Genomic DNA, 144,179 nt, shown 5'->3' on the forward strand with positions numbered 1-144,179 from the left:
TTTTTTTTTCAAGGGAAATGTAAACCCTCAAAACAATTTAATGTAAAATACTCAGTGTTCTATTCTTACAACTTACATGAATTCAACTCAGTTCTGCCAGCTGAAAATTTTGCTCATGTTAGAAACATCCAATGATTCTAAACGTCCAGTTGCCTTTGACTTAATTCTACTAGATTACTGTATATCATGACCTGGATAAATTAGAATCTTCATAGACATCCAATGATTCTTCCATGCTCTTTTCTGAGCAGAGCAAGATCAGAAGTCTTTCCTCTTCTTCTGAAACGTCTTCTCATCTGTCAGGCTCATCAGCAGAATTGTATTCAAATTGAAAATTATGATTTTTTTTAACAAAAAAACCCCAATCTAATTTTCCTGCCACAGCTTGTCAAGATTCATCAAATCAAATGCCACCTCAAACCTGCTGAGATGCCAGAGAAGTCAATAGGATGTCATAAGCAAGTCCCCCCCATAGTGACAAATCTGATTAACGATTAACCAAATTTAGATTTTTTTTTCCTAGACCACATAATGATACATGTGTGAAGCTATGTAACACTCAGACATTTAGGAAGTTAAATCCAGAAGGCTTCTAATGCTCCCTAATGTTGTGCGTGACTGTAAAAGTCATATCACTTGGGTGAAGCTCTGTCTGCAGGAAAGAAAAAAAATCCCAGTTACTAATTCTGGCTGAAATGAAGAGGAGGTGTGAAACAGAAGTCTGGTGGAAGGACACAGATTTCCAAATGATTGAGACACACAGGGGGGTGATATTTAATGCAGAAGGAAAATAAACGGATTCTAGTCTGAATTTCTATATATATAACAGGATTCATCCTGGAAGGGTGATCTGACAGTGCCAGGCCATATGTATACAGACTGTCTAATCCCTTTAAAAAAAGGGGAGAAAAATTATATTTACTGTGCAAGCAAGGATGGATGGAATGATCCTTATAAGCAATATTGTGACTGGGGGTATTAATCTGGAAACCAGCCTTATTGATTGTCATTTTTTTATTTCATGGTTGACATTTTTAATTGATATCAGTATTTTTTTCCCTTTATTAATGAAGGAATTGTATTAAATGGATACCAAAGTGAAGACTATATTTGATTGGAAAGTTTGAAAGGAAGATTTCCATATTTTTATCTTCAGCTCAGTTTCTGTTGGTGCAATATGAATTCAAAGGTCCTTTATTTGCTAGTGACTGACGGTGCTCTGTTAAACATGCAAATGGGTTAAGCCAATCACAAACCATCATCCAACCTGTTCTGCTGGTAGCTGTCAGCAATATATATATATATATATATATATATATATATATATATATATATATATATATATATATATATATATATATTAGTACTATTTATCCTGCACATTGCACTGATGTTAGTAAAGGAAAGAGGATGCAAAAAATAAGCAAACATAAAAGTGAAGCTGAATATGTATGCCTGTATGCCTCTTTAAATACTAAATTCCATTATGGCAAGACAATCTCCCTTAGAGACCATTTTAAGCAAATAAATAAGGATGTACCGAATCAAGGATTCGGTTCAGGATTCATCCTTTGTCAGCAGGATTCGGATTCGGCCGAATCCTTCTGCCAGACCGAACCGAATCTGAAAACTAATTTTCATATGCAAATTAGGGGTGGAGAGGGAAATTGCGTGACTTTTTGTCACAAAACAAGAAATTAAAAAATGTTTTCCCCTTCCCACCCCTAATTTACATATGCAAATTAGGATTCCGATTCGCTTCGGGATTCAGACGAAGGATTCGGCGGTTTGGCCGAATCCAAAATAGTGGATTCGGTTGCATCCCTACAAATAATTTTTGTAATTTTTTCTAGTTATAAAACATAGTTTTGTCATATTGATGACTATTGGGTTTATTTAATGTTTAAATGATATTTAAGCAGAGAGATCCAAATTACAGAAAGATCCCTTCTTCAGAAAACCCCAGGTCCTGAGCATTCTGGATAATAGATCCTATATCTGTAATAGCCATCTAAATGAGAACTGCCTCTTCCAATAGGATACTGCAGCAAGAAAAACACATAGCAGTTCTCTTAATCCACAAGAGATCAGCTGGCTGAAGCAGAAACCTGACTCCCGTGGTATCAGTGGATGGCTCTGCTCTTCAGTGATATTTAAGAGCACGAAATGTGTTAGCATAACAAATATTTAGCACATTTGCCAGTACAGATAGTATCTGTGTAACATTTTATTGGCTCTTAAAAATCTTAATTTAACACAACGGTGCTGGCAAAATAGTATTTAATATTGGGGGCACAAGGCAAATAAGATTGGATTGAGTTTAGCCCTCTTAGGTCCCTAAAAAAAAGCTTTATTTCTGGATAGGACCCACTAAAAGTGGCAGTTTTCTGGATGGCAAATAGTCGAAGTTGAATTTTTAAAAATTTAGAAATTCTTTTTTTCAAATTCGAAATTAAATTTGGACTACTCCCTAGTCTACACAAAAATTAGCTTGAAATTCGAATTTTTTAAATTTGAATTTTCACTTCGACCTTTGATAAATCTGCCCCTTAGTATGATGTAGAGAGTGATATTCTGAGACCATTTGCAATTGGGTTTCATTTATTATTATTATTTGTGGTTTTTGAGTTATTTAGCTTTTCATTCAGCAACTTTCCAGTTTGCAATTTTAGCAATGTGGTTGCTAGAACCCAAATTACCCTAGTAACCATGCATTGATTGTAATAAAAGACTGGAATATGAATAGGAGAGGTCTGAATAGAAAGATGAGCAATAAAAAGTAGCAGTAATACATTGGTAGCCTTACAGAGCAATTGTTTTTTTGATGGGGTCAGTGACCCCCATTTGAAAGCTGGGTTCAATGTAATAGAACAATGGATATGTTATTCCAGGCGAATATCCCCTCTACCACCAAAAGATAGAAATTGCTTGCAAATGCTATGCAAATTGGTGGGTATTTTATGATTTTACACATAAGATCTGATCTTACAAATAAGAAAAATATCCTCAATTCAGTGTATCTCACCCACAGAAAAGTGTTCCAGTCTGAAATGCAAGACATCAACCATAGAGTGGAATGCGCTTCCTTGTCAATCAATACATCCAATACATATCCTGGGTTTCCATTTTTTTCCCAATACAACAGCAAATCAATAAGAGCAAAGTAATACAGTGTTTACTGTCTCACCGTACCACGTGAAGGGAAGCTCAAGTAACTGTAAGATTGGAAGCCATTTGTTAAATTGCATTTTATTGACTTTGACCACCATCTAGCCATTTGACCACTATCAATGGCTAGTACAGGTAACAGGATCTTAATTCAGAATGCTTGGGACTCGGGGTTTTCCCCTAATAGGGGAGATTTCCGTAATTTGGATCTCCATCCATTAAGTCCGTTAAAAAATTATTTAAACGCCATACAGGTATGGGATCCGTTATCCGGAAACCTATCCAGAAAATTCTGAATTACAGAAAGGCCATTTCCCCATTTTATCCAAATAATCTAAATTTTACAAAATGATTTCCTTTTTCTCTGTAATAATAAAAGAGTAGCTTGTACTTGATCCCAACTAAGATATAATTAATCCTTCTTGGAAGCAAAACCAGCCGGTTGGGTTTATTTTATTCTTAATGATTTTCTAGTAGCCTTAGGGTCGAATGTTTTTGAAACTCCCATCAACTCGAAATTGGAATAAAAAAAGACCAACCAAAATTTATTTAAAAAATCAAATTTTTTTAACTTCGAGTGAACAGGCTGTATTCGATCGTTCAAATCGAATTCGGATTGTATTCTATCGAATTTGATTTCGAAGTATTTTTAAAAAAACAAACACCAAATGACTCCAAATGGGTTCTAGGAGGTCCCCCATAGGCAGCAATTCGGCAGGTTTTAGGGCTCTTACAGATGAGCGTTTTTACCTGCACTCCCCTGCGTTCCGTTTTTCTGCGTTCAGCCGCAGGGGAGCGCAGGAATAGACGCATTACATTTTTTCCAATGGGGCTGTACTCACACAGGCGCGTGTAGGCGCCAAACGCAGGTTGAGACGCAACATGCTGCATTTTTCCTGTGTTCGGCACCTACATGCGCCTGTGTGAGTACAGCCCCATTGGAAAAAATGTAATGCGTCTATTCCTGCGCTCCCCTGCGGCTGAACGCAGAAAAATGGAACTCAGGGGAGCGCAGGTAAAACGCTAGTCTGTAAGAGCCCTTAGATGGTGAATAGTCAACGTCGAATTTTTAAAGAGACAGTATATGATAAATTTCGATATTCGGAAAAAAAAATTCAAATTTTAATCGAATTTGGACTATTCCCTAGTCAAAGTACACTAAAATTAGCTCGAAATTCAAATTTAAAAAATAGATTTTTCAATTCGACCCTTGATAAATCTGCCCCTTAAGGTATGGAGATCCAAATTACAGAAAGATCCATTATCTGGAAAACCACAGGGCCCGAGCATTCTGGATAACAGGTCCCATACCTGTACCACCAATACGGATTAATGCAGTTTAACTCCCATTGAATATCAGTTATTGTTTTATTATTACAGAATAATTATTAAAGATTAAGCAAAATTAGAATTATTTGCTTAAAATGGACGTAATGGGAGACGGCCTTTCCGTGATTTGGAGATTTCTGGTTAACAGGTTCTCATATAAGGAATCACATGTCTGTAATACTGTATATGTATCAATGACTCATTTCCTTGTGCCAAGTGTAAATTGTTCATCCTCTGAACTGAGATTTTGCCAGTTATATTTTGGTTACATAATTTCATAGCACTATACTTTGAAGGCAATCCGAAATGAGAAAAAAGTCATAAATGTCATTGAAAATGATTACAAATAGGTTTATTTTTCGTGATATTTTTAAATGCTGGTGATTTTTCCATATTGAAGTGCTATAAAGCATAATATACTAATATTTAAATATTAAATATAAGCCCCTATCCCCCATATGTAATAAAAGGCACTGAGTTTGCCCAGGAGCAGTAACCCATAGCAATACGATGTTTGCTTCTAACAAGGTGACCAGAAAAGCTACAAGCTGATTGGTTGCTATGGGGTACTGTTCCTGAGCAAACTTAGTGCTTTTGATTTCATAACCCCCTAAATCTTTAATTTAAAGGGAAAGTAAAGTCTAAAATAGAATAAGGCTAGAAATGCTGTATTTTGTATACTAAACATAAACATGAAGTTACTGCACCACAAGCCTAATCAAACAAATGATTTATGCTTTCAAAGTTGGCCACAGGGGGTCACCATCTTGTAAATTTGATCAAAATGATCAAAACAGGGAAACAAACAAAGCTGCTTGAGTTCTGCATGGCTGGGAAGTGAGACAGGGCTCCCCCTGCTGTTCACAGGTATGATTGTTTCCCTGCAGAGCAGTTAGGGACTGTCTGACAATTCTTATCCACAGCAGTAAATGAAGGAAGAATTTCACTGCATACAGTCAGGTTTTTTTTATAAAAATGGTGCACATTTTTTAATTAAAGTATATTGGAGATAGGTTTCTTTTTCATTAAAGAAAGTAAAAATGGGATTTTATTTTTTTGCCTTTACATGCCCTTTAATACACATCCACCAAGGTAAAAAAAGAAAAACGAAAAAAAATAAACAATTGCTTCAGATTTATGCTGTTTGGTTCAACCACATCCAATCCATAGATCTATAATTCAGAATATCATCTATCCATAAGTAGTGACGGGCGAATTTCTCCCGTTTCGCTTCGTCTGAAAATTTCCCATTAAATTAGCAAAATGGCGAAAAATTTGCAAAAAAATAGGGAAAAAATTTACGAAAATTTTTTACGCCGGCATTAAAGTCAATGGGTATCCAAATAGTGTTGACGTGTGACAATTTTAACTCAAATGACTTTTCAGATGCATGTCCAAAGTTTTTTGACTTAGGCGGCGAGTTTCGAAATTTTATTCGCCCGTTACTATCCATAAGTTAAAGCTATGAGCGCAAGAATGTGCTTTAATCTATGTCCAAATACTTCTGCGGCTTTTAAACTGAAATATGAATCAGATGACACTCTTCCAAAAATCTCTGCATAATTGGATAATATTTTCCTAGCACATAGATTCAGTTTTCAGGAATTTTCCGAGATGCATAAAAAAAAAAAGGGCTCATGAAATTGTATCCGACAGAAGCAAAGTCACAGACCAAATCGAATTGTATAGCAAGGCTTATAAAAACGAATAACGCCAGTATTCCCCAAATGTTTTTATTGAATTCTTTTAAATAAGAATTGACATTCTCAGTGCAGCAGTTAATATGATTTATTTATATTATCAAATTATTGTAACTGAGGGAGTCAGTGGCAGATCCGAGTTATAGACATGTGCAGAGCATATGCTTCAAATCAACTTGAAAACGTGATAATCCAAGGTTTTTTTTTTACTGATTTCACACAAAGGGTTAGACGTGTTCAAACAATTTTTCCCTTTGGCTGAGCTCTGTATTTCTTCCTTTTCTGCTGTTAGCACATTCATTCAGATATTCAGATATTCATCGGATAACAGAGTTATTTAGTCCAGTGGAATTCAAATACTTAATTGGTCACAATGAATTTTACTATTTATAAATTACTATTACATGGGACAATTATTTATTTGCACTGCACTTTAATAATTTGGAATCTATCTAAGTTATTAACTGATTTATTGGTATTTAATGAATTTATTCAACTAAAAGCACTGCACTTTATAAATTACTAATTGTCTGAATTTACTAATTATCTGGTTATAATCAATTATACCCAGCACTCCTGATACATTGTTTTTTAAGGTACAGGTATGGGATCTGTTATCTAGAATACTCGGGACCTGGGGTATTCCGGATAATGGATCTTTCCATAATTTGGGTCTTCATGCCTTAAGTCTACTAGAAATTAATTTAAACATTAAATAAGTCCAATAGGCTGGTTTTGCTTCCAATAAGGATTAATTATATCTTAGTTGGGATCAAGTACAAGCTACTGTTTTATTATTACAGAGAAAAAGGAAATCAGTTTTAAAAATTTGGATTATTTGGATAAAATGGAGTCTATGGGAGCTTTCTGGATATCAGGTTTCCGGATAAGGGATCCTATACCTGTACTATCAAATACGCTTCACTTAGTTTTCTAGATATTTATTAATATATACGCACTAGCACTTTAATACAAAATGGGCTAATTGCAATATTAAGATCAAGTGGGAGCAGTAATTATTCTAATTAAGAGTGGTACCTTATAGTCATTTTTTAGATATCATTGTGTAATCTCAGCACTCTTTTAGAGTTATTTACATTATCTAACAATAAACAGTATCTGGGGACTCCTCTATGTAAAATACAGAAGCTTATTTATCAAACTTCACATCTGTGAGTTTTAGAATTTCTTTTTCAATTTTAATAAACACGAATATTTATAAAAAATTTAATTTGTATTCTACACATCGTTTTCTATGGGTCAACAAACTCAATAGAAATCCAAAAAATTCAGAACACTTGAATTAAATAATTGGTCAGATTTAACCTAGGAACTCCTATTGACTTCTACATGAACTCGGAAGCTTTTGGATGCTAAATCTTTTTAAACGTGTTTTTTTTGTGCTTAATAATTGTTCACCTTTGAGTTAACTTTTAGTATGATGTAGAGAGTGATATTCTGAGACAATTTGTAATTGGTTTTAATTCTTTGAGTCATTTAGCTTTTATTCAGCAGCTCTCCAGTTTCCCCTAAAAGTTAACTTAAAGGACCAGTAACATCAAGTTTTTAAAAAAAAAAAAAAAAAAACATGTTTATTTGTGGTCCCTTCTGTATATTACGCATAATACGTGTACCTGATTTTACATTTTCCTGGATTTTACAACAATTTGTTCTGGTCCCCTGAAAAACGTAAAATGGGGGTTGTACTGTATTTACTTACCTGAAACGCCGGGCCGGTGCTCCTATCAGCAGAAAACTGCACTGGCCCTGAGTTCTTCCAGCGAGAACCACCGAGCGATCCTCTTCCGGTTTCTTCTTTATTCAAATTTCCCGGGGCAGACGCATACACAGTTGAATGAAATTGGCAACTTTCTAGTTAAAGCTCTGCTTTTCGTTCTACTGCGCATTCGCAGCTGCGAAAAGAAAGCAGAAGACGGAAGAGGATCACTCCGTGGTGCTCGTTGGAATAACCCTGGGCCGGTGCTCCTATCAGCAGAAAACTGCCCTGGGGTTTCAGGTAAGTAAATACATTCACTTGGGGTGCCTAACATTTGGCAACCCCAAGTGTGAATGACTTTCCTTCTCCTTTAATTAGTTATTGAAATACTTTTGTGCAACTGATCAGTTTTAAAAACTAGGGACCTTTCAGAAAATGAAGGACCCACATTATTGCCTTGTTTTCAATGAACTATGCACTCTGATCTAAATCTGAGAGATCACCAGAATAAAAGATGGCACTGCATGTAAAGCTGGCTCCAATACAACTAACCGTGTGCCCACTACTAGCGATGAGCAAACGCCAGATATGGATTTGTGATTAAATTCTGCACTTCGCCATCAACAAATATTTTCACAAAAACAACTCAGAGAGATTCCAATGTATTTCGCACAAAAAGAATGTTTCTAAAAAAAATTTGCATTGGTAAAAAAGCCTGCAAAAAAAAGCCATTGACTTTAAAAAATGTATCAATTTTTCACTAATTTCCCTGTTGTTTCACAAATTTTTCATTGACAGATTAGCTCATCGCTACCCACCACCATCCTGAGGCCAACTGAGCACCACCAAATGGAAATCCTAAACATTCTTCAAACTCCATAGATGCTTAATTTCCTAATCCTCCAGAACTCCACTTGCCCCAAGAAACTGACATTTCAGAATATCCAAATCAATATAAATATGACCATATCATCTTGGAATATTGGGAGCCTAAGGTCTTCCATAAAATGGAGTTTCCTGAAGTTGGTCAATAAGGTCCTTTTTCCTTCTCTACATGACAAAATGGCTACAAAACACAGTGGAAGTCTTCAATTCCAAACAAACCCACACCCCCCCAAAAAAAACAGAAGGGCGGCCAAATTACTAATTTAATTCTTGTAATATACACTTAACCCTGTAGAGCTAATGGATACCAGTAAAACACATTTTTTATGTTTTGTCTTTAATTCTTTACAACATCTGCAAACGTTAGTAATAACCCAGTTGTGCTTCAGTGAAGAACAAAATGTTTTAAAAGCTTTTGCTGTGTATATATGGAAAATATTTACCCACATGACCTTTAAAACCTATGTACTGTAATGAAGCACACTGCGGAAAGTTCTTTGATAGAAATACAGGTTTTTGCCAACACATGCCGGCAGCAGATGTGGAACCACTAGCAAATGTATCAAGTGAAGATGTATAGGAGCCAAATCTGAATGAAGACTGCTCAAAAATACTGCGTAAAGGTAATGATTTAATACATTGGTAGCATGTTGAAAAAGAAATATACTCTAATAACAACTTGGGCTCAGGTCATTAAAGTTGAGTGTTTATTGAGGATCACGTACTACAGGTAACTACAGATTTTGGTGGGTTTAGCTACAAACTTTATTTAGGCTTAAAGAAGCATCAATTAACAACACAACAAGACCTGAGGAAGGAAGGTGTTACCCCCAGAAAATCTTGAGGTCTCCATAAACGCTAAGACTTTTCTTTGATGAACGACGATTTTAGTGCAATCCAACCAGTCCGTCAAATTATCGTAAGGTTAGTGGGAATCAAACGATCATGCAACGATTTTTGTCCAGCATCGGTCAGAAAATTGATCGGCCAGGTTAGAAAATTTTCGTCGGTCACAGTGAAATCTATATATGTTTGCTATTTATTTATAGCATGATCAGTCTCAAGTGGGAAATAATTGCCTTTATACTTTTTGATAGCTTTAAAGGACCTTAACAAGACTCAAAACCAAAAACTGAATGAAGTACAATACTTTAGTGGACTAGATAATGAACTGTAGACTGTAGACTGCAATAGCATTGTCTGGAATAAGCCCCAACAGCTGATTCTATATTTCAAACCTACTGAAAATGTGGTCAGAATAGAGCAAAATAGTGGCATATAAACTGCACATTATATCAACTTTGTTTGACATATTTTCAAGACAGAACATGTTCATACGAATATAGTGTGTGTAGTCCTTAGTTGAATCCAAAAAAGAGAAAAACATTATTGTGAACTTGGTCAATAGAAATATCATGGGTTCTCTTATGGGCTGTCAATATGACAGCCAAGGTAAGTAAGGGCCCTACTAGAATGGGTGGCACTTGTCTAATTCTTCTTAAAAAGAGGTCATAAAGGAGGTCTGAAGGGAAGAGGAGTAAGAAAATCTGATACATAAAAAGTTACTATCTAGGACCTCTGCCATGGATTGATACAACTGAATTGAATATCTCAACCTCTAAAGAAGTGGTTTTCAAACTGTTAGGCCTTACCCCTTTGGGAAACTAAAGCTGTGCATGGAAGGGACCAGTGTGAAAGCTAGTTAGGGTGAGATTTGGGGAGAATACATAGTTGCTCTGCTATACTTTATATTTCTGGAAGCCCACCTTAGAGTGAAATGTGGAGTAAACATTGATTTGCTGTTGTAGATATTCTTGGAACTATGGCTGAATGGCTGATACAACAACTTTATCAGCTAAGTGGTGTCCTTACAGAATTGTACTTCTTAACGTGGACTTGGAGGGAAAAACTGCTGCACCAACTTAATGTGGGTAAGAGACCACTTTCTAGTTGGGTTGTAGTAGTTTGATACTATTACAAGTTGGCCGCCCGGGATGAAACTTCGCATGCTCGTGAATTAGCGTATTTGTAGCGTGTTTGCGCCTGGCGAAGTGTTGCGATGGATGCGAAGCTGACGCTGGTGAAAATTTGCCCATTAGTGAATCTGCTCCATGGAAGGATACAGAAAAAATACATTCTGTCACTGGGAAATAGTTATATTGCGTCAGTTAATGGATCAGCCAAATTTAGATCAATCAAACACCTAGGTGTCTGTAACGGGCAAAGAGGTGCTCAATCGGTGATCTTAACAAATGAGTAGATCTTCAAGGTTTTGGCTTAAGGATATGAAGTTAAAGATACTTTCTTCCCATACATTAAGTGTACATTATTACAATTAAAAAAGAGGCAACTACAGTAGGGGGCACATTTACTTAGGGTCGAATATCGAGGGTTAATTAACCCTCGATATTCAACTGTCGGAAATAAATCCTTCGACTTCGAATATCGAAGTCGAAGGATTTAGCAATATTCGTTCGCCAATGTTAGCCTATCGGGAAGGTCCCCATAGGCTTTCTAGCCAATATCTGATCGAAGGAATAATCGTTCGATCGATTGATTAAATCCTTCGAATCGTACGATTTGAAGGATTTTAATCCATCGATCGAACGATTTTCCTTCGATCAGATATTGGCTAGAAAGCCTATGGGGACCTTCCTGATAGGCTAACATTGATGTTCGGTAGGTTTTAGGTGGCGAAGTAGGGGGTCAAAGTTTTTTTTAAAGAGACAGTACTTCGACTATCGAATGGTCGAATAGTCAAACGATTTTTATTTCTAATCGTTTGATTCAAAGTCGTAGTCGAAGGTCGAAGTAGCCAATTTGATGGTCGAAGTAGCCAAAAAAATACTTCGAAATTCGAAGTATTTTTTATTCTATTCCTTCACTCGAGCTAAGTAAATGTGCCCCTAGGTGTATTGTCAAGAAAACAGACAGTTGGAGACCACTTTGTTAATACAGAGAGGTAAACAATGTGGGTAATTTATTAAGACTTTAGCAATAAATATTACAGTACCTGATCTGATCTCCACAACATACAGTACTCAGTTTTAATTAAATGCAAATGCTATGGGATCTGAAAAACTTTGGAAAAACCTAGACAATAAGATAATGAAATAACGAATACTAAAATAATTAAAAGCACATAGCCCTCGGAGTGCATAGAAAAAGTGCGGGCATCTCTAAATAAGAGACAGCTCTAAAGTAATTATCTTCTTAGAAGTGATATTATACATTAATAACTCATTTTCTTCTAAAATCTATGAGGTCTTGATAAACACTGGAATATCCAGTAGGCTGCAAAAATAGTGTTTTAATACAGTTCCTCCATCGAAGACTTGGAAAGTCTTGGCATCCATCCACTTGTAGTCATTTCCGGGAAGGAAGATATCTCGATGGACTTGCCCCTGTTCCACGATGGGTGCTATCAGAATCTAAGAAGGAGGAACATATTTAATTTTATTTCAAGTTAGCAAATAAAAAAAATCCCATATAATCAGTATATTTGCCAACAGCAACATGCAATATGTCTAAGGTTGCACCTGGCTGATAAAATACCGGCAAAGGCCAAGGCTTGTATAACAAATTTACCAACAATGTTCTTGCTGGTAAAATTGTCAATCCAACCCCCGCTCACCTCCAATCATTCCCATCCTGCCTCCGATCCACCTGGTTATCCTATTTCTTGCCAGAGACTTAAATCTCTTCTTGATTCAATGCATAATACTCTTTGCCCCCCCCCGTGTTTCCGCTGGACCACGGGGGATTATTTCTAAATTTCACTGTTTACACTACAAACAATTCACTCTACAATATAAAATTTAATTCCTGAACCAGCAAGTATATTTTTTATTTGTAATATTGGTGTGTAGGTGCCATCTCAGGTCATTTTGCCTGGTCATGTGCTTTCAGAAAGAGCCTGCACTTTAGGATGGAACTGCTTTCTGGCAGGCTGTTGTTTCTCCTACTCAATGTAACTGAATCTGTCTCAGTGGGACCTGGATTTTACTATTGAGTGCTGTTCTTAGATCTACCAGGCAGCTGTTATCTTGTGTTAGGGAGCTGTTATCTGGTTACCTTCGTATTGTTCTTTTGTTTGGCTGCTGAGGGGGTTGATTACTCCAACTTGCAGTACAGCAGTAAAGAAGGACTGAAGTTTATCAAAGCACAAGCCACATGACTGGGGGCAGCTGGGAAATTGACAATATTTATAGCCCCATGTCAGATATCAAAGTTAAATATAAAAAAATGTGTTTGGATTTCAGTGCAGAAGTCTGCTGGAGCAGCACTATTAACTGATGCATTTTGAAAAAACATTTTCACATGAAAGTATCCTTTTAAAGAGCTGTCAAATCTACTGTCCCCAGTGCGTCTGAAAAATTAGAATGCAGTTGGGCAGCATGCCATCCCTAAAACCTTGCTGCCGTATGTCCTGGCCTTTGTGGCCTTAGCACAAATCGAGGCCTGGTTATCCTTGGACCTAAAGAATATAACGTTGCAGCTATATGGCATTTTATCCATAGGAAGCAAGGGAAAGGAGGTGGTTGGATACCCATTGTCACATAAGTTTAGTAAATTTTAATCAAACCATATTAGCTTTATTCTACATGGTTAGCCTTCTGTATTTGGACAGAACTGGATGGACTGCAGTAAGTGTAACTATACTGAAGTGCAAGGAACATCTTTGGACACGGGTACATTTGATTGCACAACATTCATGGTTGTAAATGAGATCTCATTACCAGGAACATAATGATTGTTATTATTGTATGTATTCATATGAATATGGTTTCTAATTGCATAGAACTGTAAAAAGTGCTACAGTCTCGAAACCATTTTTTCTTTGTTTGCCATAATAAAGCTGTTTCTTTCTGAAAGCCTGAATAAATGTCATTTCTTGGGATTCCAGCCCATTCTGCAAAAATAGACACCGCAAGATGTCACAGTTTATCTTACAGGAAAAATGGTTGCCTAAATGTATTTCAGTTCAGTGCTTCAAAAACACATTCTGTCGCCTGCTGCTTTCATTTCCTTATCGGCTGGGTTTTATTTTAGAAATGGAAATCTCTGCGGAGATCTGGACTTACTTAGAAATGTACATCAAAGCGGAGAGTACTAATATAACCCAAGAGCACTGGCATTTAGATGTAATGGCCGGGAAACATAACTAATATATAGGCTGAAGCATCAGCACATGAAAGCTGAGAACGTAGGCACTGGAGAATGTGGTATCCAAAAAACATAGTTATCATGAGTATAGTGCCAAAAACACACTTGCATGTGATTCAGAGGAGGAAGGAGGAGGAATTGAGGGATGCACTGCTGCTGAAAACAACTGTAGGGAAGTGCAAGGAGCATCTTTGGATGCAAGTACCTTTAAATTGGTTGTTCACCTTTAAGTTTTAGTATGATGTAGAGAGTGATATTCTGAGACAATTTGCAATTGGATTTCATGTTTTATTATTTGTGGTTTTTGAGTTATTTAGCTTTTTATTCAGCAGCTCTCCGGTTTGCAGTTTCAACAAATTCAGTCCAAATTCCCCTAGCAACCATGCATTGAATTAAATAAAAGGCTGGAATATGAATCGGAGAGGACCTGAATATAAAGTTGAGTAATACAAAAGTAGCAATAACAATTAGGGGGTTATTTACTAAAATATGAATTTATCTCATTATTTGAATTAAAAAAACCACAACCAAACTCCCATACCCGATTTTACCTTATTTATTATTAAAAAAAAGCTTAGTTTGATTGGTTTTGGTAAAAACACAATAAATTGAGCAAAAACCCAAATCGTATGATTTTTTCTGGGTTTTTTCCCCGAATCTCTCAATTTTTTCTGTCTTTTTCCAGAAAAGCCCACATTTTTCTGATTTTTGCCCGAAAAGCCCAAAATAGTTGGATTTTCAGGCTAATGCCAGCACAGACTACAGAAACTTCAAAATAGAATAGGGACCTCTTCCACTGATCCATACACAACCTCTGCAGGTCTGAGACGGTGGATTTTCAGATTCGGGCTTTTTGCAGCATCAGGCTTTAATAAATTTCAAAAAATTAGAGTTTAAAAAAAACAAAAAGAGTTTTTCCCTAAAAACCCCGACCAGATAAATTCGGCGTATTATAAATAGCCCCCTAAATGTGTAGCTTTACAAAGCATTTGTTTTTTGTTTTAACTTGCAAAACTGCGGAGACAATTCGTCAGCAAAAAACCTGCTGCGTAAAAAAAAAAAAAGATTATTCAGACGCCCATTTACCTTAATGCATTTGGACCAAATAGTTGCGCATATAAAAATTGCCGCTCGCATCAAGAATAATTTGAAGCCCATTGGTAAATTTGCACATTTTTAGGTGAAGTGAAACTGCACAGATTCGTCCATCACTAATCTCAACATATTATTGGCTCATATTTTCTTTAATACATATAGAAGTGGAGACTTTCAGTGATATATTAAGGCAGTGACAAATCGCCTCTTCTTCTGGCGACTAATCTCCCCGAACTGCCTCCCCGCCGGCTAGAATCTAAATCACCGGTGGGATGGCACTCGGAGCGCTTCTTTTTCCTCACGAGGAAACTTCAGGCAACTTCGGAAAACGAAGGGCTCCGAGTGCCACCCCATCGGTGATTTAGATTCTAGCCGGGAGGCAGTTCGGGGAGATTAGTTGCCCGAAAAAGAGACGATTTGTCGCCAAACGACCAATCTCCCCGAATCTTCTCGTCTGTCTCTGCCCTTATACTGTTTTAATTGATTGTCATTCTTCTCACCTCATCTCCTATTAGAAATTCATTGTCTATTGTGAATGCCACCGGATCATTTTGGCTGATCCACCAGACTGGTCTGTAGATGGGGTTCCCAGAGCTTATCCACTCTTCAGCATATTTAGTCACCAGCGGAGCAACAAAGTTGTGATGTTTGTCGATGTACTGTCGTGTGAGGTTCAGAACCTGTCAAACGAAAATGCAAAGGAAACACAACGAAGAGCAGAGACAAAGCAAGTTGTTCAGTAGTAAGTTCAGTTCAGACACCATTCATGCATTCTTCTTGTTGTTCATTTATATTGTTATAACAAATGCTAAATGTCACCAGGCTGCCCACATTCAAAAGGTTAAACTAGACACTTTTCTACCTTTTTTTTTTACATATACAGAGAATGTGGTATTTACCCAATCATCACAGCAAACCCACGGAGGAGTGTTGAAGGACATCACTGGAAGAAAGGTCACGATTTGCAGCCAACGGATAAATAGTTCTTCGTTTGTTAGAAACTCATCTGCCAGTGTCCCACCTTAATAAAATACAGGCAGAATAACTTATATATATACATAATATACATATATATACATAATCTATATATATTACACAAAGGCCATGAATATCTTGTGAATTATATCCTTATAAACAGTGAGTTCTGATGTCATCAGTTATAAACGGTGAGTTCTGATGTCATTTCTGTCACATGACTCACTGAAATTTGTGTATTATAATAAATAAAGTATTAGAAGTTACCTTGGAGTCCCATGACCTGTATAAAAACACTCGACCTTCGGCCTTGTGTTTTTATTTGGTCATGAAACTCCTCGGTAACTTATAATATCCTTATAATTTACAAGAGGGCTGTACTTTATTCACTATATAATACACAAAAGCCATGAATATCCTGTAAATTATATCCTTATAAACGGTGAGTTCTGATGTCATCAGTTATAAACGGTGAGTTCTGATGTCATTTCTGTCACATGACTCATTGAAATTTGTGTATTATAATAAATAAAGTACCCCCAGTTGTAAAATATGAGGATATTAGAAGTTACCTCGGAGTTCCATGACCTGTATAAAATGGTCATGAAACTCCTCGGTAACTTATAATATCCCTATATTTTACAAGAGGGGGTACTTTATTCACTATATATATATCCTAATTAAGGATATTATATATAACAGTGCTTAGTGATGTCATTTTTTATAATCAGAGCTTAGTGATGTCATTTCTGTCACATGATTCACTGAAACTTGTAGGGATGCGCCAAATCCACTATTTTGGATTCAGTCGAACCCCCGAATCCTTCGCGAAAGAATATGCAAATTAGTGGTGGGAAGGGGAAAACATTTTTTACTTCCTTGTTTTGCGACAAAACGTTACGCAATTTCACTCCCCATCCCTAATTTGTACATGAAAATTAGGATTTGGATTCAGTTCGGCCGAGCAGAAGGATTCGGCCAAATCCTTCTGAAAAAGGCCGAATCCTGGATTCGGTGCATCCCTAGAAACTAGAAACTTGTGTATTATGCAAAATATGAGGATATTAGAGGTCACCTCTAAATTCCATGACCATGTTTTTATATGGTCATGGAACTCCTTGATAACTTATAAAATCCTTACATATTACAAGAGGGGATACTTTATTCGCTATATATATTCCTTTTGTATTAGAGATGTGCGGACGGGCCCAATACCTTGCACCCCCATTGGTGGATGGCGCACCTGCTGGCCCCGCCCCTTTTGTGACATCATCGGTGGGGCGGCGCGGGTTTATAATAGGAACCTGGAAGTCAGGCTCGGGCAGCGCAGGTGGAGGGAGGGCAAATATCGGGCTGGTGCTGGTTGGGAAAACCCGACCCACACATAACTATTTTGTATATTTAGATGCAATAGATAAAGTAGGACAGATTGTATCAAATGTATTTGCTTTCATGATGCAATAAGTAGGGAAATGAACAATGAGTAGAATTGATCTACTTGAATTTTGAAAATGCTTTTTGATACTGTGCCGATTCTAAGGTCTGTTGGTCTTAGAAATGCTCTTTGTACATGTATAGACAACTTAGGGGCCTATTTACTAACAGTCAGATTTCCTTTTTTCACAAATTGTAGTTTTTTTTCTCTAAAAATGCTTTTTAAAATTTCTCTAAAACTCGAAATATTCGAGATGTATTAAATGTAAAAACAACAAAATACTCTAATACAAAACATCTACATAGAGTAGAAGCAGCCAAGGTCCAATAGTAGTCAATGGAAGCTGGACTGATCCTATCTTTTTAGAGGGTTTTTTTTGTTTGTAATTGTTTGAAAAACTTTAAAAAACTATATCTTTTCCAATTTTTGTAATTGGATCTTTTAATAACTTTCATGGCATTCATGGTTTTGGAGAAAATTAGATTAATCGTGGCTTCGAAAAGCTCTAATACCGCTAACATTTGGGGGCCAATTCATTCATTTCGAAGTGTTTTTTGGACTACTTCGACCATCGAATGGGCTACTTCGACCTTCGAACTAAAAATCGTTCGACTATTCGACCATTCGATAGTCGAAGTACTGTCTCTTTAAGAAAAAACTTCAACCCCCTAGTTCGCCACCTAAAAGCTACCGAACCCAATGTTAGCCTATGGGGAAGGTCCCCATAGGCTTGGCTAAGTTTTTTTGGTCGAAGGATAATCCTTCGATCGTTGGATTAAAATCCTTCGAATCGTTCGATTCGAAGGATTTAACCGTTAGATCGAACGATTATTCCTTGGAGCAGTATTTGCGCAAAATCCTTTGACTTTGATTTTCGAAGGCGAAGGATTTTCATTTCCAGTCGAATATCGAGGGTTAATTAACCCTCGATATTCAACCCTTAATGAATTTGCCCCTTGATCTTTAATAAATGGGCCTCCCAAGTATTGTGTACAGAGGGTAGATTTCAATGTTACATGGGGGTAGTTGTGTTTTATTAACTTAGATGTAGCAAGCAATGCCATTAGGTTTGTGGAAGCAGAAGGTAATTCTTCAAAATTCTTCAAAACACCAGTAATGTTAAATCTAGAATATACAGGTTTTTATTTCCAGTGCTCAATAGGTAGATCACTGAAATAGTCCAAAATAAAAGTCCAAATAAGAACGACTGAGCTGGTAAACGGTATGAAAAGTCTCAGACTGACCAAGTTGGGGTTGTTCATGCTGGAGGAGGGGATTGAGGGGAGATATGATCACTATGGATAAATATATATAAAATAATATACACTCTGATGCTGAATTCACCAGGAGCCCTTCCAGCAGACACAAGGGAATCCACTAAGATTTAAAGAATTTATGAAGACAATACAAAAATGCCTTAACCAATCAAGTATATCCTGTTTTTTTTGTAACAAAAGCTGATTAATAAATTAAATAGATTTTATGAACCCCCAAAAGTAATAAGTGACCCATCTGCCAGTGGAAAAACGTTGCAGATCTGAAATATTTATCTAATAAAGAATATTACACTGTGAATATATACACCGTGTACAACTTTTCCATCCCCCCTGTAAGTAGAAGCATCCGAAATATGAATTGAATTATCAATAAACGAGAAACCTATTGCCGAAATGCAAAGTTATTTCAGAGCTCTGCAGTATACCCCTGCATTTAGGAAATGAATATCTTGCAGAAAAAAGTTAAAACATTGCTTTGGAATTTACTTCCACTTTGCACTTCGTGATATTAACTTAATAAACCTAAAAGCTCCAGCTTGGAATGAAATGCAACACCGCCCCAGTAGAAAAGCTTTTACTACACTTTGAGCCAGAATAATGTCACAAATTATTCCCTCCTCAATAATTTCTACAGCCCGTCAGTTTCTCAAACAACTGCCATGAGGTTATGAAACATAACTTTATAGTGATGCACAGTGCCAGGTTGCTTGCAGTTCTAGCGCAGGAATAGACTAAGCACTTTTTGGATAAAAGTTTAAAGCAGTTGGTTGCCAAACAGCATCATTTTTATATTACATTGAAAAAAGTAATATTTTTAACACATTTTTAAAGTACTGGATTTCTATTGATCTTCTTAAAACTGCCCTTCCTCATGCTCTTATTTAATTAGCTTCTTATTTCTGTTAAATTATATTCACGGTCGACTGGGCCAGCAGGACACTTTTTCATTATTTCTAATATCCAACTCCGAATTCCGAAATGGACCTTATTTATGAAGAAAAAAGCCTGAAAAAATAGGATCCGGCAAAACTCAGAAAACTTCGGAGCTTTCTCCGAAAACAGCGATTTGTTCAGAGATTTCCGAAGAGTTTTTTGTTCCGAATCCCCAAAATCATCAGATATCGATAAGGACATCAGCGCAGACACTGGGACCTTCCCCATTGACTTATACAGGACCTCTAGAGCTTTTAGATGCCGGGGTTTCGGATTCTGAGTTTTTAGCCCATTGGACTGTAATAAATCTTGAATAATTTTAAAATTTTGAATTTAAACTTTTAAATTCACTTTAATGAATTTCATGAATTTTTGCTTTTACACAAATTTTCTTGTGGTTTAGTGAATTTTTTGGCAAAGCAAAACTAGGCTTCAACTTCAGTGTCCATGCCACTAAAACACGGTTTTCATTGGTTATTGATGCTCAGGGGCGGAATACTTACATTGCCTATGCCACAGAGTGCCAAGAATTTGCTTAGTAGAAACATTTTTATTAAAAGAGAAGTAAAACTTCAAAAAATATAATGTAAATTTGCTCAGGGAGCTTTTGTAATTTACATGACTTCACATTATGGGCCTTATTTATCAAAGACTGAATTTATCTGATTATTTTAATCAAAAAAGTCTGACCAAACTAGAATCCATGATTGGACCTTATTTATTATTTAATTGGATCGGGGACAAACATGAAAAAAAGCTGCGAAAATCCGAATCGTATGATTTTTTATTTATTTTTTCAGGCTTTTTCGAATTTTTGAACAAAAAAATCAGAAATAGTTGGATTTTTGGGCTAATTCCAGCACAGACCACAGAAACTTCTGAATAGGATAGGGACCTCTCCCTATAATTTATATACATACAACCTTGGTAGATCTGAGATGCCAGATTTTTAGATTCTGACTTTTTCCATTCTCAGGGTTTAATAAATCTCTAAGAATTTGAGTTTTTTCCAGTAAAAATTCAGATTTATAGGAAAAAAAACTAGATGTTTTACAATTTAGAATGACCTTTTCAGTTTCAGAGCTATTTAAGTTTTCATTAACTGCCAATATAATGACAGTCAGTGATATTCAGAAGGAAAACAGAGAAGTGTTCTGATGTTGCTCTGATCAGGAAAGACATCAAAAGCTTCTTGAGCAGAGGAACATCAAAACATTTCTCTGTTTACTTTCTGAAGGAATATCACTTTGACTGTACAATTAGAGGAACTGACTAGTGATTTGGCAGGCGTGAATTTGCGGCGAATCTCCGGTGAATACATTTGCGAAACTGCGGCAAATATTTACTGGCGAAAAATCCGCTGCGTGAAAACAATTTTGGCAATAATAGCATGCATAAATTTTTTTACAGCAAAGCAAAACGGGACAAATTTGCCAATCACTACAACTGACACACAGGTTGTGCTGTTGTTACAAAAAAAATTTATATTGGCAGTTAATAAAACCCTGAAACTGAAAATGAATAATTATGTAAATTACAAAAGTGCTTATAGAAGCACCCTGAGTATAATACATAATATTTTTAAGGTTTACTTATCTTTTAAGTCCCAGTAGCTTTTCCTGCTAGAGTTTTTTAAATATTTAAAAATGATTCCAATGATTGGTGAGTTTGCCATTTCCTGTAGAGCACTCTAAGTAGATCCCTACTCCAACTGTAATACTTCCTGCAGATCTAGTTGTATCATTACACAATAACAGCAATCCACTTGTACAAATATGCATGTATTGTGCACTGCTCATATTAGCCAATACCTATTGCGTCTGGAATGAAAAAGTTATATCCTAGTAAACTGTAGTGAAGAACTGACGGGATAATTCCTTTGAGTCCACTGTAACTCCAATCTGAATGAAGAGGGATCATTTGCACGAATACTGGCAAATGGCTAGATCTGTTGATGAAGAATAAAAATTTTAGTGATTTTTTTCTTGTTAAACTTCTGATCTCCTATTTAAATACAACGGTTTTGCCTCAGACCCAGCAGCCAAAAGCAGAATTGGGACAGAGGCCGAATTATCGGCATTTGAATTTAAGTTCTTACTGTGATTCAAGCAGAATCCCACAAATGTGGCGTTTTAGAGCATTTTTGCACTCTAATTAACTCACCTACCAAGGCATTCAATAGAAGCTCACCTTGTAGTTGCTGTAACTATTGTTGAATTTCCAAGCTTTGCTGCCATCTCTGCTAGAAATCCTGTATATCTGTCCCCTTCTTGGCCCATGGGAGGCTGGATAGATTGTTCCAGAAAAGTATTTCCTTCCACACCTTCAAATGTGACGTATTCCGCACCTAACTTGTGTTTCAGAGCTCTCACAGTATTTAAATACCAGTTAACAGCGTTTTCACTTGTGATATTTAATCTTACTGAGAACTGGCTCTTCCATTTTGTCAAAACAGGTGTCTACAAAATGCAAAAATGAAATTATTTTTGGGAAATCCTTACTTTAACAAAAATATATCTTAAGCATAAATCTTAAGCATTCATTTTTGGCAAATATATTTTGGGGCAGATTTATCAAGGGTTGAAATGAAAATTTGAATTTTTAAGTTCTAATTTTGAGTTTATTTTAGTGTAATTCAACTAGGGAATACTCCAAATTCAATTCGATTTTAAAAAGAATTAGAAATTCAAATTTTGAAATTCATCGTGTAGGGGCAGCTTTATCAAGGGTCGAATTTTGAGTTTATGGGAGTTTCTAATTTCGCCATTGACTATTTACCATCTAAATCCTGCCAAATTGGTATTTTATCCTATGAGGGACCTCCTACAATCAATTTGGAGTCATTTGGTGGACTTTTGAAAAAACAAATTTTTTCTTTGGTGAAAAACGATTGGAATTGGATCATATTCTATTCGAATTCGATTCAGATTTTCAGCTCGATCCTATTCAGCCATTTTTAAAAAATTTTAATAAAGTTCGAGTGGTCATTTTTTTTTTTTGAATTTCGAGTTTATGGGAGTTGATGGGAGTTTTTCGAAACGCCCATAAACTCAAAATTCGACCCTTGATAAATCTGCCCCTTTATGTCAGTAAACCATTGACATAATTATTAACATTTTGCCAGTTTTTTCCCTTCTAACTTCTTTCCCTTCTATCATCAAAGCTTATGTTAACTAGCCTGTACGATGCATATGCTCTACAGCAGTGATCCCCAACCAGTAGCTTGTGAGTAACATGTTGCTCCCCAACCCCTTGGATGTTGCTCTCAGTGGCCTCAAAGCAGGTGCTTAATTTTCAATTCCTGGCTTGGAGGCAAGTTTTAGTTGCAGAAAAAGCAGATGTACAGTCAAACAGAACCTCCTCTAGGCTGTCAGTCCTCAAAGGGCTACCAATAGCCAATCACAGCACTTATTTTGCACCCACAAATTTTTTTATGCTTGTGTTGCTCCCCAACTCTTTTTACATCTAAAAGTTGCTCACGGATGAAAAAGGGTTGGAGATCACTGCTCTACAGTTTAGTAGGAACACGATAATCCAACTGTAGTGTATGCAGAGGTATTCTAAAACAATGGGGAGCTATGGTAGGAGAAAATGATATAGCCAGGCTGCCAATAAACAACTGAGAATTATGCAAGAACAATGCTGAAAGCAGACTCAGTAACTTCTTCATAGATGCAATGTAAGATTTAAAATAAAAATAAGGACCAAAAATGTGTTTTTTAGAGAAGGTCACATTGATCGCCTTGATAGCACAAAAATGTTCTCCTGAAGATGGAAATTGTAGCTGTGCTTAAATGATGCTAACCTAATTTTTCCATGGCTTGATTTGCATACCCTGGGGAAGAAACATTTATTCTACTATTTCTTTACTGTTTTCCATATTGCTATTTATGTCAAAATTCTCTGTTTACACAATATAGAGGATAACAGACACATAGCAGCAATATTGTTAATTTAAAAGGAGTAGACATACCAGCGAAGCGTCAACCTTTGAATAAAGACTCAGCCAATAATTATCTTTTCCTTCCTTCAGATAATTCTGGAACGGTTCAGAGTTGATACTTGCATATGGGGATGTAGTAATTAATAGATTTAAATGCCTAACTTGATGGGGACCCCTTCTTTGTCTGTGAGAGTGCACTCCATGGGGATCAATAGGCGTGTGGTCCTATAGGAAAATATAATAGTGTAAATGCACCATGAAAAGAAGAATTACCTCTCCCACCAAGTATATTCTATTATGGCTCCAGTCATGCAATTTTATCTCAGTATAAGGTCAAAGACAAATTGGAGATGTACATGTGATGCTTTGGAGCCACTTTAAATATCTCCAGAAGGCCAGTTTAGTCTTCCACCATAGAAACAGCTTTGTTGTAGCCAGTCACTAGTGGATAATTGTTTTTGTAATTTCCCATGCTGGCTTATAATTATATAGTTATATGCCAAACAGATGATCAGATGACTGTATTCTGTCTATTTTTACTATATGTAATGTGATATTGGCTTTAGTGAACCATGGTGATCACAAAAACACAAAGAACGTGTGCTTTAAACAAGGTAGAGAGGAAAGTCGCAACCCACACTAGAAATGACAGCAATGAGTTCTGCGCAGAAGCCTTGAACGTAATAGTAGGGCTGTAGTTTCATAGGAAGGTAGGGTTAGACTCAATTAGTTGTATGCATCAATATATGAATAAATATTTACTAGAGATAGAAGACAGAGGTAGAAAGAAAGAAGCATCTCAGGACAAAAACGAATAATATTTTAATATACTGATAAATGCTCAACGTGGCCTAAAATATCCAAAAGGATAATAATAGTTTTGCATTTAGTGACCTTTAAAATGCTTCTTTTCATTACTAGAGTCCCGGCTTACCTTTCTAGAAAGCAGCATTGTGGAATGTTCATTGAGTCCAATAAGGCATTCTCCCAGACCATGCCTTATAAGCTTATTGTGGAACGATCTCAATTCTCTTTCAAGTTTTGCGGCAGAATCTGAGATTCCGTAATGCTTCCAAAGCGGCATCCTTTACAAAAAACACAAAAACCACTAAGTTCTGAATTTTCAAATGTAAAGGTGTTATGGATGTTCTTATGAATTTAAAACAAGATCAACATGGCAGCAGATTTAGAAGAAAGCCGGTTGACTCGAGCGTAAAATGATCTTAGTTTCAAAGTTTGTTAGAAGAACTAGGTACCAATATCATATTCATTCTTTTTTTTTTTTTTAAGGTTTTTATTGTGTTTTACATAAAAAAGCAAGATTTTAATAGAAGTCCACTGCTGGACTATGAAATAAGACTAATAGTACAGAAAGACAACAAATTACAAATAATTGTTGGTTTTGTCATCTAGACTGTTATTAGATCTGAAATAAGTAAATCATAAGAAACCAAACCTAACAATGCTCAGTAAATATTAAACACTAAACAAGTAGAATAATGTCTTTCAATATGATATAGAAGTACTTATATTGTTTTAAACAGGAAACATTCGGAATTAGCCATTACAGAGAGAGTTTTAACATATTCATTCTTCATCCTCGGAAGCTTCAATGGCCTCTATAAAGAATCGTTTTGATAGGACCAACAATTTAAATACAGATCACTGATAATGGTCCTTAAACCAATTGGAAATATGTCTACATATAAGTCCACATTCTGAATCTGGAAATTAAAGGGCATGTAAAGGCAAAAAAATAAAATCCAATTTTTACGTTCTTTAATGAAAAAGAAACCTATCTCCAATATACTTTGATTAAAAAATATGTACCATTTTTATAAGAAACCTGACTGTATGTAGTAAAAATTCTCCCTTCATTTACTGCTGCAGATAGGAATTGTCAGAATCCTCTGATTTTTCCCCGCAAAGCAAATTTTCGGGAAAATTTATTAATAAATAAGCGTAAATAGCAGTTTATAGCAGAAAATATTGAGATAAATTCGGATTTTGATAAATAACCCCCTAAGTATGATGTAGAAAGTGATATTCTGAGACAGTTTGCAATTGGTTTTTATATTTTATTATTTAAGTTATTTCGCTTATTATTCAGCGGCTCTTCAATTTGCATTTTAAGTAATCTGATAGCTAGGGGCACAATATCGAGGGTTAATTAACCCTCAATATTCGACCCTCAAAGTTAAATCCTTCGGCTTGAATATTGAAGTCGAAGGATTTAGCACAATTCGTTCGATCGAATAATCAAAGGAATAATCGTTCGAATCGAACAATTTGAAGGATTTTAATCCATCGATCGAACTATTTTCCTTCAATCCCAAATTGGCTAGAAAGCCTATGGAGACCTTCCCCATAGGCTAACATTAATGCCCGGTAGGTTTTAGGTGGCGAAGTAGGTGGTCGAAGTCTTTTTTAAAGAGACAGTACTTCAACTATCGAATGGTCAAATAGTCGAACGATTTTCAGTTCGAATCGCTCGATTCGAAGTCAAAGTCGTAGTTGAAGGTTGATGTAGCCAATTGGATGGTCGAAGTAGCCAAAAAAATACTTCGAAATTCGAAGTATTTTTACTTCTAATCCTTCACTCGAGCTTAGTAAATGTGCCCCTTAAAGTTACCTTAATAGTAAACCACCCCTTTAATAGCCTTCCATCAAATTTGATTAGAGTTTTTGGGTCGATAATAGTCGTTCAATTTTCGAGTTTATCTTTAAATAAGATACTATTTGAGTTTCGAGGCTATTTGAGTTCATTTGAGGTAAAAAAAAAAAACTCTCTAATTTGACCTTTGATAAATCTGCCCATTAGTCTTGTTTCACTCTCTTACAGATTAGCGGTTCTTTTATGGTTAATGCCTAAAATTAAGATAGAAGAGTACAGCAATGCTTTCTTGGTGTGGCTTTTTATGTATTATGGTGAAAACTGGAGAAGCTTTTGCATTATAGCATTATCCAGCATATTCTTCCTCCCTACTACCTGCATCTATAGATTGTCCAAATTTAATATCCTGCATAATTCAGTTTATTGCTCACTAACCTATTATTACATTGGATAACATCTGTTTTTAATTGGTCATTGGCATATGTGAAGTTATTTATGAACTACATGTAAAAATACAGTGTGGATACAGTAGGATTATATATATATATATATATATAAATATATATATATATATATATATATATATATATATATATATATATATATATATATATATATATATATATAAATATATAAATATATAAATATATGTATACTAGGGATGCACCGAATCCAGGATTCAGTTCGGGGTTCGGCCTTTTTCAGCTGGATTCAGATTCGGCGAATCTTAATGACCTGCCGAACCGAATCTGAATCCTAATTTGCATATGCAAATTAGGACAGGGAGGGAAATTGCATGACTTTTTGTTAGAAAAATGTTAAACCCCTTCTCACCCTTAATTTGCATAGCCAAATTAGAATTCAGTTCGGTATGTGGCCGAATCTTTTGCATAGGATTCGAGGGTTCGACCTAGTGGATTCGGTGCATCCCTAATCTATATATATATATATATATATATATATATATATATATATATATATATACTATAACAGGTCCCATACCTGTACTATATATATATATAGTACAGGTATGGGACCTGTTATCCAGAATGCTCGGGACTTTGGGGTTTCCGGATAATGGATCTTTCCGTAATTTGGGTCTTCATGCCTTAAGTCTACTATAAATTAATTTAAACATTAAATAAACCCAATTGGCTGGTTTTGCTTCCAATAAGGATTAATTATATCTAAGTTGTGATCAAGTACAAGCTACTTTTTTATTATTACAGAGAAAAAGGTAATCATTTTTTAAAATTTGGATTATTTGGATAAAATGAAGTCTATGGGAGACAGCCATTCCGTTATTCGGAGCTTTCTGGATATCGGGTTTCCGGATAAGGGATCCTATACCTGTATATTTATTTATATATCTATATATCTCAAAGCATGGTAACTGTATATATTGCTTTTGTTTTAAATAGCAGGCTGTACAGTAGTGATTACAAAAAGGTCTTTAGAGATTCAGCACAGCGATCCTCTCATTTGAAATAATAACACCCGTAGCTCAGTTCAGCCTTGCAGAGGTCAGTTTATCTAGGGTGAATTTTAATGTTGCACCATATCAAAATAGCGTTATTTTTAGCACAGGATTGTTGGCACTTAATATTAACTTGCAAGCATTACCAGAGTATGTCAACATTTGGAAGCATCCTCGGGTTATCATGAAGTTGATTTCCCATTTCTTGATGGACAGATCTCATGGTTTGGCCAATACACACGGTATATTGCAGAGGAGTCTTCTCTTTGCTTGATGGAGTCTCCACGCAGAAGAACTTGTTTCTTTCTATTGAAATGGATATTGGAATATCTGAATTCACACGCACCGATACCCCTTATAAGAGAAGAACATACAGAATTCAACTTTCGACAGAATTTTAAACTAAGGACAGGCATTACTAAATACATTTCCCAGCATCTGTATGTGTATTTGTCCCGTACGGCTACTGAATGAGAATCCTGATGGTTTCAAACATGAATCCAGAGATGATGGCCCCACAAAAGCAGCACTAAAGGAGGCAAGAAAGCTTTAGTGATCCCAGCTAGAAATGACCACCTGTAAAATAGTCATTAACATTGTCCAACTCATCCCATTCATCATCTTCTCATTGACTAATGTTTAATGCCAACTAGATCATGTGATATACAGTTACCATTATTATTGTAATAGATTATAAATTTGGTGACCCCCACGCTTCAGACCACAAAACAACAGGGAGCAAATGATCTTTATCACAAATCTATGACCACCTTCTCCCTTATGGCACCTATGAAGGGGTCTCCCACAGGAGACTTCTTTTACACTCCATGAGGTTATATGGTGCTTTGAAGATGTGATTTCCAAATGGACCCTTTTAACTAAAAATGCTCCTTGTTATAAGTTATAAATCCTAGTACTTATCTATTATCTGGACAGATGTCATGCTCTGCACTCCTAAAATAGTTGACCTTCTGTTACAGCAGTGTTGCTAAACCAGCTTTTCAAGCCAAAGTTAATTTGGCCTTAAGTCTACAAAGGCCAAATTAACCTTAAGACCTTAAGTCTACTAAGAAAATAATTTAAACATTGAATAAACCCAATAGGCTGGTTTTGCTTCCAATAAGGATTAATTATATCTTAGTTTGGATCAAGTGCAAGCTACTGTTTTATTATTACAGAGAAAAAGGTCTATGAGAAATGGGCTTTTTTGTAATTTGGAGCTTTCTGGATAATGCGTTTCTGGATAATGGACCGCCTTTCTACAATATGACAGTAGATTACATTTAAGAATCAGAAATCAATTTTTTCTTTCTTTCTTTCCTTCCTTCCTTCCTTTCTTTCTTTCTTTCTTTCTTTTCACAAGCTCCTTGTAACTCTCAGGCAAATGTCCATAAATTTAACTCTTCCTAACATGTACAGGTATGGGACCAGTTATCCACAATGCTCAAGACCTGGGGTTTTACAGATAATGGATCTTTCTGTAATTTGGATCTTTATACCTGAAGTCTGCAAGAAAATCATGTAAACATTAAATAAACCCAATAGGCTGGTTTTGCTTCCAATAAGGATTAATTATATCTTAGTTGGGATCAAGTACAAGCTACTGTTTTATTATTACAGAAAAAAGGGAAACAATTTTTAAACATTTGGATTATTTGGATCAAATGGAGTCTATGTGGGATGGCCTTTCCTGTAAGTCGGAGCTTTCTGGATAACGGGTTTCTGTATGTACTAATATGAAAAAGTTGATGATATAATCTCTTTAATCATTTTAATGGTAAAAACCCTTCTTTCAATGAGACCAATGAATGAATGCACATTCTGTTCTTACAGGCCTGTTGCTTGTGTTTACCTTCCCACAGGAGATCCCTGTCAACATTTTCCTACCCTCAGGAAGGACAGACATTTGATAACAGATACATCCGTTAGCTTGGAATTCCATTCTACAAACTACTTGTAATTTCAGACTTCAAGAAGAATGCTGCACCGTCCATTTTCCCCTGCTGTAACCAACCATCTTGGAACATGCTGCACAACGACATGCTCTGTCTCATTTATTAATCCATCAACTAGGTGCACAGTATAAAAAAATGCATGCAAAGCCCCCTTATTTTCCACTTTGCCCTATAGAATGCTCTCAGAATTGCACCTCTTCCAACTTCCAGGGTGGAGCAAAGTCTCACGCTGTATACAGGGGGAGGTAGGTGAGCTCAAACGGGAACTGCGTGTGTGGTCACTTCATGGAGTATAGGATTTCCACCTTATCCCTTTAAAGGAGAACTAAAGCCTAACTAAAGAAGTAGGTAGAAATGTTGTACATTATGTTTTGTGCTTCTGTACCAGCCCAAGGCAACCACAGCTCTTTAGCAGTAAAGATTTGTGTCTCCAAAGATGCCCCAGTAGCTCCCCATCTTTTTTTATGCTGATTCACTGCACATGCTCTGTGCTGCTGTCACTTACTGAGCTTAAGGACCCACTCACTATATACAGTACACATAGAATAGAAATGTCACAATATAAGGCTGATTAGTAATTAATACAGATAATTACTACATGGCGGCACATGTGCAATTAGCATCAGGATTTAATAATCAGCCCTGTAGCATCATCTTATATTACAGACCAACCTCATTTTCTGCTGGATAATTAGTGACGAGCCCTAAGCTTAGCTTCTCAACAGCTGCTCAGAGCCCACTGAGCATGTGAGTGTCACAGACACTTTCCAAGATGGTGACCCCCTGTGACAAGTTTGAAGTCCTGGATCATTGCTGCTATTGACAAGCTGAAACTTTAGGCTGGTGAAGCATTTTTAGCCATATTCATTTTTAGGAGCTGATCGATCACATATAAGATCCATAGACTACAGAGCTAACTACAAATTTAATTGGTTTCTATCAAGTCATTCAGTGCATATTTAACCTATTAAAATGCAAAACTTAATGAAAAGCAATAAAGACTTATGGAACAGTAACATGTGAAAATAAAAAGCAGTGTTGCCCTTCACTGATAAAACTGGTGTGTTTGCTTCAGAAACACTACTATTGTTTATATAAATAAGCTGCTGTGTAGCAATGGGGCCAGCCATTCAAAGGAGAAAACGCTCACGTTACACAACAGATAAGATCTGTAGAACATAATTGTGTTATCTGTTATCCACTATTTAACCTGTGCCATATTGTCTTTTTTTTCATTTCTGTCATTGCTACACAGCAGCTTGTTTATATGAACTACAGTATAGTAGTGTTTAGATGTTTTCATTACTTTAAAACACTTTAATTTTTTTGTGTTACTGTTTCTTTAAAGGGATTCTGTCACAGGAAAACATGTTTTTTTTCAAAATGCAAAAGGCATCAGTTAATAGTGCTGCTCCAGCAGAATTCTGCACTGAAATCCATTTTTCAAAAGAGCAAATAGATGTTTTAATATTTAATTTTAATATCTGATATGAGACTAGACATGTGAGTTTCCCAGGTGCCCCCAGTCATGTGGCTTGTGCTCTGATAAACTTCAGTTACTCTTTACTGCTGTACTGCAAGTTGGAGTGATGTCACCCTCCTCCCTTCTCCCTACCAGCTGCCTAAAAACGGAACAATGTGAAGTTAACCAGATAACTGTTCCCTGAAACAAGATAGCTGCCTGGTAGACATGAGGATAACACTCAATAGTAACAATCCAAGTCCCACTGCGACAACTTCAGTTACATTGAGTAGAAGGAACAAAAGCACATGGCTGGGCAATATAACTTGAAATGGCTGCAGACACATCAATATTATAACTAAAAAAAACATATACTTGTTGGATTAGGAAAAAGATTTTATATGGTAGAGTGAATTATTTGCAGTGTAAACAGTGTAATGTAGAAATAAAAACAACACCATAAAAATATTATTGAAGCACACATAGATCAGTCCTTTCAGTGAAGGCATCCAAAAGCAAAGTGGATAGCAGGGAACTGATACACAGGCTTGGCTGTAAGGCAGGAAGAACATTTAAGTTAATTAATGACCCTATGCCTTTTTTTTGCTTTTAAAATATCAGTCAATTCTACATAATGCCAGCTGTATTTAGGGCTGCCATCTTTCTTAGATAAAATTCCAGGCAGTTTAATTTGGTAAGTTGGTGGGATGAAGGCTAGGAGAGAAGAGAGAAGAGCAAACGAGGATCTTAGGTGGAACAACAGGTAGTTACAAATTTAACAGCAAATATGTAATTCTTGAACCTGCCTTGTCTTGCATTTTACAGGCTAGGCACTTCTGCCCCAGGTCATAATAAATAGCGTTGCCATCTGTCCGGTTCTCACCTGGAAAGCTATGTTTTTGGGGGGCTGTCTGAGTCAAAACTGCCTGTCCAGTTGTCCAAATTAGGAAAACTGGACAGGACGATATGATTGTCCAAGTGCCAAGTATTATCCCCACCCAGTGACGTCACCTCCAACCCTGCCAACATCCCAGACCCACTGATGCTACATCACCACCCCGCCTGGAGTAAGTGGCAGCAAAAAGTGGCAACCCCTAAATGACCCCTAATATCTGAAATGAAATCAATGCCTTCAAAAATATTTCCAATACTGGTGTAGTTTTACTGTGGAGTCAAACATATAACAATAAGTAACCACTGAAGAGTGGTGCAACTAAACTGGTTAGAGGGATGGAAGACTTAAATTATGAGGGTAGACTGTCAAGGTTGGGGTTGTTTTTTCTGGAAAAAAGGCGCTTGCAAAGGGGACATGATTACACTTTACAAGTACATTAGAGGACATTATAGACAAATAGCAGGGGACCTTTTTACCCATAAAGTGGATCACCGTACCAGAGGCCTCCCCTTTAGACGAGAAGAATAGAGTGGTAATAACAGACCTTTGAGCAGGAGCAAAGGATCTGAGCACAGCAGTAAAAGAAAAACATTGTTGGCTCTATAATACATGGATTGTTGGAACTTGGGGACCATCAGTCATTGGAAATTTGCTATGAGGGCAGCTAGACAATCGTTTCCATTCCTAAAAAGCATTCATATATAACATTATACCTTATGCCATTTATCCCTGAAATGTTTGATTGAACTTACCAGATGATCCCAGAAAGTATCTCTCCAAAACAGATCCAAAGCCTGTTGGGTGGGATTTGAGACTGCTGATTACAAAAGGCTGTAGAGGCATGTTCACATTGTTCATGGGCCAGTGCTGAGCACTTAAGCCTGCTCCCCCATACCATGATATATTAGTCATGGAAAAGCAATCCTGAAATAGAAACAAACAAGGAATAACAACAATCCAAAAATAAGAGGTTGAATTGTACACCAATATCACCAATAACTGATCCAGTGTCATTTCATATTCTGATCGGTTAGCATCCATTGACTCAAATCAATCTCTTAGTAATTATATTGCATAGTGATGTGCGGGGCGACCCGATACCCGCGGGACCCGCGGGTCGGGCGGGTTTGGGACGAGCTTGCAGTGCTCCTTGTGGGTGGCGGGCGGTGCGGGTTGAGCTCTTCTCCTGCTCTCCCCGCCAGCCACCTTCAAATGCCGGCATCCGACTTCCAGGTTCCGGTTTTATAGTCTCGCGTCTGCTCACCTGCCCCCTTTTGTGACGTCATTGTGACGTCATTGGCGGCACGGGTCTATAAAAGAACACCGGAAGCCCAATCATTGTCCAGTCTTCCTATAACAAGTAGCATGAGCAGGCATGGAGAGATGTATTAAAGTGATATATTTATTGACATATGTATATGCACATTTGATAAGGTCACATATCAGGACATAAATGATCTACTAGTTAAGTTTAGTTTTAGAACATAGCTCCCCTCTAAGCGTGTTCTCTCCTCTTACTCCATAGCCTACAATCCGAGGGACAAAAACAGAAAGAGATATAAGATTTCAGTGTGTCTCTCAGACACAGCACATATTTATATTTATATTTAGTGTCTGCTACAAATATAAGACTCTAATTAGTGATGGGCGAATAAATTCGCCAGGCATGTATATACAGCGAATTTCCACGTTTCGCCGGCCGCAAATGTTATTTGCGAAACTGCGGCCGAAAATTCGGCAGAGAAAAATCAACAGCGACAAAAAAAAATTATTTGTGCGTCAAAATTATTCAGACACCCATTGATTTTAATGCATTTTGACAAAATAGAAACGTGTATAAAAATTCACGTCAAAAATTGCTGCTCGTCAAAATTATCTTGACGCCCATTGATTTCAATGTGTTTTGCGAGTTTTCGCTGTTTTGTGAATTTTTCCACCGTTTTCAGGAATTATTTGGCACTATCATATGAAGACTTAATAATTCTGGATACAAGCTGGAATAAAGTTACCACATTGCAGTTCAGAAAGTTCTGGAAAACCAAAATAGAAGGGCTGCTCTGATTGCTTTTCTTCTAAATGCAATTGATCCAGCCCAAGGCCTGGTGTTTATAAGTGCCCTCCTTGAGATTGCCTGTGTATATGTCTCCATGCCCCATTACCTAGGCTATTTCTGGTTGGCAGAGATCGGGGCTGAAGAGAGTTCCTGAGGGGGCACTTTTGACTGCTTAAGTGTCCCCACCATGTTCCAAATCAACTTCAAACCTTCATGTGAGCTACCAAGTCTCCTTCTCCTAATTAGTAAACCAGGAACATCTCTTATTTAAGGCAAGAACAAGACTAAAGGTGGCCATAGACTCAGACGTACAATAATATGGCCACCGTCTATGGCCACCTTTAGAGCATTGTATGGAGATTCCAAAATGACTGTGGCTTGTCTAAATGAGCTTTTGCATACAACAAGCGACTGTTTGTGACGTGAGTGCAGAAAGGGCTTCTTTCTCATCACCCTGCCATACAGATGTTCTTTGTGCAAATTGCGCTGAATTGCAGAACAATGTACAGATACACCATCTGCTGCAAAATGTTCGTGCAGGTCTTTGGAAGTGATCTTTGGGTTGTCTGTAACCATTCTCAAAATCCTTCCGCATATGCCACTGTATTTTTCTTGGCCTGCCAGACCTGGGTTTTACACAGGGCCGCTCCGGCCATGAGGCAAGGTGAGAATCTTGCCTCAGGCGGTACGGAGCGGCCAGTTACCAAGGGCGGCAAAAAGCCGCCTCTGGTAACTTTAAGAGCCGAATTTCCGTTTTTTAAAACGGAAATTCGGCTCTTCTAGCGCAGCGAGCGCAATAGCGCTCACTGCACTAGCGATGCGACCCCTGAAACGTGCCTGGTTTTACAGCAACTGTGCCTGTGGCCTTCCATTTTCTAATTACATTCCTTACAGTTGAAACTGACAGTTTAAACCTCTGAGATCGCTTTTTGTAGCCTTCCCCTAAACCATGATACTGAACAATCTTTGTTTTCAGATCTTTTGAGAGTTGCTTTGAGGATCCCATGCTGTCACTCTTCAGAGGAGAGTCAAACAGAAGCACAACTTGCAAATTGGCCGCCTTAAATACCTGTTCTCATGATTGGAAACACCTGCCTAGTGATGGGCGAATTTATTCGCCAGGCGCGAATTCGCGGCGAATGTGCGCGATTTGCCGCCAGCGAATAAATTTGTGAAACGCCCGCGAAAATTTGCCCAAAAAAATTCGCCGTCGTCAAAATAAATTTTTCGCCGGCATCAAAAATGGGTGTCGGAGCCGTTTCGCGAATTTTTCGCCGCTTCACGAATTGCGCGCGAAATTTGCTAATTTTCCGGTGAAACTTGGAAAAACTCGCAAAACTCGCAAATTGGCCCATCACTACACCTGCCTAAGAAGTAACGAGCTAATCCAACCAATTTGGTGTTGCCAGTAAAGAGTATTAAGCAGTTACATGCATTCTAATTAGCAAAATTATAAGGGTACCCAAATCTTTGCACAGCCGGTTTTTCACATTTGATTTAATTTTCTGTTTAAATGATTTTTATTTTTCCAAGTTAAACAAGCAGAAACTCTGACAAAAGATGAAGGCTGAACAATGAATCAAACTTTGATTTAATTTCATACAACTGAATACTGCTTCACTAAAAATCTTTGTTCAGAAAACACCCCAGTACTCAGATGTTCCTGGGAAATGAAAGACATACCACTGTTATCTTTTTTTGTTGAAAGTGGAGTAAATTATTATGCAGACTGAGAGGGGTTCCCAAACTTTTTCATTTGACTGTATGTGTAGCCTTACAGAGCATTTGTCGGAAGAGGAAGGCAAAGCATTCAAAAAGCATTCAAAAAGTTGCTTAGAATTAGCAATTCTATAACATACCAAGGGGGATATTTATCAAGGGTTGAATTTTGAATTGATAAAACTTCAAATTCGAATTCAAAAAATTAAAATTTGAAATTAAGTTGAATGTTTGTTTTTTTGTCGAATAGGTTTTTCCCAAAAAAAACATAGATAGACTTGACTCCAACTAGGTTCTAGGAGGTCCCCCATAGGCTAAAACAGCAATTCGGCAGGTTTTAGATGGCGAATGGTCGAAGTCTTATTTTTAAAGAGACAGTACATGATGAATTTCGATATTTGAATTTTTTAATTCAAATAAAATAAAAATTTCGAATTTGGACTATTCCCCTAAAGTACACACAAAAATAGAAATTCAAATTTTTTTCATTCGAAAATTCACCTCGACCTTTGATAAATCTGCCTCAAACCTAGAACCTATTTGGATTGGTGGACTTTGAAAAAAATGTTGGGAAAAACTTTGAATCAAATTCGATTGAATGCACTATGTGAACGATTCTAATTCAGCCGAATACGGACCTATTCGATCAAAAACTGACCTATTCGACCAAACAAAACTTCGACTTAAAATTTCGGTTGGGCTTTTTAAATTTGAATTTCGAAGTTTGGACCCTTGATAAATATGCCCCTAAAAGTTAACTTAAAGGTGAACCACTCCTTTAAGTTTGAGCCGCCTGCTTTGGAGAACTCTGTAGTATAAGGTTCACAACCCCTTTCATTTTAAGTGTAAACGTATCACATTGGCCAACTGAGGCCATTAAATCAATATTTTGTATCTGAATCATCACTGCCAAAAACCTTTTCACCATCACTGCCATCATATCTCCCCACAACATATTTCTTTACACTGTCCATGTGTCTCTTGGCAAGAATGAGGACCATCTGCAGTCAAGATGGAGTCTATATTGGGTGGCAGCATGAAGTTTACAAGCTTCATTTTATAGCCCTTGAAATTATAGTGAATGTCTGGCGTATGTTTTGGAATATTCCACTTCTGTTGGCAGTTACAGAATTCTGAGACTCTAATGAATGATGCGGGTGAGGGTGAATGAAGAATCAAAAGTAATGATGGGCGAATAAATTCGCCTGTCACGAATTTGCAATGAATTTCCACATTTAGCCGCTGGCAAATAAATTTGCGTGTCACCAGCGAAAATTCACCTGCATAAAAAAATTTTGGACGCGCATCCGAAAAGTCACTTGCGCGTCAACACTATTCAGACGCCCATTGACTTTAATGCCAGCGTCAAAATTGATGCGAGTGACTTTTCGGACGCACATCCAAAATTGGACATCAATTCGGGCATCAATTTCGATTCTCACTAATTTTTATGCTGTTTCACGAATTTTGCAGGAGATTCGCAAATTTTTCGGCGAATTGAAACGGGAGGAATTCGCCTATCACTGGTTCAAAAGTCATGAAGCGAAGGGTGGTGTTCTTTATTGGCAGTATCGGAATCAAAAGTCAATGTTTGTAGACGTAAACGGCTCCACTTTTTCCGATTTTACTGCGTTATTGTAGATTTTACTTATGCTATAAAACAAATTCCCCCGGCAAACATGTATTGATTTGAATAAGAGACTGGAATACCAATAGGAAAGGGTCTGAATAGAACATTTGTTTTTTTAGATGGGATTAGTGAACCTCATTTGAAAGCTGCGAGTCAGAAGAAGAAGGCAAATCAATAAAAAAAAACTATTAAAAAAAAGAGAAAAATAAAGGCCAACTAAAATGTTGTTTAGAATAAGCCAATCTAGAGCATATTATGATTTAGCTTAAAGGTGAACCACTCCTTTGTGGAAACCTCACCTGGTTCTCTTAGTTTGTTCCAGAAGTCTAGTCTGGTATTATGTTCCTGTTGTGCCTCAGCCAGATTTGCCTCAGCTCCACCTGCTCCACCTTGGCCTGAAACCCCAATTTGAACCTGTGCTGCCTTAAACCCAGACCTGTTTGTCTCTGACTTAGCTCTTAGTTATAGTGCTACTCAATTCCAAACCTGAGGTCAAACCCTATGTTACGTGAGGCACTTGTGGGGTTCTTACTATGTTGGATCCCTCCAGTAAGCCTAATAAAAATCAACACACAATTAAGATCAATGTGAAGGATATCCCCCTCAAGATAGGGTACATACATATATATATATTATTATTATTATTTAAAAAGGGTAAAAAACCTAATCTATAACCATACGTGACATACATGGACCAACTGCATAACTAATGATATAAGAATAGTAAAGTGCACCACTGATGGACAATTAGTGCAATTGTTATATAATGGCGGTTCCAATAATTAATGTAGACATTATAGCAGTTAGGCCAAGTAATCCACATGATGTTCATAGCTGCACAGATTTATACCCGAATAGCTACTGTGGTGCTTTATACATGTATGGGAGCTTTTATCCAGAAGTTCAACTACAAGTTCAAGTGGATTTTATTGTCATTTTAGCCATATACAGTAATACAGTACATAGTAGAAATGAAATAAATGAATGCTAGGGACATGGGGTTTAACAGATCAGGGATCTTTTTGTAATTTGGATCTTCATACCTTAAAGGGGAAGTAAAGTCTAAATTAGAATAAGGCTAGAAATGCCGTATTTTCTATACTAAACATAAACATGAAGTTACTGCACCACAAGCCTAATCAAACAAATGATTTATGCTTTCAAAGTTGGCCACAGGTGGTCACCATCTTGTAACTTTGTTAAACATCTTTGCAAGACCAAGACTGTGCACATGCTCAGTGTGGTCTGGGCTGCTTAGGGATCGTCATAAATGATCAAAACAGCAAAAGTCAAATAATATCTGCCAGAAGCCGATACAACAAGACTGATTAATAATCAGAATATGCAGACTGCACTGGGTCCTGTGTTGTCATGTAATCTAATGTGGATTTTATAGTTTTTGTATTGTTTAATACAAACTTTCTCCAACTCTGCAGAACCAGTGGCAGCAGCAAAATCATCCCCCAAATAGAATCCCAGTTTATCTGTTTAAATCTGGCTCCAAAGCCTTTGTCCTGCAGCTGGAGTTGGAAACAGTAAAGGGGGTGTAAAGGCAAAAATAAAATCCAATCCAAATCTCGACACAGTCGCCGACTGCTCTACAGGGAAACAAACAAAGCTGATTGAGTTCTGCATGGCTGGGAAGTAAGGCGGGGGCTCCCCCTGCTGTTCATAAGTATGATTGTTTCCCTGCAGAGCAGTTAGGAACCGTCTGACAATTCCTATCCACAGCAGTAAATGAAGGGAGAATTTCACTGCATACAGTCAGGTTTCTTATAAAAACGGTGCACATTTTTTAATTAAAGTATATTGGAGATAGGTTTCTTTTTCATTAAAGAAAGTAGAAACGGGATTGTCCATGTCTTTCTCTGGTTTTTGGATTCAACAATAGTGATTCAGATGAACTAGACAGCTCTGGTCAATATGTTTGTGCATCGATAAGTCAGAAAAAACAAACACATTCATGATTTATAGCTTCCTTGCAGCATAGTCAGGAGCAGCAAAAAATAAATTTCCTAAAGAAGATAATAGAATCTCAAAGCCACGTCTGATACATCTGCCATAACACAAGCAGAGATGATTAAATGTCACAGCCAACAAGATTAGCGAATATTTTATTTTATTTTATTTTTTTAAATAAAGATAAAAGACTTACACAGCACGAATAGGCAGTAGCGTCAACAGTTCACAAGAGGACAGACACCAGGAGATGTTTAATGAGAGCTTCTTAGATGAATAGCTTTGCTGATATGAAATATGTATTTAGTTTCCATGCTGTATGGCAGAAAGTGATTATTTAATACAACAAGAACCATGAGTTTTCTGTTGAAGATATTCTTATAATACACAAAAGCCATGAATATCTTGTAAATTATATCCTTATAAACAGTGAGTTCTGATGTCATCAGTTATAAACGGTGAGTTCTGATGTCATTTCTGTCACATGACTCACTGAAATTTGTGTATTATAATAAATAAAGTACCCCTGTTGGAAAATATGAGGATATTAGAAGTTACCTCGGAGTTCCCTCAGCCTCGTGTTTTTATATGGTCATGAAACTCCTCGGTAACTTATAATATCCTTGTAATTTACAAGAGGGGGTACTCACTATATAAACATTACTATAGTCAGTTATAAAGTGATTAAGGGACCCCCTAATAAAAAATAAAAGGATATTACAAGACACTGAGGAGTTCCATGGCCATACAAAGCCAAGAGTGATAAGGCTGAGATCAGGTGACTAATAATATCTTTAGCTACCATTTAGGGGCAGATTTCTAAAAACTCCCATCAACTCAAAATTCGAAAAAAACAATGACTAATCTAAACTTATTTTAAAAAAAAATCAAATTTTTTAAAATGGCTGAATAGGATCAAGCTTCAAATTTTAATCGAATTTGATTTTATTTTTTGCACCAAAATTTTTTTTTTAATTTTTTTAAAACTTTTTTTCAAAAGTCCACCAAATGACTCCAAATTGATTGTAGGAGGTCCCCCATAGGCTACTGTCCCTTTAAGAATTTGAATCCTTAGAGGGACAGTATGGGGCAGATTTATCGAAGGTTGAATTTCGAATTTGAAAAACTTCGAATTCAAAAAGACCAACTGAAATTAAATCAAAGTTTTTTTGGCCGAATAGGTTCATTTTGGATCGAATAGGTCAGTTTTGGATCGAATTAGAATTGCACAAATCGGAGTAACAGCACATTCGATCGAATTCGAGTTTTTCCAAAAAAATTTTTAAATTTTTCGAAATCCACCAATTGACTCCAAATAGGTTCTAGGAGGTCCCCCATAGGCTAAAACTGCAATCAAAAGAGACAGTACGGGGCCCATTTACTTAGCTCGAGTGAAGGAATAGAATAAAAAAACTTCGAATTTCTAAGGTTTTTTTTGGCTACTTCGACCATCGAATGGGCTACTTCGACCTTTCGACTACGAATTCGACTTTGAATCGAACTAAAACTTGTTCGACTATTCGACTATTTGATAGTCGAAGTACTGTCTCTTTAAAAAAAAACTTCAACCCCCTAAAACCTACCGAAGTCAATGTTAGCCTATGGGGAAGGTCCCCATAGGCTTTGCAATCTTTTTTTTGGTAGAAGAAAAATCTTTCGATCGATGGATAAAAATCCTTCGAATTGAACGATTCAAAGGATTTAATCGTTCGTTCGAACGATTTTTCGTTCGATTATTCGAACAAATCAATTGCGGTAAATCCTTCCACTTCGATATTCGAGATGAAGGATTTAACTTCGACAGACGAATATCGAGGGTTAATTAATCCTCGATATTTGACCATAAGTAAATTTGCCCCTACATGATAAAGTTTGGAATTCGGATTTTCTAATTTTTTTCAAATTCAACTTCAAATTCGAATATTCACTTTGACCTTTAAATAATCTGCTCCTACATGATAAATTTCAAAATTTGATTATCGAATTGAACTTGGACTTTTCCCTAGATGAATTACACTAAAATAAATACGAAATTAGAATTTAAAAATTAGAATTTTCAATTCGACCCTTGATAAATCTGCCCCTTAGTATGTAGTATGTTATGGCTATTTCTAAGGAATTTTCCAATAGGCCTACATTTTTTCATTTTCATAGTTTTGAATTATCTGCCTTCTGACTCTTTCCAGATTTCAAATGGGGGTCACTGACCTCATCTAAAAAACAAATGCTCTGTAAGTTACAAATGTATTGTTATTGCTACTTCTTTCTATTTCTCCCCTATTCATATTGCAGTCTCTTATTCAAATCAATGCATGGTTGTTAGGGTCGTTAGGGTAATTTGGACATGAAACTGGGTTATTTATCAAAGGTAAAATTTTAGAACTTTGTGAGCTCAAATGTAGACCTCGAATGAACTCACAACTCATATGGTTTCTAATTTTAGAAAAAACTTAAATGGAAAAAACTCGAATCAGAGAGTTCGGGGGTTAACAACCCAAAAAACTCGAATGAATGGACTTTTCCGCTTGAGTCGCTGGAATTGATCACATTTTCGAGCAAAACCATCCAAAAAAATAATATTAACATATTCAAATGGTTTAAGGGACCTCTGCCATTGACTCCTACATAACCTTGACAGGTTTTAGATGGTGTAATTTTGGATTCAAGATATTTTCAGGGTCAGGGTTTTATTTACTGAACTTATTGCACCAGCCTAAAGTTTCAGCTTTTCAATAGCAGCAATGATCCAGGACTTCAAACTTGTCACAGGGGGTCACCATCTTGGAAAGTGTCTGTGACACTCACATGCTCAGTGGGCTCTGAGCAGCTGTTGAGAAGCTAAGCTTAGGGCTTGTCACTAATTATCCAGCAGAAAATGAGGTTGGTCTGTAATATAAGCTGATGCTACAGTGCTGGTTTTTAAATTCTGATGCTAATTGCACTGGTTTCTGTGCTGCCATGTAGTAATTATCTGTATTAATTACTAATCAGCCTTATATTGTGACATTTCTATTCTATGGGGCACATTTACTAAACTGGAGTGAAGGATTAGAATGAAAAAAACATTGAATTTCGAAGGTTTTTTTGGCTGCTTCGACCATCGTATTGGCTACTTCGACTTTTGACTACAACTTCAACTCGAACAATTCGAACTAAAAATCGTTCGAATATTTGACCATTCGATAGCCGAAGTACTGTCTCTTTAAAAAAAACTTAGACCACCTACTTCGCCACCTAAAACCTACCGAGCACCAATGTTAGCCTATAAGCTTTCTAAGCAATTTCTGATGGAAGGAAAACCGTTCGATCGATGGATTAAAATCCCTCGATCGTTCGATCGAAGTAAATGCGGTAAATCCTTCCACTTCGATATTCAAAGTTGAAAGATTTTACTTTGATGGTTGAATATTGAGGGTTAATTAACCCTCGATATTTGACCCTTAGTAAATGTGCCCCTAAGTGTACTGTATATTGTGAGTGGGTCCCTAAGCTCAGTAAGTGACAGCAGCACAGAGCATGTGCAGTGAATCAACAGAAAAGAAGATGGGGAGCTACTGGGGCATCTTTGGAGACAGATCTTTACTGATAAAGGGCTGTGGTTGGTACAGAAGCACAAAACATAATGTACAACATTTTTAGCTACTTCTTTAGTTTAACTTTGCTTGTCCTTTAATACCTTGAGACTCTGAGTCCTTTATTTGCATGCATAGAGATTGTGTTTTCCCAAGCTGAAATGTTCCAGTATGTTCCAAGCTAATGGGTGACACCAGATGGTATGTTGGTTAGTGTCCTAATCCTACAGATTTAAGTGGTGTCCAGAGGGATCTTGTAGCTGACTCAGCAGGTATCCCTGTAACACTTCTAGCAGTTTCAGCCTGTAACTCACTGCTATGGCAGCCTCTCAAGCTTTTTTTCAACAAAAGCCAAAAAAGGAAACACGCTTTTAAAGGGCAAGTCAACTCCAAAATAAAAATTTTCCTATTAAAAGGAAACTGTAAGGAAATTCTAAGCACCTTTCCAGTATACGTTTATTAAAAAATGTCAGTGCTTTTAAAGTTATTTGTAAAAACAATTGCTATTTAAAGCAGCATTGGCTTAACTCCTGGTGGTTACGTTTTAAACGATGTTGCAAAAGTCTTGGTTCCCCAGCAAAAAGAGGTCTGTTAATCAGCTGCCTTGTCTTACATTGAATCAACAGTCGGAGCCTCCAGTGCAGAGAATAGAAAAGGACAAACACTGATTTCACTAGCAATACATATACTGTACAAATAACTTAAACACCATAGAACATGTCTCATAAAATGTATATTACAAAGTTGTTTAGAATTATGTTTTATTTCAATAGGCAACAATTATTTTTGGACTTAATGTGCCCTTTAAATGCTTTATCAGTGCATAGAGTATTTATGTATACAGGGGAGTAATAATGTGATCAATAATACCTGGTTAACTGTGTAGCTTATTGTTCTGGTTCATAGAGCTTCCCTGACTATGCAGCAAATAAACGCTGCCTTTTCTTCTATTATGAAACAGGATTAGTAAGGTCTTATATTTCACATGATTCCCAAGAAAACTATAAAAGGGCTTTGTTAATACAAACATTTTAAGTGCCAGTTCCCATTGGTCTCCTCTCATGTGTTAGCAAATTAACTATTGAATATCCAGTAAGTGTTACAAAATATCCATGTTTATGTATTAGGCTTAGAAGTGTGTGTATGTGAGTCTATGCACAGAAAATTAAATACTGTTTTGTTCATTATCATTCTATTTATCTGCTATCTATCTATTTATCTGTCTGTCTATCTATTTATCTATCTATAGTATCTATCTATCTATCTATCTATCTATCTATCTATCTATCTATCTATCTATCTGTATATCTATCTATCTATCTATCTATCTATCTATCTATCTATCTATCTATCTATCACCAGTATCTCTATCTATCTATCTATCTATCTATCTATCTATCCATCTATCTATCTATCGGTCTGTCTATCAATCTATCTATTTATCTATCTATCGATCTATCGATCTATCACCAGTATCTCTATCTATCTATCTATCTATCTATCTATCTATCTATCATCTATCTATCTATATCTATCAATCTATCTATCTATCATCTATCTACCTATAATCTATCTATCTATCGGTCTGTCTATCAATCTATCTATCACCAGTATCTCTATTTATCTATTTATCTATCTATCATCTATCTATCTATCTATCTATCTATCTATCTATCATCTATCTCTATTTATCTATCTATCATCTTTCTATCTATTTATCTATCTATCTATCTGCCTATCTATCTGTCTGCCTATCAATCTTTCTATTTATTTATTTATTTATCTATCTACCGTATCTCTATTTATCTATCTATCTATCTATCTATCTATCTATCTATCTATCTATCTATCTATCTACAGTATTTCTATCTATCTATCTATCTATCTATCTATCTATCTATCTATCTATCTATCTATCTACAGTATTTCTATCTATCTATCTATCTATCTATATCTATCTATCTATCTATCTATCTATCTATCTATCTATCTATCTATCTATCTATCTATCTATCTATCTATCTATCGACAGTATTTCTATCTATCTATCTATCTATCTATCTATCTATCTATCTATCATCTATCTATCTATGTGTGTATCTATCTATCTATCTATCTATCTATCTACAGCATCTCTATCTATCTATCTATCTATCTATCTATCCAGCAGCGTTCTTAGAGGGGGACGGGCCCTGGTGCATGATGCGCAGCCGGGCCCCACCCCCCTCCGTACGGCGCGCTGCCGGGTTGATTTCAGTGGCGTGCGGCGCTGCCAGGGGGCCCTGAGGGGGTGCGGGCCCTGGCCCGCTCGCACCCCCTGCTCCCCCGGTAGTTCCGCCACTGTATCTATCTATCTATCGACAGTATCTCTATCTATATATCATCAATATCTCTATCTATCTATCTATCTATCTATCAATGTACCATTTAAAGTATTTTTTATTATAAGAAGAAAAGTAAAATTGCAACGATTCATTTTACAATAGTGATTTTGTATTTTATATCACTTTAATCTTAGCGATTATTCGGCAAATGTATTAAGTTCAGGTATGGGATTTATTATTCAGAACACTTGGGCTGTTCTGGATAAGGTTTTTTTCTGTAAATTGGATCACTGTTTTGTCCCCAGTATGAATTCATGCAGCTTAGTTACCATCAATACAAGCTACTGTTTTATTATTACAGAGAAAAAGGGAAATAATTTTAACAAATGTGAATTATTTTCTTAAAATGAACTCTATGGGAGACAGGCTTCCTGTAAATTGGAGCTCAGGTTTCTGGATCAGAGATCCCATACAGTCAGTTTTTACGATTGTTGCTACATTGGCTACACTTTTAGATTTTACAATTTATTTTTCATGTTGGAAAAATGTATTCCAGCCCAGAAAATAACTGTTGTATGCTTTCTCCCTGAATGCCGTTTGAATTAAAGACTAAAATGTGGATGATAATGTTCAGCCCATTAAACAGAATGGTGTCTGACTGCTCAGAGCATTTGCAAAAATATTTCTTGTTATACGGGGAGAATATCAAACTGCTGGAAATCTTCCAGTATCCCCCTCTTTGATGTTTGATAAAAGTACCCCTACATTTCTCTCTCTTCATTTGAAGACGTTATTCCATAAAACTCATTATTACAGTAAACAGGGACCTGAAGAAGCTTTCAGAGCAGCAGGTATCTGTGGGATATTGTAATACAATGATTTAGCTAGAAACTTACCCTAAATAGTCCCAGCATGGTTCCTATATCCTCAAGTCTCACACTCCGTGTATAAAGTTTCGTATCTGGTTTGTGCTTATTTTTAGACAGCTAGGTATCGGAAGACCACTCGCCATTCATAAGGGTAATGGAGCATGCGGCTGTTTTGGGTGTTTTAAATGTCTCGTCTTTAAGTAGCCCAAATACACAGATTTAGAAATAGACCCAACAGAGGAACGTTGAATATGCCTGACAGGCGCTGGTATGATAGTAACTGGATCAAGCTATATTAGGGCACTTTAATGATGTGGTTTTGGGTCCTGTGAGTGTCCTTATCCCTCCATAGAAGCTGTCAGACTATTATGGTTCCAGCCCCCCTTGAATTTCTATGGTTTGGTCATGGTCCCAAGTCTCACCCCCAACAGGCATTCAAACTGAGCTTTAAACGGGTGGTTTACCTTTAAAGGTTAAGTAAACCTTTAACATAATTGAATGTAAATAAGTGCTATGTACATTTATTATTTATTTTGTTATTATTGAAAGATATTAAAGGATACATGTACTGTTAATATGAATGACTTGTGTTACAACAGAATTGTGTTACAACAGCGCCACCTGCTGGTCAGTTTCTGACCAGTCTGACCACCAAGTAGTCAAGGAAGTTGTCAGGAGAAAGAAAGAGGCTGCTCTGATGTTCTTCTGCTTAGGAAAGATTTGAGAAAGCTTTATATTGTTTTTCCTAAGCAGAAGAACATCAGAGCAGCCTCTTTCTTTCTCCTGACAACTTCCTTGACTACTTGTTGATCAGACTGGGCAGAAACTGGTCAGCAGTTGTAACACAATTCATTCATATTAACAGTACATGTATCCCTTAATATATAATATTTTTATACAAAATAAATAATGAATGTACATTGCAAAAGTTCTTAGAATAGCACCCTCATCAGTTTTACATTTACTTATTTTAAAGGTTTACTTATCCTTTATCTTAACTTGTAGGGCAGAGACACACGCTGCTATTTCGGGAGATTAGTCGCACAGTGACAAATCGCTTCTTCTTCAAGGCGACTAATCTCCCCCGAACTTCCTTCCCGCCGGCTAGAATGTAAATCGCCGGCGGGATGGCACTCCGATCTCTTCGGCTTTCCGAAGTCGCCCGAAGTTTCCTCATGAGTGTCATCCCGCCAGTGATTGACATTCTAGCAGGATTAGTCGTCCGAAGATGTTGCGTGTGTCTCTGCCCTTAGTATGTTATAGAATGTCCAATTCGAAGCAACTTTTCAACTGGTCCCCATTTTTTCTCATTATTTTGTTTAAGAATAATGTGCTTATTTAATTCGGACTCTTTCCAGATTTAAATGACCCCATCTAAAAACAAATGCTCTGTAAGGCTACAAATGTATTGTTATTGCTACTTTTTATTACTCATCTTTCTATTCAGGCCTCTCCTATTAATATTCCAATCTCTTATTCAAATCAACGCACAGTTGCTAGGCTAATGTGGACCCTAGCAACCAGATTGCTGAAATTGCAAACTGGAGAGCTGCTGAATGAAAAGCTAAATAACTCAAAAACCACAAATAATTAAAAAAAATGAAAACCAGTTGCAAATTGTCTCAGAATATCACTCTCTATAGCATTCTAAAATTTAAAGGCAAAGGTTCCCCTTTAAGATGGCCATAGATGGGCCAATATAAGATGCCAACTTATCTCCTTCAGACTAAGTCAGCACCTTATTGGCTTGTGTATTGCCCCCTTTAGGAGGGCTCAATATCTGACAAATGTGAAAGATTTCACATCAGAACAGGCCAGTATTAGCACATTGGTGTTATTCTCTTCTGATAGGTCCTTTGTAGATGCACAGAATGAGCCAATGACACAAAAATAATTCCATAATTAAACATGAACTCAATATAAAGCCAACTAATCCTAGTCCATTCTAAGCAAATCCTTTTCATTTCTATAAATGATTTCCTTTTTCGTTGTAATAATAAAACAGTAGCTTGTATTGATGGTAACTAAGCTGCATGAATCCAAAAAAATCCTATTGGGGTTATTTAAGGTTTAAATGTTTCTTAGCAGACTTAGGGGGTTATTTATCAAAGTCCGGTTTTATCTCAACATTTTCTGCTACAGACTCTGATCAAATCCGCTAGGGTTTTTTACGCTTATTTATTATTACATTTGCCCGAAAATTTGCTTTGCGCGGAAAAAAATCAGATTTTCACAATTTTATTGGTTTTTTTAACCCGAAAACTCAGATTTTTTTCGGATTTTTCACCCGATTTCATATGCTTTTTGCCCGAAAACTTTGGGGTATTGCACGAAACCCAGCGCACATCAAGAAATCATTGAGATTTCTCCCATTGACTTATATGTAAGCTTGACAGGTCTGAGATGCTGGATTTTCTCATTCAGACTTTTCCATCCTTGGGGTTTAATAAATCCAGAAAAATTCGTGATTTTTTAAAAGTCCAATAATCCCCTTACGGTATGGAGATCCAAATGATCCCTTATCTAGATAACCCCAGGGCCCAAGCATTCCATATAATAGATCCTATACCTGTAATTATATTAAAAACAAATTTTATTAAAAAGACGAGGAATAATAGTTCAAGCAATGTCATCCACCTGAGATGGTTTCACTCAGAACATACCTTTACTTTGATATCACAGTGTTTTGGCATCCAGTCTATATGGTAACATTCTGTTCCATCCGAGAAGCTGTGGTCCAACCGGATTTTGAGATCCACAATGGAATCCCACGTGTAGCAAAACTCTGTCTTATTCAACCAGCACAAATTCTTGACAAACGGCTGCTCGATGTCAGGGAAGTTGCCCACATTGATCTCCACGTAGGTCTTGTCCTCGCTCAGGGTCTGCAGTATAAGGCTGTGAGTGTTCCTTTCCCATATAACACCGCTGTATCTTCCTTTGATGATCCAATTTTTGTTGGGTTGGTCCACCACTTGCCAGTAGATAATCCCAATAGTCATAATAAAAAAGACTGCAACCCCGAGGCACGCCACCGCTCCTTTCCACGTCTCGTTCATTTCCTTGAGTCCTGAATCCCAGTTGACTTCGGGGATCGGGCTGTGGTTTCTTGCACGAGTGTGAGGCATTGCTCGAGATATGAAATACTTCTAGCAACACCTCACCAGCGATATACCTCTTGCTCTTTATTTTGGTTTGCAGTTCATTGATTAGGTTGGATAAAGAACAATCCCATTGGCATGTCTATAAGCCATCTCTAAGCTAGCACATGTTGCTATAAGTACCGGAGAGTTATTCTGTTAGCTCTGTATTCTCAGCAGAAGACGGGAGTCTTGAAATAGCTACAACTGGGCTGATTCCTTTTAGTGCCAGAGACGTCCCACTGCCAGATTTGTCCCAGGTGCTTGAGCAGTGACGTGTAGAGCATATGAACCCTGTCTAATCACTTCCACTGCTTGAGACCCCCCAACCTCACGTTATTCCTGCATATGTCAGCATCCTACTCTTTTATCTCCAGGCCCCTTAAGGACTGCATTGCCTTTTACTATAGGAATCTTAATTCATGTCTGGCTTTTCTTTCATGTTTATTGTAGGGATACCGCTGATCCGAAAATAATGCATCATGCAGGATAAGTGAAAATGAAAGATGAGATTGGTTGCTAGGGATAACTGCACTAGTCAATCAGCCCTTTTGAATGCTATCAGGCTCTTTAATAAACATCTAAAAATGTGACCTAGTATATTGAGTGTGGCATAGAATTGCTTACCCAATGTTCCACCATTGATCCAACTACTACGTTTTAACTACGGGTACAAACGTTGCACTTGAGATCTGCTGCAAAAAGGAGCATCCATGTGAACTCCAGAAAGATGGAGAATCCAATTCTTGCAACAAAAAATTAATACAGGTATTGGATCCTTTATCCAGAAACCCGTTATCCACAAAGTTATAAAAAGACCATCTCCCATAGACTATATTTTATCCAAATAAATTTTTAAAAATGATTTCCCTTTTCTCTGTAATAATAAATCAGTAGCTTGTACTCGATCCAAACTCAGATATAATTAAACCTTATTGGTGGGAAAACAATCCTATAGGTTTTCTTTAATGTTAAAAGGATTTTTAGTAGACTTATGGTATGAAGATCTAAATTACAGAAAGATCCATTTCCCAAACACCCCAGGTCCCGAGCATTCTGGATAACAGATCCCATGATCTGTAATGATGAGACAATCTGTTCCGTTTGCTTTGCCTGAAAATTCACGAAACTGCGGAAAAAAATAGCGAAATAGTGATATTCTGTAAAACGCATTGAAGTCAATGGGTGTTTTTATATGCAATAAATTTTTTATGCGCGTGACAATTCTTCTCGCCCCAAATGCATTAAAGTCAATGGCGGTTTTTTCTTATGGCGACTTGTTTTGTCCTAATGCATTAGGGCAGAGGCACACAGTCAGATTCGAGGAGATTAGTCGCCCAGCGACAAATCTCCCTGTTCTTCGGGGCGACTAATCTCCCCGAACTGCCTTTCTCTGTAAATGGCCAGTGGGATGGCACTCGGAGCACTTCGTTTTTCCGAAGTCACCCCGAAGTTTTCTTTGTGAGGCAAAAAATATATTTTTTTAAATTATTTTTTGACACGGCGGAGTTGACGCAGCAGATTTTAAAATGAAAATTGAAGCCACAGTTCTGCAAATTAATTCACTTGCGGTGAAATACGGAAATTCGCCCATCACTACTGTCTGGCTTGAGAGTGCAACTTATGCCTCTTTGTGGTCATTCAGTAGGCAGTGGTGATTTGCTGACATGCATCTTTATTATGACCACAAGTGCAGTTGCAGGGCTGCTAAATTGGTTATTAAGCCCAAGTGTGTGTATAGATGTGGGATACCTTGAGCTACCACCCCCACCAACAGTGGAGTTAGGGATCATTTGCAACCACAATCACAGTTATCACTCTACAAAATTGGCCATGGTTGAGCAAAAAAAAAACCCCATTCAGGTGTAGGTCCTGTTATCCAAAATGCTTAGGACCTGGTGTTTTCCACATAAGGAGTCTTTCCGTTGTTTGGATCTCCATACATTACCAAAACATTTAAACATTGATTAAACCTATTCTGATTGTTTTGCCCCTAATACGGATTAATTATATCTTAGTACAAGCATAGGCATGGGACCTGTTATCCCGAATACTTGGGACCTGGGGCTTTCCGTATAACGGATCTTTCTGTAATTTGGATCTCCATACCTTAAGTCTACTAGAAAATCATAAGCGCATCACAAAGAACAATCTGTAGCACCCTCCATTGATTGGAATTGAAAGACAAAAACATGGTGTGCAGGGTCTAATGGATATATAGGAAATCCAAAGAGAAACAGAAAAGAGTGACCCATATGTCTGCATTCCCCACACTGTGACAGTCTCAAGTTCCCACCATGTGAATCAATATTAAAACATAACTTTTAATAATAAAAATTAACAATATCTGTCCAGCACTAATAAAGGTTAAAATATCACTAGGAGAGAATGGTGAATCGACTCAGAAGGCATATTAGGACATCGTCAGGAAAAATCCATCTCCTGTATGCTCCTAGCTTCTCCTTCCTCATCCGTCAGCTGTAGCTCAAATTTGACTGCTGCAATTAAAAAACCTAAACGGCCTATTGGCTAAAACAAATGGCAAGAACAAGTAACTATAATCAGGGTGCAGGGCTGAATATGCGCACCCTGAGGAGTGAGGAGCAAGGGCTGACGACTGAGGAGGGAAAAGCTAGGACCCAGGACGGATGGCTGAGGAGGGAGGAGTGAGGAACGAGGACCCAGAACTCATGGCTGAGGAGGAGTGAGAAGCGAGGACCCAGGGCGCATGGCTGATGAGGAAGGAGTGAGGAGCTAGAGCTGACGGCTGAGGTGGGAGGAGCAAGGTGTGACATCAGCCTCAGAGCATGGGTGAGTAAAAAAGCATGCCATGTCGCATTCCTCTTGCTTAGGACAGGGCATGCAGGACAAGGATTTCCACTGACAATGTCCTAAAATGCGTTCCGTATACTACCCCCCCCCGTTTTATGTGCTCAAGGTGCCGTGTGTTAAGACTGCTGATACGGGTCCTATGAGCCACCGCAATGCGATCAGTTGGTTTAACTTTCTGTCTTCTTAGTTGATGTTATGTTTGGTACCGTGCCTTAACAAATGTAACCAACCAGGAAATAGGATTAACAAATGTAACCAAATTGGAAACAGAAGTAACTTTTATTGACTGATGTCTTTTTCTTCCTTTTTTGGTTACATCAAGTTTCCTGTAGTTATCCATTATATGTTGCAAATTCATAAGATAGCACACATTAGGAGATAATTTGCATTGGTGTAAATGCACACAATAGCTCCTCCTTCACTCTGCTCCTTATCACCATGATTGCTTGATTTGAATGTGACAGACAGGCACCCCTTTTGGCGCTGCTTTAGCCTTTGACAAAGCATGCGTATAGCGAGTGAAATCTCTTATTTTAAAATATTAGGCAGGGAGACAGGAAAACTTTGGAAGGGTGGAATGGTGGTTGCGCAATTGCGCTCTCTGCACTAGCGTCGTGGACCGACCCCACCAGCGCAACGTGGAACGCCCCGACCCCCTCCAGCGCTGAAGAGGTGAGTGCCATGGGGAGGGGTGGGGGCGGCAAAAGGAAGGTCGCCTCAGGCTGCAAAATGACCAGGATTGCCCTGTCTATAAGTTCACGTTTTTTTAATTTCTTCAAATATCCAAATATTTTACCCAATATTTCCCTGGGTCAGATTTGCCCATCACTATACAGGAGTACTTAGATCAGGGATGCCCAACCTTTTGAACCCGTGAGCAACATTCAGATATAAAAGGAGTTGGGGAGCAACACAAGAATGAGAAATGTTCTTGGGTGCCAAATAAAGACTGTGATTGTCCTCTATGTGGACTGACAGCCTACATGAGGCTCCGTTTTTCAGTACACCTGGTTTTTATACAACCAAAACTTGCCTCCAAGCCTGGAAATCAATAATAAGCACCAGCTTTGAGGCCACTGGGAGAAACATCCAAGGGGTTGGAGAGCAACATGTTGTTCACAAGCTATTGGTTGGGGATCACTGATTTAGATAGACAGTATAAGTTAGTCAGAGCAGCTTTATGTTCCATTGAGAAGGTTGTTGTGTCTGGTAGTTCCCCAGTCAACACCCATCAGATTGTAGAGACTGAAGTGGGTAGGTACTGAGCACTCTGTAAAATCTTGGTACGTTGGGGGCAGATACATGTGTTATAATATCTTTTATGTATCTAGGTATGCGGTATGTGTTATGCGGATACTCTGTATACAAATTGTGTACACTTTTCATATTAAAAGATTCTGCAGAATATGTACATTAAAAAGTATATTGTTTTCTGGGGTTGCCTTACTGTTATGGGGTCATAATATGCATGCAAGGTATTTATTTAGCAGCAGCTAGAGTTTCTGCCATGTAGATTTGTATGCATGATTTTCAGTTTGGGATCTCTACATGACACATAGTTTGTTAACCCTATGTATACTGAGCATTAAACTGTTCTGCTCCCCTGGCATTCATATTTAGAAAGTTTGTGTATAGTAGAAAATCAGATGGCACACACTGTGGCAAATGTGCAAAAAACTTGTCGTTTAACTAGACAGATAGATAGATAGATAGATAGATAGATAGATAGATAGATAGATAGATAGATAGATAGATAAATAGATAGATAGATAGATAGATAGATAGATAGATAGATAGATAGATAGATAGATAGATAGATAGATAGATAGATAATAGATAGATAGATAGATAGATAGATAGATAGATAGATAGATAGATAGATAGATTATAGATAGATAGATAGATAGATAGATAGATAGATAGATAGATAGATAGATAGAGATAGATAGATAGATAGATAGATAGATAGATAGATAAATAGATAGATAGATAGATAGATAGATAGATAGATAATAGATAGATAGATAGATAGATAGATAGATAGATTATAGATAGATAGATAGATAGATAGATATTATTCAGCTGCCAAAAAAGATACTGCAAGGATAAGGAGCTACTTATCAAAAAGGGAGTCATGACATACCTCCCAACATTTTGGAATTAAAAAGAGGGACAAAAAATTTTTTTCCGCATGTAGCACAGCAATTTTTTGACCACACCCTTTCTGTGGCCACACCCCCTAATTACCATTTTTGTTTTACAAAATTTGGCAGGTTATGAAAGTTTGAAAATATTTCTCCTTATCTAAACTGTGTATTTGTCTCAAAATTGTTACAAAGTATCTTATTTGCACCTGTTAGGTGTTCTGGGCTCTCTGCTAAAAGCCAATTAAGTGAGAAACTTTGTTTCTTTTTCTGGCTGTTCAGTGCAGAGAAAAGAGGGACAAATCCAGTACAAATGAGGGACTGCAGGTTGAGCTGTCAAAAGATAGACTGTCCCTCTGAAAAAGGGACAGTTGGGAGGTATGGTCATAAGACTGTGAAGACAATCACCTTCTGCTCCAATTGTTATAAGAAAACATTGAGCTAAAGCCACCACATCTTTATTAAAGGGCATGTAAAGTCTAAAATAGAATAAGGCTAGAAATGCTGTATTTTGTATACTAAACATAAACATGAAGTTACTGCACCACAAGCCTAATCAAACAAATGATTTATGCTTTCAAAGTTGGCCACAGGGGGTCACCATCTTGTAACTTTTTTAAACATCTTTGCAAGACCAAGACTACGCACATGCTCAGTGTGGTCTGGGCTGCTTAGGGATCGTCATAAATGATCAAAACAGGGAAACAAACAAAGCTGCTTGAGTTCTGCATGGCTGGGAAGTAAGGCGGGGGCTCCCCCTGCTGTTCATAAGTATGATTGTTTCCCTGCAGAGCAGTTAGGGACCATCTGACAATTCCTATCCACAGCAGTAAATGAAGGGAGAATTTCACTGCATACAGTCAGGTTTCTTATAAAAACAGTGCACATTTTTTAATTAAAGTTTATTGGAGATAGGTTTCTTTTTCATTAAAGAAAGTAAAAATGGGGTTCTATTTTTTTTGCCTTTACATGTACATAACACGTAGCAAAAAGCAAAAAAAAGGAGTCTTTTCAATACTATCTTGAATCCCTGTTAAAAAGGCATCTAGGCCAATAATTTGTTAAATGAAGTCCATTGGGTAACATTAATCTGGTATTGTCCTCTTCCAGTTGTCTACTAACAACTCAGGCTTTTGAAGTGAACATAACAAGATACCCTCATATTTAGTATTCTGGTCAATTGTTGCCAAGGAAAAGGCTTGTTTTATCCCAGAAGAGTTGACAAAACATAAATCATATACTACTACTTGGCCCTGCAAGACTTTTCTGAATCTGATTACATCGCCAGGACATGGATCCACCTTAGACCTCTCACACCTTTCCAAATAAGAGCAGCATTGATTGAGTTATTTTCACCCGGACCAATTTCCGTATGTTGAACAGCCCAATAAATGGCTGGGGGTTAGGACCTGGAAGGAAACTTTTTAGCATATGAGCAATTCAGGGTGTATGTAAGAAGTGTTTGCGGCATCTGACCCGCTGCAGCACACCCCCAAACTTGCTTCAGTAGCTATTCCAATACAGAAGAAACGGGTCCCAAAATTGGAATTTTCCAATCTGAGTGAAGTTAACGCCTGTTTAAGCACTGCCTTTGTAGGAATTCATGGGATCTACTGTTAGTGGAATTTTTGACCTTCATACTATGAAATTCTACAGATTTGATACTGATGCATTCAGGAGAGATTTGACTTTTGGAGTTTTTCCCACAGGGTCTGTGTCAATATGCCCAGCGCCTAAAGAATCAGGCACCCCTATCATTTTGACGCCAAGCAGTAGAAGGGATGCCAACAGAAATTGGAAACACAATAGTGTCTGATTTGTGAAGAAATGCACCAGAAATTGCATCAGCTGTAGTGATGGGCGAATTTATTCGCCAGGTGCAAATTGCCGGCGAATAATTTTGCAAACCGCCGTGAAAATTCACGGCTTAAAAAAAATGGACATCTGCGTCAAAAACTAGACGCCGGCGCCATTTCGAAAATTTTTCGGCGTTTTCGCAGGAAATTTGCTAATTTTTCTGCGAAACGCCCCAAATTCGTCCATCACTAATCAGCTGTATCCTCCACCCTTGCATTTGCAATGTGAACCTATGAAGACCCATTTGGTGAGGACCTCACCTATATAGATAGATAGATAGATAGATAGATAGATAGATAGATAGATAGATAGATAGATAGATAGATAGATAGATAGATAGATAGATATAGATATAGATATATATAGATATATAGATATATAGATATATAGATATAGATATATATAGATATAGATCCTGTCCTTGTGTTATGGGATTTTCAAACCTGACCAATAGATATCTGCAGATTTTTGCCCAGATACTGTATCATTTGGCAGGCTCTCCCATCCGACCCATACTGTGACCAATAAGCTGATGACATGGTCTACAGGGACCTGTGTATGGCCACCATAACTCCAGACAGATTTACTAACATCACTGACCTTGATATCTTCCACACAAATTATCAGTTCAGTGGTTACACTGTGTAAACCACAATTAGGCACCATTGGGGGTCCTTATGTGAATCACCCATGTACAGACTGAGTGTAATACAGAAGGCCGAGGCGTATCAACTGCTATAACGTTTTGCAGATGTAATAATTTTTTTCTAACGCTACTCTCTTTAACTGACCCATGAGCATTGTTTTCAGATAAAAGCCAACACTTTTTTATTTTGGTTATAGTATTCCTTGACAAATTCGTGTTAAAAAAAACGATTAAAGGGAAAGTAAGGGATAACGATTAAAGGGAAAGTAAAGTCTAATATAGAATCAGGCTTGAAATGCTGTATTTTGTATACTAAACCTAAACATGAACTTACTGCACCACAAACCTAATCAAACAAATGAGACACATTAGAGACTTACACTGATATAATCATCCTGCAGTGCATTGCTGCTTCCAGGGTGGGATTTTATACAACATATGAATATATTCTCTCTCTGTCACTCTTTAATTTTGTCCTGACATTCTTGGTGAGGAAACTCCCCGATAGGTTTTTTTTTTAAAAGTTTTTATTTTTCATTTTTCAAGAACACAAATTTGAGAAAGAGAAGAGAGAAAAAGGAGGAAAGAAAGAAGACAGAGAAGCCGACATTGCAAACCAATAAAATACAAATGCTGTATCAATAAATACATCTAGTTATCACCTTCGTCTACTTGCGTTTTACTTCCGCACTCTTGTGCCAAGGGTGATCACATTACACAGTAGGATCCTATTTAGAGTCCTCCAAGGTCAGCCACTGAGCCCAAACCTTCTCAAATTTTTGGGGGCATCCCCGGGCAATGTACGTCAGTTTTTGGTTGGGGAGGGTGTCATTAACCAGTCTACGCCAAAAGTCTAGTGTTGGGGGAGCCGTGGACTTCCATTGAAGCAAAATGGCTTTCTTTGCATAGTATAGCAATTGTAGATAGCATAGTTTGATTCCCACTTGCAGCCCTAGATCGTCCACAACCCCCAAGAGGCATATCAGTGGGTTTTTAATACATGGGACACCCAATGCATCAGATATGTAATGTAAAACCTCCCCCCAATACCTCTGGATATGCGGGCATGTCCAGAACACATGCAAAAATGTGCCAACCTCTTGTGTACATTTAACACAGTGGTCTGGGGTCGAAGGATAGATCCTAGCAAGTCTGTGGGGGGTAAGATAAACTCTGTTAAGGAATTTGGCCTGGATATATCTGTCTCTAATGGACATTGTAATGTCCGGAATCTGCTTCAGTGCATCCTCCCACATTTCGTCCTCCAGTTCCGGAATATCCCCAACCCATTTCTCTTTTGCCTTAGCTAGGGGGTCTGGGGAGGCTTGGCACAATATTGTATAGAACCATGATGTCGGTTTTTTGAGATCCACCTTTCGTAGGTATTTCTCCAGTGTAGTGACCACCATTTCAATGGGTTGTATGGGAAATTGCATTCTGAATGCATGTCGTAGCTGCAAATATCTAAAGAGCATGGTGTTGGGTAACTGGAATTCCTCTTTAAGGCTCTGAAACCCCTTTATGTCCCCATTCTCTACAATATCCCCTAGCGTCTTTACTCCCTTAATAGCCCAGGCGTTAATATCAGGTATAGAACTTAGGTGCGGGAGAGTACCATTACCCCATAATGGGGTCCAGGGGGACCACACTGGTCTCCCCTTGCGAGCATGTTTGAGACCTCGCTTAAATGCCTCAGCCACTGTGGCCATCGGTGTTGTTAGTTTGTAATACTCCGTGGGACCCCTATATGGCAGCTTGGACAGCGCTTCCCAAGACCCCATGCCAGCGGCCTCCAGTGTAGTGGAGAGATTATCAATTTGAGGTACAAACCACCAATGCGCATACGTTAATTGGCTGGCCAGAAAATATAACTTGAGGTTGGGGAGTGCTAGCCCCCCACCAGTCACTGGGGCCTGCAATGTATTAAAATTCAAACGTGGGTGCTCCCCCGCCCATATGAACCTCCTCAATATAGCATCAATATATTTAAACCATTGGTTTCGTGGTAAAATAGGCGAGTTGTGGAATACATACAAGAATTTGGGCAGGAACACCATTTTGAACAGGTTGATCTTGCCCGGGGGTGAAAGGGGCAACTGCTGCCAGACCTCGGTCTTGGCCTTCAAGGCATCCACAATAGGGGTCAAGTTAAGTTCTTCAAATTTCTTATAATTAATGTGAATCTTTATTCCCAAGTATGTAAAAGATTGTACCACTTGTAAGTGGTGAATTTGCAATGGGGAGCCAGTGGGCAACGGATCTATTGGAAATATCACTGATTTCGCTCTATTGACACAAAGACCAGAGAACTTCCCAAATTCCTCTATGAGGTTCAGGGCCGTCTCCAAGGCTTTGTCAGGGTTAGCCAGATATAGGAGCATGTCATCAGCATACAATGACAACTTTTCAATAATATTACCTACTGCCAGCCCTTCCACCTCTTGGGCTTCCCTTAATTTCACCGCCAGCGGCTCTATTGCTAGGGCGAACAACAGTGGGGAGAGGGGGCAACCCTGTCTCGTCTCCCCGATAGGTTTAATGAAGCCCATTATATCACACTCGGCATGCTGCTCTTTTGCAGTGTTTGGATCTCCTTTATCCCGGCGTATCTGAGTGCTAAAGGCAAATATATAGTCGCTGTAGATGTATTTGATATCCTGCCATCTAGTGCAGGTCTTTTCTGCTGTATCTTTATCCCAAAATGTCTCACAATATTGCTCAAACCTCATTTAAACAGTAGAATCAAGCTTCAGTTTACAAATGAATACCCTACATAGCAAAAAAGACTACACTGTACACAAAAAAAGCTCTGCATTAAACCAATGAATCTGATCTAATGTTTGAAAGAAGTGATGGACGAATTTATTCGCCAGGCCTTATTCTCCAGACGCGGCGAATTCCTTCGATTCGTCGACGGCGAATAAATTTGCGAAACCGCAAAAACAACGGACGCCGGTGCACTTTCGTTAATTTTTCGCTGTTTCGCAGGAAATTTTTCAGTGAAGCGAAAACGCCCCAAATTCGCATATCACTATTTCAAAGTATATGACCTCAAGACTTCTCTGATGAAGTGGCAGTGAGTCACGAAACGCGTTAAGCGGGCAGCCCCACAGGAGAGATGCTGCTGTAATTTTTAATGGATTTATAATAAATTTTGAATTCTTTAACATATTATTCTGGCTCTGCGATGCTCCGTTTCTCTAAATTAAATGACCTCAAGAGCCTATAGTTATAATTACTGCTAAAATAACACATATACAATATATTTGCACATTTTTTTTAATACTTTATCTAAATTTACTGATTCAATAATCAGTAATCAGATCCGAAAAAAAATTCTTGATTCAGACACAATGCTTTATTTATCTATTTATCTACAAGCAAATGTAGGATCAGAGATAAATGTGTTTGCTGATGAGTTAAATAGTATTTAAGAGCAGTAGACAACATAAAAATAATAGTTTTATGTTCAATAATAATGACACAGAAACAATTATTTTGAAAAACGGCTGAACTTCCCTGGAAATTCAGTCCTTCTCTCTAGAAAATACGACGAGGCCAAAGAAACTTGCTGCATGTCAAACATTTCTTTGCAGTAACTAGTACTAATTCTTTATACAGCTTAAAATGCTACAACGCATTCCAGTTAACTTTAGTCACTGTGATCTTAAAGGGGGTTGTCCAACTTTACATGAACTTTTAGGGGCATATTTATCAAGGGTCGAATTTCGAATTGAAAAACCGTTGAAATTTGAATTCAAAAAGACCAACTATAGTTGAAGTTTTTTTGGTTGAATAGGTCCGTTTTCCTACGAATCGAAGGAATAGAGCATTCGATCGAATTTGATTCAAAGTTTTTCAAAAAAAAAAACTTAGATTTTTCGAAGTCCACCAATTGACTCCAAATAGGTTCTAGGAGATCCCCCATAGGCTAAAACAGCAATTCGGCAGGTTTTAGATGGCATGGTAAATATCGATATTTTGATATTCAAATTTTTTTTCAAATTTGAATCAAATTTGGACTATTCCCTAGTTGAAGTACACAAAAAATAGCTTTTTTTTCATTCCAAAATTCACCTCGACCTTTGATAAATCTGCCCCTTAGTATGATGTAGAGAGTGATATTGATATTTAGCTTTTTATTCAGAAGCAGGTTGCAGGTTCAGAAATCTGGTTGCCAGGGTGATAGTTGTCCAAGCAACCATGCATTGATTGGAATAAGAAACTGGAATATGAATAGGAGATGGCAATAAAAAGTAATAAAAGATGGGTAATCAAAAGTAGCAAAATCTATATATTTGTAGCCTTGCAACACATGTATTTTTTTTAGATGGGGTCAGGGACCCCCATTTGAAAGCTGGAAAGAGTCAGAAGAAGCAGGCAAATAATTCACAAACTGAAAAGTTGCTTAGAATTAACCATTAACATACTAAAAATTAACTTAAAGGTGAACCACCCCTTTAAACAAAATCAAATGGGTGCCAGTCACCCAAAACCTGAGCCCAATTACCTACTAGCTTTGCCCCTTTCCAAGACTCACTACCCAACCTGCAGAGGGTTAACTTTATTCCATCCCAGGGACCACATAAACTAGAAGTGACTTCACAATGGGCCAGAACGGACATCTCTCCAGGAGGTGGATCAACCAGGTTAGAAACATAATATTTTTCCTCAATGCTCTGTCATATAGTAGCAGTATATTTAAAGTAATTCAACCAGTCCAAGCTTCAGTAGAAGATTCATTAGACAGCAAGAAAGTCCATGAATAACAAGAAACCTTTTCTTCGGAGCTCATGGAAATGTGAATACAATTCACCATTTCTTGTCTGCTATCAGCCTGTAACCCTAGAAAATTGTCCTCAAAACATTTAGCGTCTTCCATGATGGATCATTAGAATAATGGTTATTAGAGTGCAGCGATGGTTTACTCTGGAATGTAGTCCCTAAACGAGTTGAAGCTTAAACTCCTCCCGCTGGTGTTTATGGCCGAGTTGGCATAGAGCCTTGGAATCTTCTCCATCTGCTTGGAGATGCCCCTTCTCTTGAACGTTCCAGGGGAAACAGTTCCTTGCTTTAAAAGGTCATAATATAAGTTATTGAAGACCAGTGCAGTCTCTTCGTAACTGTCCCTGGTAGAGATTTCATAACAGGGATACTTTAAGGACTTGGAGAGTTTTTCTCCTTCTTCTGTGGTTACCATGCGGTCAAACTCGAGATCCTTCTTGTTGGCCACTATGACCACAGGTGGCAGTTCCCCGGCTCCTTTCCGTGCGTTGGAGTGGACGTGATTAATGAGGAAGCACAACCTCATCACCTCATCAAAGCTACACCGATCAGTTACGGAATAGACCACCGCAAAGCCATCTCCCCATTTTATTTTCTCTTCTATCTGCAGCGAGTCCTCCTCCTTTGGGAACAAATTAAAATAAGTATGTTAAAGGGATTCTGTAATGACTTTTATGGTGTAGTTTTTATTTCTAAATTACACTGTTTACACTGTAAATAATTCACACTACCATATAAAATGTAATTCCTAACCCAACAAGCGTTGTCATATTGGAGTGTAGGTTCCATCTCAGGTTACCTGGTCATGTGCATTTAGAATGAGCCAGTGCTGTACTATGGAACTGTTTTCTGACAGACTGTTGTTTATCTTACTCAATTTAACTGAAGGAGTTGAAGTAGGACCTGGATTTTACTATTGAGTGCTGTTCTTATATCTACCAGGGATCTGTTATCTTGTGCTAGGGAACTGTTATCTGGTTACCTTCCTAGTGTTCTGCTGATGGGCTCCTGTGGGGGAGGGAGGGGGATGATATCACTCCAACTTGCAGTACAGCAGTAAAGAGTGACTGAAGTTTATCAGAGATGACATCACATGCCTGGGGGCACTTGTGAAACTGACAATATGTCTAGCCCCATGTCAGATTTCAAAATTAAATATAAAAAAATCTGTTTGCTGTTTTGAAAAATGGATTTCAATGCAGAAGTCTGCTGGAGCAGCACTATTGACTGATGCTTTTTTGAAAAAAAACATGTTTTCCCATGACAGTATCCCTTTAATGATACAATCTATCTCTCTATACATCTGCCATAACACAATTACTATAGAGCATGTTCATTGTGAGGTGCAGGGGTTAAAATCCTATTTGTTACCTTTAGACCTTGTGCTCAAAAATGATGTTGTGCATGTACTGATGTACTTATTAAAATGTATGTGCACAGGATAATCAAGCAGTAGTAAGGTTAAAGGTATTTGACCAACCTAGTCTGCATTGTACTGTACTTACTGGTATATTTGTAAATACCCTTCTTTTCATCCCCTCTGTAAAGCTTTTTGCCACTAAACCCTGCCATTTAAACCCTCCTTCCCCTCTCCCAAAGCTTACATTCTCCCCAATTTCCTGCCCTTTGATATCCTTGACCTGCCCATTTCCCAACTCATGACATCAATGGCCTACCCCTATGACATCACCGCCATTGCAGGCCAGTAAAAGTCCACCCGGAATGTGGCAGCCCTATGTACTCCACCCCAAACACACAAATACATATACACACAAATGAATGCTCCACTTGTATGGCAGCTTTGGGGATCTTATACAGAACATTTATACATGTATTTCATGAGTGTCCTCTATGGCGACTATACGCATGGGAACGCATATAACAGTTAAAATTAGACATGCACAATTTTATCTATATTTACACACATTCCTGTGGGCACAGGCCCCCATGGAGAAGACTTGGGTCAGTTAACTCCTGCATTCCCAGGCTGTGAAAGATACACAAAATCCAGGATTCATGAGAATGACTTTGGCATGGGAAGATGTTCTTCAAGTACACACATGGAATATTCTAGCATGAGGACGGATTGCAAGAGGAAGCTATGGGCAGCAAGAAAGCTTAGTCTGTAGGGTAACCAGTAGCAGAAGAACAAGCATGGGCTTCGGCCCTTTAAGGCTGAGAATTGTAGAATCCTTAGAACTGGCACTCAGTTTTCTCATGGACGCTACAGGTCTGAATTGCACGTTTTTCACATCCCACACATGGGAAATTGTTGGGTACTTAAAGGGTTAATCTGAGATTATGTGAAAATAAATTACGTTGTTTATTTATGTATTTTAATGTCTGATTAGATGCATTACTGCTACTAGTAACCATTCCTCTTTACATTCATCAGGACAAATGACCCGAAGGCAATAGAACTTTTCATTTTAGATTTGATTTAGAGATTGCTTGGGATACAATTATAAATACATACTAACACATTCTTTGATCTTGATCAATTTTAATCATCTTAAAGAAAGGGGGAAAAATCTTTTACAAAAGTCTTCTCTTCCACAGTTTCGACCACTAGGTGGCAGTGTTTTATCAGCCAACGAAAGCAACCTGGATCAGGAAATGTTCTTCTAATCATACTGTATAATAAAACAGTTCATGGAAATAGTACAAAGAATACACAATAGCCTCTGACCAAGAGTATTTGCATGTCAGCCAATAATCTTCCTGATGTTTTAATGTACTTGACCTTTAAAAACTATGATGACCCTGGTTTGGTTGACAAGACATGTTTAAACACAGTGAGCCCAGTTAAGACATTATATTTATTATTATAAGACAATATTATAAAACATAATGATGGCCCTACAGTAGCTGCCAGGGATCCAACTGCACAGCCAGCAGATATATCACAGATAGAGAGCACGAAACAGCAAGTCCCATATTTGTAGATATAATATATGTATGTATAGATATAAACAAGTATGGAATCCGTTATCTGGAAACTCATCCAGAAAGCTCTGAATTAAGGAAAGGCCATCTCCCATTGACTACCCAAATAATTCAAATTTAAAAAAAATAATATAACCATTTCTCTGTAATAATAAAACAGTACATTGTACTGGATCCCAACTAAGATATCATTAATCCTTAATGGATTCAAAATAACCTGTTGGGTTTAATGAATTTCTAATTTTTTTAGTAGACAAAGTAGTATGATCTAAATAACAGAAAGACCCCCTATCCTGAAAACGACAGATGCTGGATAACAGGTCCTATACCTGCCTGATCAACCAGGTAAACCAGCCTATAGATAGGGCACAGCATAAAGAGGGAAACGAGCCAATACTGCACAAATGCAACTAGAAATGTTGACTGATAGGAAAAGCAATGGCAGGAATAAGACGGCTTATAAACCCTACATGTTGGGATAAAGGTTTAGTATGGCTGTCTCTTCCCTCTTCCCACAATGCATTGGGGTTAAGTCAGGACATTATTAATCCAAATCAAGTTTCTTCAGTTTCACATGCAATTGTAGAGGGATTAGCAGGGTGTCTGGAACTAAAAGCTTGTAAAGAGGGAAGAGACAGCCATATTAAGCCTTTATCCCAACATGTAGGGTTTATAAGCTGTCTTATTCCTGCCATTGCTTTTCCTATCAGTCAACATTTCTAGTTGCATTTGTGCCGTGTGTATGTGAAGAACTAAAGCTTGATAAACCTGATGTGCCATGTCCCTGTCCATTCCCATATTAATGCTCTGTGGGAACTGTGTGTTCTTCACCTTTGTACAGAAACAATAGCACTTGGCTAAATGATTGGGATCGATCTAGACTATTCTGTCTGATAAAGTAGAGCCCAGCCACCTCCTGCAGCTAGATACCCCCCCCCCACGCCTGGGACATATTTCTGATTATTAAAAGCACATCATGTTCTCCAGCACCAGTAAAATCAAACTTCTTATTAAAGGAGATTAACCACAATAGTGCAATCTAGAACATTATATTTATTCTGCAGAATGCTTTACCATACCTGAGTAAACAGCTCAAGAAGCTCTCTGTTTCTTTAGGATAGCAGCTGCCATATTTGCTTGGTGTGACATCACTTCCTGCCTGAGTCTCACCCTGCTAACTCTTAGCTCTGGACTCAGATTACAGCAGGGAGGGGAAGAGGGAGAGGAGCAAACTGAGCATGCTCAAGCACTAGCCCTGGAGGTTTAAGCTGAAAACAGGAAGTCTGATACAGAAGCCCATGAGTACACAATAAAAGGAAAGAAATGCTGTGTTTCTTTTGACAGAGGACTCAGAGCAGTATTGCTTTGAGGGTTTACTAGTGTATTTATATAGACCTTTCTGATAAAGCTTATTTAGTTTTAGCCTTTCCTTCTCCTTTAAAAACAGGAAATTTGCCTTTTCAAATGATATGTGCTCTGTGGTGTCCATTGTAACTGTACCTGCCGATCCAGCAGAAACTCTGCCAGACAAGAGGTGCTTTTTGAGTTGACTTTTCCTTTAAATGACAATATGTGCAAGTGAATCATTCACATCTTTTCTCTATTAATGCACTTTGTTACATTTTCCTAGCACTATAAAGGATACCTCCCAACATTTTGGAAGTAAAAAGAGGGACAAAAATTTTTTTTCCGTACGTAGCGCAGCAAATTGTTTGACTACACCCCCTAATTACCATGTTTGTTTTACAAAATCTGGCAGGTTATTAAAGTTTGAAAATATTTCTCAGTATCTAAACTGTGTTTTTGTGTCTCAAAATTGTTACAAAGTATCTTATTTGCACCTGTTAGCTGTTCTGGGCTCTCTGCTAAAAGCCAATTAAGTGAGAAACTTTGTTTCTTTTTCTGGCTGTTCAGTGCAGTGAAAAGAGGGACTTTGCAGTACAAATGAGGGACTGCGGGTTGAGCTGTCAAAAGAGGGACTGTCCCTCCAAAAAAGGGACAGTTGGGAGGTATGATAAAGGGATGGAAAACTATTATATGTCCCTCGTGGCTATAGTTACTTTGCAGAATTCATTCTGTACCCAGGTATTTCTTATTATTTTTACTTTTACTCTTGATGAATTTAGCCTTTAGTGTATTTGATTAATTTGTTGCACAGATAAACACACTTCCCAAGTCGTATATAGATTTAAAGGGATTCTGTCATGATCTGTATGGTGTAGTTTTTATTACTAAATTATATTGTCTACATTACCAATAATTCATTCTACCATTTACAATTTTATTCTTGAATCAATAATTGTTATTAATATGTGAAACAAGTTTATTACGTCATATGAAGGCGCTGTTAAAGGAGCATTAACATCAAAAAATTAAATCGTTTTTAAGTAATACAAATAGAATGCAGTGTTGCCCTGCGCTGGTAAAACTGGTGTGTTTGCTTCAGAAATACTCGAATTGTTTATATAAATAAGCTGCTGTGTAGCCATGGGGGCAGCCATTCAAAGGAGAAAAGGCTCAGGTTACACAGCAGATAATCTCTGTAGAACATAATGGTGTTATCTGTTATCCACTATTTAACCTGTGCCATATAGACTTTTTTCAATTAAAGGACAGAACTGCACTAGATAAGGTTACATATGTCATTAATACAATTCCACAACAAACTGCACCAGCACAGCCTATAGATGTTATAAAAGGGACATTGCACAGCTTTTCGGCTGGATCCCCAGCAGCTGGATATTACAATAAACCTTCGAAATAATCTAGTGTGGTTTATTTTGATATGTCAACGACAGTTTTGTGATTATTCACTCCATTCATTTATTGTAGATGCCATTAATCCAATATATATATATATATATATATATATATATATATATATATATATATATATATATATACACATACAGTCCATGAAAGCACTCACAGCAAACGCCATCCAGCGTGTATCAAAAGGTTATTTATTGGTCCATGGTGTATCAACCAAATATATATATTTATATTTGATCCAAAAATTGTGACCATTTTTAATTTTCTAGCATTTAATCGATTTCTAAAACAATACTAAGGAAAATATTGTAGGGCAGAACTCACGTTCTGAATAGTGAATTAATCATAGGAACTTATAATGCCATTCCTACCTGCCCGGCAGTATCCAAGATTTCAAAATGAACAAATTCTCCATCTATTGCCGCCGTGTGTCTGTAGATCATTTCTGCCCAAAACAAAAAATAAGTCAAATTAATTGTTAAACTTTTCCTTATGCTTAATCACACTTTCATAGAAAGGCAAATTTACACTGTTTTATTGTTAAAAGCAAATTTTAAGTTTGTTTCGCTATTTTTCAATACAATTTTCTTTATTTTTTGTTCTAGAATATGTTTGTAAGCACTCATGTATCAAAAAAATCTTTTTTTTTTAATGTTGCAAAAATTGTAATTTTACTTTTTTCTTCTTTTTTTGTGCACAAAATGTACATATTTGCTATACATAGCACCAGGCAGGGTATTTGTGTTAGAGTCCTGCAGCAGTCCCAACTGTGGTTCCCTGCGGGTTGCGAGTAAAATTTCCGGGTGCGGGTAAAGACGTGGGTCGGCGGTTCTGCAGGTTTGTGGGTCGCAGGTCTTCTCAATAGCGATATTTACTCCTTTTTTCTGGCCATGTCTACTCCCGATGACGTCACTTCCGGTTTACAATGACAGCACTTCCTGTTTTACTCCTTTTTTTCTGATCAAGTCTACTTCCGATGATGTCACTTCCAGTTTACAATGACAGCACTTCCTGATTCTTGATGGTCAGCGGGTCGCGGGTCCAGGTTCCGGATAAGGTACTTGCGGGTCGGGTAGCGGTTCCAAGCTGGTAAGAATTCGGGTTGTGGATTCTAGGTTGTGGGTATGGGTCCGGTACGGGTTCCAAAAAACGGACCTGCGCAGGACTCTAATTTCCAGAAAATTAAATGAAAACAATTTGAATTTCATGCTATTTTTTGTGTACGTCAACTAGGGAATAGTCAAAATTCGATTTGAATTTAAAAAAAATTCAAATATCAAAATTTATCATGTACTGTAAAAATTTGACTTCGACCATTTGCCATCTAAAACCTGCCAAATTGCTGTTTTAGCCTATGGGGGACCTCCTAGAACCTATTTGGAGTCAATTGGTGGACTCTGCAAAACTTTGAGTCGAATTTCGATCGAATGTGATATTCCTTCGATTCGTACCATTCGAATTCGGCCTAAAACTGACCTATTCGACCAAGAAAACTACTTAATTTCGGTTGGTCTTTTTGAATTCAAATTTTGAAGTTTTTTCAATTCGAAATTCGACCCTTGATAAGTATGCCACTATGTTGAAGGGTTGAACTGCAAGGATGGAAGCCAAAAAAGTTGGAAGACTCCGTGATCCATTCATTACTCCAACTACCTCTAAATGTGGAAGTTCTGCCATGGGACACGGAAATGGGGGGGTGTTGACTCTATATTTGTACATTAGTTGTAATATTAATATTTTACTCATTTACTAAAGTAAGTTTGAACAAGTCAATAACAACCAATTAGGGTCTTTGTTTTCATTTTCTAATGTCAAGTAGCCAGCTCTAAATGAATTGCTTATTGGTTGCTGTTTGAAAGTGCACTTGTGAAATCTTAATTGACCCCTTTTTCAGTGTCAGACTAGGGGGGGGCGATTGTTGTCTCAGGGGCCTACACACCCGGAGCCCCTATTCTGCAACCACTTCTGGGACTGGAGTCAGGAGGAGGTCAGGAGTCGGTGCCCATAGTTTGAGTCAAGGAAACCCACCGGGTTTTTCCCCAGTGTCCCACTAGTCCAGTCTGATCCTGCCCCTTTTGTGCAGAGTTATTAAACAGACTTTGTGGGGTTTAAGACTAAAAGTTGAAAAATGTATCAGCCATATTTATACTGAGCTTCAAAATAAGCCCTGGCATTTCAAATACAGCCCCCACTAAAGGAAGAATACTCATAGAATGTTTTAACAGGCCCTTTTCCAAATTGCCATTCTGGGCCCGGTGTCAGCATGAAATGCACAAATAATGAGATTGTTAAGAAAGAAAGAGAATGTTTTGTTACATGGATCAGGCGCAGAATATGGTGGTTCCATGTGAGCAAAGAGAACTGTACATCATTGGGTGTAATAATAGGTGACCATGATAATAAGGCATTACCTCTGCTCTTAGTGTTAGCACCCCAACAGTCCTGCATGGCAGTCCCTGGCTCCTATTATGTCCATCTTGTAGTCATCCAATTACCAGGCTCCCCCCACAGTCCTGTTAGAACAGGCACATAAACATTAACCTAAAGACCTGTAAGTGATTGCAACCCTCATAATTAAGGCCTGGCACTGAGCAATATTATGGAGGATGGGAGCAATAATATCTCAAGTGCCTACTGCCCTCTATATCCCTGAAAAGTACTTGTTAGTGGGGGAAAGTGCCGGCTCCTGCTTTACAAAGGGAAAGTGCCCAATTGCTCGATCATTTAATCAGCACAGAGAAGCTGGCAAAAAGCACTGAGCGGTTCTCAAGTGGAAAATTACTGGATACACATCCCTCGTCTTTGTGGGCAGCCAGTTCAGGATCCAATTTTCTTGCTGAGAGCTGATATATGGGGATTTTATCTCTTTTTCATAGAATGGAGCAGTATCTGTACCTGCTTTATCATGGAAACCATTGTCATGCAACCATATTATCAGAGCACTTTTATTTTCTTCATTTTATTAATTAGTTGTCTTATGTAAAAAGCATTGCTAATGTACTCACCGAGCGTTGGGTCGTAATCCCCGATAAATCGCTTTGTGATGAATCTCACAGTCAGTGCTGGGGAAGAAAGAAAGTGTCTCAATTAGATAAAAGAACACGTTTCCTTCGCATTTTGGTTAACTTTTAGTATGATGTAAAGAGTGATATTCTGAGACAATTTGCAATTGGTTTTAATTTTTTACTCTTTGTGGTTTTTAAAGGATAAGTAAACCTTTAAAATAAGTAAATGTAAAATTGACGAGGGTGCTATTCTAAGAACTTTTGCAATGTACATTCATTATTTATTTTGTTTTTATTCTAAGATATTAAGGGATACATGTACTGTTAATATGAATGAATTGTGTTACAACAGCGCCACCTGCTGGTTAGTTTCCAACCAGTCTGACCACCAAGTAGTCAAGGAAGTTGTCAGGAGAAAGAAAGAATCTGCTCTGATGTTCTTCTGCTTAGGAATAAAATCAGAAACCTTTCTGAAACCTATCCTAAGCAGAAGAACATCAGAGCAGCCTCTTTCTTTCTCCTGACAACTTCCTTGACTACTTGGTGGTCAGACTGGTCAGAAAATGACCAGCAGGCGGTGGTGTTGTAACACAATTCATTTATATTTACAGTACATGTATCCTTTAATATCTTTGAATAAAACCAAAATAAATAATGAATGTACATAGCAAAAGTTCTTAGAATAGCACTCCCCTCAATTTTACATTCGCTTACTTTAAAGGTTTAATTAACCTTTAAGTTATTTAGCTTTTTATTCAACAGCTCTCCAGTTTGCAATTTCTGCAATCTATTTGCTAGGGTCCAAAATACTCTACCAAGTTCACAGCTGGTAGTATGGTTAGATTTTATTAGCAATATTTTTTAAAAGAGACATTGCCAGGCAAATACATTTAATTTTAGCCAGCCGGGAGAGAGTTTAAGTACAGAATTTGGGTGAAATCAATTCTTGAAGAAGACAGCTCCAACACATTGGAGCTCCTGCACTGGCCACCCAGGGTTGGACATTGATGTGTGAGGCCCACACCCCCACATGCACTATAACTTACTTTTGCTGATCAGGGGAGGGTAGCTTGGGATTGAAAGCAGAGGGCAGGCAGGGGAGCTACAGAGGAGGGCAGAGCAATACTGCTGGGTAGGGTTCAGCTATTTTTGGCTGTGCCAATCCTATCAGAGCCTCCACTGCTGTGATCACCACCCCAGAATATGTGTACAGGGCCAGAACTAGTGGTAGGCAGAAGAGCTGGAATGGGGTGACGGAGTGATAGGGTGAGGTTCAAGGGGCAACGAGCAAGCAGCAGGTCAAGAATTATTGCCAATACTACTTGGCAATAACAGCAGTGGGGGCTTGGAAAAGACACAACGGAAGCCAAACATGACAGCTGCCCACCCCTCTGCGCAATTTTGCAATGAACCCTGAAGTATGGGGGGAAAGTGGGACTTTTTTTAACAGTTTAGGTGATGCGGTTGGTGAAGAGGACTATGCAGGGGCTCTTACATGTTTGAAATGGTTAATATCTCCTTTAAAGGGATACTGTCATGGGAAAACATGTTTTTTTCAAAAAGCATCAGTTAATAGTGCTGCTCCAGCAGAATTCTGAACTGAAATCCATTTTTCAAAAGAGCAAACAGATTTTTTTATATCCAATTTTGAAATCTGACATGGGGCTAGACATATTGTCAGTTGCCCAGCTGCCCCCAGTCATGTGAATTGTGCTCTGATAAACTTCAATCACTCTTTACTGCTGTACTGCAAGATTTCAAAATTGAATATAAAAAAATCTGTTTGCTCTTTTGAGTAATGGATTTCAGTGCAGAATTCTGCTGAAGCAGCACTATTAACTGATATATTTTGAAAAAAATTTTTTTTCCCATGACAGTATCCCTTTAAGTAGGAGAAATAACAGCCTGCCAGAAAATAATTCCATCCTAAAGTGCAGGCACAAGTCACATGACATGGGGCTACTGACAATATGTCTAGCCCCATGTCAGATTTTAAAATTGAATATAAAAAATCTGTTTGCTCTTTTGAGAACTGGATAAGTGCAGAAGTCTGCTGGAGCAGCACTATTAACTGATGCGTTTTGAAAATAACATGTTTTCCCATGACGGTATCCCTTTAAGGACAATTTGATGCCTGGGGATGAAGAGCCTGGCTGTCTACTGTCTAGTCACCCAGGCCCCCAATTTCCCCTTTGTTGGGCATCAGGACAGTGTGAGTGTTTTGTGGGGGGATTGGCTACTGTGATAGAGACACTTCATAATGTAGCTGTTCAGAGGGCCGAACTAAAGTCATTTTGTCTGCCGACTTATTGCTCACAGACTGCAAAAAATGTGTTGGAACACTGAAGACGCCTTCAAATGCAAGAACTAATGAACTAAGCCAGATCAAAGCAATGAAATATAAAGTCTGACAAGGACATCTCATATCTGATAGATTAATAAGGAGTCTGCCCAAGCAACAGTATTTATTTTAATCCAGAAATAACTAGGTGTCAGATAGTGTGATGTCATAAAAAAGACATCTCCCCCCCCAAAAAAAGTGTAAAATTTGGTGTCAAATTAATTATATAGATGAAGATGCAGTGATGAGACTAAAAATGAGATTTCTCATTTGCATGCATTTCTGCAATGTAAATGCACTGAGGTGCAATTAATTAAGGTGTGTACATAAGGTTTGCACTTCAATGGACTTAGTGAAGCTGGCAATACACAAGCCCATACAAGCTGCTGATCCAGACCACATTGGAAGTTCATCAGCCCGTGTGTGGCGCCTCTGTATGGCACCCTTGGAGGACCTGCCTGTGATCTGATTATTGGTCAATTCCAAGTTGGGGATTTAACAACTTTGGAGTCTTTGCTTTAAGAACAAAAATTCTGTAGACGACTTCTTGCCTTTTCTGATTGGGTACACACTTTTATATTAATAATAATGATTTCATGGCTGGTCAAAATCAGTTAAAGACATGCCTATTAGTGTCAACTGTTTTCACAAATTCTATTTTTCACCGTTTAAACATTAACAAATGTACTGCACACCCACATTTGGTGCAGCAATTTGTGTAACTAATTACTAATTATGTAATGAATTACTTTACAATTTACGATGAGCAAAAGTCATTTGTTGTTTCACAATGCAGTTCATGTAGGCTGGAGTCAGACAAATGACTTTTTGTGGCCTTTAAATGCCACTAGAAATTCCAAAATACTTGGTAGGGCTTTTCGGGGGAACTCAGACGACTGTCTGTCCTTCACTAGACAGCCCTTCATTTAAAGGAACAGTCCGGTGTAAAAATAAAAACTGGGTAAATAGATAGGCTGACATAAGGTCATAATATATAGGCTGATATATAGGCAAAATAAAAAAATGTTTCTAATATAGTTAGTTAGCCAAAAATGTAAATGTATAAAGGCTGGAGTGACTGGATGTCTAACATAATAGCCAGAACACTACTTCATGCTTTGCAGCTCTCTGGGTTTCCACTGATTGGTTACCAGCCAGTGTCCAATCAGTTACTTGAGGGGAGTCACATGGGTCATAACTGTTGCTTGTGAATCTGAGCTGCATGTGAAGGATAAATTGCAAACTCACTGAACAGTTATGCCCCATGTGACCCCTTTAAAGTTACTGACTAACTCAGAGTTAGAGAGCTGAAAAGCAGGAAGTAGTGTTCTGGCTATTATGTTACACATCCAGTCACTCCAGCCTTTATACATTACATTTTTCTCTAACTAACTATATTAAAAACATTTTTATCTTGCACAGCCTATCTATTTACCCAGCTGTATTTTTACACTGGGTAAAAATAACACTATCTGACTTTAAACAGAAATAAATATTCCACATATAACCGATTCCACATATTGAAAGGAAACCATGATAGTCTGTCTCTGTGCTCACTGGAACCACTTCCCCACCCACCTTAGGCTCACAGTGTCATGCAGTCCTCCCCTCACCTTGTCCAATTGTATGATGGATCCTGGGAATTGCAGTTTCTCTTGATGGACTTCAAGTCCCTTTACAATGGAACAAGGTGAAGGAAGGGTTGCATTACACAATGAGCTGGTGATCCAGGGGGATGTATTCATGTCACTCATCACCAGCTCCCTATTAAAGCAGCACTGTCAGATAAAGAAAGTTCTACATTCAGAGCAAGGCACAAAGAGTGCTTTCTGCACTCCATTCTGTAAGCCTTTGGGGACAATCTGTGGAGCAAAATGCAAAAAAGCCGAGCACTCCAGCGACATCAGAGAGAGAGAACAGGTCGGGTAAATGTATATACAGAACAAATGCTCATTAGGTCTGGCTATGTATGGATCAGAGGTGGGCAGGTTAGGGTTGGGTACTGGTTGACAAGATTTTAACCCACACCTCAATAATCAGCAATTTCACCCAACTGTACTCTTGACATACTGCATTTAGGACCTGGGGGGTTGGTGCATGGATGACATGTGGTTACAGATTTGCCTTAAATGGTCTTTTTAAAAATCATCATGGAATAATTTATTTATGGTCTAAAAAATGATCTCCCCAGTAGGGAAACTCTTTAAATGCATTTTCTTTTAAATATATGTTCAGAAAAACATACTGGAACAAGTTGTTCTGAACTGCAATCCTTGTGTATGTGCACATCTGAGTTGATTTACATTAGCAGGAGCAGCAATGATTGCTTGGATCTGGTAATCCCTTGAAAAATTGTGACCTGTTAAGGCAATGACTAACTAATTAAACATGATCTTCATTCGCACACAGCCAGACATATGGGCACCAGCATGCCAATTAAAAGGCGGAATTCAGATATGAGACAGTTGAATGTATTAATTTATTCAGAGGTGCTTTCCTCTGTGATCCGCGTTTTCCTCTGCTCCATAAATATGTGAATGAGTTACAATTTTGCTGAACCCAATAAAAAGAGTTACAGTTCTCTTTTCTTACCCCTTTGATCTGTGTTTTAAGTATTTGATTCCTCCCTTTGATAGAAACCCTGCCACTACATGTTAACCATCACTTCTTTAGTTTACATGGGTATTCTATGGTGCTTCAGCTTGTGTTATACATTTCTATCATCTATCTATCTATCTATCTATCTATCTGTCTGTCTGTCTGTCTGTCTGTCTGTCTGTCTGTCTGTCTGTCTGTCTGTCTATCTATCTATCTATCTATCTATCATCTATCTATTTATTATCTATCCATCTATCTATCTATCTATCTATCTATCTATCTATCTATCTATCTATCTATCATCTATCTATTTATTATCTATCTGTTGATGTTTCGGTCGTACACTGAGGACCTTTCTCAAGACTTCCTCTATGTGGGACTGAAGCATCAACTTACACCATTAAATTTTTGCACATAAATTAAGTCACATGAGTGCTCTGCGTCTTCCATACTGATATTACTTTTTTGCAGCATCACCTGGGCTTTTTGACTTTGTTGGGGCGAGTGCACTGCTTTTCAGACTCAAATATATACAGGGATGGGATCCGTTATCAGGAAACCCGTTATCTAGAAAGTCCTGAATTACGCAACTGCAGTCTCCCATTGACTCCATTTTATCCAAATAATCCAAATAATTAAAAATGATTCCCTTTTTCTCAGTAATAATAAAACAGTAGCCTGTATTTGATCCAAACTAAGATATAATTAACCCTTATTGAAGCACAACCAGCCTATTGGGTTTATTTAATGTTTTTATGATTTTCTACTAGATTTAAGTTCTGAAGATCCAAATTACAGAAAGATCTGTTATCCAGAATGCCCCAGGTCCCTAGCATTCTGGATAATAGGTCCCATACCTGTATATATATATATTTCTATATATTGCAAGCAATGCAGTACCAGTGGGGCTCACCTAGGAATGTCATTGTAGAAGATACTTAATACTTCTCTTATCAGTTGCCAAGAGTGCAGTTACTTGGGGGGCACAATCAGAAAAAAATGGCTCTATGGTCACTGCTGGTCTAGCACTCCTGGCAGTCCTGTCTTGCTTGTTTTGGAAAGGGGCAATGGAAGCAGTCAGCCGCGGGGGACAGGGCATGGATATTGTTGGTGATGTGGGGGAGGTGCTTGTGAGAGCCATGACTAGTGGTAGCCAAGGCTTTTCTTGGGTGCACGGCATGACCCATATCCCCTTGTTCACCCAAGTTTTGTAATGAAATGAGTAACATGACTGGGAATAATACAAAGCCTATTGTCCTATTAGGTAAAAACATCTTAAATCATTCTTAGTTAGGTTAAACTTACTGCCAACTGCAATCACCGCTCCTATAGTATTTTCCGGGTACTTCCCCTTTAAGGCAAATTGAACTGAAAGCACTAACAGAGATGAAAAAATAGGTTAATTAAAGATTCCATCGGATGTGAGGGACTATTTGAGTCTTCGCTGGACCCTTTTTTTCACCTCCTTGAGTGTTTCCAGTTCGTAAAACTATATATTCTCGGATGCACTGAACCCACTATTTTGGGATTTGGCTGAATCACAAATCCTTTGTAAAAGATGCAGTCAAATATCGAACTGAAATTAGGGCAAGGAAGGGCCAAATAAAACTGCAGGGAAAAAAATGTTTTACTTCCTTGTTTGTGTGATAAAAAGTCACATGATTTTAAGGATTCAGATTTGGTTCGGTCAGGTGATTTGGATTCAGCCAAATCCAAATCCATCTGAAAAAAGGCAGAATCCTGAGTGTATATATATATATATAAAGCCAGTGGTGCAAGTTCAATGGCATTATGATACTTTAATGGAGGATCAGCACTCACTGTTGTTTGTGAATAAATTGATTTATTATTTGACATCCTTGAGAAAGTACCGAAATGTCAGATAAGATGTAAAAAATCAATTTATTCACAAACAACAGTGAGTGCTGATCCTATATACATGGTATATATATATATCTGTTATCCAGAATTCTTGGAACCTGGGGGTTTTCAGATAACGGATCTTTCCATGATTTGAATCTTTATACCTTGAGTCTACTAGAAAATCATGTAAACATTAAATAAACCTAATTGGCTGGCTTTGCTTCCAATGACGATTTAAGTACAAGGTACTGTTTTATTATTACAGAGAAAGAGGAAGTTATTTTAAAGATCTGGATTATTTGTCTCTATGGGAGACAGCCTTTCCATAATTCGGAGCTTTCAGAATACCCGCTTTCTGGATAACAGATCCCATACCTGTATATATTTATAGATATATATATATATATATATAGTGGCTAGAATAGTCAATCTTTACAATGTGAGGCATTTCCACTAAAGCACAAAGACAAAAATAGTTGACTATTCCCTGGCTAGAATGAATCATAGGCAGGGTTGAACTGAGGCAGCGGGACACTTGGAAAAACCCCAGTGGGCTCCGAAGCCCCCCACCGGAAATGCATGTGTTGTCGCTCCACCCAGCAGGGGAATGGTGGTGGCATTTCTTTGAGCTGGATCTTGAGACTGGGGTGAGGGGGGTCTAGACAGAAGAATCAGGACATGTTTGTCAGCTGATGCCACGGTTATCTACTGGTGACCAGTCATGCATTCCTTCCTCAGGCTGCTTAACTCCAGACTGTGCCAATTCATAGCACACCAACAATCTGCTATTTATCAAACAGTGAGTCATCTGGCGCTTAGCATTTAGACGGTCACATGATGTGACAATATCTGCACTGTGTTCTTCTTCTTTTTAATTACGCTTGTCTTCCAAGAAAATTCTTGAAGAAAGACAAAAGAGAGTAAATCATAGACATTTTTTGACCTTTTACAGAAGGGCTAACAGAATAACAGGTTTAAGATGCCTTGGGAGTTAAAATAAAAGCAGTAAATCAAAATTTTGCTCCGAAAAGCTCAGTTTCTTCCTTTTATTTAATTTAGATATTTTCATTTGGTATCTAACGCAAGAGTATTTCACTATGATATACACATAGAATGGATTGATCTGAAATAGAATCAGTTGGGGAAGAGCAAAACGAATGGACTTAATTAGTCCTTGAAACTGAATAACTTTTTGAGCAATACCATTATAGATAGACACTGTGGGTTCATATATCCATACGTGTAGCTAAAACTGAGCATAACAAATGTGATTTAAGGACAGTGGTGATATAGACCATATCCCTCCCCTGAAAATAAGGGGGGGGGGGTGTTGTGAACAATTAGTACAACAGAGAGAATGTTTTTGGATTAGAATATTGCAAACTATGAAACCCAAGGGACTCTGAACTCTCTCCTTTTGTTATAATGCTTTCTAGATAGCCCTAGATACGTTTTTTGGTTGGTTGTCAAAACTTTATAATTCAAGCCCCCCTATAAGGTGTGTGGCCAGGGCCCCGTTTGCATATGAAATGGGTTGAGATATAGGAAGACCTTTGTCATTCAAGAATATCTAGGACAGAAAATACAAATGCAACCCAAATCTAACCCTAACTGACCTTCAAGCAGGGTTTTTAATGTGCATCTAGGAGTGAAATTAGCCATTCTCCCAAGCTCCCATCCTAATTGGACTTCAGCTTGAGCCCCTGCTCCAAGTCCCTTAAGGGGGACCTGCCCTGCCCCATACTTTAGGAATCATTGCCTTACACAGTTCAATAAATACAGCATTATTTTCAGAATAGAAGCAAATCAATTCTATGCTTGGTATTTACAAAGTAGGTTACATAGCAGACTTAAGGAGGGGATTCAGAAATATCTCCACCATAAGATAAGGTGAAAGGCACAGTCTAATTAAGGATAGAAAAACACTAGACTTTAAAGGAGAACTAAACCCTAAAAATGAACGTGACTAAAAATGTTATATTTTATATACTGAACTTATTGCACCAGCCTAAAGTTTCAGCTTGTCAATAGCAGCAATGATCCAGGACTTCAAACTTGTCACAGGGGGTCACCATCTTGGAAAGTGTCTGTGACACTCACATGCTCAGTGGGCTCTGAGCAGCTGTTGAGAAGCTAAGCTCAGGGGTCGTCACTAATTATCCAGCAGAATATAAACTGTATATATATATTTATAAAATATAATATAAACTGATGCTACAGGGCTGATTATTAAATTCTAATGCTAATTGCACTGGTTTCTGTGCTGCCATGTATTAATTATCTGTATTAATTACTAATCAGCCTTATATTGTGACATTTCTATTCTATGTGTACTGTATATTGTGAGTGGGCCCCTAAGCTCAGTAAGTGACAGCAGCACAGAGCATGTGCAGTGAATCAGCAGAAAAGAAGATGGGGAGCTACTGGGGCATCTTTGGAGACACAGATCTTTACTGCTAAAGGACTATGGTTGCCTTGGGCTGGTACAGAAGCCCAAAACATAATGTACAACATTTCTAGCTTCTTCTTTAGTTACGCTTTACTTCTCCTTTAATTGTCAGGAAGGCACAGGACAAATAATAAAAATGACAAATATTACATGTATTCTGGGTTCAGGCCATCCTTTTTCAACCCAACATTTGGTCAAGACCCTTGAGCTCATGACAAGGTCACAAATATATATAAACAAGCAAAAGAGTATTAAAGACATTACAATAGCATTTATCCTGATTGTCCCCTTTCACTGTAAATTGCACAGAGATTTGTGTCCTTTCTGGAACACTTTTAAAAAAAAGTAAATTAAAAGTAAATTCTCAAAAATTATTAGCTTTTATATGGCACAGAACTATTTATAATCTACCCTCGAGGACACTAGGAAACGTGACTCCAGAAGATCTATTTAATGTCTGAATAGTTCCCAAGCACCTCTGTACACACTGGAGTAATTAGTCCCTGGTGGAATGAGTGTTGAGTTCAGGACAGGGTCAAAATATCAACCTCATCTCATTTAAAATGGTTTAAAAGGGATCTATTCAACTTTTTATGCGATTGCCCACAAAAACAAGGGTTTTTAGTAACAAGACTAGAAGCCATAAGGCATATTGTAACAGTCACTGCTTTAACTATTGTAGGACTGGGCCTCCTAATGTTAATGGGAGTTCCTCAAGTATTGTGGCACTGACCCTTCTGAAGTTTCTGTAGTATTTGTTGATAATGGGAGATCCTCTGCTACTCTTGCACTGACCCTTCTAAAGTTCCAGTAGTATCCAAGGCTCATGGGAGATCCTCTGCTACTCTGGCACTGACCCTTCTAAAGTTCCATTAGTATCCAAGGCTCATGGGAGATCCTCCGCTACTCTTGCACTGACCAGCAAATACAATGAGAACTCGCTTGGTTTACACCATTTTGCACCACCAGTCCAGTATCTCCAACAATGCACCTCATTGTGCTGGAGGCATAAATACTGAAAGTAAGTTGTATATTTTTCACACGGTATTTAATGATTTGATTATTTTTTTTACCATGTTTCATTTTGCAAAACTCCTGATTTACACAATTCTATTTTTTAGTATTATTTCCCTTTATCTCACATCACAAACACATGAACGCATGCAAGCTCCAAACTCACAGAACTTTAGCCTAGAGAAATGCACATTCCAGCACAGTTAATGTGATTAATGGAAAATTCATTCATCACATTTTCACAAAAATGTTAAACACGTTGAACGCTAAAATGTATATTATTATTCAGAAACCATATATTATTCAGAAACCATTTTTTTTTTCTTTGTTTTTTTTACTGCCCAGTGTAAATCAGAGGGAAGTGTAACCCTATCTTAGCCCGGAATTCTAGCTTAGCTGGTAAAAGCCCTGGTTACATTAGACCCTCTCTGTCAGCTGGGCAATTGCAATGTTGTGTGGACAAAGGGAGTGGTGTTGTGAAACTACATCTCTTAGCTGCACAAATCAGATTTTTAGAAGACCAGAGGTTATTAAAGTGAAATAGGTTTATTTAGCATACAAGGATAACTACTCATATAGTATCAATGTTATTATGGAGGTAAAGTAATTGAAGCAATATTCAAGTACAGCGCTGAATACTGTCACCACAGTGGAGATGGCCTGGTAGGCTTAAGGTACATGAAATAGCAGCTAGTGGTCTGGATCCCTGTCAGCAGAAACCTCAGGGAGTAGATTTTAGCCTGACTCTTTGTCCATAACTGTGGTCCCTTTACTTTAATACCTTGGGACAGCTACCTCCAGCTATCAGTCCTACATTGGAGCTCAGTGCTGCTCTTTCTAGCTAATTCCTAACTTACATTCCCATAGTGTCTATAACAGAGCTAGTTTTTTTTGCTAGTAACCTAGTTCACATTCACAGTGTCTCTTATCCTCCTCTTCAGTAAAGGGGTTGGTCATTTATTTAGGGTATTCTTCATATAGGACAGTATCTAGCAGAATTAAGTTGAAGGCAACAGGACATTTAGAGCTCTTCTTGAAAACATTTTACCACTCATCCGATCAAGATGAAGCCACTCGGATAAGTAGTGAAACTTTTTCAAGAAAATCTCTAAATGTCCAATTGCCTTTGACTTAATTTTACTAGATACTGTACATCATGACCTGGATAAAACAGAATCTTCATAGACTTCTTAATGGGACATTGTTGTCCCAGGCTACCCATCAGTCATCTATCAGAAGATGGAGGCCATAGAGGAAGAGACCTGGGTTCTCAGTTACTATATTAAAACTAAAAAGGTACATCTCTGGGCCAATAGAGGGATAACTTCAGACGACTTCGGAAAATGAAGTGCTCCAAGGGCCATCCCACCGGCAATTTTTATTCTAGCCAAGGGGAATGCAGTTTGGGGAGATTAGTTACACCGAAGAAGAGGAGATTTGTCGCCGGGAGACTAATCTCCCTGAATCTGACCATGTGTCTCTGCCCTTAGAAATAGAGGGGAATTGTCTAATAGGGGATGGACCAAGCCATAGGGAATTTTACCTTATGGATAACTAAAGTAGGATGAAACCCTCAAGTAATTTGGGGCATTTTTCGAACATGTTCCAAGTTATTTGTCTCTGTGGCTCTTTATTATAAGGGGGCTGTAGATGTGAAATGACAATAAGTACAAATGGCAGTTGGTCATAGCTAATAGTGTCACCCCAATGATATATATTCTTATAGCCACCCAGAGGTGCAGTAATGAGGAGTGTCAGCAGCACAGGTACAGTGTAATCAGTATAGGATCTGTTATCCAGAATTTTGAATCTGATATCCAGACTCTGAATTAAACGCCATGTCCCACATAGTCCATAGAGTCCACTCCTCATTCAAGATCGGACAGTATATATATTCTTTATTTGATTCTCAGAATAACATTCAGGAGTCAGCATTTTAATATACAGGTATGGGACCTATTATCCAGAATGCTTGGGACCTGGGGTTTTCCGGATAATGGATCTTTCTGTAATTTGGATCTTCATAGCTTAAGTCTATTAGAAAATTATGTAAACATTGAATAAATCCAATAGTCTGGTTTTGCATCCAATAAGGATTAATTATATTTTAGTTGGGATCAAGTACAAGCTACTGTTTTATTATTACAGAGAAAAGGGAAATCGTTTTTTTTTAAATTGGGATTATTTCATTATAATGGAGTCTATAGGAGACAGACATTCCGTAATTCGGAGCTTTTTGGCTAACAGGTTTCTGGATAATGCATCCCAAACCTGTACTCACAAAAACAATTCTGCTACCAACCATATATATATATATATATATTCTAATCATTATATCATCTGAGCGAGTAGTGAATGTGTCAGGCAGTAATGACTGATGAACACAAAATATAAGGAGTGTCACGTTTGTGAATCAGAACAGAAGGGTGAAGCTATGACAGATGAGGACGATGAAATATGCAGTTACGCTCATTTGCTTATTTAATTAATTAAATGTTAAATTGGCTTTTTGTAAGGAATTAGCGTTAATCAGAAACAGGGGCAGATCATAAATCTACACTTATTACTTTTATTCTCTTGTTTCGGGAGAGATGATTATATTTCTCTACAAATTAGATCAATTCTTCTTGCAGAAAATAAACCATAGGGCCTATTTACTCACATTCAGATTTGAATTTTTCTACAAACATTTTTTTTTATTTCTCTAAAACTCTAAAAATTCGAGATTGATAAAGTGTAAAACCCACAAATAACTATTACAAAACTTTGGTGAGTAATAGCAGTCGAGGTCCCATAGAAGTCAATGGGAGCTGTGCTGATCCAAGTGGGCCCAGACCTCTCCAAGTATTATGCTGGGGTGCCTATATAATTAAATACTGTTTTAATGAGGGGTACAGGGCCCACCCATGCGCATGACATCACTTGTATATGTTGGGTGGCACCAGCCCTAAATACAGTCCTGGCCATAAGGGTTCAATGTAGAGTCCTGCAGCGGGTCGGGTACCAGCGTGAACCCACGGGTTATCCGCAAAAAGCTGCGGTACCCTGCGGGTAGAAGTTCCAGGGGCGGGTATAGACGCAGTTCTGTGGTTCTGCGGGTTGCGGGCCAGGCCGCGGGTCTTCTCAATATCGATATTTTTTTTCTGATCACGGCTACTTCCGATGATGTCACTTCGAGTTTACAATGACAGCACTTTCTGATTCTTGATGGTCAGCAGGTCGCGGGTCTGGGTTGCGGATAAGGTACTTGAGGGTCGGGTATCGGGTCCAAGCGGGTAAGAATGCGGGTTGCGGGTCCGAGTTGCAGGTTGTGGGTATGGGTTGGGTACTGGTTCCAAAAAATGGACCAGTGCAGGACTGTATGCCTACAATAAGCACTGCTCTGCCTGTGAGAAATAGCTGGGGGTCATGCAAGAGATGTTTCCTTTATGCAGAGTCCGGCTTTTACATAAACATGATTATGATTGATGATTAAAATGATTTGTTGGTAACCATAATCCTAAACTCTGCAAGGCAAAAGTACAAACAGATTTAAGGATTAGCCCACATAACTGCAGCCTGCTGACTGTAATCCTTTGTTTTTTTCTATGGGACTCTGAACTCATGCTCTGGATATGTAAAAACCAAACAATTCTGTTCAGACATCGATTTACTTACATAATTACGTACAGTAACACAGTAGCTGAGGTTGCAAAAATAATTGCATTTTCCCAGACAACCATTTGCTCAAAACACCCAACCTATCATTTATTAAATCCAGAGGAAAGCCTGTGAAATGGTCTCCGATTGGCAACTCCTTCCTGACTCAAATAAAGCAACAAGGGTAGGACTACACAGACGTTTTCGATGCGATCCGACGCACTGCGACAAAATGGCAGTGTCAAATCGCATGCAACGGAAATAAGGTAAGTGAATGCATTGTCGAATGAAGTTGCATCGTTGATCCACGCTGCGTCTGCATCCGACAGTCATGTTGCGTTGGATCAATGCTGCGACTTCATCTGACATTTCTATCTCTTACCTTATTTCCGTTGCATGCGATTTGATGTAGGCGTTTTGTCGCAGCATGTCGGATCGCGCCAAAAACGTCTGTATAGTCCTATCCTAAGACCAGCACCTAAAGCATTTCGCTAAAAATATTAATGGCAAGAACCCAGCGCCGGATTCGCTGGGCGGGCGCCCAGCGTGCGAGCACCGGAGCACTGGGGAACACAGGCTACCCACAGAGCGGCTGGGCGGCATGCCGCCCCCAAAAATGTGCCGCCCTAGGCCCGGGCCTATGTGGCCTCGCCACAAATCCGGGCCTGCAAGAACCATGTATTTATTCTCATGCTATAAAGGATTCCATCCTTTCTTCAATGGATCTAATGGATCTGCCAATACAACTTCATGAGGGTGAGAAGTCCACAACTTTACAGCTTAAAAGGAAACCTTCTTCTGTCTACCATAAAGCCATGCCTCTAAGTGAAGGACTATAAAGCCATGCCTCTAAGTGAAGGACTATAAAGCCATGCCTCTAAGTGAAAGAATACTCATTACCACAATAGAGTTAGGCAGAAGAAATACCAGCGTGACATCATTTTGGGAAAAGAGGTTTTATTGTAGTTATATTAACCAAATTCAATGAACTAACACCAACAGTTTCTCTTTTCTCCTCTTGCTTTCTATGTAATAAGTAATGGACTGGTACTGATACGATGGCACTGGGACACAGACTTTGCTGTGTGTGCCAAAGCTCCTTGGCCCTGCTTTAGTAATCAGAAGTTGAAGCCAGAAGAGCAGTGCTGGGCCAAACCAGAATGGGTTTCATAGGCCCAGTGGATGAGGGATGGAGATTATGTACAGGGGTCCCTAAATAAGGTAAGCATACAGAAATGGTATGTGTCTAACCTTCCTCCTAGGGTTTCCACCTTTTCTGGAAAAAATGCCAGCCCTGCTACATTTTTATCTTTCTACTTTATAATTAAAATTGGCATCAAACATGAGTTTTACCAGCCAGGTGGTAACACTAGTTGGGTCCTAGGTACGTGTCTTTACACCTAGTTCTGGCTCTGCAGATGAAGCAATTGCCTAGAGCACAACAGGTGGTGCTAGACACATATCTTTTCTGCACACCTACCCCTTGTTCAAGCCCTTCTCCCAGCTATCCCCACTCATCTTGCCTTGTGGCCCAGCACAGCACTAGTTCACTTGCCTTAAGGCCCCCATACATGGGTCGGTAAAAGTTGGAGTGGACAGCTTATTTGCCCGTGTGTGGGGCCATCCAACAGGCATCCCCTATCGATATCTGGGCGAAAGTTGGGCAGTTGTCGATCGGGCAGGGTAAAAAATCCCGTTGGATCACGGCCGCATCTGTTCGTTGATGCGGTCCTGCAATCTGACCACTTGTATAGCCTCCATTCATTGGGCCCTATGGGTCATGCTTACTATCACATAAATAAATAAATATGCGGATTGCTCACTCAGACTTAAAAATAAATCAAAATTTATTATATCAAACACTTACAAAATAGCAGAAAACCCGATGTGTTTCGACCACCATAGTGGTCTTCATCAGGGGCAAAAACACTTTTAGTACAAAAATAATAAAAAAGGCATTTTTGTACTAAAAGTGTTTTTGCCCCTGATGAAGACCACTATGGTGGTCGAAACGCGTCGGGTTTTCTGCTATGTTGTAAATGTTTGATATAATAAATTTTGATTTCTTTTAAAGTGTGTGCAATCCACATATTTATTTATTTATGTGACATTCATCAGGAGGCTTTGGCTGGGCGGCCCCCTTCGGATTGGCACCTCAGCAAATTTTTAGGGTGTGCACCTTCCAAATTATAGTTTGTCATGCTTACTTTCAGACATAGCATCAGAGTCAGTTTCGGTTCCCTCAATCAGCTGTTTTTGCAGGGAGAGCTCCATGTAGCGGACTATACCTGCCTCTGATGAATAGCAAGGTATGTTGAGATTCAGGGTTGGACCGAGCCGGTTCGGCATCAGGAAAAAGCCCGGTGGGCCCCAGCCTTCATGGGCCCTGCTGACCCAAGACCACTGCTAGCCACACAGCCCTGCTAGCCAGGATCTGCAGGCCCAGATGCACCACCTCACTCCCTGCTGGCCAGGATCTGCAGGGCCTCACACCCCACAATTACCAGGATCTGCAGGTCAAACCCCCATCCCCCAGCTGGGAGTTTACGAAGGGGGTGAGGGTGGTGGATACATGGTGTTGGCCACAGTGGACCCTGAACCCCCAGTCCGAAACTGCTGAGATTATGATTTGAAAAGAGATGATCATTCCCATCTCCATATTAGCAAACAGCTGGCTCCTGTCTGTGTTTTCACATGCGTGTGCTGCTAGTGAGTATCTGCCAGCAGATGGGAGAACATTTGCTAAATGCTCCCAGCTTGTGCCACATTCTTTCAAAATGCAGCAAAACGCGAGAGCTCTGTGTCAAATTAAACGTGATAAATTAAAAGGCTGCATTTGACTTCATACAAATATACAACTGCCAACTCCACAAATTTAAAATAACACTAAAATGCATTTAAAAGTCTTAAAGGACAACTAAACCCAACAAATTTTATTTAGCCCTAGTATAAGAGGCTTCTTGGTCCACATCAGCATTACCTTCAGTTCCTTGAACCTGATATTCCCCCATAGAACTTCACAATTTTTCCCCCTCTGACGCAAATTGGAGAGGCTTCAAATGGGGTTATTTGCCTTCCTCTGGATCAACTGGCAGTTAGGCAGGTTACATATAGACTAAAAAGGTTGAACTTAATGGATGTGTCTTTTTTCAACCTAACTTACTACGTTACTATGTTACTATGTTACAGAAGTGGCGTAGTCTGGCCCTGGTACTAAGACAGCAGGATCATGTCCAGAAAACCAAATAATGTTTGAAACATCAATTTGGGTGCCTAATCCATTGCACTTTATTTCTAAAAAAGTATGAGTTTCTTGATCAAACACAATTAACCAATAAAGCATAATAGTATGGTACATTTAAATGCATAGAAAACTCTTTAATTTCATGTTGCTGGACTTATAAGCAGAGGTGTTATAAGAAATACAAAAAGGTTCTGTTAGTACAAAGCTGGAGTAGGAAATCTGGGTGGTACTGCTGAGGCAGCCTGGTTCTTGTGCTGTAAAATTGCCTTTGAGTGGGAGATGATTTTGGCTGGCACCTTCCAAATGAGAGGAGGGGGAGTGGGAAGAAAAAGAGAGACAAAGAAATATGTACAAGCTGGTCTGGTCCTGTTGTTTAGAAGACTGTGAGTATATGGTGTAAATGTGATCCTGATTTAAAGAATTTTGTTTCTGCTTACATACGCAACACCCAAAGCCTCTAAAAGTGCCCAGAGTGGGTATGCTATTAACCATAAAGCAACTTTTGTTTTTCTTGCATAATGTAAATACATTCCAAGAACAGCAACTGCCCCCCCCCCATTTAAGGGAAAGTAAAGTCTAAAATAGAATAAGGCTAGAATTGCTGTATTTTGTATACTAAGACATAAACATGAAGTTACTGCACTACAAGCCTAATCAAACAAATGATTTATACTTTCAAAGTTGGCCACAGGGGGTCACTATCTTGTAACTTTGTTAAACATCTTTGCAAGACCAAGACTGTGCACATGCTCAGTGTGGTCTGGGCTGCTTAGGGATCGTCATAAATTATCAAAACAGGGAAACAGACAAAGCTGCTTGAGTTCTGCATGGCTGGTAAGTAAGGCTGGGCTCCCCCTGCTGTTCATAAGTATGATTGTTTCCCTGCAGAGCAGTTAGGGACCATCTGACAATTCCTATCCACAGCAGTAAATGAAGGGAGAATTTCACTGCATACAGTCAAGTTTTTTATAAAAAACGTTTTTTTTGTTTTTTTTAAACTAAAGTATATTGGAGATAGGTTTCTTTTTCATTAAAGAAAGTAAAGATGGGATTTTATTTTTTTGCCTTTATATGCCCTTTAAACGTTTGTCTTAGAACACAGAGAAGCACATTGGGGTTGGTGACACCATGTTTGGCTAAATCACATCAATTGCCCAGGTTCCCTGGCAATCACTGCTAAGCAGAGGCAAGCACTTTGGAAGCCAACGTTGTCCTGGTTTCCATTGCACGTGTACCTGGATGGCGATGATTTCTCAATTCACATAGTATGAAGGAGGCCACAAACATCCGCAGTACTGTGCTGCAACTTTTTATTCCAAATTCCACAGGATACAGCACAGTACTGAATTGTCAAATATTTGGCCTTTACGGTGTGACCTAACTAAGAAGGTGAGCCCACTAGATAAGAAGTTAAGGGACGTGCTGGGAAAACTTCATAAGGGCGATAATTTCTCATTGCTACAGCTGGCCACACACATTGAGATCCGCTCGTTTATCGAGGTCTCCAAACAAGCGAATCTGGCCACCTACACACATCTAGGTGCCAATGTGATCATGGCCAGAACTGGGGGTAGGCAGCCTAGGACACAACCATTGGGACAGTGGCACACTTTCAAGAGATTTTTGTTGTTGCAGCTTTCAACATAATTAATTTACTTGGCCCTCAAACAATGACTGTTTATTTTGGTGAGTATTTATTGTTGCCGCCAACCTCGAAACCCACGATTCACAACAAAGTAACATTCAAGAAGCAATAAGTACCAGATGATTGTTGGTCAAACTGATCTGTCGTGATTTATGTCTAATGTTTTGGGTGCTACATACACTACAAGACTTGGTGGCTGATCTGGGGGCTGTAGGAGAAGAGACACTGTTTGAAGCACTTGCCTAGGGAGCCAAAACACCCTGAGATGGCCCTCAATGTGGTCCTTGTTTAATTGGATTTTCAAACTTGTCCAATAGATGTGATTCTGACACCCGATACATGTGCCGTAAATTGCCAGTTTGGTCTGTAGGGGTTGAGTTGGGTGCTTGTAAGAGCCTGTGCCATAAGAAATCCCTTTATCCATGTCCCCTGCCACAGGGCTGGAACTAGAAGGCAGAGGAAGCACGTTCACTAGACCCATTTTTTGCCTATGTGTAACTCCGGGTTTCAGTGGTGGTTAAGCAAAGGAAGGGGTTGGAGGTGAATGGTTGCCTTGGGCACCTTACCTTTTGGCCCAGCAATGCCCTGCACTGACTTCCATTTACTGGGTCAAATCAAATATTCACCTTAGAGGTGGCTATACATCGAAAATCCACTCGTTTGGTGAGGTGGAAGGTATTGGGTTTATCCTAGGACCACATAATCCAATTACTATGACGGAGATAGAGGCTGATGTGGTCCTCACCCCAATGCGATTCCAAACCTGCCCGATCCACATCTGCTAGATGCCAGTTATTGGCTGGGTATGCCTGTCAGAGGGCCTAAAACATGACACTACAAGCTGCCAACTTGCTCCATTGGCAGCTTTTATGGCCACAATAAAGGCAGTGTCGGACTGGGATGCCAGTGGCCCATCAGAAAACCTTAGGCTGAGGGCCCACTTTCCACACTGTTGTACCTCACTCAGCCTCGTTATATTCAAAAAGGTGCATTTATCAAGGGTCGAATTTCGAATTCATGTGAGGTTTTTTTTTAAAAGTCCCATCAACTTCCTTGAATTCGAAATTCGACCAATCAAATGTTTTTCTAAAAATTACATTTTTAAAATGCTGGTGAATAGGATCACCGCAAACACTCGATTCAGGAAGATGTCAGAAAGACTGTAAACAACTCCAAATTGAACCCTGGACGTCTCCCATTGACTTAAACAGCAATTCGGCACTTTTTAGGTGGCCAATAATCGAATTTGAGTTCTTAAAGGGCCAGAGTAGGATAAATCTTGGAAATCGAATTGTTTGAAAAACTTGAATTTGAATCATTTCCGGGTTGAATTTGATAGTTTTGACCATAAAAAAACTAGAAAATATGAATTCAATTTTTCAATTTGACCCTTGATATATCTGCCCCTAGTGTCTTTTCTCTACCTACTGTATTCTATTATATTGTTAAGCCTCTTTGTTCCCATGAAAAAATAGGGAATGGCCATGAAATAGGCCAAATGTTTGAAGCAAGAGGCCCAATGACACCTGGGCCCACCGGGAGTTTTCCTGGTATCCCAGCGGGCCAGTCAGACACTGCATAAAGGGTACGTTTTGGTATGTTCTAGATTATGTGCTAATTATGTGCTAATTCTAAGCAACTCTTCAATCGGTCAAATCATTTATTTTTTATAGTTTTTTTTTAATTATTTGCCTTCTTCTGACTCTTTCCAGCTTTCATATGGGGGGTCACTGACCCCATATGACAAACAAATGCTCTGTGAGGCTACTCACTTTTCTGTTCAGGCCCTAACCTATTTCAGTCTCATATTCAAATCAATGCATGGTTGCTAGGGTAATTTGAACCCTAGCAACTGGTTTGGTGAAATTCCAAACTGGAGGGTTGCTGAAGAAAAAGCTAAATAACTCAGAATATCACTCTCTAGATCATACTAGAAGTTAAGTCAAAGGTGAACAGCAAATGTGTCCCAATGTGTTCCCTTATGAAATAAACATTATTAATTAATTAAACACACACAGTCTCTAATGCTTCTGGCACACAATTGCAGAGAAAATATCAATAACCACCAATATTGCCCTGGGGCAGTTTTTAACCCAATAATACTCGTGTCTATAGTGAAAGGATATTGGGGCAGTATTGGCCTTTCTCAGGGCACACCAAACAGTTGCTGAAATCATGTACAGGTCTGTTATCCAGAATGTTCAGGACCTGGGGTATTTTTCCGGGTAAAGGATCTTTCCGTAATTTGGATTGTCATACCTTAAGTCTACTAGAAAATTGTGTAAACATTAAATAAACCAATAAGAATTAGTTATATCTTAGTTTGGTATACTGTATATCCAGACAGTGCCCAACACTCATCCAGCTGGTGCACAGTCAGTTTCCTGACATCTACCGTAAATCAATGGATCAACACCCCTTTTGTAAGAACCGCAAAGTTTTATTCCCTCACTACATTCTATAGCACCTCTGCATCTGCCGTGAAACATCTGTACAGATATGGGACCTAGTATACAGAATGCTGGGCACCAAGAGTTTTCCGGATAAGGGATCTTTCCGTAATTTGGATCCCCATGCTTTACATCTACTTAAAAAAAAATCATTTAAAAGTTTTGCTTCCGACAAGGATTAATTATATCTTAGTTGGGATCAAGTACAAAGTACTGCTTTATTATAGAGAAAAATAAATCATTTTTAAAAATTAAAAATGATTGGCTTATAATGGAGTCTATGGGAGGTGGCCTTCCCGTAATTCAGAGCATTCTGCATAACAGGTTTTCTGATAACAGGTTCCATATCTGTACAATGAAGTGAGATAATTATCTATCTATCTATCTATCTATCTATCTATCTATCTATCTATCTATCTATCTATCTATCTATCTATCTATCTATCTATCTATCTATCGCTTTCTCTCTCTATCCCATCTATCTGTCTGTCTGTCTGTCTCTATCTATCTTTCATATTTAAATAGCATTCCAACCCATGATGGCATGGCATATTCAAAAGAGAGACTGACCTGTTTTGCCCACAGCACTTTGCCCCAGTACTACAATGCGCATAGTCCGTGCCGGGGAGAGGCTCCAGGATCTTCTGAGAGTGCGAGGCAGTGGGAAGTTAGAAGTCATGCTGTACTTGTACTTGTTGTGTCGATCTTGTCCTCAACGTTGTTATTTGGTGACAGTAAAAGGCAGGAGCGGGCTGCTCATTCTCCCCCTGTAGTGCTGCTGTGCTTTTGGCTTGGCAGAGAGTAAATACATGTCTGTGTTGCAGCCAACCTCTTTCTCCCTAAATCCAATGTTTCCTGCCTTCTTCACAATGTTACTCCCGCCTCCTATTCTCCTATGGCTGCTGAAGCAGAAAATGACAGGGGATGTAATGTAAGACTTTGTGGATGTGTGTATGAAAGCAGCAGCTGTGTCACCGGGTCAGCCTGAAGTGCTCTTTTTGTTCTTAACCCCCTAACTAGTTTATGCTTAACCTCCCTGGTGCCTGGGATGTCTGTGTCTTTTGAGACCTGATTAAGAAAATTAGGAGCTAGACATGTGGGGGGTCTCGGCACTGCAGGGACCTGAACTAAGGAGAAACAATTATGTGATTGCCAATTAAGGAGGTGGTTCACCTTTGAGTTAACTTTTAGGGTGAGGGCAGACGCTAAGATACGGGGAAATTTAGTCGCCGGAGGACTAATCTCCCCGAAAAGCCTTCCTGTTGGCTAGAATCGAAATCGTGGGCTGGATGGCACTCAGAGTGCTTTCTTTTCCAGTCGTCTCACAAGGAAACTTCGGGCGTCTTTGAAAAACTAAGCGCTATGGGTGCCATCCCGCGGGCAATTTAGACTTTACCCGGCGGGAAGGCTTTTCGGGGAGATTAGTCGTCTGAAGAACAGGCGATTTGTCGCCGTGCAACTAAATCTCCCCAAGTCTTAGTGTGTGTCCTTAACCTTAGTATGGGACTGGGAGGGAACGCCAGTTGCAGGCTGCCATGTTGTAATACACGCATGCGCATAAAATGAGCCTCATAAGCCGATGACACACGTATGCACACGAGTGACTCGTTATTAGGACTCATTATGAGAATGCATGTGCCTCAACATGGCCACCTACACCAGGAGCACCGTCCTAGAGCGGGCAGCCTAGCGCTGACAGGGGCAATTTTTTAAAAAGAAATCTAGTTTCGCCCAACCAGAGTGTGGAGGTCTCCTCACCTCTGGTGGGGTTAAAAAAAATTAGGGCGATCGGTAACCTTTAAAGCAATATTGCTCAATAAAACTCTGCAGGTTCCTTGGCTGGGGACCCGCCACCCAAATTTTTTTTATCATATTAGTCAAGCAAAATAAACTTAAAGTACATGATATAAATTATTTGAATCTTGTTTTTCAGTCTGGGAATACATAATTATAGCAAGTAGGCAGGAGCCATTTTGTGGACACTGTTATTAAGACAAGCCTTCCATCATCTCAGAATCTTGTTTGTGCACCAGAATGGGGGAATGTGGGGAGAGCAGCGATTTCTAGGAAGTGCTGAATGGAAAGTGAAAGTATATCTGTTATCCACTATTTAACCTGTGCCATATAGCCTTTGTTCAATTTCCTCCATTGCTACACAGCAGCTTGTTTATATGAACTATAGTAGTGTTTCTGAAGCAAACAACAGTTTTACCAGTGCAGGGCAACACTACATGATATTTTCATTACTTTAAAAGACTTTAATTTTTTTGTTGTTACTGCTCCTTTAAGGTTTTTGGTCAGTCGAATTCTCATTGGTGAATTGTTTTCCATGTGTAATTATTTTTGTCAATTTTGGGGGCACCACATAACGAAGTCAACAGAAGCACCACGAGGGGCCATGGAACCTGTCTTGACTGCACGGTGCCACTCACTGAATCACATTTTGGGTAATAATCACCTAAGCCTGCTTGCTTCCCACTCTAGATATACCAGACATGTCATCTCAGCCGTATTTTCCTTAAGTCACTGAATTACCAACCACCCTCCCCCTCACCTGGTCAGTACCAGGTCAATCAGTCACTATCAGCAATTTGCACATGAAACCTAACTTACCTTCTTTATTGAAACCAAAGTCCTCCTAACCTTATACTTTCCAAGTGGTACAAGCAGCACAGAAGGTGGAAGTGAAACAGCAGGTGAATTTGCACTTCTGTTTGTAATGGAGTCTACGGGCAGCTATACATTTAAGCGGCTGATTGGGCCCGGTTTGGCCCACAATGTTGGTGGCCAAGTTGAGCAAAGATCTGCTCGTTTAGTGACCTCGCCAAATGAATAGACTTTAACATGTAAAGGTGGCCATAGATGTAGATACGCTCGTTTGGCGACAGCAGATCTATACCTGATATACCCACATTGAAGTGGGCGATATCGGGCTGATCCGATCATGGGCCCTAGGGCCCAACAATCGGATCATAATGTATCCGATACAGGCGGATTGCAGAAGCGCATACACACAGATACGGCCACGATCCGACGGGATTTTTTAAACTGCTCTATCGAAATCTGGCTGACTTTCGGTCAGATATCGATTGGAGAAGCCCGTCGGATGGCCCCGCACACCTCTGTCTGTCTGCAGCTTTTATTGGCCTGTGTATGGGGGCCTTAAGCCAAGCTTTATTCTAACCTATCTGAACCGGCAACCAATCATGCATTTCCTTTTATTGCTGTAGCTGCAGTAGACTGACTGACGGTAGTTGCTGATTGGCTGCTACAATTTACCACCACTTTGCACCCATGGTCCATTGAGCCCTAAAGGCACCTATATATTTCATCATTTTATACAGTAGTGAACAGAAACTCCGCAACGGTACCCTGTGATCAGTACTGGATCTGCTTCAACAATTATTTTAAAATAATATCCTTTTGAGTGGTGACTATGATCAGGCCACAAGTGTTTCCAGATGTAACTATTATTATTATTAAGTCACTGCGAGGGTGGCAAATGATACGTGACATAGAAGTCGAAAACATGCTGAATGGGCTGATAAGGGCTTGGAAAGAACACAGCGAGTCAGGGGACACTATATCTATTGCCTAAAAATAGAGTAGAAAGTGGAAAATAGCTTTGTCCCTATGCCAAAGACCCTTCTCTAAGTGGCAAATCAGGAGTCACTAAATTTAATTTGCTCTTCTGCATGCATGTGTTTCTCTTTTATAGGGATGCATGTATTGGGGCTCATTTATAAACACTGGGCAAATCAGTACCTGGGCAGTAACCCATAGCAATCAATCAATGATTAGCTTTTTTTTTCCAGCAGCTACAGCTAGACCAATAAAAGCAAACATCTAATTGTTGCCATAGATTACTGCCCGGATGCAAATTTACCCAGTACATATAGATTACTAGGGATGCACCGAATCCAGGATTCGGTTCGGGATTCTGCCTTTTTCAGCAGGATTTTAGATTCAGCCGAATCCTTCTGCCAGGCTAAACCGAATTTGCATATGCAAATTAGGTGCATGGAAGGAAATCGCGTGACTTTCTGTCACAAAACAAGGAAGTAATTTTTTTCCCTTAGCACCCCTAATTTGCATATGCAAATTAGGATCCGGTCTGTATTCGGCCAAATCGTTTGCGAAGGATTCAGGGGTTCAGTCGAATCCAAAATAGTGGATTCGGTGCATCCCTATAAATGACCCTCAATGTTTTTCAAGCAAGTTAAATTCGTCACTCACTCATGGGTTTTTGGGTTATAAGGGGCCATTTACTATGACCATGGATGCAAGTGCTAGAGCACTAGAGACATGACCTTCTTCAAAAAAGCAAGTGCTGTCAGGTCTATATCTAGAGGCAGATTTATCAAGGGTCGAATTTACGTTAAGTCTTTTGAAACTCTAATATTAAATAAATTAGATTTTTTTTTCCCGAAATTCAATTGGGGGGTTATTTATTTAAGAAATCAAATATCTAAAACTCGGACGTATTTTACCAAACCAAAAACTTAAATCGAATTAGACCAAACTCAAACAGAATTTTTTTTACGGAAAAACCTGATTGTCAGAAAGACTACAAACATCTTCAAATGGGTCACTGGACCTCTCCCATTGACTTATACATGAATTTGGCAGGTTTTAGGTGGCTAATTGTCAAATCCAAATTCTTAAAATGTCAGTGATAAATCTTGAAAACAGAATTTACATTTTTTTAAAAAATTATATTCAAATTTGGATAATTATCAAGTCGAATTTGACAGTTTAGACCACAAAAAAAATGGAATTTTCAATTTGACCCTTAATAAATCTGCCCCCTGGTGTCAGATTGAGAATTATTAATGCACAATTTAGGGGGTGGGGGGTGTTTGACCCTCATTGCAAGCAGCACTGTATTCATGCAGCAGACAAAGGATTCAGTGATCCTTTTTTTCGAAAACTGCAGTAGTTCAGAAAATACAGAAAAATACAAAAAGAACACGCACACTTTGTACACTGCCCTGCACTTTGTAAATTACCCCCCTGTACTTCTTATCCTTGAAAAATTTGGAAGAGAACTTGAAAATACACCTCAAAAAGGAAAAAATATCAGGAGACAATAATGTGATATATCAGGCCAGGCTCAATTTTAATGAACAAATCAGATCTCCTAATTTATTTCTGGATTTTGCCCATTTTTCAGATGAGAAGTCTTAATTTCTGTATTGTAACTGGCCCATTATCTGATCACATGATCCTACCTATTGTGGATGGAGATAATCTCGGCTGTAATAAATATGAAAGTTTTTGAATTATTTACCTTCTTTTGACTCGTTCCAGCTTTCTAATTGGGGGTCACTGACCCCATCTAAACACGAATCCCCTGTAAGGCTCCAAAATTGTTACTGCTACTTTTTATTACTCGACTTTCTACTCAGGCCTCTATTCATATTCCAGTCTCTTATTCAAATCAATGCATGGTTGCTAGGGGAATTTGAATCCTACCAACCAGATTGCTGAAATTGCAATCTGAAGAGCTTTTGAATAAAAAGCTAAATAACTCAAAAAAACACAAATAAAAATCAATTGCAAAACCTCTCAGAATATCACTCTCTCTATATCATACTGAAAGTTAACTCAAAGGTGAACAACCCCTTTAACGCACATGTTCTCTATGGCTCAAATTAAATACAGGTATTGGATCCGTTATGTAGAAACCCGTTGGCCATAATTTGGAGCTTTCTGGATAACGGGTTTCTGGAAAACCCAATAGGCTGGTTTTGCATAATTAGAGGTTAGTTGGGATGAAGTACAATGAAGTTCTGTTTTATTAATACAGAGAAAAAGGAATTACTTTTTTATAATTTGGATTATTAAGATAAAATTGAGTCTATGGGAGACGGCCATTATGTAATTCGGAACTTTCTGGATGTCGGTGCTTTTTTGGAAATCAGCTGTAAGTTTTGTGTGATGGATACAAAGCTGTTCTCTCTACAACGTGAGAAAGAACATAAATTTGGATTCTGGACAAGTCCATTAGATTGCAGTCGCTAACAGACTGAGAATGAGAGGCAGTAGGATACCAATTTCAGAACGGTGCTACGATAGTATCAGAAACCAGGAAAAAACACAATAACTACAAAATGAAACACAATTTAATAAAGCTTTAGCCGTTGCACAGTATTAACGGATATTTAGGATAATACGGGGGCGATTTCAATGGAGTTGATCCTCAGGATGGTTTGTGGCCGAATAGTAACTGTAACAGAATAAAAAAAAAGAATCACACGTTAGAATTTAGATTTGCACAACAGAGAGGAATAATCTGTAGAGTTTTATAAATCATATCTTCACAGCAGCAGCATGATATGACTGAGTCAGCTATGAATAACACTGTGTACTGGAGAAAACTGGAGACCATCTGTCAAAATGCAAAATTGAAGGAAATACAATGAGAGAATTAGCCATCAGGCAGGTGCAAATCTACAGCCCACATAGAAGATATTAGAGAGTGACCCATCTAAATCCGAGGGAAAAGCTGCTGGGGGATAGGAGACAAGCTTTACTGCGCCCACACAATTACACACAACTACACACTGAGAGGAGGAGAGACACATTAAAATCTCTTACAGTTGATACATGATGCGCTCACAATTACTTGTGCCAAAGTGGGACACGCCAGCTACTCAATCCATACGCTCAATAATATATTTGAGGTACATACAGAAAACAAAACGAGGGGTACAAAAGGGAACACTAAGGGGGTAATTGAACTGAATGAACTCACAACTCGAATGGTTTCTAATTTAAGAAAAAACGAATTGGAAAAAACTCGATTCAGCAAGTTTGGGGTTAATCTGAAAACTCGAATTCGTCGAGTTTTCGGCTGAAAAAAACTCAAATCGGTTGTACTGATCGAGTTTTCAGTTGAAACCCAAAAAAACTCAATCATAAAGGCTATTAAAGGAGAATTCCGTAACATAAAAAAACGCTACCCTACGTAGATCCCTCTCCTTACCCATTGGTGCAGATTGTGTCCTCGTGAGTTCACAGCCGCCATCTTCTTTTCTTCATTGAACTTCAGTAGCTGACCGAAGTTTTCGGTGCATGCGCAGTTGGGAGTAATATTTCAGTCCCAAACAACTGCGTATGAAAGTCACAAAAAGTTTTGAAAAATTATCAGATATTTTCGAGACTTTTGGCGCATTTGTTCAGGGAAAAATTGTTCAGGACCAGAATATTACTCCAACTGCGCATGTGCCAAAAACGTAGGCTCCCGAGGACAGAATCTGCACCGAGGGGTAAGTAAAAAGTTAGGGGCATTTGCCCTGGGTACCAGGTAGGCTGAGGGGGAGGAGGGTCTACGTAGGGTAGGGTTTTTTTTTTAGATTTAATATCTTCATATGGTTCAAGAGATCTCTGCCATTGACTCTTAAATGACCCCAACAGGTCTTAGATGCTGTATTTTCGGATTTGAGCTATTTCCAGGGTCGGGATATAATAAATCTTGAAAATTTGGAGTATTTTCTTTTTTAACCTGAAAAATTGATTTTTGACTCCAAAATAACCTCGAAAATTCAAACCGTTCGTGGAAAACACCATTCGAACCCTAAAATGGGGAACAGGGATTGCTCTTATAATTGTTTGAATGAATAACTGTCAGCTGGTTACTTCTCATAATAAACAGGGCAAACGGAGGAAGTAATGATTCAAATAACCATCCCACAAATAAACCTCTGTATAATGAACCACTACAAATCTGTAACCCTGAGACACGGCAGGGAGGGGGGTCCAGGAGTAGTTTGTTTATACAGAACTCATTTTCTGTGCTTAAACTCTACTGATTACAGGCTGGATAAGGGTAAAAACAATCATACAATGGCTTTTTAACAAGCCAACCAGCAATTTTAAAGGAAAAACAAATCCCCCTTTTTGACATGAGCTCATTCAGCTGGCAATGCAGAAAAATGAAGTAAACGCAGAAGCATATAATTCAATTTGCATTTTTATATTAGTTATGTTTTTTAATTATTTCCCTTTTTGTTCAGCAGCTCTCCCTTTGGAATTCCAGCAGCTATCTGGTTGCTAGGGCCAAATTAGTATAGCAACTAGGGTGTGGCTTTAATGAGAGACAGGTATAGAATAGGATAGGGATTAATAAGAAAGATAAGTAATAAAAAGTAATAAAATTGTAGCCTCACAGCAACAGTGTTTTGCCTGCTGGGGGGCTGGGACCCCCATCTAAAAAATGAAGGCTAACCAGTTGAAAAGTTGCTTAGAATTGGCCATTCTATAACATTCTACAAGTTAACTGAAAGGTGGACTCTCCCTTTAACATGTTGCACAATATAACTACACGTATGGGACCTGTTATCCAGAATGCTCAGGACCTGGGGTTTTCTGGATAAGGGATCTTTCTGTAATTTGGATCTTCATACCTTACTAGGAAATCATGTAAACATTAAATAAACCCAATAGGCTGGTTTTGCTTCCAATAAGGATTAATTATATCTTAGTTGAGATGAAGTACAAGCTACTGTTTTATTATTCCATCGAAAAGTGAAATCATTTTTAAATATTTAGATTATTGAGATAAAATGGAGTCTATGGGAGATGACCCTTTCGTAATCCAGATCTTTCTGGATAATGGGTTTCCGGATAATGGATCTTATACCTTCACTATCAAAACAAGTGATATATTCTCTTTCTGAGAGTAGGTGGGATATAGTTTAATAGAGCAAGTATCTATTGGGGCTAAAAGTCACTGAAGTGGTTCCTCATGGGTCAGTTCAGTGATTTGGAAGTGACACTTTAAGTCAATCACAGTCCTCCATGTGGAGGGCCATGTTCCTGGATCTTATGTACAGATTACAGTATTGAAAAGCAGTGTATTTAAAAAAATGTTATAACATACTTTTTTTCCTTTGATGCCTGTGCCGTCTCCAGAACCTCATGCTTATCTTTGGGTATGATTCAGTCTTTTCAATCACTGTGGCTTCAACTTTCACTAACTCTTTCCTGTGAGAACACAAAGAAGATATTGTGTTAGTCTTTAGCAATTCCAGCAAAATCGTTTGTGCACAGATTTATTTCCCACGAGCAGATTGGCAGGTAACCAACGTATAACATGTCGTATTTCAATTTCGGTCCCCTTCTAGGAACTTTATCAAGTCTTGGCCCAGAAGGTGACCAAAACGTTGGCCTGTTCTTTTTTTTTTAACTTGATATAATAAAAGTGACGTTTTTAAATCCCAGTGTGCATCTATGATCTATACAGATCTCTTATTTATTATAGCGTGGATTAATACAGAGTAATATAATACAGAAAGCTTGTGAGGATGTGGAGGGAACCATTAGCAATACAGCAAGTGGCCATTTAACCATTTCTTCTTCCATGGGGCTGATCCAGTGGCATCCAATTATTCTTGTTTTTGCATAACTGTGTCACTATTTCTATCTTAGGGACAGACTCACAGTCTCAGTACAATAGCCAAATAAGGTACATCTACTGTGTCAGCACAGTGTCCAGTGCAGTGAGTATGTTTTTGAAACTATATGCGTCTTTCTTGGCCTTGCAATACTTGTGACATGAGACAACAGATGTATTCCTTGTTCTGTGTAAACATTTTTCAACCCTAATTACAGAATGGCCTTTAGCCTTGAGCTTCTTCTGCAACATAGCAGTTCTGTACTAGTGTCCTGTTCTGTATTCTTTGATAATAACCACTTATATGGCTTAAATCTAAATGATATCTACATAACATGCCAGTATATTACTCAGCACTCTGTACCAAGACGTGAGAAGTGCACCAATTTTCTGGCCGGGGCTGCAGAAGGGCATGTACTCACGACTTCTTGATTAATTGTATTTGATGTTCATAATGTTCCATACTACAGGAATGTTTAGTGTTTCACAAGTATCCGAGCCCTGTGGTTCTATGTATATAAGTGATAGCTACAGAATATTACAGGTATGTGATCTCATATCCAGCAACCCATTATGCAGAAACCTTGGAAGTAGAACAAGGTCCCAAGCAATTCATATAATTGGTTCTATACTTGTATATGGCTGTCATTTAGTTCTGGCCAAACAATACTTTTTTTGATGACATTGTAGCTCTGGCAATAAACTCATGGCGGACTCCTTTGTGCGGCTTTATAACGACCAATTCCCACTTCTGAACATCCCAGTTATAGTCAAAGTATATCAGTATTTGAACCTTAGTCCCTGGATATGGATCACAACAAAATGAACTCCAGGCTTTAATTATCTGGTGTGTGTATATGTATATATATATATATATATATATATATATATATATATATACATACACACACACACACACACACACATATAACACATATATACACACACACACATGAACTCCAGGCTTTAATTATCTGGTGTGTATATATATATAGCTGACCTACATGTTTAATAAATATAGTCTGGTCAAATGAGACCGAAATTGAACTCTTTACCCATAGCAACCATGTTTGCTTTTAAACAGCTTTTTTTAACCACGTGGTGCTGTGCTGAACTAATTCTACTAATTGGAGTGGAGGATGGAGCACTGATGGTACGTGCACCTTTTTGCTTGTGAAGCTGGGGCATTTGAGCTGACTCGAAATTCCTGCAAGTGCTTTTTAACAGCTGACCGGTAGATGCCACCTGTTGACGGCTACAAGTGCTTAGACATGTAGCAAACTTTGCCCCTTTAATTACATAACCTCCTTTGACAGCTATGATAAGAAATAACGAACCCTGGCCTTTAAAGTAAAATATAATACTAGAAATTGTTTATATTGTCCGGTAACAACAAGACTTCATATATGATATACAGTATATCAGTATTTATATATGTACAACGTATGTGTTTATCAAGAGACACATACAGACACATATACACATATATACAAACATAAACACATTCCCCAGAGAGACTTGTAACCACCTAGCTCTATGCATTAGTCAAAGCCTATGTAATTGGATTGGAAAGCAACAGTATATCAGTTATAAGTCAAATTACCGATGCTGACATTAGGTGCCTGAAAACTAAATATTTAGCAGTTTTAGCTGCAATTTGGAGTATGCAATTGTTTTGTTGTACATTCTAAATAATACAGTTGGTAACAATTAGGGAAACCCAGACCCAATTATAAAGATGAGTTTATACTACGAGTCGGACGCTTGCATACATTCTGAGCTCTCGGATCGTTATTTGCATGCAATGTGCACAACAGATCTGTCAGGAATGTATTCCCATAAACAAATCATTTTTACCCCCCATTGTTATATAGTCCTCAGACTTGGCAGCTTTCCATTTTTCCATATATCTATTTGCAATGACTTATCCCTTTGAAAATCTCACAGCAGGGATGCAGGCCTGAGAAAATCCCTTATATTCAATTAGCAGAGCTAAAATTTAAGTTTAATTTCAAACTGGGGCCCTGTACTGTATTTTAAGTAGCCCAAGAATGTGGCAGCCAAAGTGCCAAAAATCTCAGCCCCACTGATTTGCGCTGTGATCAATGGAAGCACTTCTGCATGCACTGTACCCTAGAGAACTATAGATAGGACATTTTTTAAATGTGAGACACAAGGGCACAGCTAATTCTATGGACAGGACAATCCGGCTCTGTAAATCCGCCTTCCTGTAATTTAGATCCTGGTAACTGGTTTCTGGATAAGGGATGCCCTATCCAAATGAAGATTAACTTGTTGAGTTGAGGCATGTAATATAGTAGCTTCAATTCATAGATATATATGAATGCAGACACCGTGTTGAACACATTTAGCAGAGCAGGCACAATCGTGCTTCTACCCACAGCAGTATGCTTGAGTCCTGCAGCGGGTCTGGAACCCCTGGGTTTCCCCCCCAAAAAACGGGCACCCTTCGGAATGATGGAAGGATTTTCAGGTGCGGGTATACCCGCGGGTCGGGTTGCAGGTCTCATCTAAATTTCTTATCTTATGTAAAATTGTCTATATTTTACTCCTTTTACAGTTTTACAAAACTTGTTTCTGTCCCCGCCCACGTTTAATGACATCACTTCAGGTTTGCAGCACCATCACTTCCTGTTTGATGGTGGTCGGCGGGTTGCGCATAAGGCAGTTGCGGGTCCGAGTCGGGTAGCGGATCAAAGTGTGTAAATATGCGGGTTGCAGGTCTTAGAAATTGTGCAGGACTCTAGCTTGGGCACCGGCTCAGGATTTAAGGATAGCGTCTGGGGTCACTTACAAATTTACACCTACCATCTACGATTATCTCTTTAAATGAAAGCGCAGCGCATTAAACCACCTGGCACATGATTGTAATGTAGCCACCTACAGTACAAAGTTATGGTTAATTTACTATGTTTTGTTACTTGGCAATGATATGTGTGTAGCCACAGGCGTGTAAATATTTTTTATTAAAGATTTTTATTACACAAATATAATCCCAAAACAGTTTCCCCCCCTGCAACTGTGGGCTAACACAGCCCATGCTCCTGATGAGGAGTAACAATAGTATTGCTGTCTGCACCAGATGTCCATTATAAGCAGCCATGCTGGGGAACTTGCATATACAGACTGAACAAGATTCCATATCCATGACTCTCATATAAGCTAAATATATCACTGCCCGCACAGGGAGCACCCAGTGTGGACCACCACAGTACAAGCACCTTTGAAATTGCTCTATTATATTCCCAATTTGAAAAAAATCATCAATTTTGAATGAGGGGGAGGGAAATTAATTGTGTCATGCACAATGCCCTTCAAAGTATGCTCTAACAAATTAAACAAGAAACTGAATGTAAGACATTCTGCATTTGCATCGTTAAAGGGGTGGTTCGCCTTTACGGTAACTTACTCATCTTTCTATTCAGGCCTCGCTTATTCAAAATCCAGTCTCTTATTCAAATCAATGCATGGTTGCTAGGGTAATTCAGATCCTAGCAACCAAATGGTCGAAACTGCAAACTGAAGAGCTGCTGAATAAAAAGCTAAAAAACTCGAAAACCACACATAATAAAAAAAATGAAAACAAATTGCAAATTATCTCAGAATATCACTCTCTACATCATACTAAAAGTAATCTCAAAGATGAACAACCCCTTAAAGCCAAGGTTTCCATTTTTTGAGCCAATATCAAATGCAATGCAACAGTGAGTCAAACTTACCCAAGTAGAGGCTTTCCAATAAGTGTAAAATTGTCACTTCCAACCAGCAGTACCTAAATAAAATAAAAGCAAAAATGATTCACTCGTGGTGTTAAAACGGAGTTAGTCTGCAACCCTGGATTTACTGTGATATTCCAAGAGGTAGGTACTTCCTTGTAGTAGGTACAAGGAGCGACTTTAGACACAAGTCCTCTTAAAGGAGAAGGAAAGTATTTTTGTGCTTAGGGTGCCAAAATTTAGGCACGCCCAAGTGATTATATTTCCTTACCTGGCAGAACCCCAGGGTTGCTGCAGTTTTCTGCTTATAGGAGCACTGGCCCGGGGTGTGAGGAAAGTAAATAGAACCACTTGGGGGAGCCTAATGTTTGGCACCCCAAGGTAAAATGACATTCCTTCTCCTTTAATAAATGCTGTGTATTCATATAATAACAGGGGCAAACTTTGCACAACCACAATTGTGATACGGCATTGTAAACAACAACCAAAAGTCCAACAGGATGCAATATTATTCTCAATAGTCTGTTTTCCTGCTCCTCATTACTTGGAAGAAATACACACAGAAGAGAGAAGGAAGCCGAAAACAACTAAGTGCTGGTGGGAGGACGAGGAGACAGATGCTTAAATGGATACGGTCATGGGAAAAAATGTTTTTTCAAAACACATCAATTAATAGTGCTGCTGCAGCAGAATTATCCATTAAAATCCATTTCTCAAAAGAGCAAACTTTTAATTTTGAAATCTTAACATATCGTTAGTTTCCCAGCTGCCCCCAGTCGGGTGATGTGCTCGGATAAAAATGACAGAATCCCTTTAAACGGTTTAAATGATACAGACCCTATTCCTGTAAAGAATAGAAAATGGTCAGTAACCTTTTATATCCTGCATGAACTTGCAATGACTTTGCACCTGAAACTGTTTGTAACATGATTTTTAAAGTTTTATTTATATAATGACAACATATTACACTGTTGCACAAAGCTTTAACTTTTCCCAAGAGGAGCACTATAATGTACTATAATTACACTTTAATGTCTCTACTATGGTCAAAATCATCAGAAGCCAATTAAAATGACTATTTAGTTCCTGCTCAAGGAATTGGAATTAACCCTTCAGCTGTATGGTGAGCAGATGCCTGGTGACTATGCTCTGGTTTCTGTTTGCACAAAGGTGTGTATGGTGGAAATCTGGGAAATGTAAGTCTTTAAGGGTGTAGAACGGTGTAAGAATTTGAGTTACTCCTGGGGTTGCAAGCCTTGTTTTCCCATGCATTATTGCCAGCAAAAACAGTGTATGTCTATGCAAATTGTTTCACATCAACTCAATGGATTTAAAGTTTTCTTTTAAGTGTTTGCAATCAAGTAAATTCCACTGTCTGGATTCAAGTAACTACATCCTCCTGGAAAGAGAAATAGCATAAGGGGGGGGGGGTTCCTCTGGTCTTGCACAATGTACAAAACAGCAGCCAGCTGATAAACCCAAACGTGTCCAATAAACATTTATAAAAAAAAATGTATAAATATTAAAAGCGTGGAGTTTAATTTGCGGTTTTCCCCTTAAAAGGAAACTAAACCCTAAAAATGCCATATTTTATATAATGATCTGCACCAGCCTAAAGTTTCAGCTTGTCAATAGCAGCAATGATCCAGGACTTCAAATTTGTCACAGGGGGTCACCATCTTGGAAAGTGTCTGTGACACTCACATGCTCAGTGGGCTCTGAGCAGCTGTTGAGAAGCTAAGCTTAGGGCTCGTCACTAATTATCCAGCAGAAAATGAGGTTGGTCTGTAATATAAGCTGATGCTACAGGGCTGATTATTAAATTCTGATGCTAATTGCACTGGTTTCTGTGCTGTTATGTAGTAATTATCTGTATTAATTACTAATCAGCCTTATATTGTGACATTTCTATTCTATGTGTACTGTATATTGTGAGTGGGTCCCTAAGCTCAGTAAGTGACAGCAGCCAGAGCATGTGCAGTGAATCAGTAGAAAAGAAGATGGGGAGCTACTGGGGCATCTTTGGAGACACAGATCTTTACTGCTAAAGGGCTGTACTTGCCTTGGGCTGGTACAGAAGCACACAAAAATGTACAGCATATTAGCCTACTTCTTTAGTTTAACGTTAGTTCTCCTTTAAAGGCCAAGCAAAGTTGTAATCAACTATGTGTCCTATAGCAAGTACTCCATGATGACCTCCATATTTGCACAATACTTATTCCTTACTCTAATGATCCTCTGTGTTCCAGCATTACTATCCTGTATATAGCGTGCTGTACATGAGTCAATTCTGGCATAATAACATAATAGCATGAGCATGTTAGGTAAAATGCTACTTGCCCATATGGATTATTGCCCATCTCTAGCTGCTACTAATACTATATACAGGCATGGGATCCGTTATCCAGGAACAAGTTATTCAGGAAGCTCCGAATTATGGAAAGGTGGTCTCCCACAGACTCCATTTTATCCAAATTTTAAAATATATAATAATATATAATAAATATTATAATAATAATAAAACAATACCTTGTATTTGATCCCAACTAAGATATAATGAATCCTTATTGGAAGTAAAATCAGCCTATTGGGTTTATTTAATGTTTACATGATTTTCTAGTAGACGTAAGGTATGGAGATCTAAATTACGGAAAGATCAGTTATCCGGAAAGCCACAGATCCAGACCATTCTAGATAACAGGTTCCAGTACCTGTATTTATCGATGATCAAGGTTGCATCATTTTGGATGCCAACAAATCACGTCTTAGTTGGAAAAATTAAGTGGAATTTTGCTAATGAACCTTACCTTATCTAAGCGAATTCTGTCTCCACATTCGGCGCCCATCTCGCTATTTATCAGTAGGAGGTCCTCGTTTGTCACTTTCCATTGTTTACTTGCAAAAAAGACGACAGCAAAAAGTCTCCCGAACTGTCCTGTTCCAATCAAGTTGTTGACATTTTTGCAAAGTTCTAGAATTTACAACAAGAAAACGAGATAAGTGTTATTTCAGCAGACCCACTGGATTCCTATGTAGTGATGAGCAAACAGTTTCGCCATATTCAGATGTGGTGTCAACTTCTGATTTTCGGCAGCAGCGAAAATTTTCGTCGAAAATGGCGCGTGACAAATGCATACGTCATTTTATCCTTCCCCATCAACTGAGATTTGAGCCGTCCCATTGTCTATATAAGGACATCCACATAAGTATATGGTTTATTTATTTTAATGTGGGATAGAAATCAACCAGATATCTGTTGGTAGTCAGATTTATTATTAGTTGTGCCTGTGTTTGTAACAACTTAGAGGCACATATATCAAAGGTCGAATTTATGCATGTTTTTTTAAAAACTCCCCTAAACTCCCATAAATTCTAAATCAACCAATCGGAATTTATTATTAAAAAAATTTAATTTTTTAAACTCGGATGAATGGAACCGTCACGAAAACTCAAATCTAATTCGATTCTAATTTTAAAAACTTGATACAAGTTTTTTCTCCAAAAAACTGAATTTCAGGAAGGCTGCAAACAACTCAAAATTGATCCCTGGATGTCTCCCATTGACTTAAAGCGCAATTCGGCAGGTTTTTGGTGGCAAATAGTCGAATTTGAGTTCTTAAAGGGCCAGAGTATGATAAATCTCAAAAATCTAATTGAATTTTAACAATTCCCAAGTCCAATATGATTAATCTCAAAAAACTTGAATCGAATTTGAATAACTCCCTAGTCAAATTTGACAGTTTTGACTATAAAAAAAACTTGAAATTTTAATTTCGAATTCAGATTTTCAATGTGATCCTTGATAAATCTGCCCCTTAGTGGTGTAGTAGATACCATTAATAATCGACCAGAGGTATTGACAAAAATCACAGACATGTTTTTAAGAAACTGGCAACATGGGAGCTTTTTTTTCTATTGAAAAAGCAGTTGTATCACAGCGGATAGAAAGTCCTCTAACAATGTAGGGCATGTACGAAGCAATGAATTAAGCGGAAAATGCATGTGATTTTGCCCTCCCAAAGCAGAAACAAAGTGCCACAAAAAAGTTTGCCTTGCTTCAAAAATGTCGAGCGTCAAGAAATTTTTTCGGAGAAGCAAAACGAGACAGATTCGCTCATCTCTATTCCTAAGTTGTCATGGTGATTTGTTCAAGTAAAGTATATAAGGCACTGGCATAATGGACAGAACATAGGGAGAAGGGAGGGACCGAATCCACTATCCGAATCCTTGCTGAAAGATTCGGCCGACTACCGAACCGAATCCTAATTTTGCAAATTAGGGGCAGGAAAGGAAAAAGTGGAAAAAATGTTTCTTTTGTGCCCAAAAGACACGAGATTTCCCTACCCTCCCCTAATTTACATATGCAAATTAGGATTCAGATTCGGTTCAGCCAGGCACAAGGATTCGGCAAAATCCTGGATTCGGTGCATCCCTAATAGGAAGTATGGAATTGCATAGGTAAATAGCAATCTAATTAACTGCTTGGAGATAAATGCTGAAAGACAAGACTACATATAATGCACTATTGTATTATTTGCTCTTATACACCATGGTGGGCTTATTCAGAGAGACCAGATTTACACTGGCTCAAGTATCACCTAAGCATAAAGTTCCCAGATGCATTCTGTATTATTATATTCTGCTGTAGATTTAAGAATATCTAGTATAATTGCTTTCTCCAGATCTCTGCGTAACAGACTTTTCAGAATGAGATTCCAGGAACATGTTGAACAGCAAGTCAGCATTCATTACAAATCTTACACACGGCTATAGCTCCTATGAAGGATTGCATTGCAGTTTAGGAACAAATATATTACATTTTCTCTGAGCACAAACCTCTGTGGCATTCTGCTTCCTCTGTGTTATCCAGAAGTTTGACCTCTGTCCAAGGTGGTTCAGATAAAGAGGTCTTGGGAACATAGCTGCAACAAATAATGACAATTCTTTTTCCATATGTGTGATTAATCACGATCCGTATGCAGTACATAATAACATCCTACACAACCCTTTTAAAGGTATACACAGCTTTTCTTACTGGAAACAAACATCTCTGCTTATTTCTATTTCCCTTGCAAGGAGTTTCCTTGAACTATTCACCGGGAGAATGTTACAGTGACCACAGAGATTTGTCAAAACCCTCTACCCTAATTGATTGTGCTTTGGCACGCGCATTCCAAAACACTTAACATAAGGGAAGTCTAAATAAGGTGAGCACAGCTATGTACGATCACATGAAAAACACACAGTACCCGATATTATTGGTTCACCTTTAATTTTTGGGTGATGGAGACTAAAGGTGTTGTTCTGTGTGACAAATATTGCATTTATTTTGGCCTTTTACAGACTTCACCAGTCTGTAAAAATTTTAAAATTAAGAAAGATAGAAAAAAAACCTTGTTTGTGACTGTAAAATTAGGGATGCACCAAACCCCCTATTTTGGATTCGGCCGAACCCCCTATTTTGGATTCGGCCGAACCCCCTATTTTGGATTCGGCCGAACCCCCTATTTTGGATTCGGCCGAACCCCCTAATCCTTTGCGAAAGGTTCGGCCGAATACCGAATCCTAATTTGCATATGCAAATTAGGGATGGGAAGGGGAAAACATTTTTTACTTCCTTGTTTTGTGACAAAAAGTCACGAGATGTACCTCCCTGCACTAATTTGCATATGCAAATCAGGATTCGGAATTAGTTTGGCCGAGCAGAAGGATTCGGCTGAATCTGAATCCTGCTGAAAAAGGCCAAATCCCGAACCGAATTCTGGATTCGGTGCATCCCTATGTATAATATTCTCCTTACTAAAGCCCAAGTGTGTGGGGATTACTTTTAATTAACAAGAGTTCTTTTTCCCTTTCCTTTTTCCAATAACAGTCTGTAAAAGTGTCATTTGAATGTTGACTGAATGTTTGCAATCAAGATGACACAGTAGATTTCCTAGGTGGGCTTTACTCAACATGCTATTGAAGTACAGGTATGGGACTTGGATTTCTGGATAACGGATCTTTCTGTACTTTGGATCTCCATACACTCTACTAGAAAATCATGTAAACATTAAATAAACCCAATAGGCTGTTTTTGCTTTCAATAAGGATTAATTATATCTCTGTTGGGATCAAGCACAAGCTATTGTTTTATTATTACAGAGGAAAAGGAAATCATTTATCAATCATTAAAAATCTGGATTATTTGGATAAAATGGAATCAATGGGAGACAGCCTTCCCATAATTTGGATCTTTTCTGGATAATGCGTTTCCAGATAACGGATCCCATAGTATGGCCAAGTATCTCTCAGTTCTTTCCAGTTGCCACCAATGCAAAGCTTAAAGTTCCTCCATAATGAAGGGGATCAGGCATGACCGGTAACAGTCAATAGCAAGTTTTTGGGGAAATAGTTTTGAGTCACTGAGTGGGATCCCTGGCAAATGCATATTTTTCTATTCTTGCACTGTTTACATGCCTGTGCCCAATCTAAAATATTAATGAAAGTCTTGATATTTACCTTGGCTGCAGCGAAGAAATCTGTGAACTTGAAGCCCGAGCAGGAGGCCGAAATAACGTAACTGCAATCAAAAGAGAACAGTGTTGGTTACTCTAAATACAATGACACAATTGATACATCAAATGCAAGATGGACGTGTCCTTCCTTTCCAGCAATAAAGTCTAAAGCTTATATTCGCCAGTCAGTGTGACAGATTTGTTTATTGGTGCAGTAAATTAGAGAGCATAATTCAGCGCAGACATTCTACTCTAATGACAATGATATATGTAAACAAAGCGTGTTTGCTAGCATAATCTATCCTAGAAATAAATATACATTATAAGAAAAATGCGTGCATATGTAAAATAGAATAACAATCTTCATATGAGCAATCAGCTGCTTGAGCTATTTACACCGGGTTAACAAAAAAAAAAGGTTTATGCAGGCACCGGTGAAACATGTGTCACATTCAAAGGATGCATTGCACTCTTTTATAATCAATGACGCAACACAGACAAATAGCTTTATAATAAATAAAAGGGAAGACACGTTGTTTAACTGAAGACAGAGATATTTAACCTTAAACACAGGGGGCACACTCCTATAGTTTAAAGCTATAATTTTAATGTAATCGTATTATATATGTATGTTCCCACAATATACAAAAAAAAAAAACAAAGTCTTTTCTGGTTTTTGCTCCTGTGAAATCCCTCATGTAGGCTCAATAATATTTTAATAGGTACAAATATAGTAAAACTCCCATTTCCAATTTTTCCAAAATAGATGCAGATTTTTCAGTGACCTACACAGGCAAGCTGTGCTTTTTTTGTTTTTTGTTTCTTTTAGTATGATGCAGAAAGTGATATTCTGAGACAATTTGCTATTGGTTTTCATTTTTTATTATTTTTGGTTTTTGAGTTATTTAGATTTTTATTCAGCAGCTCTGCAGTTTGCCATTTCAGCAATCTGGTTGCTAGGGTACAAAGTAGCCTAGTAACCATGCATTGATTTGACTAAGAGACTGGAATATGAATAGGAGAGGCCTGAATAAAATGATGAGTAATAAAAAGTAACAATAACAATACACTGGTAGCCTTACAGAGCATTTGTTTTTTAGATGGGGTCAGTAACCCCCATTTAAAATAAATAATGAAGACCAATTAAAAAGATGCATTGAACTGGTTATCCTATAACATGCTAAACGTTAACTTAAAGGTGAACCACCCTTTAAACTGATGTTGAACAAGAATTATACTGCTCTGTAATGTTTCCACTGAGAAAAAGCCTACAGAGCATATAAGCTTAAAACTTTGTACCTTCTATACAGTGTAAAGATTAGTATTACTATAAGTCAGCTGAGTCCATAGTACGGATGCACCAAATTAACTTTTTTGGGATTTGTCCAAATCATGAATCATTCATGAAGGATTTGGCCAAATCCAGAACCAAGAAAAGGCAAAAAAAAGGGTCAACCAAAAAAAAAAAACTAATTTGCAATTTCTTTATTTGTGTGACGAAAAGTCATGTGATTTTAAGAATGTAGATTTGCCAGACAGGTCAGGATTTTTGGGGCAAAAATTTAATTTCAAAGGAGAAAATAAGGTTTTTCTGGTTGTTGCTCCTATGAATTCTTAAATAGGTACAAATACTGCTGCAAAAAATCTGAATCCAAAAATCCACCATTTCAGACATCAGTCAATGGGAGAAGCACCTATATCAATTTGAAGTTATTGTGGTCTTTAGTGGGTAGGGTTGCCACCTTTTGTGGAAAAAAATACCAGCCTTCCTATATTTTTATGGTTTTTCCCTATAAATAACATTGGCATCAAGCAACATTTTTACTGGCCATGTGGCAACCCTATCAGTGGGTTTAGCCTGAAAATCTGACCTTTTCAGGTTTTTTGGCAAAAACTGAAAAAAACAAGCTTTTCAAGGGGAATAGTCTGAAAAAAAATGTACAATTCGGGTTTTCACTTGATTTTTTTTTTTTACTGATCTGATTAAATTGAGTTAATTTGTTTATAAATAAGGCAAAATTGGCATGGGATTTATTTGAGGTTTTTGTATCGGGACAATGAGATGAATTTGGATTTCAGATTCTGCGAATTTTGGATTCAGTACATCCCTAGTCCAAACACGCAACCCACTAGGCCCCAGTTGCCAGGTTGGCGGGTTCCCAGTCAAATTGGGCTACAAATTTAAAGCCCAGTCGGATTTTAAAAGTACAAACTACCAAAGATACGGATTTGGGCTATTTTTTGGGCCTTTGGCTGGTTTGTACTTTGGAAACCAGCCAAAGTTTTTTCTTGCCCTAATGTGCCAAACCTGTGTCTCCCAATGGATGTTGGGTAATGTACTTTTCATTTAACAATTTGCCAACTGCCAAGTTTAATGTAAGACTACAATACCCAGCATGCAATGAGACTGACTTGTGTAGAAGTCAGGAGTTACCAAATTTTGTGGTCTGTAACCCAGTCTCCCGTCCCATTCTCACATTTTCCGGTGCCTTTCCTCAATTTCAGACAATTTTTGGGCAAAAATCTGCTGGCCACCAATATGTCTAGAGGTTGACCTGTTTTACCAATATTTATTGAAATTGTATATGAATTAGAGCCTTATGGGACCTCCTGTGCCCCCCTCTGTAGTTATACTCCTGGTGACAGGTGAAATCTGTCCCATTTTACTTCATGTAAAAATTAGAAAAACAGTGAAAACGGCATATTTTCACATATATTCATTTATATTTTAGACTTTTTTGTTGCTGCACACATTGTGCTATTTTTGGGCTACTTTTGAAGTGACTTGGATAATTTTGGACTGGTTTTGTAGCTGAATTTGGCTGGTTTGGAAAATTAGACCTGGCAACCCTGCACTAGGCACAGCCTGGAATGTTGAACTAGGGATGTACTGAATCCAGGATTCGCCAAATATAAAAGTGGCCATAGACATAGAGATCTGCTCGTTTGGCGATGTCAACAAACGAGTGGATCTCTCCCAGATATGCCCACATTGAAGTGGGCGAAATCGAGCGGATCAGATCGTTGGGCCCTCAAAATGGATCAGATACGGGTGGGCGGATTGTGGGACCACATACACGCGGCCGCGATCTGACAGGACTTTTTAACCGGCCGATTGAGATCTGCCCGACTTTCAGCCAGATATCGATTGGGGAAGCCCGTCGGATGGTCCCACTCACAGGGCAATAAGCTGCCAACTCGGTCCGTCAGCAGCTTTTATCGGCCCGTGTATTGGAGCCAAATCTCATTATCCTAATAACAAAAGCTCGACTAAACTTCCATGACCGATTATGCCTTATTTATAAACAAATAAAGGGACCCGCAGGGATTTTCCTTATTTATAAACAAATAAAGGGACCCACAGGGATTTTCCTTATTATAAACAAATAAAGTGAACCACATGGATTTTCCTTATTTATAAACAAATAAAGGGACCCAGATGGATTTTCCTCATTTATAAACAAATAAAGGGACCCACATGGATTTTCCTTATTATAAACAAATAAAGGGACCCCCAGGGATTTTCCTTATTTATAAACAAATAAAGTGAACCACATGGATTTTCCTTATTTATAAACAAATAAAGTGAACCACATGGATTTTCCTTATTTATAAACAAATAAAGTGAACCACATGGATTTTCATTATTTATAAACAAATTAAGGGACCCACAGGGATTTTCCTTATTTATAAACAAATTAAGGGATTTTCCCCAGAACCCCAGTAGACCAGTGTGACCTTACATGCAATCAATAACACTTGGGAAAGTTGTCAATGGACTTGTCTAATGTCAGCACATCAATCTCGCCAGAACTGTACCCTGGGTATAAATAAGGGCGACTGGAAATCCGTGAGAGTTGCCAACTATCCGAGCACTTTGCGCCCAATGCAGAGCTAAAGAAATACAGGAATACTGAACACATCTTGCCCAGTTGTGCGGCCCATTCACAAGCTTCTGGCAATTGTTGTTTAACAGCAGGAAGTAAAAGAAGCTGCAAATTGAAGCCTCTCTACTCTTGCCAACAACCTGGCACTCTCTCATGTGCTTCTTCCAATGACAACTCGACAGCAGCAGATACTGTAACCCTATGACCCCCAGTCAATGTCACGTATAAACAAACCCTTACACGTGGTCCCCTCCATCCCCAGTGGCCCCAGCGCGCCCCTCACCTGCTGCCGCACAGCGAACTCCCTCTCTGCCTATCAGACTCCGAGCTATCCGTCCGCACACCGCGAGCGCCATCGCGTCCTTCCCGAAAACGCATCCGCTAGCACTGTTGCTTTAGAAAAGGCGTCCGTCAGGGAACATAGAGCGCGGACTGGAAGTTCCGCCTGTCACAGGAAGCGCACTGAACAGAGAGACGGACTGCCTAGTGTCATTGTGGTACCGGGTAGTGAGATCTCATCGCCTGCACTGTGTGTGTCAGGATATGGAGGAGTTTGTGGAGAGGCAGTTGGAGCTCCTGAGGGAAGAGAGAGAGGCAGAGATACAAGAGAAGAGGTGAGGGTTTCCTTATTGATGTCTTCTACTTACATAGAACCGACCTGCGACTCTCTACATATAAGTATAGTGTTGCACTACTCCCAGGCCTCTTTACCTCATGCTGAAGCGCAGGCCCTTAGCTGGGAGTAGTAACAATGATAATGTCTGTCTAGTGTCATGTTGTCACTCTGTCAGGGAGAGTAGGAGCTGCTACTCCTTGTAAATACTTTACATAAGTTTCACCGAGTTCCATTAAGAAGAAGAACTATTATAATCAGGGCTGGGCAATGCCAGCTGCGCGTGCACAGCCCACCCCGCTTAACCGGGGACGCGCGTGCATCAGCAAGCTTTGACTGGAACTGAACCAATCTCAGTGGCGGACTAGGGATTGGCTGTTTATGAGGCACGTGCCTGGCGCCACCAAGCTTTTGCCCTAGTCACGTGCCTACCCCTATTTCCAGCCCTTATTATTGTTATTATTATTATTATTCTACTCCAGGAAACAGTAATGTCTCTTTCTAGCTAGCTACAAAGTCAGGCTGCAAATACTTCTATACAGATACATTTTGCACACAGGGCAGTACATTTTATCAGGTCCCTCTTCCACACATAACAGGGTTGAGACTGAGATATATAGGAACATTGTAATATAGTGCCAGGTAGGGTTGCCAACTTTTCTAGAAAAAAAAAAAAATACCTATATTTATCTTTTTTCCCTATTAATAACATTGAGATCAACCAGCATTTTTACCAGCCAGGCCTGTAAAATACCGGGCAGGTGACAACCCTAATGCCAGGTTTACCCACTGCAACAATGACCTCAAATTGTCTTCAGGTGGTCCCCCTAATTATTTATAGTTCTGAGAATATTCAGGACAGCAGAGAAGTTTCAAGGGCTCATTTATATTACAGAACATTGACCATCTTTAAATGTAGGTAAATCCTATTGCTGCTTGTATTGTTCCGCTGGCACTGGAATCAACCTGTTTCTGTTGACGTAGGCTGGGAGCCCAGAACTGTGTATTTTAGCAAGGTTATCTGTATATTCAAACTGTCACGATCGGCTCCCTAAATCCAGAACAGATGCCAAGCTCCCTGGTCACGGCTCTGCTTCCGCCTGTAGCAGCCGCTTTTGGCCTCGGGAGGTGCCCTCAGCTACTCAGATGCCACCAGGTCTTAATAAGAGAGGAGCAAAGCAAGAGTTCTGGACAGGCAAAGGGGCACAGTCGTTACTGAGGTTTTGGACGGAAGGCAACAGGTATTGGACAAAAAGCTTAGTCTGACAGGCCGGGGTCGGTACAGGCAGAGTTCAAGCAGATTGAGACAGGCAGTGGTCAGTTCAGGTGGAGTTCAAGCAAGGTCAATCAGGCTGGGGTCGGTACAGGCAGCGTTCAAAGATCAAGGGTAGGCAAGGGTCAATACCAGTAAAATTCACAATATTCAGGCAGGCAAGGGTTAGGATTGACAGAGTTCAGTATAGTCAGGCAGGCAAGGGTCAAAACAGGAATCAAACTACACAGAATTCACACCCAGAAACTAACAAGTTAGACCTAACAATGGGCAATGAGTTTGAGCTCAAACCCGCCTTAAGTATTTGAATTTCATGCTACTCGGCGTGATGACGTCCCGCGCACGGCACGTAAAACCTGTAAGTGCGCGCCGTGCCCTAGTATTGCCGGCATTTAGGCAGAAGAAATATCAATTGGTGAGCGTCCCCGTCGGCCCACTAGACCACCAGGGTGAGTGTTTCTTACACAAACATGGTGTAAAGGTCACCCTACTTATAGTTCCAAGGGTATGCTGAGAAATTGGGAGACATGAGAGATTTCCAAATTGTAGGGCTTAAACCCATCCACTGCCTAGGAGGGAGGAGCTTAGGAATCATGGAGTGTTAAGACATCTCTGTAATTTTGGTATGAAATTTTGGGCTTAGTGGGCTCTCATATATGGTTCTAATCCAACATTCTATATTCCAAGTGTTCCCCCAACTGCTTTTAACCAGACACATTTTCTGACATTTTTTTAAAATTCCTCAGCTTTGCTCTCGCCTCACTGCCTGCCCCAACCTTTCCCATAGTAATGTGTGGTTTTGGACCAGCCCAGTGGATCATGGGATGCCGGCCGAACTCTCCTGCATCACATCCGTCTATTCCTGTTCCTGATTTCTGTGTAAAGCAGTAAAATCCAGTGTCCTAGCTGAAAAAAAAGCAAAAAAATCTTGTGTATGGTCCTTTATATAAAATAACAGCAATTTTTGAGCTCTGTAATCTGTTTTCTTTATAGAACTTGGCAGGAAAATGTCTCTTTAAAAGAACTGCAGCGTAGAGGAGTCTGCCTTTTAAAGCTGCAGATCGCAAACCAAAGGACAGGGTTGTATGGACGACTACTCGTCACTTTCACGCCCAGGAAATATGACTCTGAATCAGTGCTCCCAAGTAACAACTTTGGTCCAGGTTTGTATTGAAATAGACTGCTGACAGACTATGGACTCACTAGCAGATATAACATTGCACTAGTGTAAAGACTATGTGGTGTTTTCATCTCAACCCTCCTCCCATACGGCACTACTTTTCTACTTCCTGAATGGAAACCTTTCCCAGCTCCACCCCCTTTATCACATTACAAATTAATTCCATTCTTTTCTGGCTTTTCCGCCTGAGTGAACACAGCCCCTGTTATTCTCCACATCTCCATCGTAAAGAGTATTCACCTTCTCTCAAGGGTTTTTCCAGTGTGATTTAAGGGGCAGATTTATTAAAGGGGTTGTTCATCTTCAAACACCTACTTGTTTTCAGATAGTTCACCAGAAATAATGACCTTTTTCAGTTACTTTCTATTTTCCATGTGTGACACTTTTTCTAATATTGAAGTGAAAAGTGTCATTTTTCACCTTCTAAAGCAGCTCTGGGAGGGGGGTCGCCGACCCTGTAAAATGTTCTAAAATGAAACATTTAGGGGCATATTTATCAAGGGTCGAATTTGAAAAATTTCGAAGTTCCAATTCAAAAAGACCAACCGAAATGAAGTCAAATTTATTTTTTTTTTGCACGAATAGGTCCGTTTTCGATCAAATAGGTCCGTATTCAGCCAAATTCGAATCACACGAATCAAAGGAATAGCGCATAGGCTAAAACAGCAATTCGTCAGGTTTTAGATAGCGAAATTGTCGGTCGAATTTTTAAAGAGACAATACATGATAAATTTCTATATTCCAGTTTTCAAAATGTTTTCAAATTTGAATCAAATTTGGACTATTCCCTAGTCAAAATACACAAAAATAGCTCGAAATTCGAATTTTTTTAATTCAAAATTCATCTTGACCTTTGATAAATCTGCCCCTTAATTCATAAATTTCTTATCTTTGTCCCTACTGACAGAATCTCTTGGTTTCATTACAGCGAGCTGTTAGAATTGATACAATAGTTGCTAATACTCCAGAGATGCTGCTGAGAAATGGATCAACTAAATGTTGCAAAAATTTAACCGTTTGGAGTCTGAACCTGAATTACTGAGCTGCCAGGAAGGTTGCAAACATCACCAAATTGATCCCTGGACCTCTCCCATTGACTTATGCAGCAATTCGGCAGGTTTTAGGTGGCGAATAGTCTAATTCGAGTTGTTAAAGGGCCAGAGTATGATAATTCACGAATTAAAACTCAAATCGAGTTTGGATAATTCACAATGTAATTTGAGAGTTTTGACCAAAAAAAAAAAAATTGGAAAAATCTAATTCGAATTTTCACTTCGACTCTTTATAAATCTGCCCCTAAGTGTCGAGCTGTTGACATAAATGAATTGCATGTTCAGTAACCCATACGTCTGTGTTGCAGGCGATATTGTGGGACTGTATGAAGCAAATAGCCCAAATGAACAGCTTGCTACAGGGATTGTGGCTGGTGTTACACAGAAGCTTATTAATGTGGCTTTTGATGAATCCGGTAATGATGGGTTAAATCTAGGGAACGAGTCTACCTATCGACTCCTGAAATTAGCAAACGATGTTACCTACAAAAGAATAAAAAGGTAAGTTAATGCTTGCTTCCACTGTTATGTTAATAGAAAGTAGTAGTATGCATGTATGCATTTACCTGTAAGAAGTTAGATTACTGCAGTTGATTAATTACTTTTCTAATTGGGCATTACAGCAGATGCATTTCCCAGACTGCATAAGAGCAAACCTTGCGTAACCAAAATACATTATAACTTTTTAAACGTTTTAAAGGAACAGTTCAGTGTAAAAATAAAAACTGGGTAAATAGGCTATGCAAAATAAAAAATGTTACTAATATAGTTAAGGTGGCCATACACGGGCAGATAATGCTGCTGATATTGGTCGTTTAGACAGCTTTGACCAGTGGTGGAACTACCGGGGGAGCAGGGGGTGCGAGCGGGCCAGGGCTCTTATGCAATTTAGTAGCCTTCCTGACATTCAACTCAAATTGAGTTTGGTCTAATTCGATTTTCGAATCGGTAAAATTAGTCCGAATTTTAAAATTTTTTTTTTTTTTTATAAAACCCCCCCAGTTGAATTTCGAGTATATTTGAATTTAATAGAGTTTTTAGAAAAACTCACCTGAATTCGAAATATGACCTTTAATAAATATGCCTCCCCATAAACCCAATGGGCTGGTTTTGCTTCCAATAAGGATTAATTATATCTTATTTGGGATCAAGTACAAGTTTCTGTTTTATAATTACAGAGAAAAAGGAAAGCATTTGGATAAAATTTAGTCTATGGTAGATGGCTTTCTGTAATTCAGAGCTTTCTGGATAACCGGTACTAGCAAAGGTTTCCACAAGTATTACACACAGTCCTGCAGGACAGTTGCAAGGTTACAGGGAGGTGTCTGTCTGACTAATCAGAATTTATTGAATAAACAAATTAGGGATGCACTGAATCCAGGATTCGGCCTTTTTCAGCAGGATTCGGATTCAGCCGAATCCTTGTGCCTGGCCGAACCAAATCCTATTTTGCATATACAAATTAGCGGCGGAAGTGGAATTTCGTGACTTTTTGTTACAAAACAAGGAAGTAAAAAAATGTTTTCCACTTTTTTCCTTTCCAGACCCTAATTTGCATATGCAAATTAGGGTTCAGATTCGGTTCATTAGGGTTCAGATTCGGTTCCGTATTCGGACGAATCTTTTACGAAGGATTCGGGGATTTGGCTGAATCCCAAAAAGTGAATTCGGTGCATCCCTTAAACAAATAGGTCTATAACATGAGCTTCATTGAATTGTATCAGTAGGTATATTAATCTGAAGTTTACCATGGAGAAATGTCATGCTTAGACTGAAAATAGAAATATTAATGGTACACTTTGCAAGTGCTGCAGGCAAACAGATTGCCTTTATATTGATAATAAATGATGAACTCTCTTATTCTGCCATTTGTTCCAGAGCTTTGACCACATTAGGCCAATACCGAAGTGGACAAGCATCTAATCTCATTGATGTCCTCTTCTGCTCATCTGAACCCAGTCACTCAGTACAAAAAAGTAAGACCTGATTTTGCTCGTTTTATTCAAACCCATCAAGAAAAAACAATTGTTACATACTTTGTATGTATGCTTTTATTTTATAAAGAGCATACTAGAACAAACAGGGGTCAATAAAAGATAATTGCAAATAAAAGATAAATACAAATAAAAGAGAGATACAAAATACATTCACGTTTAAAGGGATAGTTCTCCTTTTATTTTTATGAAATGTCCCATTCCTAGCATCTTTTCAATTGTCCGTAATCATTTCTTCTTTATAGTTTTTTTTAATTCATTGTCTTCTTCTGCTGTCTCCTTCAAGCTTTCAAAATGGGTCACTGACCCCGGCAGCCAACAAACGATTGTTGAGGTTACAATTTTATTGTTGTTGCTGCTGTTTATTACTTATCTGTCTGTTCAGGCTTTCTGCTATGCTGTCATTTAAACAACTGCCTGGTTTCTAGGGTAAATTGGACCATAGACATCCCAGACTGGAGAGCTGCAGAACAAAAAGCTAAATACTCAAAAACATTAAAAAAAAAAAAATTATTGCGAATGCTGTCTAGATCATATTAAAGTTAATTTAAAGGTGCAGTAGCCCACTACCTCCTACCCTACATAGTCCCTCCTCCCTGCTCCCACCTGCACAGGTGATAACTCCATTAATTGCCCCATATCCTGTAATTACCCCTCGTTGCAGAGTAAGCGCAGTGGAGCTCACGGGCGACATCTTTTTCTCTTCGGTAATCTTCGGAAAGTAAGCTGTGTGTCGGCCATTCCGGACAACTGCGCATGCGCCAAAAGTGATGGAAATAGCCAAAGATTTGGAAGAAAACCCGAAGATTATGGAAGAGAAGGAGATGGCACCCTTGAGCTCAGCTCGCTTACTCTGCAATGAGGGGTAATTACAGGATATGGGGCAATTAATGGAGTTATCACCTGTGCAGGTGGGAGCAGGGACTATGTAGAGTAGGGGGTAGTACTCCAGCTCACTCATTATACACATGCGTGTAATGGAACCCGGGCAAAGGGAGGGGGTGAGCGTCCACCACTCCTACTTCATACATGCATATAATGAGTGAACCGGGAGCTTTTGAACGGATGACCAGTATATTATGCCTGCTTATTATTTGATATAGGTTGCTGGACCTGAATGTTAATTTTGTATATTTTTAGGACCTGCGGAATTTTTCAATTTGTCCTTGGATGATTCACAGAAAGAAGCTGTGAGTTTTTCTCTCGGTCAGAGAGAGGTTGCTGTTATTCATGGTCCACCGGGTACGGGTAAAACCACCACAGTTGTAGAAATTATTCTTCAAGCTGTGAAGGAAGGACTGAAGGTGAGCAAGAGTCTATTAAGGTTGTTAAAACTGTAAGGGTTACAGTGGCCACCCATATGCTGGACAGATCGACTGATCCGATCATTGGCCGAGGAGATAATAAGGCAGATTGAACTACGACTGTATGTACTGATGCAGTCCTCCCTTGAAAGTATTTTTAAAACTGTCCTATACATATGTGACTGATTTTTGGTCAGATTTACAATGGGTAAGGGGTCCTGTGAGCCCAATACATGGGGCAATAAGCTGCACACTCAGTCAGGCTTTAGGCCTTGACTGTTAAAGGAATTGTTCGGTTTAAAAATAAAAACTGTGCAAAATAAAAAATGTTTCTAATGTAGTTAGCTAGCCAAAAATGTAATGTATAAAGGTTTGAGATACTGGATGTGTAACATAATAGCCAGAATACTACTTCCTGCTTTGCAGCTCTCTTGGTTTCCGCTGATTGGTTACCAGGCAGTAACCAATCAGTGACTTGAGGGGGAGCCACATGGCTCATAACTGCTTTTGAATCTGAGCTGAATGCTGAGGATCAATTGCAAACTCACTGAACAATTATGTCTCATGTGGCCACCCTTAAAGGGGATCTATTGCAAAAATAAGAATGTAATCATCTCACTGAAATAAGGCACTTTCTAAATACAATCAATTAAAAATTCTACACAGTTTAAGAAAAAATCAAGTTACTCTTCAGTATCTCACTCTCAACAACCTGTCACTCTTCATGCTCTCTTCAAGCTGAGGTCTGGGTCAGATTTTGATTGACAGGTAGGTCTAATACGTCTTTTAGGGGGACTCCCTTCCGTAGCAGAGTAACTCCAGCACAAACAAAAAGTAACAAAATAACAGACCCTGGCAAACGCCCTGCACACAGAGAAACAGGATTTCCATCAGAACTGTTTATTTTTAAAGAGTGATCACCTAGGTTAAGAGCGCAACCCCCCCCCCCAAGGATGTATTAGACCAAACTGTCAATCAAAAACTGACTCCACCTACTGTATGAAAACAGAATGAAGAGAGACCGCTTGCTCAGAGGGGGAGAGTGAAGAGTAACTTGATTATTTTATAAATGGTACAACATCTTTAATTATATTTAGAAAGTTTCTTGTTTCAGCAAGATGAAGCTGATGTTAAATTTTCATTTTCGACATAGATCCCCTTTAAAGTCACTGACTAACTCAGAGTTAGAGAGCTGAAAAGCAGGAAGTAGTGTTCTGGTTATTATGTTAGACATCCAGTCACTCCAGCCTTTATACATTACATTTTTTCCTAACTATATTAGATTTTTTTATTTTGCACATCCTATCAATTTACCCAGTTTTTATTTTTACATTGAACTGTTCCTTTAAATGTGAAGGAGGATGGGGACCGCAGCTAGGGTTGCCACCCGGCCGGTATTTTACCAGTAAAATACCTGCCAAGGCCGGGGCCTGTATTACAAATTTACCGGCAACATAGCTGCCGGTAAATTTGTAATATGATTAAAAAGAGCCCTCGGCCTGCCCCCAATCCCCTGGAACTTAGCTTTTCTTTTGCTTCTTTTAGCGTCCATGGCGCAGCCCCGCCCCTTTTGATGTCACGCCCCCCCTTTTGACATCACTGCCCGCCCCTTTGTGTCCCCGCCCCCCACCAGCCGGTAGAGAATTTTAAAAAAGGTGGCAACCCTAACCGCAGCTGATAACATTTTATTCAGTGTCTATACGAAAAATAGGAGTAAACCCCTGTTTATAGGATTATCTGCTGATTGTACTTTATTTTGTTTCCATAGGTCCTTTGCTGTGCCCCTTCAAATGTCGCTGTAGACAATCTGGTGGAGCGATTGTCTACTTTTAAAGAGAAGATCTTGCGTCTGGGTCACCCGGCTCGCCTGTTGGAATCCTTACAGCATCATTCCCTGGATGCCGTGCTGGCACGAGGTGACAATGCACAGATTGTGGCCGACATAAGGAGAGATATTGACCAAACCTTTGTAAGTCACGTTATAGACTGTATTGAGACAGGGTATTAGCTGTGACGGTAAAATCAACAAAGTACATACATAACCCTCACCCTTTGAAAACTACAACTCTCATCCTCTGAGTATGCTTAGAATTCTGGTCAGCAGCAATTTAGGGCTACAAATGTGAAATGCTCACATAATATATTGTTAATCTTAAAGGAGAAAGAAATCTACCAGAGCAGTTTATTGCCAATAGATTAGCCACAATAGTGCAAGCTATAACACAATAATTTATTCTGCAGAACGCTTTACCATACCCGAGTAAACAGCTCTAGACGCTCTCTCTGTTTGTTTAAGATAGCAGCTGCCATATTAGCTTGGTGTGACATCACTTCCTGCCTGACTCTCTCCCTGCTCACTCAGCTGTGGGGTCACATTAGAGCAGGGAGGGGGAGAGAGGAGCACACTGAGCATGCTCAAGCCGTGCCCTGGAGGTTTACGCTGAAAACCGGAAGTCTAAAACAGAAGGAAAATAGATGCAGTGTTTCTTTTGACAGAGGACGTAGAGCAGCATTACTTTGAGGGTTTACGGGCGTATTTATATAGAATTTTCTGATAAAGCTTACTTAAATTTAGCCTTTCCTTCTCCTTTAAGGATACACATTACTATAGTTGGTATGACTGAGGATGAATAACAGAATTTTGGGGAATAAAGAAAGTAAGTGTGTCAAAGAACGTTTAAGGGTAAAAGAGCCTTTAGAATGCTTTTTTTCCTGTGATTGGTCTCTATCAGAGAGGTGAATTCTATATGCAGGAGACTAATCCAGGCATAAGCCTCCTTGCCTAGGCTGGTGTGAGGCATTACCTTGAGCACTCCATCTGAGGTGAGCAGGACCACTTTCAGTGGGTACAAGGAGGACTCCTATCAGGGACAAGGTTTAAATCAGGAAGTCAGCACCACAGTGAAAGGGTTTCTCATGAAAGGGGCATGGTTTAGGTGGACTAGAGAAAAGTTTAGGAAGAATTGTGTTGGGCAGACTAGTTGAGCTTATGGGGCCCACCATTTCTCACAGAAACCTTGAAAGTGAGGTGCTCATGTCACAGAATGCTGACTACATATAAGCAGGTAATGCCTGAAACTGCAGACATCTGTGTTTTCAGGGGACAGTTGCTTATTTGAGGTTCAAGACCGGTAGAGCAATAAAAACCATACACGATTGTAACAATATACATTGGGCTTTAAGTTGGTTACTTGGACTTTAAATGGGCATAACGTCACACCATTTTCAGAGACTTTTTCCATCTAAGTATTTTCCGTTATCCTTAGACTTATTAGAACTACCCACAGGGATCACAAATTGCTTTGCACATGCTAAAAATGCGTTGGCGCACAGTTTCCATTGCTTTTATGGTTTTATAATTGTGCAACAGTAGTTCTCTATCATTATCTTTTGTTTATAGAATTTAGGAAAGATATTTTCTGCCCCTTATTAAATCATTTCATTTTGTTTGAAAGGCTAAAATGAAAAAGCTGCGCGGCAAGGAAGAGAAAAGTGGGTACAAAATGGAAATTAAAGCTCTAAGAAAAGAACTGAAAGTGAGAGAAGAAGCCGCCATGGTGGAAACTTTAAAACGGGCCAATGTTATACTTGCGACAAACACAGGTGAGTCACAGTGACCCATGTCACCCAATACTTCTGCATAAGTTTGGCTTTGCCATTGATTTCCTGAAGAGGTGAACTTCAGACATTCACAGTATGAATCTTACAGATGTTTCCAATGAAGGGGAGGGAAATGGGAACCGATCATTTATTGGCACCTTCCCATCATAATGCAAATACATTTTAGTTATTAGAATGACAACTTTTTATTCTCGGGTATAATGACAACGGGAAGTAGATATTAATTGTGGTGGGCTTTGTAAGTGCTGTCTCTGTTTTTGCTGATGATACTTAAAGGGAATGTAAAGGCAAAAAAATAAAAACCCATTTTTACTTTCTTTAATGAAAGAGAAACCTATCTCCAATATACTTTAATTAAAAAATGTCTATCGTTTTTATAAGAAACCTATATAAGAAACCTGACTGTATGCAGTGAAATTCACCCTTCGTTTTACCTGCTCTGACTGCATGCGGATAGGAAACGGATAGGAAACTTCAGATGGTCCCTAACTGCTGTGCAGGGAAATGATCATACTTTCAAACCCCCACCTTACTTCCCAGAACTCGAGCATCTTTGTTTATTTCCCTGTAACAATTGTGTAGATTTGTATCCGCAGACCCAGTGCAGTCTGTATATTCTGATTATTAATCAGTCTTCCCGTATCAGCTTCTGGCAGATATTATTTGAATTGTTCTGTTTTGATCATTAATGACGATCCCTAAGCTTAACCTCACAATTTAAGCCCAGAGCAAGTGCGTAGTCTTGGTATTGCAAAGATATTTAACAAAGTTACAAGATGACAGCCCCCTGTGCTACTTTAAAAGCATAAATCATTTGTTTAATTGGGCTTCCCGTGCAGTTGGTTCATGTTTATATTTAGTATACAAAATACAGCATTTCTTACATTATTCTATGTCAGACTTTAGTTGCCCTTTAAATGTTTCATGCAGGATGCTGCCACTTTGCAGAGTGATTTAACTAATCTGGAAAACTGTGCAGCAAATTGGAAAATGAGGTTCAATGTTGACAAGTGTTATACATTAAATGGTAGTGAGGGTAAGTTATTTCTTAATAAAGACGTTCCGATTTTAAAGTTTAATTTGTCTTGGGTTTTTTTTGTTTTTTTTTAATGTATATTAACGAATTTTTAAAACATTTTTTTATGTTACTGGTCCTTTAAAGGGATACTGTTATGGGCAAAAAAATTTTTCCAAAATGAATCAATTAATAGTGCTTCTCCAGCAGAATTCTGCACTGGAATTCATTTCTCAAAAGAGCCAATAGATTTTTTTATATTCAATTTTGAAATCTGACATGGGGCTAGACATATTGTTAATTTCCCAGCTGCCTCTGCTCTGATAAACTTCAATCACTCTTTACTACTGTACTGCAAGTTGGAGTGATATCACCCCCCCTCCCTTTTTCCCCCCAGCAGCCAAACAAAAGAACAATGGGAAGGTAACCAGATAGCAGCTGCCTAACACAAGATAACAGCTGCCTGGTAGATCTAAGAACAACACTCAATAGTAAAAACCCATGTCCCACTGAGACACATTCAGTTACATTGAGAATGAAAAACAGCAGCCTGCCAGAAAGCATTTCTCTCCTAAAGTGCAGGCACAAGTCACATAACCAGGGGCAGCTGGGAAATTGATAAAATGTCTAGCCCCATGTCAGATTTCAAAATTGAATATAAAAAAATCTGTTTGCTCTTTTGAGAAATGGATTTCAGTGCAGAATTCTGCTGGAGTAGCACTATTAACTGATGCGTTTTGAAAAAAAAATTTTTTTCCCATGACAGTATCCCTTTAAGTACCTATGTTGGAAGGGTGCAGTAAATGGCTGGTGTTTTGTGACTTTTCTCCCCTTGGTTGAAATTATTTCGGCTAGGTAGGCACCTTAACTATGAAATAGAGAGGATAAGCAGTTTGCATATGGTGGAAGGTTGGAATCCCGAGCCTCATCAGGACTATCCAACTGGAGGAACACGAGCCAAACATAGCACTCCAAGGACTTCACAAACTTCTTTATATGACATCATCATTCTAATAATAATAATAGGACCCCTCAAACATGCAGTTTGACGAGTAATCAACTGGCTACATGAAAAATGTTGCACACACTGATCTAGATGTTCATCAGAAAGTTTTCTTTACCAGGCGCTTCACTGGACGGCCCTCTGAAATTGCTTCCGGAAGATTATTTTGACCTAGTGGTGATTGATGAGTGTGCGCAGGCATTAGAAGCGAGCTGCTGGATTTCTCTGCTGCAGGCTAAGAAGTGTATTTTGGCTGGTGATCACAAGCAACTACCTCCAACTATAATCTCACACAAGTAAGAAACTGGCATTCCAGTTGGCATGGGGTTCCACTCCTCTTACGTTTGTTTTAACCGTTAACACCTTTACAGCAGGGAGTCTCAGAAGAACGTACTATTCCCTGTTCTATCTCACTGAGAGTCTCATGCTAAGGGGATATTGCTGGCATTACTTGACCCGTTCTCTCTGGGCTGTCACCAGTCAAGTGAGTAGTGTGAGAAAAGATGCTGCTTCTCCATACAGTTAAAGGGGATCTATCTGAACATTTTCTATAAGCTTCATCTTGCGGAAATAAGAAACTTTCTAAATATAATCAATTAAGAAATTTTTAACCATTTATAAAATAATCAAGCTACTCTTCACTCTACCCTTCTGAGCAACCTTTCTCTCTTCATTCTGCCTTCATGCAGTAGGTGGAGTCAGTTTTTGATTGACGGTTTGGTCTAATACATCCTTTTGGGGGGGGGTTACACCCTTAACCTAGGTGCTCACTGTTTAAAAAATAATCAGCTCTGATGGAAATCCTGTTTCTCTGTGTGCAGGGTGTTTGCCAGTGTCTGATATTTTGTTACCTTTTGTTGGTGCTGGAGTTGGTTATTTGAATTATTCCACTAAGAAAGGGAGCCCCTCCCCCTAAAAGATGTATTAGACCTACCCGTCAATCAAAATCTGACCCCCGACCTCAGCATGAAGAGTGACTGACCCCGACCTCAGCATGAAGAGTGACTGACCCCGACCTCAGCATGAAGAGTGACTGACCCCGACCTCAGCATGAAGAGTGACTGACCCAGACCTCAGCATGAAGAGTGACTGACCCCGACCTCAGCATGAAGAGTGACTGACCCCGACCTCAGCATGAAGAGTGACTGACCCAGACCTCAGCATGAAGAGTGACTGACCCAGACCTCAGCATGAAGAGTGACTGACCCAGACCTCAGCATGAAGGTTGTGGAGAGTGAGATGCTGAAGAGTAACTTGATTATATCTTAAACGGTGCAGAATTATTAATTGATTGTACAGTAGAACCCCCATTTTACGTTTTTCAGGGGACCAGAAAAAAATGGTGCAAAATCCAGGAAAATATAAAACCAGGGAAATGTATTATGCATAATATACAGATGGGACCACAAAACAACAATGTAAAATGAGGGAAAACTTAAAATCAGGTGATGTAAAATGGAGTTTCTACTATATTTAGAAAGTGTCTTATTTCCCCTTTAACTGTTGAGCCAGCACAGGGAGCCTCTGCATGTTTTTGGTTGCCAGAGGGGGCATTTACATCTCCTTTTTCTATAGAATAGTTAGGACTTCTGAGCTCATAAACTCAAAGTTTTGGGAGTGGCTGTTGCATGTTTACCGTTGTACTTTGTGTTTATACAGGGCTGCAGCTAATGGCTTATCTCTTAGCCTGATGGAGCGCGTCACTGATAAGTATGGAGAGAAAGTAGTGAAAATGCTGACCGTTCAGTACCGCATGCATCAGTCTATAATGCAGTGGGCGTCAGACGCGCTGTACGGAGGGCGGCTTATTGCTCATTCCTCGGTCGCTCATCATTTGTTGAAGTAAGACCAAGTTTTTATACTACGTAAAGTATTGACCAACATTAAAAACTTTAAAAATCCCATAGCTATGAATGTAGAGAGGCGGAATTTGAATGTACGTATGTATATCTTTATTTGTAAAGCGCTGTTAAGGAGCCGCAGCGCTGTACAGTGCATAAAATTCCAATATATATACATGGGGGAGACAATTTACATAATAAATATATACAGAATCATAGGACAAAGAGATTAAGTGGTATGAGACATGTTGGGAAAGAGGTCCCTGCCCCGTAGAGCTTACAGTCTAAGTGAATTTCACTCTAGAGGACTGTGGTGACCTCTAACTTCACTCTTTGATAAATATACCCCTATGTATTCTGTGGATAAGTGCGCTACATGAGCCTGCTGCAGGCTGAACTTCTGTCTCTTCTGATCATTTAGGGATTTACCAGGAGTTTCTGTAACTGAGGAGACCAGCATCCCTTTACTGCTCATTGACACTGCTCACTGTGGCCTCTTTGAAATGGAAGTAGAAGACGAGCAATCCAAAGGAAACCCAGGTAGATCGAAAAAAAAATTCAAAACTTGTCCCCAATACAAAATTAAGCATAGACCAGTGTGGCAACTACAAAGCAGGATTTTCCATGAATCCTAATTTTTTAACAAAAATGTTTAGGCTTTTGTGTGCAAACACAATCCTAAAAGCCAATTTTAGGGGGTTATTGACTAAAATCTGATTTTCTCTATTTTGTTTAATAAAAAGCTCGGGCAAACTCTCATCCACGATTTTGCCTTATCAATAAAGGGGAACTAAGGCGAAAATTTAAATTTAATTTCAATTTCAGCATACTGAAATAAGAAACTTTGTAAATACAATCAAATATTTTACATTATTTCTGAAATAATCAAGTTTATTCACTATTCATCTCTCAGCATCTGTTTCTCTTCATTCTGTCTTCATGCAGCAGTTGGGTGTCAGATATTCAATGACAGATATACAATATATCTTATAGGAGGGCTCCCTTTCCTAGCAGAGATCACTTAAATAACTGATTCCAGTACAAACAAAATCTAACAAAATAACTGCCTTTTGCACAAATTCTGCATGTAGAGAGATGTGATGTCTGGTTATTTTAATAGAGTGAGCTCTAAATATCTTCTAGGCAAAAGCCCCTCTATAAGATATATTGGATCTAACTGTCAATGAATAGCTGACACCCTACTCTTGCATGAAGAAAGAATGAAGAGAAACAGATGCTGGGTTCAGAAACAGTACCGAATTTGTAATTGATTGTATTTAGAAAGTTTCTTATTTCAGTATGCTGAAGCTTATATCAAATTTTCATGATAGTTCCCCTTTAAAATAACTCAAAATAACTGGATCGGGATGGAAAATCGAGTGAAAACCCAAATCGCTCAATTTTTCTGATGATTGCCTGAAAACCCTGAATTCTTTGGATCATTGGGCTAAACCCAGTGCAGACCACGATATCTTCAAATTGGGATAGGGACATCTGCCATTGACTTATATATGACCTCGACAGATTTTGATACACCGGGTTTTCGAATTGTGGCTTTTTGCAGGACCGGGGTTTAATGAATCTTGAAAAATTCCAATTTTTTTTCCATAAAAAATTCTAGTTTTTGACCCAAAAAGCCAGACCAAAAAATAACTCCCGTGGTGAATGTTTTCATGAAAATGCTGTTTTACAGCAGCATTTTCATTCTTCTACTGATCACTTTCCAGGTGTATACATATATATAATGATAATGTTAACCCACACATCACTAATTTATACATCATTACAGAGATCCAGGAACCTGTCTTTACTGATTCCATTTAAATAGCTTATGTTTTTGCATCACTTTTTAGGTGAAGTGCGACTGGTGGATTTGCACATTCAAGCTCTCACAAAAGCCGGTGTAAAACCGCAGGATATTGCAGTTATAGCACCCTATAATCTTCAGGTAAGAATCTTTAAACATTCACAGTACACATGTAGGAGCAACATGCTAAGAGAATCCTGGAACTAACACGTCCTGAATGCAAATGTGCCTCTTACACACAGGAGGAGGTACAAGTGCAACCATCTAAATAGTGAACTAAACTTTGCACTTGTGCATGCATTCTTGCATAAGCCCTTTGAAGCACATATTGGGCTACAAGTGCACTAAAAAATCATACTTTGGGGGGATGTTAGCACTCAAAATATTGTACACATGAACATTGCAAGGTCTTGATTGGTCCTTATAATGCCTGCTTCATTATTGTATATCCTTTCATGTTTAATGAAAAGTCCTTAGAACCATATTTAGTATATTAGGGCAGCCCTTTAGGATATTGACATTGCTGTATAACTTTCTGCATAATAAAAATATGCAGGATACCAACCCAGTATGCAGGGTACCGCCCCATTATGCAGGGTACTAACCAAGTATGCAGGGTACTAAAAAAGTATGCAGGGTACTAACCCAGTATGCAGGATACCTCCCCAGTATGCAGGATACCTCCCCATTATGCAGGGTACCGCCCCAGTATGCAGGATACCTCCCCAGTATGCAGGATACCTCCCCAGTATGCAGGATACCTCCCCAGTATGCAAGGTACCGCCCCAGTATGCAGGGTACCACCCCAGTATGCAAGGTACCGCCCCAGTATGCAGGGTACCACCCCAGTATGCAAGGTACCGCCCCAGTATGCAAGGTACCGCCCCAGTATGCAGGGTACCACCCCAGTATGCAAGGTACCGCCCCAGTATGCAGGGTACCACCCCAGTATGCAAGGTACCGCCCCAGTATGCAAGGTACCGCCCCAGTATGCAGGGTACCACCCCAGTATGCAGGGTACCACCCCAGTATGCATGGTACCGCCCCAGTATGCATGGTACCGCCCCAGTATGCATGGTACCGCCCCAGTATGCAGGGTACTGCCTCAGTATGCAGGGTACTGCCTCAGTATGAAGGGTACTGATGCATATGCAGTGCTGTGGGTCCTGTTGTAGAAGACAGTTGTTCCAAAGAGACCGATAGGTTGGTTCACAAAATTACCACTTTTTTTTCTCACTTGGCCTGTAAGACCTGCAAGTGCAGTTTTATATAATGTCATCAGTTACAATAGGTGTTCACTGAAACTTGTGCATTATTATAGATAATGTACCTTTTTGTTAAATGTGAAGATATTGGAAGTCATCTTTGAGTCTCATGACCTGTATAAAAGCACCCAGCCTGTGGCCTTTATATGGTCATGGAACTCCTCAGTCACTTATAATATAGTGGATAATGTAACCCCCACTGTAATTTATAAAGATATTATGTCACAGAGGAGTTATGTGACCATATAAAAGCACGAGGCCGAAGAGCCTCGTGCTTTTATACAGGTCACATAACTCCGAGGTGACTTCTAATATCTTTAAAGATTTCAGTAGGGGGTACATTATGCATTATAATCTACATTTTGTGTGAAATGTTGGGAGGGGGGTCGGCGTCCAATTCTGGTCACTGGTGTCCAAATTGGGTGCGCTGTCGTCCAATTCGGGCTTTCAATTTGAACGCGGAGGTGTCAAATTCGGCGGCCAGGGACCCATGTTATAAACGGTGCATTCTGACGTCAGAACGCGCCGTTTATATAGTGAATAAAGTACCCCCTCTTGTAAAATATAAGGATATTATAAGTTACCGAGGAGTTTCATGACCATATAAAAGTACGAGGCCGAAGGCCGAGTGTTTTTATACAGGTCATGGAACTCCGAGGTAACTTATAATATCCTCATATTTTACAACTGGGGGTACTTTATTAATTATAATACACAAATTTCAATTAATCATGTGACAGAAATGACATCAGAACTCACCGTTTATAACTGATGACATCAGAACTCACCGTTTATAAGGATATAATTTACAGGATATTCATGGCTTTTGTGTATTATAAGGATATAATTTACAGTCTGGTCCCATAGGGAAATGACCAGACTGTAGATTATATAGTGAATAAAGTCCCCCCTCTTGTAAAATATAAGGATATTATAAGTTACCGAGGAGTTTCATGACCATATAAAGACACAAGGCCAAAGGTTTTTATACAGGTCATAAAACTCTGAGGTCACTTCTAATATCCTCATATTTTGCAACAGGGGGTACTTTATTTATTATAATACACAAGTTTCAGTGAGTCATGTGACAGAAATGACATCAGAACTCACCATTTATAACCAATGACATCAGAACTCACCGTTTATAAGGATATAATTTACAGGATATTCATGGCTTTTGTGTATTATAAGGATATAATCTACAGTCTGGTCATTTCCCTATGGGACCAGACTGTAAATTATATCCTTATAAATGGTGAGTTCTGATGTCATTTCTGTCACATGACTCACTGAAACTTGTGTATTATAATAAATAAAGTACCCCCTGTTGCAAAATATGAGGATATTAGAAGTGACCTCAGAGTTTTATGACCTGTATAAAAACCTTTGGCCTTGTGTCTTTATATGGTCATGAAACTCCTCGGTAACTTATAATATCCTTATATTTTACAAGAGGGGGTACTTTATTCACTATATAATTTACAAGAGGGGGTACTTTATTCACTATATAATTTACAAGAGGGGGTACTTTATTCACTATATAATTACGTCATTTAGGTGTGTATTTCAGATCACTCAGTTGACGCCTTCCATTTATTCCAGGTGGATATGTTAAGGCAGTGCCTCAGACAAAGGTACCCTGACCTAGAAATTAAATCTGTGGATGGATTTCAAGGAAGAGAAAAAGAAGCCGTGGTACTGTCCTGTGTCAGATCCAACAGTAAAGGTTTGTGTTTATTTACCATCACAGGCAGTTTATACAGGGCAACATTCAGTTTCCCCATTACACTTATGAGAAATATTAAGCAGAAATATTATAATAATATAACATTATGCATAATAAAAGCATATTAAATCTATAAGCCACTGTGCAATACACGTTAATTACAAATGTGCAGTTGTTGTACAGTTATTTGGTGATATGATTGTCATCACAAGCAGCTTACGTTGCTCCTTTTTTATTCTCTGCGCTGCTAGTCCCGAGTGCATGTACCATTTCTATCAAACTTGTAGCAGTCAGTTCTCCTGCAGACAAAACGCTGTTTCCCACAATGCTCTGCACATTGTTTGCATATTGTCATAGGTGTGTCAGGCAGAACATATGCAAGGTATTGTGAGATTTGGATTTATATTTAAGTGTGAAGTTAAGGATCGCCATAGTCCACTAGAGTGAAATTTCCTCCACTCTCCATTTATTTCTATGGGATTTTTAAAGGTTTATTTATCAAATGATGAACTTTCACTCATTGATAAATACTCTTTTAAAAATCCCATAGAAATGAATGGAGAGTGGCGGAATTTCACTCTAGTGAACTGTGGTGACCTCTAACTTTTTGATAAATATACCCCTTGGTATTTTGGATGTACGGGAGATCACTATTGCAACATTGTTGGAAGAAACATATAGTCAGGACCGGCAGTGCAGGTCATAATGAAGTACAAGGAGAAACTGCTTGTAATAGCAATTACTGTACATTAACAAATCATCATGAGGACAATAATGCTGGAGTTCTGGGAAGGAATGTTGCATTGCAGGTAACAAAACTTGCACGTTCTTCCAATTTTTTCCCCACATTTTGATTGCACTACTTCTGTCTCAGAGTAGAGTCCTATATTAGGGTTGCCAATAGGCCGGTGTTTTAGCATCTTGGCCAGTAAAATCTCAGCAAAGAATTGTGTCAGTGTTACAATGTAATACCTGGACCTGCACCAAACTGGACTTGCACCAAACTGGACTTGCACCAAACTGGACTTGCACCAAACTAGACTTGCACCAAACTACACTTGCACCAAACGGGACATGCACCAAACTGGACTTGCACCAAACTGGACCTGCACCAAACGGGACCTGCACCAAACGGGACCTGCACCAAACGGGACCTGCACCAAACTGGACCTGCACCAAACTGGACCTGCACCAAACTACACTTGCACCAAACTGGACCTGCACAGGGCTGTTCCCAAAAAAAACAGCATCCAACTGCATTCCCAAATCCATTAATATCTGCTCCAAAGCTAGATTTTGGTCACATTGCATGGTTTCACCTTCTTCATTCTGACTTGAACTGAAGAGAGAAGGAACAGAAGAGTTTTTTTATTCTCGCATAAATCAATATAATATTTAAGTAAAATTTTCCATGGACCAGAATGATAACAATGCAAATAGATGTAGATCCTAATGGGACAACATCGCTAAAAGTAGACCTCGCATTAGTAAAGTATGGGCCCTCCTGGGCTAAACCCTGGGTTCAGATCGTTCTGGTGGCTTTTTGGAACAACGTTCTGCCGTCGCTGATTTATTTTGGGTCACAAAAAAAAAAAAAAAAAAAGGTTTTCCTTTGGAATTGCTTATGACTCTTATTTCTTGTCAAATAAAGTGTAAGTGCAGGGAAACAAAATGAATGTCACCGTCTGTGGATTTAGCAATCAATCTTTCCTTCTCACGGAGGCACCAGGAAAACAAAAGCAATTTGAGCTGAGACACATCAAGAGGGTTTCATCAAATGTATCAGTGCACTTGCACATCATGAAATCCGACAAGGGAATAATCTTTGCGCTACTCAATAAATTCTACAATACTCCTGCTTCTCAATGCTTAAAGGACAACTCAACCATAACATAAAAAACCCCTAACCTCTCCCCCCCCCCCGCCTAACTGGTACCCGAGGCAAATGCCCCTAACTTTTTACTTGCCCCTCGGTGAAGATTCGGTCCTCGGGAACTCACGGCAGCCATCTTTTTTTTCCCGTTAAACATCTGAAGCAGACCGTCGTTTTCAGCGCATGCGCAGTTGGAGTAAAATTCCAGTCCCAAACAACTGAGCCAGAATTTTTTGTGACTTTTGGAAATTTTTGTGATATACACACTGAAAATTGTACTTTGTTTAAAGGAGACATATAGGATAAATGAAAAATCCTTAATTTTGTAGGCAATTATGAGTAATATATGGGGTTGCTTTTACATGGTGCTAAAAATTTATATTTATCTTTAAAAATCGCCCGTTTATTGGAGCTCCCTATAGATGTTCTCTGGTCCCTGTCCCTGTTTCAAATGAGAGGTGGGCGTGTCCTAATGTTCCCTGGCAGAAGCACAGTAGGAGGGGGACAGCCAATCACAGCCCTGCAGTCACACAAGCACAGACACGCTTCAGTTCCCTATTGGGTCCTGCTATCTGCTGATTGGTTCCTGTCCTACAGTGCAGTGAGCTGAGAGCCACCGGCTCCCCTGCACATCCTGAGAATTCAGAAGTGGAAGAAAAGGGAAGGACTATTAGGGTTTTTGCAGAAATATTCAATAAATCATCCTGAAACACTACTTTTTTAAGCACAATTCTTCTATATCTAAAGAAGTATAACGCACTGGTACATTCTTATTTTTTTACACAAAATGTCTCCTTTCAGCATGCTCAGGACCTGGGGGGGGTAGCTTTTTATTCAGCATCTTTCCAGTTTGCAATTTTAGCAATCTGGTTGCTAGGGTACACATCGGCCTAGCAACCATGCATTGATTTGAATAAGAGACTGGAATATGAATAGGAGAGGCCTGAATAGAAAGAGGAGTTAGAAAAAAAGTAGCAATATCAATACAATTGTGGCTTTTCGGAGCCATTGTTTTTTAGATGGGGTCAGTGACCCCCATTTGAAAGCTGGAAAGCGTCTGAAGAAAAAGGCAAATAATTAAAAATGGTATTAAAAAATGAAGACCAAGTGAAAAGTTGCTTAGTCTGACCAACAAGTAGTCAAGGAAGTTGTCAGGAGAAAGAAAGAGGCTGCTCTGATGTTCTTCTGCTTAGGAAAGATTTGAGAAAGGTTTCTAATTTTTTTCCCCTAAGCAGAAGAACATCAGAGCAGCCTCTTTCTTTCTCCTGACAACTTCCTTGACTACTTGGTGGTCAGACTGGTGGGGAAAATGATCAGCAGGTGGCGCTGTTGTGACACAATTCATTCATATTAACAGTACATGTATCCCATAATATCTTGGAATTCAAAAAAAAAAAAAAATAATGAATGTACATTGCAAAAGTTCTTAGAATAACACCCTCATTAATTTTACATTCACTTGTTTTAAAGGTTTACTTATCCTTTAAAAACATTCTTGCCATGGAATCAACAATGCCTGTTTGCATGCACAACATAGGGCTTAGAACAGAAAGGGTTAAAAAAAAAAAAGAGTTTATATGTTTATATGCTCTTCCAGTAAGGCTGGGGAAAAAAAGATCCGTAATGGAACTTTCTATGCATATTTCATTAGAACACAGGCCACTTATTCCTGAGGGGCGAAATCTGTGTCCTTGTTCATGCTCTGATAACTGGAAATCTGTAAATTGTTCATGAGTTGTGAGGCGGCAGATCTGATTGGCCGGTTTCCATTTCTACATTTGCCATTTTTGAGTTATTTTGCTTTCCTCATCTCTCCAGTTTGCAATTTCAGCAGTCTGGTTGCTAGGATGTAAATCACCCTAGCAACCAGGCATTGGATATGGGAGACTGGAATATGAATAGGAGAGGGCCTGAATGGAAAGATGAGTAATAAAAAGTAGCCATTTGTTTTTAGATGGGGTCAGTGACCCCCATTTGAAAGCTGGAAAGAGTCAGAAGAAGGAGGCAAATAATTCCAAAACTATAAAAAAAAGAAAAAATTAAGGCCAATTGAAAAGTTGCTTAGAAGCTACCATTCTTTAACATACTAAAGTTAACTTAAAGGTGAACAACTTATAAAGGAAAAGGAAAGCTACTGAGACAGTTCATTGCCAATAGATTACACAGTAGTGCAAGCTATAACACTATATTTATTCTGCAGAATGCTTTGCCATGCCTGAGTAATCGGCTCTAGAAGCTCTCTTTAGGATAGCAGCTGCCATATTGGCTTGGTTTGACATCACTTCCTGCCTGAGTCTTTTCCTGCTCTCTCATAGCTCTAAACTCAGATTACAGCTGAGAAGGGAGTGGGGGTGGAAGAGGAACAAACTGAGCATGCTCACGCCCAGGGCAAGGAGGTTTAAGCTGAAAACAGGAAGTCTGATACAGAAGCCCATGAGTACACAATAGAAGGAAAGAAATGCTGTGTTTGTTTTGACAGAGGACTCAGAGCAGCATTACTTTGAGGGTTTACTGGTGTATTTATGTAGACTTTCTGATAAAGCTTACTTAGTTTTAGCCTTTCATTCTCCTTTACTTTTGTTTTCTAGTAACAATACATTTATATGAGGTTTCTACAGATAAATAACATAATTAATGTTAATTATTATTTTATTTTTTTCGTAGGGGAAGTGGGCTTCCTGGCTGAAGACCGGAGGATGAATGTTGCTATAACACGTGCACGGCGCCATGTTGCGGTGATCTGTGATTCCCATACGGTCGGCAACCACCAGTTCCTCAAGGATCTTGTAACGTATTTCAACGAGCGTGGAGAAGTCAGGACGGCTTTCGAATACCTTGAAGATGTTGTGCCTGAGAAATACTCTCATGAAAACGGGACCCCCGGGAAACCAGAGAAACAAGCTAAAAAAGTTGGGAACAAGCAAAAAAAGCCAAATACAGGGGGTCCCAGCAACCAAAATCGGGCAGATCCCACAAAAACTATCAGCAAAGAAAAGTTTAAAGTAAGTCCTGTTGTTGGGAACGTTAAAGGGATTCTGTCATGATTTTTATGATGTCGTTTTTATTTCTAAATTACACTGTTTACACTGCAAATAATTCACTCTACAAAAAGTATTTTTTTTAGTTGTAATATTGGTGTTTAGGGGAATGGGAGGGGGTGATATCACTCCAATTTGCAGTACAGCAGTAAAGAGTGACTGACGTTTATCAGAGCACAAGTCACATGACTGAGGGCACCTGGGAAACTTAAAATTAAATTTAATTAAATCAGTTTGCTCTTTTGAGAAACGGATTTCAGTGCAGAATTCTGCTGGAGCAGCACTATTAACTGATGCTTTTTGAAAAAAACATCTTTTCCCATGGCAGTATCCCTTTAAGCACCATGATAAGTTGGATCCACATACTGACGATGTTACAGCTGGAGACCATCTTAGGAAAACCATCGAAGATTTCTTGAAAGACCCCGATACAACCCAGCTTGTGTTTCCTTCATCTCTTACATCACATGATCGGTTGCTGGTCCATCAGATATCTGAGGAATTAGGGCTGGAGCACACAAGCACAGGAGACGGCAAGGAGAGAACGATTTCCGTCACCAAACCCAAAGCAATTTCGGGAGATGCCGTATCTTCACAAACAAACGATTCAGAGGCCGGGCCGCCTTTGCAATTACCCAGACTGGAAGATGAAAAAAGCCAAAAGAAGACCAATTGCAGCGGAAGTTCCAATAAAGTCGACTTGAAAGCATTACACATGGAAAGAGTGCAGAGGGAAAAAGCAAGACAGGAAGAAAGGGGGAGAAGTAAACCTGATAGTTCAACAAGTTCAAAACCTGCAGCAAAGAAAAACACAGATGCAAAAGGTACGTTGGAGTGTTTTTATTCTTATAGATAAAATTTTGTGGTTCTATTTACCATGACTTTTCCCAAAATCATTTCATGTGTACAGATAATAGCCACCAGCGATGCCCTATGATTGTAATAAGAACGGCCCAGAATTACATTATAGTACCCTGTATGCTTTTGTTTCTTCATACAGGTATAGGATCCGTTATCCGGAAACCCGTTATCCAGAAAGTTCAGAATTACGGAAAGGCCATCTCCCATAGACTCCATTTTATCCAAATAATTCAAATTGTCAAAAATGATTCCCTTTGTCTCTGTAATTACCGTATATACTCGAGTATAAGCCGAGTTTTTCAGCACCAAAAATGTGCTGAAGAAGTTTGCCTCGGCTTATACTCGAGTTAGTATGTGCACAATGACCCAAAGCGCATCGATTGCGCTCATGAAATGTCCTTGTGTGCCCCGCTCAGCTGCCTTGTCCCTGTCTGTATTTATTAGTGTAGTCAGACGTCATTTTCAGTGCATGAAATTGTTCCTACCGTATATGGGCATGCGCCGATAGCCCCTCCTACATCTAGCATGACATGCGCTGTTGCCGACGCACTTCAGAGCTTCGTTGTGGCAATACTATGGGACTTCAGGGCTCTCTGCCGTATATGTGCATGGGCCGATAGCCCCTCCTACATCTTCCGTGATATCCGGTGCTTCCGAAACACTTCAGAGCTTCTTCCGTGACATCCAGTGCTGCTGTTCGGTGTGCAGTTAAGGTAGAAGTGCCAGGCACATGAATCAAGTACAGTATTCACAAGAGGCAGGAGATGTGTAGTCATTCCGCCTCCCAACCCTTAAAATTGGGAGGCACAGCTGCTGATACAAACCATTTCACCTGCTGTTTACAAACAATATGTAATGCTAGCATTGTGTTTTGATTTCACAAACTACCCTGCTTATTTTACAAATCTGGAAAACACATTTTAATTGCTACAGTAAGCAGCTCATTTGTCTCCAAATCCTGCCCTACCACTTTATCCAACAACATTACTACTACCACTGGTTCAGAGAATGGCCATTAACACTCAGAGGTTGATACTTATTATTATGGAACATTTTTCCATCATTACATTTTTTTGTGGCCCAATTTAGGAACCCTTACCAGTAGCTGCTGCATTTCTCACCTTAGGCTTATACTAGAGTCAATAAGTTTTCACAGTTTTCGTAGGTAAAATTAGGTACCTCGGCTTATACTCTGATCGGCTTATACTCGAGTATATAGGGTAGTGATGTGCGAATTTGCGCCGTTTTGGTTCGCCGAAAATTTTTGTGAATTTCCCGCGAAATTTGCGAAACAGCGAAAATTTGAGAAAATGTGCCGGCGTCTCATTTTTGACGTCGGCATTCGTTTTTTTTAAAGCCGACGCCCGTTTTTGACGCCGGCGACAATTGTTTTTTGACCCCGGTGAAATTTCGTCAGCGAATTTATAATAAATTCGCCCATCACTATCTGTAATAATAAAACAGTAGCTTGTACTTGATCCAAACACAGTTTTAATTAAACCTTATTGGAGGCAAAACCAGCCTATTGGGTTTATTTCATTCTGAAATTATTGTCTAGTAGACTTAGAGGCACATTTATCAAAGGTCAAATTCATGCGAGGTTTTAAAAACTCCCCAAAACTTCCATAAACTCGACCAATCAAAACTTATTGAAAAAATAGAATTTTTAAAACCTCGAATTTTTAAAACCTCGAATTTGATTCAAGTTTTTTCTCCGAAAAAAACCCAGAATTTCAGGAAGGCTGCAGACAACTCCGAATTGATCCATGGACCAATCCCACTGACTTAAACAGTAATTTGGCAGGTTTTAGTTGGCGAATAGTCGAATTCGAGTTCTTACTGGGCCAGGGTATGATAAATAAATATGATAACTAGCCAGATATGGGATGACTTTGACGTAGTAGGCCAGCTTAAATATATTGCAATATATGGACAAACAATCCCTGTTTTGTTTAAAGGGTAAGGCATTTTTCAGTAAGGGGCACATTTACAAAGCTCAAGTAAAGGATTCGAATTAAAAAAACTTCGAATTTCGAAGTGTTTTTTTGGCTACTTCGACCATCGAATGGGCTACTTCGACTACGACTTCGACTACGAATCGATGATTCGAACTAAAAATCGTTCGACTTTTCGACCATTCGATAATCGAAGTACTGTCTCTTTAAGAAAAACTTCGACCCCCTAGTTCGGCAGCTAAAAGCTACCGAACTCAATGTGAGCCTATGGGGAAGGTCCCCATAGGCTTGCCTGCGTTTTTTTGATCGAAGGATATTCCTTCGATCGTTGGATTAAAATCCTTCGATCGTTCGATCGCAGGATTTGCGCTAAATCGTTCGACTTCGATATTCGAAGTCGAACGATTTTAGTTCCTGGTCGAATATCGAGGGTTAATTAACCCTCGATATTCGACCCTTAGTAAATCTGCCCCTAACAGTATGCACAAAATGTTTCAATGTCTTAAATATATTGCTAATGGGTTGATATATGAATATAAGGCTGATTAGTAATTAATACAGATTAGTAATTAATACAGATAATTACTACATGGCAGCACAGAAACCAGTGCACTTTAGGATGGAACTGCTTTCTGGCAGGCTGTTGTTTCTCCTACTCAATGTAACTGAATGTGTCTCAGTGGGACCTGGATTTTACTATTGAGTGCTGTTCTTAGATCTAGCAGGGAGCTGTTATCTTGTGTTATGGAGCTGTTATCTGGTTACATTTCAATTGTTCTGTTGTTTGGCTGCTTGGGGAAAGGGTGATATCACTCCAACTTGCAGTAAAGAGTGACTGAAGTTTATCAGAGCACAAGTCACATGACTGGGGGCAGCTGGGAAACTGACAATATGTCTAGCCCCATGTCAGATTTCAAAATTAAATAAAAAAAAAAAAAAAAGTTTGCTCTTTTGAAAAATGGATTTCAGTACAGAATTCTGCTGGAGCAACACTATTAACTGATGCATTTTGAAAAAAACATGTTTTCCCATGACAGTATCCCTTGAATACAGGCAACCGCAGGAAGATCAATAGAAGCAATGTTTTGATTGGTTGCAATCGGTTATTGCAAAAGTGCAAATATGCCCCTTATTAATACATGGGTGGTCCCACTGCTGTCATTTACATATTTATACAAGTGGCCCCATGTGAATGATCAGTGTATAAGTAGAATAACTGATATTTGTATCATTTCCTATTTCCAGCTAAAACTATTGGCAGTTCCAAAGCCTCCAGCGCAGACGCAGACGATTTTGATGCCCTAATTGCCACCACCATGAGAGCGGACAACACCTGCGGCTTTGCCAAGTGTAAAACAAGTGTCACGACAGTGTCGGACTTCTGCGTGCACTGCAATAAGCGCTTCTGCTTGAGCCACCATATTCCAGAGGTAAAAAGTCTCGTTTATTAAAGGGCCACATGGAAATAACTGCAGTTGCCTGACTTTATTAAAGGGGAACTATCGCAAAAATGAAAATTTAATACAGCTTCATCACACAAATAAGCAACTTTCTAAATACAATCAATTAAATATTCTGCATTGTTTCTGAAATAATCAAGTTTATCTTCACTATTCCTCTCTCAGCATCTGTTTCTCTTTCTGTCTTCATGCAGCACTTGGGTGTCAGATATTCATTGACAGTTAGATCCAATATATCTTATAGTGGGGCTCCTTTTG

The 144,179-nt window shown here is 38.7% G+C and overlaps 4 protein-coding genes across 4 annotated transcripts in view; 1 reads left to right on the forward strand and 3 right to left on the reverse strand.

The window, feature by feature from the left end:
- Positions 1-11,744: 11,744 nt before the first annotated feature.
- On the reverse strand, positions 11,745-49,875 carry LOC108713463 (SITS-binding protein). Its single transcript, XM_018257030.2, has 10 exons — positions 48,816-49,875; positions 32,779-32,950; positions 27,861-28,068; positions 24,558-24,708; positions 23,654-23,848; positions 21,871-22,139; positions 21,492-21,628; positions 15,960-16,081; positions 15,561-15,740; positions 11,745-12,230 (listed from the first exon to the last, which is right to left on the reverse strand). Exons 1-10 carry the CDS (start codon positions 49,278-49,280, stop codon positions 12,057-12,059), a joined length of 2,073 nt encoding a protein of 690 aa, XP_018112519.1. The 5' UTR covers positions 49,281-49,875; the 3' UTR covers positions 11,745-12,056.
- Positions 49,876-61,145: 11,270 nt separating this feature from the next.
- Positions 61,146-92,562, reverse strand: LOC108713844 (ras-related and estrogen-regulated growth inhibitor). Its single transcript, XM_018257514.2, has 4 exons — positions 92,093-92,562; positions 70,280-70,336; positions 67,646-67,719; positions 61,146-62,178 (listed from the first exon to the last, which is right to left on the reverse strand). Exons 1-4 carry the CDS (start codon positions 92,199-92,201, stop codon positions 61,696-61,698), a joined length of 723 nt encoding a protein of 240 aa, XP_018113003.1. The 5' UTR covers positions 92,202-92,562; the 3' UTR covers positions 61,146-61,695.
- A 5,067-nt stretch (positions 92,563-97,629) lies between these two features.
- mrpl21.L (mitochondrial ribosomal protein L21 L homeolog) lies at positions 97,630-115,446 on the reverse strand. The gene is given in 7 exon segments (NM_001096321.1): positions 97,630-97,751; positions 100,407-100,510; positions 104,660-104,712; positions 107,464-107,627; positions 109,493-109,578; positions 111,158-111,218; positions 115,324-115,446. Coding segments are annotated over 7 exon segments (606 nt in total). The 5' UTR covers positions 115,397-115,446; the 3' UTR covers positions 97,630-97,686.
- A 74-nt stretch (positions 115,447-115,520) lies between these two features.
- ighmbp2.L (immunoglobulin mu DNA binding protein 2 L homeolog) overlaps positions 115,521-144,179 on the forward strand; it is a 34,104-nt gene continuing 5,445 nt past the window's right edge. The window contains exons 1-15 of the mRNA XM_018257515.2: positions 115,521-115,654; positions 117,920-118,089; positions 119,467-119,659; positions 121,037-121,134; positions 122,293-122,456; positions 124,225-124,425; positions 125,912-126,059; positions 128,217-128,391; positions 129,755-129,937; positions 130,358-130,476; positions 131,790-131,884; positions 134,611-134,734; positions 139,272-139,609; positions 139,974-140,469; positions 143,707-143,891. Coding sequence (XP_018113004.1) covers positions 115,584-115,654; positions 117,920-118,089; positions 119,467-119,659; positions 121,037-121,134; positions 122,293-122,456; positions 124,225-124,425; positions 125,912-126,059; positions 128,217-128,391; positions 129,755-129,937; positions 130,358-130,476; positions 131,790-131,884; positions 134,611-134,734; positions 139,272-139,609; positions 139,974-140,469; positions 143,707-143,891 — 2,760 coding nt within the window. The 5' untranslated portion in view covers positions 115,521-115,583. The remainder of the gene's footprint in view (positions 115,655-117,919; positions 118,090-119,466; positions 119,660-121,036; positions 121,135-122,292; positions 122,457-124,224; positions 124,426-125,911; positions 126,060-128,216; positions 128,392-129,754; positions 129,938-130,357; positions 130,477-131,789; positions 131,885-134,610; positions 134,735-139,271; positions 139,610-139,973; positions 140,470-143,706; positions 143,892-144,179) is intronic.

The sequence above is a fragment of the Xenopus laevis genome, chromosome 4L, assembly GCF_017654675.1.
Source record: "Xenopus laevis strain J_2021 chromosome 4L, Xenopus_laevis_v10.1, whole genome shotgun sequence".
Lineage (NCBI taxonomy): Eukaryota > Metazoa > Chordata > Amphibia > Anura > Pipidae > Xenopus > Xenopus laevis.

Bases quoted from the DNA above. Each gene is read 5' to 3' on its own strand.
- LOC108713463 (XM_018257030.2), bottom strand. From the start codon at position 49,280: ATGCCTCACACTCGTGCAAGAAACCACAGCCCGATCCCCGAAGTCAAC. The intron at 23,849-24,557 runs GTAAGCCGGGAC...ATTTTCCTATAG, and splicing joins CAATGCTGCTTTCTAGAAAG to GACCACACGCCTATTGATCC. The intron at 15,741-15,959 runs GTAAATACCACA...TTCGTTTGACAG, and splicing joins GGGTTTGCTGTGATGATTGG to GTTCTGAACCTCACACGACA.
- LOC108713844 (XM_018257514.2), bottom strand. From the start codon at position 92,201: ATGACTTCTAACTTCCCACTGCCTCGCACTCTCAGAAGATCCTGGAGC. The intron at 70,337-92,092 runs GTCAGTCTCTCT...TTTCTTCCCCAG, and splicing joins AAGTGCTGTGGGCAAAACAG to CACTGACTGTGAGATTCATC. The intron at 62,179-67,645 runs GTAGGAATGGCA...TTGTTCCCAAAG, and splicing joins TCTTGGATACTGCCGGGCAG to GAGGAGGACTCGCTGCAGAT.